Source organism: Hoplias malabaricus, chromosome 15, assembly GCF_029633855.1.
Source record: "Hoplias malabaricus isolate fHopMal1 chromosome 15, fHopMal1.hap1, whole genome shotgun sequence".
Taxonomy (NCBI): domain Eukaryota; kingdom Metazoa; phylum Chordata; class Actinopteri; order Characiformes; family Erythrinidae; genus Hoplias; species Hoplias malabaricus.
In genome coordinates this window covers 14308188-14414876 of record NC_089814.1, presented here as the reverse complement: position 1 = coordinate 14414876, position 106689 = coordinate 14308188, and the positions used below count along the sequence as shown (strand labels likewise).

The 106689-nt window shown below is 37.6% G+C and overlaps 6 protein-coding genes across 12 annotated transcripts; 2 read left to right on the top strand and 4 right to left on the bottom strand.

The window, feature by feature from the left end:
• The first annotated feature begins 4918 nt into the window (after positions 1-4918).
• il7r (interleukin 7 receptor) lies at positions 4919-7991 on the top strand. 2 transcript variants are annotated; one of them, XM_066645781.1, is made up of 8 exons: positions 4919-5076; positions 5416-5536; positions 5655-5797; positions 5901-6040; positions 6133-6283; positions 6400-6496; positions 6580-6652; positions 7638-7991. In XM_066645781.1, the coding sequence occupies exons 1-8, from the start codon at positions 5004-5006 to the stop codon at positions 7974-7976; spliced, it is 1137 nt and encodes a 378-aa protein (XP_066501878.1). In that variant the 5' UTR covers positions 4919-5003; the 3' UTR covers positions 7977-7991. The 2 variants fall into 2 exon arrangements, with proteins under 2 accessions (XP_066501878.1, XP_066501879.1); XM_066645782.1 differs by having other exon boundaries at positions 4937-5076; positions 5726-5797.
• Positions 7992-10234: 2243 nt separating this feature from the next.
• Positions 10235-17215, bottom strand: capslb (calcyphosine-like b). Of its 3 annotated transcripts, XM_066645786.1 has the most exons (6): positions 17136-17185; positions 15716-15898; positions 15139-15316; positions 14834-15043; positions 14454-14581; positions 10235-10353 (listed from the first exon to the last, which is right to left on the bottom strand). In XM_066645786.1, the coding sequence occupies exons 2-5, from the start codon at positions 15850-15852 to the stop codon at positions 14480-14482; spliced, it is 627 nt and encodes a 208-aa protein (XP_066501883.1). In that variant the 5' UTR covers positions 15853-15898; positions 17136-17185; the 3' UTR covers positions 10235-10353; positions 14454-14479. The 3 variants fall into 3 exon arrangements, with proteins under 3 accessions (XP_066501883.1, XP_066501881.1, XP_066501880.1); XM_066645784.1 differs by lacking the exon at positions 14454-14581 and having other exon boundaries at positions 15716-15864; positions 17136-17215; XM_066645783.1 differs by lacking the exon at positions 14454-14581.
• Positions 17216-17760: 545 nt separating this feature from the next.
• On the bottom strand, positions 17761-32805 carry lmbrd2b (LMBR1 domain containing 2b). Its single transcript, XM_066645922.1, has 18 exons — positions 32687-32805; positions 30255-30459; positions 30051-30160; positions 29728-29826; positions 29376-29543; positions 28961-29171; positions 28287-28361; positions 28040-28153; positions 26206-26389; positions 25874-26055; positions 24281-24414; positions 24050-24155; positions 23678-23775; positions 23337-23440; positions 23175-23221; positions 21568-21682; positions 21349-21475; positions 17761-20554 (listed from the first exon to the last, which is right to left on the bottom strand). Exons 2-18 carry the CDS (start codon positions 30432-30434, stop codon positions 20491-20493), a joined length of 2118 nt encoding a protein of 705 aa, XP_066502019.1. The 5' UTR covers positions 30435-30459; positions 32687-32805; the 3' UTR covers positions 17761-20490.
• Positions 32806-34604: 1799 nt separating this feature from the next.
• On the top strand, positions 34605-44564 carry skp2 (S-phase kinase-associated protein 2, E3 ubiquitin protein ligase). 2 transcript variants are annotated; one of them, XM_066646239.1, is made up of 10 exons: positions 34605-34738; positions 36295-36518; positions 37027-37138; positions 39652-39795; positions 40157-40291; positions 40405-40503; positions 40616-40743; positions 41028-41079; positions 41157-41264; positions 43303-44564. In XM_066646239.1, the coding sequence occupies exons 1-10, from the start codon at positions 34725-34727 to the stop codon at positions 43502-43504; spliced, it is 1218 nt and encodes a 405-aa protein (XP_066502336.1). In that variant the 5' UTR covers positions 34605-34724; the 3' UTR covers positions 43505-44564. The 2 variants fall into 2 exon arrangements, with proteins under 2 accessions (XP_066502336.1, XP_066502335.1); XM_066646238.1 differs by having other exon boundaries at positions 37024-37138.
• Positions 44565-44808: 244 nt separating this feature from the next.
• Positions 44809-50351, bottom strand: nadk2 (NAD kinase 2, mitochondrial). Of its 2 annotated transcripts, none has more exons than XM_066646736.1 (12): positions 49368-50351; positions 48810-48898; positions 48607-48695; positions 48381-48462; positions 48200-48283; positions 47875-48008; positions 47001-47088; positions 46693-46836; positions 46552-46607; positions 45869-45922; positions 45656-45779; positions 44809-45523 (listed from the first exon to the last, which is right to left on the bottom strand). In XM_066646736.1, exons 1-12 carry the CDS (start codon positions 49605-49607, stop codon positions 45385-45387), a joined length of 1323 nt encoding a protein of 440 aa, XP_066502833.1. In that variant the 5' UTR covers positions 49608-50351; the 3' UTR covers positions 44809-45384. The 2 variants fall into 2 exon arrangements, with proteins under 2 accessions (XP_066502833.1, XP_066502834.1); XM_066646737.1 differs by having other exon boundaries at positions 46693-46788.
• Positions 50352-53268: 2917 nt separating this feature from the next.
• On the bottom strand, positions 53269-90251 carry myo7ab (myosin VIIAb). 2 transcript variants are annotated; one of them, XM_066645184.1, is made up of 47 exons: positions 90234-90251; positions 89803-89916; positions 89084-89236; positions 85699-85883; positions 85308-85429; positions 83397-83539; positions 82918-83031; positions 81848-82001; positions 81668-81744; positions 78978-79097; positions 78648-78790; positions 78307-78517; positions 77729-77864; positions 76736-76842; positions 74888-75025; positions 74494-74652; positions 73544-73636; positions 73230-73324; positions 73065-73149; positions 72742-72960; positions 71625-71942; positions 70783-70986; positions 70076-70252; positions 69704-69793; positions 69498-69625; positions 69131-69257; positions 68916-69035; positions 68648-68821; positions 67874-68101; positions 67119-67289; positions 65600-65717; positions 64789-64915; positions 62661-62830; positions 62274-62464; positions 61251-61378; positions 60970-61127; positions 60384-60537; positions 60033-60188; positions 59017-59122; positions 57738-57851; positions 56995-57082; positions 56797-56903; positions 56446-56631; positions 56234-56350; positions 55341-55424; positions 55135-55254; positions 53269-55026 (listed from the first exon to the last, which is right to left on the bottom strand). In XM_066645184.1, the coding sequence occupies exons 1-47, from the start codon at positions 90249-90251 to the stop codon at positions 54934-54936; spliced, it is 6540 nt and encodes a 2179-aa protein (XP_066501281.1). In that variant the 3' UTR covers positions 53269-54933. The 2 variants fall into 2 exon arrangements, with proteins under 2 accessions (XP_066501281.1, XP_066501283.1); XM_066645186.1 differs by having other exon boundaries at positions 56240-56350.
• Positions 90252-106689: the final 16438 nt, after the last annotated feature.

Below are 106689 nucleotides of genomic sequence, written 5' to 3'. Positions count from 1 at the left end.
TGCAGATAAAGCTCTGATGCTGTTGTCGAGAGATGGTGTATGAGATAGGGGCCTCCAGCGATGGGAGTGTGGTTTCAGGGGGGTTTGTTTAGTGCACTCTCATCCTGTATGCAGAAGCCTCATGTTGTCTGGCACAGTGCACCACTACTAGGCCTGTGCTGCACAAAGTGTACCTTCTAACAGTTCGGCCCCTCTTGCAGTCACACCATCATTTGTAACCGCGAGACAGCGGAGGGAAAAGATGTGTCACTGCATTTAAAAAAAAAAAAAAGATGACAAAGCATGGCAGAACAAAGACGGAGGAGTGTGCTCCTCCCTCCTTTTCCTACAACGTTCTCACATTTGCCTTGCATTCTGAGCAGGTTTAACCACAGCAGCCGCCCACGGACACACTCAAGAGCTCCAAACAACCACCCCCCACTAAAACTCCACCCTCCACCCGGCACAAACCCATTCCTCTTTACCTTCACTTTCCCCAACCCCCACATATACCAAGCCTTTCCAGCTTCTCTTACAGATCTGACAGAAGTACATTTGTATTGTTTTTAGTCACTGTTTAGCATGGCTGTAAAAGCAAAACACATAATCACTAGAGAGGTGAAACTTGCAGAGAGTAAAGTCTTTTAAGTGTCAGTCTGTAACTTGATGACTCATTTTCAATAGAGGGCTAATATGGGGGTCTATGTACCAAAACTAGTCATGATCTAGAGGTTGTCTAAAAAGTAAGGAAACCCCCATTATAAAAGGTCTAGTGTCATCCAGTGTTAGACACAAGCCGTTTCATGCAACACTTTTCCAAACGTACTTTATCCTTTAGAACTAAACTGTTATTTTGGTTATTTAGTTAGATATGCTGCTCTTTAGTGTCTCGATAAACACAGTCCAGACGGAACATTCCTTATATCTTTTAGGCATATTTTCATTCAAATTTTATGAGGTCCATTAGGAACTTTTTTCCCTGCAAAGGTCTACACATAAAGAATGATCACTAGTTTCTTGGCATTGTTGCTTTTGATTTGTGCCATTTTTTTCAGGACATATAAGGCACACTTGTTTAGAACTTGCTGGATGAAAGTACATGAACTCCTCCATCTCTTCATGTTTAAAAGTTTGGGTTCTATATAAACCTGTAAAACCAGGTCATTCAGTCCTCACTCTCATTTTCTCTTTCTACTGAAAGAGTACTGTGTACTGTCCTCAAAGGGACAACAGTCAGGTAAATTTGCACAAATGTGAGAAGTTATTTGGTATTGTTTGTATTACATGTGCTTGTTATAAATAACCAAAAAAAAAAAAAAAAAACCCAACCCTTCATGTACATAATTATTTTTCTTATTCATTTATTTCTAACTGGTCATGGACTTTGCTAGAACAATCTCTCAGTCCAGGTCTTGGTATAAGGATAGGGCTGAACAATTAAACCTGGATATTAATAAACCTGTTGTTCTACATGACATCACATAAACAATACATTCAAAGGCTGTGTCTGAAACAGAAGGCTGCAACCTCAATGCCTTGCTGTCTCAGAAGTCAGTGCCTTAGAAGGCAGCACTTTGAAATTAATGTGTTTGTAACTGAGCTGCATTAGACTGCATTAGCAATATTTCTACACATTACCAGGGCGACCGTATGCTAACATTGCTAGCAAAAATAACTTTGAAGATACTGGAGCAGAAAGGAGGAACGATTTTATACAGGCATTCAAAACATACACAACTCCACACCTTCCTCCCTCAGAATACTTGGTTAGATGGTATTCAACATAAATTCTGTGTTCTGAGGAGTAATATATGTATTTTGAATCAAACATACACCCATTAACCATAACGTTATTACCATCTCTTTGTTTCTAAACTGTCCATTCTCTGAGCTCCACTGACCATACAGGAAGCACTTTAGAGTTTTAAGAGTTTATTATATCACACAGTTAATGTTTAGAAAATTGAGGATTATTCAAATTTTTTGATGCTATGGGCATTTACTACTGTATAAGATTACTCATATGAAACATACAGTTAGATACGCTTTGACAGAGGTTAACAGTGAAAGCTGTTCAGTCGGAGTGCATGGTAAGAAAGCCCACATGAGGATGTACTGATAGGCTATCACCAGATGTCTACAAAGTGCATGCTGAATTGTCTCAAAGACCACAGAATGTATCGCTGATGAGTTGATCATGATCATGCCAGTTGTCACACAGCTGCAGACCACAATATCTATTATGGTCAAATATATGATTATGACTTCTTTTTGAGTGCTGGTTGTTTAATTATTTTGTTAAACAGAACTATGCTGGCTTTACGGAATTTACAGAGGGAACCTTCCATCTTGTTTTATTAGAAAAAAAAAAAAAAGTACAGAAATTGGTGAACCATTGTGGAAACTCACTGAAACGAAAAACACATCTGTGGTCATGATGTTGGCTCTACTCTAAAGAACACTATATATTTCATCTGAGCTGAATACTGTTGTACATATTTCATGATGTTACAATATAATGATCTGTAAAGAATATCTCTATTTGTGCTGCACATCTATTATCCATGACAAGGTCATAAAGGTGGACATACAAAAGATAAAAAACTCAATAAATCAATAAAATAAATTATTGTTAGTGCAGGTCCCACTGAATTCTATTACTGTGTCCATATTCATTATTATTCTTCATTTAAACTGGGGGCTGAGTTAATTGTTATTCAAACAATTCAAAAGGATTGTTTTTTCTTTATAAAAATCATCCCGTTATATATAGGTTTGGTCTCAAATAGCTGAAAGAGTTTGTGACAATGAGGTTTACAACATTAACTGAAGCTGTGGAATGAGAACAACAAGAATCCTATGTTGATACAGGAAGTGTGCAGGTACACAATCAGGTAACCACAGTTCCTCCTTTCTACTCTCTGTAAAAATCCTAGTACTACACGATTTCAGCTGCACTGCAGTTCAGTTAGCCACTAATTCATTTCATCACTCTCATGAACTTATTGACTCAATATGAAAGTTTAAATGTTGTGAGAATGCTGAGTGGTTTTAAGATACATACATTAAGGCAAGATTCCAGTACAGGAAATAGCCCATCCGTAAATTTGAGATACATTTTATAATCACTTTAGCAACTGTCAAATTTGTTGCCCCCACGCCCCCACCCCGCTGACTGTGTGATTTAAAGATGATATAAGTGCACAGTAAGGACCGTACACTGCAGTATGCTGGCCTCATTCTGATGTAACCCCAATTACCAGAGGTGACAGGAAGTGGGCTGGACTCGCTTTACCGCTTGTTTTTGTTTTTCAGATTGGAGGTGCGCTGAGGGGAGATTTTTTTAACAACTTACTTTTGCTTTAACTTGTTGCATGTAAACTGTAAATAGCGTACCTCCAAAAATATATTCAACAAAAATACGAAAAAAAAAAAAAATGTTGCTTCAAGGTGATTTTAAAATACACTAGAAATATTTATATCTGATTCTGGAAAATGCTGTATCCACATTACTTTCTCAAAATTCTGTGCATGCATAAGTAGATTTGTATACTTATATATCATTGTATAGTTCCATTTAAAAACAGAAGCTGTCCTACAGTGATGTTTTATGCTTGTTATGAAGAAAAGGGTCATAATAGATTAAAACTGCTAATTAAGCTAATATAACACAATTGTTATCATAGTTTTCAAAGGAGATGATACTGTCATTTGGGGTTCATTTCTGGGCAAAATCATGAAATGGGATTCACCCTAATTCTGAATATTATTAATTGTGAAGTTGAGAAACAAGCGGTTACAGATAATGGATGGATGGAAGTTGAGAAACAAATATCCGTTTGAAAACGCCTGCTGTAATGATATAGTTGTAGCATCCCTCTTCCTTTCTGCACTGGTCTCTTTCCAGTCATCTGTTTTAAAAACTGGCACAAACTCACACTCTTTGTTTTGACACCTTATTTGGACATGGGGTCACATATCATCGCTGCCCAAAGAAATACAGATATCTCAATTTTTGTAGATTTTTAGTAAATATTTTAAGTATCACTTAAATATTTAATGATGAATGGACCAATAGAAATGATCTTTTTATACTGAATTTCAATTTTAGTAATGTTTTACATTGGAAAGTGAAATATAAATAGACACACAGTTGTGTTTGAAGTTCTCTAGTCCTTCATCAGTGGACACAGGATTCTTATAAGGTTTGTTATATATAACAGGTCATGTTATATTTAAGTCAGGTTTGGCCAGATAGATAGATAGATAGATAGATAGACAGATAGATAGACGTATACCTAATGGGAGTGATCTTCAAATTTTCTCGAAGTGTTTTTCAATTTTTTTACTCAGTTTATGGAGAATTGGGCAAAATTTAATTTGCTAAAACTTTTAGCACTCTCACACCACCAGTTATTTGTGCCATTTATTTATCTCTTATGTAATGAGGTGGCAAAACAAAGCATGGGTGTCAATCTGTAATTGTAGAATTACAAAGTGTTCCTGTAGAGTGGAGCTGAGAGAATGGACTGCTTCTTCACAGTTTGATGCAGATGGATGATATCTCTGAGCAGAGCTTGAAAGGATATTTTTCAGTCCTTGGTGTTTGAAACTTGTACCTCCCTCTGTCTCTCTCTTATAATCAGCACCTATGAAAGATTGTCTGTCTGTCTGTCTGTCTGTCTGTCTCTCTCATGTCTTCCTCTGCGCTGTGGTATAAATACTAAAAGTTTAGCTGTTCGTACTTACTCTCTGTCTCTCTCTTTCTCTTTCTTGCTCTCTCTCTCTCTCTCTCTCTTTCTCGCTCTCTCTCTTTCTCACTCTCGCTCTCTCTCTCTCTCTCTCTCTCTCTCTCTCTCACACCCCCTCGTCTTCCTCCCTTCTGTGGTATAAATACTGAAACTTTAGCCGTTCGTATTTACTCTCTCTCTCCGACTGGTCCTCTGTGCTGTGAACACGCAACACACTGCAATGTTATAGTGGATCCTTTCTAATTTGGGTCAGTGAATATTACAGGGTGACCAATGGCATTATATACGTTATGGATATTCTTTACACTGTGCCCCTTTCTTGTTTATTCTCAAAGTGGAGACGATGGTAAGAGATCTTATTTTATATTCCATTGGATTGTTTCAAATGTGTAAGATTACTAAGGCAACAGCGTGGATGTCACCCACATTTGTTAATGATAGAAAAAAATGTTTACATGAATTTAAGATAAAAAAATGTTTGAAATGTTACAAATGACCCGTTCTGATTTTTTTATATATTATTATTTTTTATTACATCATCCAACATTGCCAAAACCCTAGAAGTGCTACTATAATTTTGACAATATTTCATGATGTAGTATAATGTAAGTCTGTGAATTAAAAATTGAACAATAGGTTGTGAGGACTTCACAATGAGCCTGCATTGTACAATATTTCCTTGTAGCTGGATCAGACACAGAGGCCAGCACTGTTTACTGCTCGTCCATGCTTTCCATAAAACAAACCAACCTCAGCTGTGTTCCTGAATTTGAAGACATTGATCTTATTAAACATGCAGAACTTTGGTACTTCTGTCTTTTTTTACTTTTCCTGTTGTCATAGATTTGGCTTCTTGTGAAACAGATTGATCTAAAATTACCTTGCTGTCAAAAGCCATAATAAAGCTAAGCTTTATTTCCTCAGTGAATGGAGGGACTGCATAAATGCCACCATGTTACCTAAATGTTTTACATTTGAGCATCTGCTCATTCCAGGACAATACAAACTATCTGTCTACTTTAAAGATGGGAGCAAATTTCATCAAGATATAAACTTGGTGAAAGTAGGTACGTGGTTGTGATTCCTTGTTTGATATCTACATGTTATTTATAGGTATTTTCTTATTGTAATATTTTGTTTTATATTTCCTACACATATAATCATTTGCAGTTAAAATCACAGACCCTGAGGTATACAATGCTACATACAGCTCTGAGGAGGTGCTAATATTCATTAAATACCAGCATGAATACGTCACTGATCCTTTGTTCCAACTGGAAATCTGGAGCGATGGTGTCGGAAAAAAAACGGTATTACTTAGAATATATTCTTTTAAACTGAATCATAAATAGAAATGGTATTAATATTTCAGTAACACAGTGCTGTTGCCTGTTTTTAACAGGTGTGGAATTACACCCGCAAACGAATGACCATACCTAAAAACTGGCTGACTGGGGGAAAAACCAATCATGTACATGTGAGAGCCAAACCTGTGGAGTATTTTGATGGCAGTTGGACCCATTGGAGTCCTAAGAAAAGTTTCTTGGTGGAAGGTTTGTTTCTGACTTGTCTCTCAGCTCCTTCATATCATCATGCGTAGGCTAAAGGAAACACATTGCAATTAGTTGCTTGAGTTGCTGGCAGAATTATTTAAAACTGTTCATTACAGGGTCCAAAGAAGAATCACTTGTGACATATATCATTTTCTGCACATGCTTGGCTCTGGTTGTCTGTTTCCTGACATTGGTCCTTCGATGGAAGAAAGAGTGAGTCTGTATACTATTTTGAGTTTGTAAATTAAGTTCAATTAAGAATGGTCATCCTAATGTACATGTTTTGTTTCTGCCAGGATAAAAGCTTACATTTCTCCAAGCATCCCAAATCCAAAAGAGGCTCTTGCTCAAATACACCGGGAAAAAGAGGTACTTTGTTTTTCTTTTTTACCAACAACTATGTCTACTTTCCAGACACAATTCTGGCACTTAAAGCTCAGTTACAGCAATGGCAAATATTGTAAGGACCAGATGTGGACCAGCCATCATGAGCCAGGCTTGACTGTGTTGTGGCACGTGTTGTGTGGGCCAGACATAGGCCAAATATCAAACTGGTTCAAATTTGGTTCACAACACATCTGATATCTGCCCCACATTTGAACTAAACATTCATTGCTATATGGGTTCTTTGTAACAGTGGGGAATCCTCAGGACTAATGATTTCTGTTAACTGTTATTTATAGTTATTTTCAGTGTAATAAACTGTACAGTACCCGTACTTGTACTGCAGTACAAGGTTTTATTGGAAACAAATATTTGAATCCTTGAAACAAATGACAGAAATGTATCTAATCTTTTTCTGTTTCTTTCTCTATTATATCTATATCTAAGCACCCAAACTAACTGTCCTCTAACAAATGTCTTCAGGAGCTGAACTGAAGGTCTATCATATCAGATTTAGTACCAACATCATAGAATCAAACATTCATGTCATCAAAATTGGACCTATTTCAGGAAAAAAGGACAATTTGGCTCTTCAAGAAGTCAGATAGCATAGCAGAGATGGAAAAAAGTTGCATCTCTGTACCAGGGCTCTCTGAAACTCACTGAGGAAGTGCTACAGTGTAAAATGTATGGGAACACCTACTCTAAGCTACAGATAAAATATGGAATATGTTTTCTGTGTTTAAACTATAGCATCCAAATAATGTTAATGTGAACTGCAGTTAGTTTAGTGTTACCACATTAACATAGGCAACCACATGGGCAGGATCTTTTCTTGTGTTTCACCAAGTTGTACATAAACTGAGTCCTAGTATGACAAGGATTGCTTTTTTGTAGCTAAACAATCTCGAAGTAGGCGAAACTTTCAAAAACACACTCAAAAAGAAATATATATATATATCTATTACAGCACCCGCCTGTCAGTTTCAGCCCAGAAATGTTCAACGATGTCAGCATCAACCGGGTAGATTTTGCTGAACAGAAGCTCATTCCTGAGCTTGATGAAGGTCAAGAAGACAGCACAGGAAGTTGTCAAACTGAATCTGTGGGTTCTCTGCCTGCGTCTGTGTTCGACAAGCAGAATGGAAATGATAGACAGCTTGAGGAGGAGATATCTCACCTGAAGATTAGGTTGCTGGATCAGCCTGAAGATGGAAAAAATGAGAATGCTTCCCATAGACTTGCAACTCTCCAGAGCCATAAGGATGAGACTTATGTCACCATGTCCAGCCTCTATAAAACACAGTAATGCTGTGCCACAAAAGTTGCACAACAGTTAATTCCCATTATAATGGCTGCTCATTTTACTGTTTCATTATGGAAGGTTACCCTCATCTTCAGGGATTTACATTATCAGATTTGGTGGATTGACCGTCCTAAAACAAGTTTATCTATGTATTTAAAAACTTTGGACATGTTGTTTGTGCAATAGGTTGATAAAATTCTACATTGTCCTAAATCCTCCAGAAAAAAACTGTAATGGTTAAACAATCCTGTATCATTTGCTGCTATGAGTTATCTCTGAATGTTTCATCAACTTGAGATTTAAATGATTGTTTAAGAGTGAGGCAGCACGGTGGCGTAGCAGGTAGGCTCCTGGGACCTGGAGGTTGTCGGTTCAAGTCCTGTTCCGAGTGACTGTCTGTGAGGAGTTTGTTGTGTTCTCCCTGTGTATGCGTGGGTTTCCTCTGAGTGCTCCAATTTCCTCCCACAGTCCAAAAACACACGTTGGTAGGTGGATTGGTGACTCAAAAGTGTCTGTAGGTGTGAGTGTGTGTGTGTGTGTGTGTGTGTGTGTGTGTTGCCCTGTGAAGGACTGGCGCCCCCTCCAGGGTTTGTCCCCACCTTGCGCCCAATGATTCCAGGTATTTTACTGGATAAGCGCTTACAGATAATGAATGAATTAATGAATGTTTAAGAGTGCCTTCTGTGCAAAAACAATATCATCTATTTAAACATTCATCCAGATTTTCTACTCACAAACAACATGAAAATGAAAGAAATGTTCTGAGGGCGTTGTGTGAGAGCACTCTCATATTCCTATTCTGACAAGCCTTCGTGCAGCCTGAAGAAAAACATAAAACAAGTTTTCACAGAGAGGGAACTGTTATCATGTATCAAAATGTAGCAATAAATAATCATAGTTGCTAAATAGCTCAATATTATTGCAGTTAGGAATCTCTTTTCGTACAGTCCTTCCGTGAACACATGTGATATATCAAGGCTGCTGAGAATATTTGCACTTCAAGAGGGCACCACTGCCAGAGGCACACAGAATTACAAAACTTGCTGCTAAATATCTTTGAGGCACAACAACCTGACGGAATTAGTTGTACGTAGTTCAGTAAACCAGAAAACAAAGTATTCTCACACAGTTGCCCTGTGGTAGTACTTTTTATGGCATTAATATACTTTATCATATTCAAATAATGGTTCTGAAAGACCTTCTTTAATTTCTATACATTTTTGTAAGGCTTAAACATTTAAATCCTTACAATAAAAATGTATTATTAAAATTATTTAAATTGTGGCTCCTTAGTTTTGCTGATCAGTGTTTTGTCTGACTTAAGTGGACCTACAGTCCAGTAGTTCCTGTGATCTCTCATATAAAGGAGTCGTTTTTTGATTCTCAAGTATTTTGGCACAACACACATAATTTAATATTGTTTAATCACAGTTTAATGATGAGAAATACAGTTTCTGTACATTGGGATCATCAGGCTAAGTTGAAGGGCTCTTAAAATAAAACTTATTTTCATTGGCTGCTTTTATTCATTGCCTTGCATTGTTTCTTGTTCAGAAGAACTCCAGGTACTTTACTGTACTCCAGTACAGTAATTTCAGTATGAATGTGCAAAAATGGAAATGAGTGTATATATATATATTTTTTTGTGAATGACTCATGAATTTTGAAGCAAACAACTGTGTAAGTCAAAACATCAGACTCTTTTATTTAAAAATGAGTGAGGAATCTTTCAAGGATTTTTAAAATTAATTTCTGATTGTTAAAAGGAATGTTAAACATGTATCCACATCTGTTTAAGTATGTTTTATCCATGTTAAAATGTTTTATATATGTACTATGCACAATAAAATATTTTTTAAATTTGTGAAAAACTACAGCATATTTATATTTTCAGGTGTCACTGAAATTCTGTGAAGTTGTGTTTGGTTAAACAATGGTTATGAATGCAGTACTACAGCTGTGCCATATTCTGTTCATCCAAAAGAATTAGAGTTATTCTGGCTGGAAGAAAAGAACATATCATTCTCTTGCTCAGCTGATAGGAACAATGCAGCTCTATGGGCCTCTAATGACAGCTTTTTCATCCAAGGGAGTAGCATGTGCTGGACTCATGCTACCATTTTTAAGCTAGGAATAAAACGTTTTAATATTTGAATTGGCTTGTGGGTAATCATCTTTGTATATATGAAATGCATCATGATTCAACAATATAATTTATGCTCTAAAATAAGTATTTTAAAATAAATAGTAAAAACTTATTCTACTATAAATGAGTCACTCATAGTTTCCATGCAGTCTTCATCATGAGTATAAAATACACATCGCTTTCAATGGAAGCACTGACTCCACTGTAGTAGTTAAAAAATTCTTCCTTTGTGACCTGCAGAGAGGAGAGTGGATGAGATTATTACTGAGAAACAAATTCCTCTTGTCCACTTACAATGTGAAGTATTTCCACCAACATGGAAAAATGAAACAAAGGGCCAAAGTCCCCAAGCCCACAGTAAAAGAAAAGTATCAACAAACCCTGTTTCCAAAAAAGTTTGGAAGCTCTGCAAAATGTAAATGAACGTGTGAATCATTTAAACCCAATAGTTAATTAAACATAGCACAAGACAACATTTTATATGCTGAAACCTAGAATGTTTATGGCTTTTTGATTCATATTTGCCCACTCTGAATTTGATACCAGCAACACGTTCCAAAAAAGTCGGGACAGTGGCATGTTTACCAATGTGCATCACGTCTTCTTTTAATAAAACTTGGAAACTGAAGAGCGCTTGCTTGTTACAGGATTTCACCTGCTCAACTGCTCAGAGTCTCCATTATAGTTACTGTCATAATGCATGAATTGTGTTCACAGGTAGAGAGGCCTGGACTCTTACTAAGGAGCCATTCTGTTGTAACCCAGACTGAATGTCCTACTGAAAAAAAAATCATTGTCTGGATGGCGGCATGTTGCTCCAAACCTATTTACATATCATTCAGCATTAACGGTGCTTTCACATATGGGCAAATCACCCATGCCTTGTGCATTAATGCACCCCATACCATCATGGATGCTGGCTTTTGAATTGTGCGCTTACAGCGATCCAGATGGTCCCTCTCCTCTTTAGCCCAGGAGATGTGGTCCATAATTTCTTAAAGAATTTCAAATTTTGATTTGTTGAAACAGGACGATTTCCCGCCTTATGAATGACTGGCGCCACCTCCAGGGTGTGTTCCCGCCTTGCGCCCAGTGATTTCAGGTAGGCTCTGGACCCACTGCGACCCTGAAATGGATAAGCGGTTACAGATAATAAAAATGAAAGAACACTTTCCCATTTTTGCCTCAGACCCAGAGAAGGTGGCCACATTTCTTGATCTTGTTTATATAATTATTTCTTTGTATTTGTGAGTTTTAACTTGCATTTGTGGATGCATTGTAGAAAGTTCTTTACTATTTTATGTTGAGAAACATTATTTAAGGATCGTTTCACTATTTGTGCATCTTTCACAGAATAGTGAACCCACTCCCAATCTTTAAACTGAAACAGTCAGCTTCTCTGACACGCTCATTTTAAACCCAAAAAAGTCACTGACCTGTTGCTAGTTAACCATTATTTTTTATTTTTTAAGCATCACACATATTAACCCTGCTTTGTTGCTCCATCCCAAATTATTTTGAAACATGTTGCTGGCATCAAATTCCATATGAAAATATCAAATATTTTCAAAAAATAATAACATTTCTTAATTTCAACATCTGAAATGTTGTCTTTGTACTATTTTCAATTAAACTAGAAAGTGAATGATTTGCATATTACTGTATTCTGTTTTATGAACATTTTGCAGTGTCCCATCTTTTCTGTAAATGGGGTTTGTTGAGTATTTTCACAAAGGAAATTATGGCTGTAATAAGCAAAATGTGTGTTTCTCATTTCAGGGTCCAAGCAGGTGCAAAAGACACCTTTCATACAGTCAAACAGAGATACAGTCTCACTCAGGCAGGCACCCCACATCACCTGCTACTTGCAGATAACAGAGATGTTTTTAGAGCAGACAGACACCATTAATACTACTGCTAAGAGAAATAATGTGATGTGTTAAAGGCTAAGCACCAGCTCTATGAAAGTGTTAAACAAATAAATACAGTGGAATTTGAGTTCCTAACTTGTGTTTACTGATAGTCAGAAAACATGTTATTTCTTACTAACTGAAGGAATAAGTTTTAAAAGCCCCCCCGCCCAACGGTGTTAGGAAACTCTAATAGGCGTCTTGCCTGTGACGTAGATGGTGGACAACAACTCTAGAAGTCGCACTTAATTTAATGCAAAATGACGAAAAGGTGTGTTGTTTTTGGCTGCAATCATTCAATGTACAGTGGGACATCTGTGCACAAATGGCCCAAACATCCCAAAATATCCAGAAAATGGACTAAATTTGTCACCTTTAAACGGGCACTTTTGAAAGGACCATCCCCTCACTCCGTTATCTGTAGCTCATTTCACTGGCACTTTTCCAACAATATGGGCATGTAAGGACACCAACGAAAGGTGTTCAAGAGCCTCTGTAACATGGAGGTAAACAGGGTAAGGACACTTTCTTCGCCTGTTTTAGTTGGTGTTAGTTATTGTTAGCTTGACTTGCTAAACTCGTTGGCTCAGATTATACTAGGCTACGTATTGCTAGCTGCATTACGGAGGTTTATAGTGTCGGATGAATTCGAGTTCGACTTCGATTACATTTACAAGAATAACGGTACCTCTAAATTTGAGTTTAGCTTATTGCTAGGCTATTGTCATGAATAATGTTGGTTATTTAGCTAGATACTGTCATAACAGTCAGTCATAACGGTGTTTTACCACGGCGTTGTTCAGCTGTTGTCCACCAGTGACGTCACGGTTGCGTACAATAATTTCCGTAGCGAGCTCGGGTTTTTCCGTCAATTTAATACAATTGTCAGTTTTAAAGCAAATTATGCATGCTATTTTCATTTTAATTCATACTTATATGAATTATATACATATTATATATGTATATATGTCAGTAACTAAAATAATGTGAAATATTCATGGAGGTCCATTAAGTGGTACTTAGCCTTTAAGAATTTGCTAATTATTTATTTTTAGATTTTTAAAGGAAAAGTAATAGGATAGTGGATCCAAAGCCAAAAGTTTGTGATTTTGGAGGAAAGGGTAATCCCAACTATTTTTAGAAAATAAAGAACTAGTCTCAGCTTAAATCAATGTTAACCTCCATACAACCAGTTCCAACCATACTCTAAAATGTAATGCTAGTAACTTTCCTCATCACGCACAGGAAACACATAAAATAGATTAAAAGTAACATAATAAATATGAAATGGATGAAATATTTTCCTTATAGAATATTTACAAATTATGCTTTGTTGCCCAAGTGTCAACATAACATTTCTAATATGTCATGTATTAATTTGAAAAACATAAATAATATTTTGACAGTATCGGGTATTTCTCTTATTTTTCAATTGCTATAATTTAACTAAACTCAAATTAAAACAGCTATTCAGAAAGTAATGATGTGAAATGCTCTGTTCAAAATTAAAGTCATAACTTTTAACTATATAAAATACATTTTAAAGTAAGATTTTGATAGAAAACCTACCTTTACACAAATATAACTTGGCCTATGTTTTAAGTTTTACAAATTGTTTGTTTTACTATTATCAAGCTTAAATATACAAACATAAATAACTTTATATAAAAAACATTCTATCTAAAAATGTTTAAAAAATAATCAATGATTTGTTTAGAGCAGTAAATAAAAAGGCTTTATGTGAATTGTCAGCATCATTTCAAACTGTAAATTATAGCTGTGAAGAATTTCAAAGCTTTAAATGTCTATACAGTGAAATTTAATTAACATCAAACCACTGTGAATGAGTCCCTTAAATCCCCTTTAATAAATTTCCCTTTAAATAATTGTGCCAAAATATGTGTTGGTTGGATGGAGGGTTAAATCATGTGTCATAATGTTCAATACTGCCACTGATTCAATCAAAACTATCTCTGGCCTATTATTAAATAATACAAAAACTTTATATAAAACTGCATATTATTCCAATAATAATACATTTATAACTGTTAAGTCATAACAAGAAATTTCCAGAATAGTGTCATTGGGGTCTCTCTAAATTTACCAGCGTAGACACCACAACACATGGCAGAGAGCACCATGTGCATAATTACTGTATATGCTGTAATTTTAAAGTACTGCTGCTGTTACAAGACCAAATAGTATGATGCCAATTGCTGCTGCTACTGTAAGACATGTCACACTGGTGCTGAACAGGTGGTGTAATGTTGTTTCAAGACCATATTTGGCTACGGAGAAACTGTCTGATGGAATCAAGGCAGGTAAATTAGAAATGTGTTGTCCATGTTGTTCTGATTCGTTTTAAGTCCATTTATAGAACCCATTGCTTCATGAGGATGAAGTAGCCCCACCCTAGCTCTTTACCCTGAGATAATGTGTGAAGATGTTATTTAAAGTTTCCAGGCATTTTTCATCATTACTATAAAGTAGACATCTGAGTCAATGGAGGCACTCACACCGGCGTAGTAGTTTAAAAATTCTTCTTTCGTGACCTGATGCATAAAAAAGGGTCCAAATAACAATGATTTTCATGGGAATTCACAGGGGTATTAATTCAATTAAAAATGTAATGCAGTAAAAAAGAGTGGTGCAAGAAACTTAGTAACAACATACGTGTGAAATAACATAAAGATTTCCCTCTACAGTGAATCAAAACGGAAACACATACATTATTTTGACCTCCTAAACCACATTGATGATACAAGTTATGCATGATATAAAAAGATACTGCACTATTTGCATACCTGTCCATCCTTGTCATTAGGAGAGTCAAAGCTGTCCAAAAACTTGCGAAATATCTGCTCCTCTGTCCACTCGCCATTCTGATATTTGGGGTGATTTTTGACATTGTACACTCCTCTCAGATCTTCAATCGTGATGACACCATCACCAGTCTTGTCCAGTTTTCTAAATGCCTGTAATATCACCTCCTTTCTTGCATTGGACATGGGTGGCTGCAAAATTACATACAAAGCACGTAAATACAACCATTCTCCTCTGGTACAACCAAACATCCTAGAGCCTCAAATCTTGTTTCTAAAATGTTTACCCTGAGTGTGAGGAGAAACTCATCAAAGTCAATCTGTCCACTGCCATCCCTGTCAAAGATCTGAAAAAGTTCCATAACCTCATCCTTGCTCATCAGAACACCAAAGTCATTCAGGCCCTTCGTGAACTCTTTTATGTCCAGATTGCGGCTGTTGTCATCATCCATGATCCGAAAGGCTCTAACAAATGGTTTAAATGGCAGCCAGACAGACATAAAACACATGGTATTTGAGAAAAACAAAAGTTAATAATGGATTAAATGATCAAAAATGAGAAAAATGTTTTGTAGAAACTGCCAAAAGAAACCCTCCCATTTATGCTTTTGATCCTGAAGCTTTCTCTTCTACAGTATAACACCCCTGACAGAGCACACGAGGAGCTTGTTCAGTGAATATGTTGATGTATGAATGCTCAGTGAGGTAAAGAATAAGATGTGCTATGAGAATTCCAGCAATGACTTTTTTTTTCTACACAGCAGGCAGAAAACTTTAGATTACTTTAGAAAGCAAAGCAAGTGAAGACAGTGAGCGCTGCTAGCCCGTCTATGGTAGGTGCTAGGAAACCTCTCCATGCTTTACCTGCCCAGCCCTTTAATCCCCGCGGAGCCGCGGGCTAAACACTGCAGCCGGAGACGGTCCACAGGGTCTGAGGTGTTCGCCAGCTCCTTCTTAGCGTTTATCGCCATCTCCCGGTCATGCCGCGATGTTCCTGCCATTTTAACCCGTCCCTGAAAACCAGTTTCACACCCACGAAGAAGAATTCTGAATTTAAGCAAAACAAAGGTGAATAATACATTACACACCAGGGGTTCCTTCCTGCTGGAACTCAAGACCCACGGGAACATAAATGCAATCTTGTGGCTTAAACTTCATTCTGTGTGCTGTTGCTTAAGGTCTTGTCTTAAAATACTTTGCCCTTTTTAATTGTAATATATTAAATTCTTATTATTGAATCAGTTATTTATCATAGCTTTTCATTACAACGTGCCATTTAATAGCCCTCAGTTCTGGCCTGAGGACCAAATAAATAAATAAATAATTAAAATTGATAGGTGAAAAAACATGGCCCGTGATGCCATGATTTATAATAGAACTGCTGCTGAACATTCTAGAAAACTGCAGCATCCATGACCTGGGAATTAAACCCTGACCTGAGCCCAAAGTTTCATGAGGCAATGGTTACACGCCTTTAATTTAAGCTCTTATTTAAGGCCCTTTGGTAAGGGCGAAGTTTATGTTCTTAAAAAAAATGGAAAAACCTGTTTTAAATAGTTTAACTAGTGTAGTTCCATGACTGCTCAGGGTCTATTTGACAGCATAAATGCTGAAGAATCTGTTTAAATAGTTATGTAAAAATATTATAAATGGTTCTATACGCAGGCTCTGTTCTTCTCGTTTTGACTCGGTAAGGGTCTAAAAACCTCAACCGTGAACAGTCAGTCGAGGCCAGTCAGAGTTCAACAGACGCTACCACTAATATAACGTAATAAATCCAACCTATAAAAAGAGACAAATTAGCTAACACCTACATTACAAGGTGTAAATGTTAATAAGAAAATGTCCCATGTCAGAAATACAAGAGATGTAAAAGAAATTCATTGATACAGTGAAAGCACATTCCCTTTAAAATTTAACTGAAGCACATTAAACTGAACAAGAATAACTGAATTCTCATGTGTGCAATTTTAATTACACTCGACAAAATACACTGTTATCCACTTATGTTAATAGTCTGTATTTTATAACTGTCCCGTTTTGTTAAAAACGACATGGTTCAATTAACTACAGGGGTTTTACAAAGAGTTTCTCCAAATAACATAGCTAGCAGTTAGCTATCATAATATTTGCATCTGACTGTACGATTAAAAACGGTGTCACTATCAGGGAAAGGGGTGATGGTCGATGGTATTAATCCCTGAAGGTCTAGCGCGACTATAGTTGTTTAAAATCCAGTGGAGGTTGTATTGTGGATTAAATCATATTCTAATAAATAACTCACTGCCCTCGGTGAAGTAGTAAAAGTGACCGCAGGGTGTGGGCTCCACTGCGCTCGGCTCGCTCTCCTGCTTCAGCGTTCCTCTGTAACCATGGAGACCACATGAGCCGTCTGTTTGGACTGTACCATTTCTCTAACAGAAAAAGGGGGTTCAACACAGGACCTGGAACGGTCAATTGTGTAAAGAAAACAAATATTGCTTCTAACCTTCACTCCACATGTAGAAATTAATTAGATTAAATCACTCTCAGTTTACAATTAAACAATTCCCATCAATTTAACATTTCCCGCCATTTAATTACTGCAATCCAAGAAAAATATGAAAATTTAAATAACAACAAATTTGGTTTTAAGACTTGCAGAAACTAAATAAAAGGTATACATTTCAATGAGGGGAATCTTCAATAAAATAAAACCATTCTAACGCTTGTTCTTTAAATCTGCATACATTTTAGAGATATATCCTTTAAAGTAATTAATTAAAAATAACTATATTATATATAATATATATATAATTTTTGCTATAAACTAAAACTTGTATTTTCAGGCTTTTTCAACTATAAACATGTTTTTCAGGCTGTAATAGCTGCTCAAGAAATTACAAAATAGATTTTAAATGTATGCCATCTTTTATTAATTGCTTTTATGGATTACATAAAATATTAAACAGATTTGTATGGAGTGTAACACCCTTCAAAACACTGACAAAAAACACCAATAAACAAAATTTAAACAATAAATAGTATGTGTGCTAATGCAGTTCATTAATGTAAAACAGTAAGTCAAATGTTGAATTCTTGAGTCCTGTACTTTATTTAAGAAACCAGCAAAATTTTGTCATGAATATACAATTAATCTGAGAGTAATTTAATGAAATGCTAGAAATCCTTTAAAGTTCTGATTAAAGAGAGATTGCAACAGACTTCAGTATTAAATAGTATAATTTTCTTAGGAAACATATGTAGGAGGGATAAAATGATCCAGGACTATCCTGAAATTATCCAGGATCATCCTGAAAGCTTTTCAAGGAGTAGCTGAGAAGGCATAGAAAATGTACATCAAATGTGATTTACATGTGCAAGGAATTATGAAATTACAGTTACTGATATTCATCAGTGTCTTTAAAACCGGTGCAATAGATCATTTGAAATAAAAAAAAATAAATAAATACCATTCTGACGAAAGATGAATACACTGAGTAATCTGCATCACAATTTATAAGTTTGACACTTTGTCCAAACTTTTTTTTTGTGACAGTTTGTCCAAAATGCTCTCAATTACTGTGCATTTTTAACTTGACAAATTCATCTCATCACAATCTTTTCCCATGTTCTATTGAACAACTGTACCCTGGGTTATTCCCCAACATTAGCACTCTGTTATGCAGCCATGTTATAAATATTTCTTCACACTGGCAGCAGTCTGAATATCTTTGCTGTATTTGTGATGGCTGTATAATGGAAATATGGCATGTATGGCACAAGGTCACTTATCCCAAAAAAAAAAAAAAAAAAAAAAAAAAAACCAGATGGAATAAAGAACATTTTAAACCAACTTTTAACAGTTGAACTTTAAAAAGTTAAACATACACTTAAAATTTCATTCAATTCATAATTAATGTGATATTTTCTTGTGGCTGATGATTAAACAGAACAAAACAGCAGAACAGTGTGCAATCTTTTTTTTTTTCTTTTAAACTCTGCACCTGGCAAAGTTAAATTTGAACATACACACTACCCACAAGCTTTTTTCAAGAAACCTGCATAATCCCACAAACAAATACACACAGATAAAAGTTAACTTAGCCTAGATATGAAATAAGAATAAATATTAGATTCCATACATGTGCATACATATATACAGTTTTAATATGGATGGAATATTACAACAAACTTTACCCAATACACCATTTTAGTTTATTATATATCATCACTGTCCAGTTAAAGGCATGTATCTTCATATTTTGTGGATATTTACTTTGCGACAGCATTTGAATGCAGCTGCTGCCCTTCACATTTTGTGAAAATTTCATGATGAACGGATTAATAGAAATACTCTAAAATGCACTCAGAATAAAATCTTTTTACATTCACTTCAACTGAGAGTTACTAAGTCTTTTTCCTTCTCATATAAAGTTACTATTTTGGGAGATTTTTTTTTTTTTTTTTTAAATGGACAGTGATGATATATTTTTTTCTTCAAAAGTTTACCTGAACATCAGCCAGCCTTTTTCCTCATCAAACCCTTGTATAGTACTCTGTAAAAGTCAGAATCTTTTTTTTTTTTCCAGTCAAAATAACCATAAAGGTTAATCATTAATCAGTGTCAGGAAATAACATGAAACAAATGTCACAGATATTTTTAAAAAGCTTTAACAGCAGCAAACAATGGTAATATTAATATTTTCAGTATTTAACTTTTCAATATTTTTAATTACAGCTTCTATTCTTTCTGGGAGACACAACTGCAGTTTTTCAAAGTAATATGCAGAGTATTATTTTAAAATTCCAAAGTTCAGTTTAAGGTCTAAACCCTGGGGTGGATAGTGCATTGTAAAAAAAAAATAGTATCCTCTTTAATTTTGGATATTTTCTTTCAGACACGTGTTTTCTTTACACATTGAAAACATGGACTAAAAAAGGTCATGCATATAATACTTACATTTTTTTTCACTAGTTAAAAAATATAAATATTTTTCTCAATTCATTTGTTAAAATGCCTGTTTGTCACACCTTTCTTATTTCTGCTTTCTGCAAGATCTTATATCTAATTTTCATGAATAACTTCATGGCTGTTTTGACGGAAATTGAAAAAAAATATATGGTGACCTCCGACTGTTACACAGTACTATAGCTTATACAATATTTCAAATAAAAAATAAAACAGGAATTACCATAAAATGAAAATCACATTAATGTGCTTTAGAGGTAAAGACTCCACTAGGCATCAACAGTAAATTCAGTATACCATTAAGATAAATTAATATTATATACCTTAATTCTCTGGCTATTTAGGTTTATACAGTTACTGCCTTGTTTTTGAAACCTGAAGAGGAGCTACTCAGAAGGAAATGGAGAAAATAAGTCTCATTTTCCATGTGTTACAAACTGACTACCTGGCACTTGAGAGTTAGCGGCTGTGTTCCATGCAGTTTAGGAATTAAGAATGCAAGTTCCTTTAAGGGAAACACACTGAAATACCACATACCTGCTTTAACTGGTCTGAAATGTACAGTAATATTCTATATTCATGGGAGAAACAAGAACCATCTCTTGTGAGACTGAGCAAATGAATGCACCACAATCATCCTTTTTTTTGTGTTTTTTTTTTTTTTACTTTTCTTCTCTTGTAATGGCTTTCACACATCATCAAAAATTCTGCTCTGGGAGGAGGACATTGACAGGTATCTCCCTCCTGTTTGTCTGCAACAGAGAAGAAAACATTGAGTGTAAGTACATACCCTATTTCGTGACAATAAATCACTGGTTAACCATTAGTGTGATTCTGGCTTGAGTAATGCTGATATTGTGAAAAACTGCAATATTTAAATAAGGCTTCCAACCAGTTTAAGTTTTTTTTTTTCTCTGTTCCTGGACAGATTTTTCTGTATGGTATGAAGTATCACAGCAGAATTTGATCCAATAAAAATATGTACAAATATAATTGCAACAGTAATAATTTTAATAAGCCATAAACAGACTGTGCCTGGTCTGAATTATATTGAAAACAAGTATGCATCATTATTTATGTAATAAATATACACTCGTTCCAAGTTTGATGCTTGCAAAACGTCCTAGAAAAAGTTAGGACCAGAACACGTATACCATTGTGTTGCAACACTTAACTGTTTGGGAACTCTATTAGGGACACAGATGCATTTATTTTTGAAAGCATAATATTTTCTACGGTTTTGGTGCACAGGTTCTCAGGTGTGAAACTATAATGGGCCTATTGGTTAAAAAGAGGGGAACGTTGCCCATATGTTTTTAAATAAATTTCAGAATGAACATATATTTATTTTAAAAACAAAACAGACTGTGTGTTTCTATATAGGTCAAAGTATATACAAAGGTCAATGAAGTTTTAAAATTCCATTTTCATATGCGGCCCTAGATTTTTTATTTATTTTGGTGAGGTTTATACAAGTAAGAAATACCCTTTAACATGGTGACAATGGCCAATCAGCTGAAGCCTAAAAAACCTTTATCAATGTAACCTGTTAGTGTTCGATTCCAGTGGGTCTTCACTGAGTGTTTCTGCATTGAAATCCAAAGGCTCAGCATCCTGTAGGAGCTCAATGAAATCTCTCCCAGAGCGACTGCCACTACGAGAGTATTTGGCTTCTAAGGAAGAGTTTAATGTAAATCATTGCATGAATATCAAGACAGTGCATATCAAAACACAACTGAAACAAGAAATATGGTATGTAACTCACGTCTGTTTGTGTTGGAGCTGAGTTTTTCAGCATAGTTGGACTCCTTCATCTCTGAGATGGAGGCTCTGTTTCTGGCTGCTGCCTCGTCTCGCTGCCCACAGCGCTCTCTCCATTCCTATAAACATATACAGTCATACTTAATTATGGTTCTACACGGGTTCTTTATTAAAGGAAATGGTTCTATATAGAACTCTGAACACTTGAAAAAACATTTACATGATTAAAGGTTCCTTTAATGTGGTATATTGGTATATATATGTGGTCACCCTCAGAACATTATCCTGTGTTCAGCGTCTAGTGACCGCTGATGCAGGACTAGGGAATTACCAACACAAACTATGCAGCAACAGAGGAGCTAGAACAGTTAAGTACATATACAAGGTGGACCCACAAGGTAGGCATGTCTAACACACTACCTATGACTCATTGGTGAATATAATAGAAAGAAACTGAAATAAAAATACTGCATTACACTGATATATATAATTGAAATGAATATGCATCTATTCTAATTTTACTTAAAGAAATTCAACATGAAAAAAATGAGATGTAAACTTAACACATCTACATCCTGAAATCTCACACACACAAAGAAACCATGACTATTCAGTAAATTTAAAAAAAGTGCAAATTGCAAAGTATAGGTAAACCTTTAATAAGGAATTGTGTATATTCTCGCTGTCCAATTAAAAACATGTATCTCCCAAAATAGTAACTTTACAAGAGGTGGAAAATACTTATTAACTTTTTTTAACTAAACTTAATTTTGGAGCATTTCTATTGGTTTATTTATCATGACATTTTCACACATTGTGAAGGACAGCTGCTGTATTCAGATGATAAAAATGAACAAAAATGGAGATACATGTAACTCCTTCGGGCTAAGCCTGGCCGGACCCCATGTGTGAAAGTCCGGACACTAGGCGCTCGCCACGGAGCCCCTCCCCCAGGCCTGGCTCCAGGGTGAGGCCCCGGTAACCCTTCTCCGGGCAAAGGAGGCTGTGTCCATGTTCTTAACTTATTCATCCTTGTCTTTATGGATCACTCTTTGTCTGGCCCATCACCTGAGCAGAAAAGCAAAGCTCTCGATTTACCGCTCAATCTACGTCCCAGCCCTCACCTATGGTCACGAGCTTTGGGTAGTGACCGAAAGAACGAGATTGCGGGTACAAATGGCTGAAATGAGTTTTGTCCGTAGGGTGTCTGGACTCTCCCTTAGAGACAGGGTTAGGAGCTCGGATATCTGGGAGAGACTGGAGCCGCTGCTCCTCCACATTGAGAGGAGCCAGTTGAACGCCTTCCTGGTGAGGTTTTCCGGGCATGTCCAACGGGGAAGAGGCCCTGGGGCAGACCAAGAACACGCTGGAGAGACTACATGTCTCGACTGGCCTGGGAATGCCTCAGTATACCCACGGAGGAGCTGGAGGCAGTAGCTGGGGAGAGGGAGGTCTGGGTTTCTTTGCTCTGACTGCTTCCCCCGCGACCCGGATAAGCAGTGGATAATTGATGGATGGATGGATGGACTTTTGAAGATCTTAGTGGGGTAAATTCAGTGCTGAGGGAAAATGCAACTTATAACCACCATTGGTAACTATAAAGAAACTCACTCTTCTTCTGTTCTCTCCATCTTCTATTCTCTGTCGTTTTCTTCTCTCTGCCAAGACAGAAACAAGCAGAAATAGGCTTAGCTATTCTTTTGTATAACTTTCTTTTTTGCAGCACAGATACACAAAAACTGTCTTCAATTCACTGAGGCCAGAAAGGCTCACCTCGACGAAGTAACTCCCTGCCCTCATCAATCAAGTCAGAGGTCAATTCATTATCTCCCATAAACTGCTGGAAGCCCAGCAGATTCAAACAGCGGGTTCCAAGGCTGCCAAATATTAGATATATGTAAAGGTTATGAAATAAATAGAAAATATACAATAAAATATAAGAACACTGAAGTGTAATACATATACACATCATTACAGCAGCTCCTAGATAAACTGAAGTAATTATATACATTTTTCTACTTACACCATCTTAAAATGTTATACATATTTTATTTGGTTACAATATTATTTATTACGCTGGCATCAAGTAAACATGATAAAAACTCTTAACAGACCTGAAATATGTAGCAATGCAAAGAATGACAATCAGCATGGGATAGTAGATGTAGAAGCCATTGGCAATAAAAGAGAGTACCCGCATGGAGCCCATTATCTAAAATAGAATTAAAGCGATGGTCAATATTTATGTGTTTAAAAGTCTCATGATTTGAAAATAAAACACTTTTCAATTTTACTTTTTTTCCCTTAAAACAACAGTCCCTGATCCTACTTTCAGAACACAGCATGTTATATTTCTGTACACTAATTACACTTACTTGGGCTTGTTAATTAACAAATAAGCTGAATTAAACCTACAGAGATGTGGAAATCTAGCATTAGGATATGATCTATGCGATATGTCATATTTTGTAGTGGTCATTACTAACTGAAGTGTATGCAGTCTGCTCCTTTGCCCGGTGAGATATAGCAGAATCCATGTGGATTAGTCCCAGAAAGTTCAGACAGAGGGGAGGAGTCAAACGGCAGAAAAGCCTGAAGAACAGGAATGAGTATTTAGACAACAATAAAACTATTTGTGCATCAGAACAGAGAACATTACACTTGCAAAATAAAAGGAATGTTTCTCAAGGAAGGATCCTAATTTTCTAAGAACATACATGCCGCTGAACTGAAGACTGTATGCATCAGTTTGGTGGTGAGATGCCAGGTAATAGTAGTTGAAAACACGGATGCGAAACACCGTGGAATACACACAAGTGCACAGGAAGAAGATTGTTATGAAACAGGCCATCTAGAAGAATTGAAACAAGGAAATGAGAGTCATAGTATGTTCAAGAATTTCCCAATCAATACTTAACTGAGAGGCAAATACATTATGAAAAGTCACAGTTCTATTTTAGGCTTATACTAGGGCTCAACATACTTATCAGAACCTTAAGGCAACTGCACATGGCCAGTTTGGGCAGATTTATTGTTTTCCAGACAATACATTTACTTTACAGAAGATTTTCTGCATTTCCATCTGCTATAGATTTCCTCCTTGTTTAAAGGAACAACAGGTAATATGTTGTATTTTTGCACCTGGTATCCTCCTACAGCTGCAGAGTGTAATTTACTTTTACAGCACTGTCCTGAAATCAAGGGGGGGTACCCTCCTCCAAATGTTACATAGTGCCATTTCTACATTGCTGGGCCTAAGTAGTTACTGCAGAGGCTCTATTTTCCCTAGTATAAGTCAGTAGAGCATCACAATGATTTTGAAGCTGTAATTTTTAGATAAAAATACTACCTAGTGTGCGTCCGTTCCTTCCTACAAAAACCTAAACTTCACTAAACTAACACTTCAGTTTGAGGCTAACCACTTGTGAAATTAGCAACAAAATCCAAAAGACCCATTTTTGTGAGAAAGTTAGTGTTTGGAAAATAAAGCAACTCTGTTCTGAATTTTTTTACTAATAGAAAGTGTTTGGAGTATTATTCTACACCTACAGGTGCTGGTAATAAAATTAGAATATCATGAAAATGTTGATTTATTTCAGTAATTCCATTCAAAATGTGAAACATTTGTGTATTATACTCATTCATTACACACAGAATGATATATTCTGATCAAATGTTTATTTCTTTTAATTTGATGATTATAACTGACAACTAAAGAACATTCGAATATTTCTCAAGACCAATGAAAAAAGTATTTTTAGAAATGCTGGCCAGCTGAAAAATATGAACATGAAAGGTATGAGCATGTACAACACTCAATACTTAGATGGGGCTCCTGTTGCCTGAATTACTGCAGCAATGAGGCTGCAGACATGGGTTTCAGCTGTCGCATTCCTTGTGTCAAGCCACTCTTGAACAAGAGACAGCGTCAGAAGCTAATTGTTAGAAGTCTCTGCTAATGTGGGATTAAAATTTATTTTTGGGAGCAGTTTAGCATCTAATATATTCATCAGTTAGTACTTTTCTAAATGGTTTAATACTTCTTGTGTTACAATGAATCCAGGTCATTCTGAACTTTCGAGTCTGATTTGGGCAAAAAAGAGGATTTTTCTCAGATGGTATTCCCACTAAAAAGCTTGGCTCCATGCATGTCTGTAAAACTGTTAAACTATTGCTAGACTATTAAGCAATAAGGGTGTGTATTGTTGTGTTTTTACATATTTACTTAACCTCTAGTTACTGGACTGGTAAATAAATTTTCAATTAACAAACTCGTATGTAAATATTTAAACATTGAGCTCAGGTAATACCTCAATGTACAGGTAGTTGTAATCTCTTTCTGCAAGCTGGATAAACACAGCAAAGAGCGAGAGAACAGGATGAGTGCTGAAGAAGGTGCATTCAGACCAGACCACAGCCACAGAGAAGAGTGCCAGAACCACAGCCAACACACGATAAAACCACTGCTTCAGCATGCACTCCCAATACCACTCTAATAACAGAAGAGCAAAGGGTACATCAACAGAGATCATTATATTAGAAAGATGGTGAATGGCTGGTGTTATGTATGTAACAAACATCTGGTATTAATATGGTCCTTATGTCATTTATATAATTTACAAAGATCTTTTTACGCACTGACCTACAGTGGGTGTGTAGAGGTAGCGGGTGAACCAAGATGCAGACTCTCTGGGTGCAAAGCTATGGACAAACTGGCGGGAAGAGCTGGTCTCATTCTTAGCAACATCCTCCAGATGAAAGGCTTGGTCAAGAAGAATCTGCCACTGCACACGTGTACGATTATGCCTTTGGACAGCATATATCACCTATAAGACAAAATCAGAAATACTAGCACATATTAAGAGCATAAAAAATTAATACAGCTCTAAATTAAGGTGATTACACTATTTAATTATATATTATTATAAATGACTAATTAATTATATATTATAAACAACTAAATATATATATACAAACCGGATTCGACATCTAATATTTTATTCAGAATACAACACAAATCACAGATCAAAAGTTTAAACTGAGAGAATGTATCATTTTAAGGGAAAAATATGTTGTTTCAAAATTTCATGGCATCAACAAATCCCCAAAAAGTTGGGACAAGGCCATTTTTTACCACTGTGTGGCATCCCACCTTCTTCTTACAACACTCAACAGACGTCTGGGGACAGAGGAGACCAGTTTCAGTTTAGAAATAGGAATGCTCTCCCATTCATGTCTAATACAGGCCTCTAACTGTTCAATCGTCTTGGGCCCTCTTTGTCGCACCTTCCTCTTTATGATGCGCCAAATGTTCTCTCTAGGTGAAAGATCTGGACTGCAGGCTGGCCATTTCAGTACCCAGATCCTTCTCCTACGTAGCCATGATGTCGTGATTGCTGCAGAATGTGGTCTGGCATTATCTTGTTGAAAAATGCAGGGTCTTCCCTGAAAGAGATGACATCTAGATGGGAGCATATGTTGTTCTAGAACCGGAACATAGTTTTCTGCATTAATGGTGCCTTTCCAGACATGCAAGCTGCCCATGCCACAAGCACTCATGCAACCCCATACCATCAGTGATGCATGCTTCTGAACGGAGCGTTGATAACAACTTGTGTTATCCTTGTCCTCTCTGGTCCGGATGACATGGCGTCCCAGTGTTCCATAAAGAACTTCAAATCGTGACTCATCTGACCACAGAACAGTCTTCCATTTTGCCACACTCCATTTTAAAAAGACCCCTGGCCCAGTGCAAATGTCTGAGCTTGTGGAGCTTGCTTAGAAATGGCTTCCTCTTTGCACTGTAGAGTTTTAGCTGGCAACGGTGGATAGCACAGTGGATTTTGTTCACTGACAATGCTTTCTGGAAGTATTCCTGAGCCCATTCTGTTATTTCCTTGACAGTGGCATTCCTGTTTGAGGTGCAGTGACGCTTAAGGGCCCGGAGATCACGAGCATCCAGTAGAGTTTTACGGCCTTGACCCTTACACACAGCAATTGTTCCAGATTCTCTGAATCTTTTGATGATGTTATACATGGTTGATGATGATAATTTAAAAGTCTTTGCTATTTTACGCTGGGTAACACCATTCTGGTATTGCTGCACTATCTTTTTGCGCAACAATGGTGGAATTGGTGATCCTCATACCATCTTGGCTTCAGAGAGACACTGACACTCTGAGAAGTTCTTTTTATACCCAATCATGTTGTCAATTGACCTAATTAGTGTTAATTGGTCTTCCAGCTGTTCGTTATATGCTCAATTTCCTTTTTCCAGCCACTTATTGCTACTTGTCCCAACTTTTTTGGGATTTGTTGACACTGTGAAATTTTGAATCAACATATTTTTCCTTTAAAATGTTACATTTACTCTGATTAATATATATGATATATATATTAATATATAATATATTTTATATATATATATATATATATATATATATATATATATAAAGTGAGAGCCATTTTTTCCAAACCTGCTTGTGTAGTTTCACTAGACTCCTTTCACTGGGATAAGTGTTTTGTTTATCATCAAAATCTTCATAGTCATCCATATTTCTCCCCATTTTCTCCTGATATTCCACAGGACACTACAAGTACAGCATTTAGATTTAGATTTGATTCGATTTGTTTTTTTTTAAACAAGTAAGTAGTTTCTGATAGCTGGTTGCTACTTCTTCATACAAATATAGTTTATGTAATTCCCTGAAGTGCTCCCCTTACCTTTCGAAGGATGGTGTCAATGTATTTCCTGAAAGGATGGTTATACTTGATGGATTCATTGACCTTTCTCACCTCCTGTAATGATGTAAGAATTTAGGAATAACATCAATTGAAGAATAAAAAAGAATAAAAAAATAAAAATCAAGACCTTGAGTCATTAAAAAGGATTATTAGTATGCTATATTAGTATGGGATAGTAGTATGTTATAGGCTACATAACAATCCTTGCATTCATAGTTGTTGATAGCATAGTAATGACATTATTGACCCATTTTTGTCTGTTCTAAATGCTGAACCTCTGAAAAGCTCAAGGTACAGATTGCATATTTATAAATATACACAGTCAAGTCATAACATTCTGATTGTACTCTAGCCCTTTAACATATGCTGTTGGTTGGATGTTTTTGGCTGGTGGACTTTTCTGAGATGGCTTTGAATACTCCAGCAGCAACTATTGTGGCTGCCACTCATACCAGCAAAACACATACCACCATCACATCAGTGTCACTGCAGTGCTGACAATGATCAACCACCCGCATCATACTTGCTCTGTGGGGCTCCTGAGCACAGATTAACAGGATAAAAGGTACCTATAGACGTAACAGATGGACTATAGACTGTAGAAACAAGGAGGTGGTCAGAATATTATGAATGGACTGTGCGTATGAATGTACCTCCATGACATCTTCCAAATTCTCCTCTGCATCTGCCTTCTCAGTCATTAGCTTTGCTGCTTTGAAGTAGGTCTTGATGAGCAAGTGTCCTTGGCGAGAAGATTCCCAATAAGATCGTGGAATTTCCACCAAGCCATAACCCAAAAGGAGCACAAGCAGAAACAGACCCCATGTGTTTGCTGCTGTGATGCCTATGGTCTGTAGTTCATACCTGGTTAAAAACCACAAAGACATAATCACAACCAGGCCAAGTATGAACAAAGTATGTCTGCATGTATAACGAAGCTGGCTTCAGTTACTGATTATCTTACACAGGGGCTGGGATTTGTACATAGTATATTATGGTCATAAACACAGATATCCATAGCTGCATTGTAACAATTTTAGCAGTTTCATATAGTTATAGTACACTTACCAGGAGAGGCGCCACTGAGGATGCACAGCTACATATATGAGGAGAGAGCCAAAAATAAACAAGTATGTGCCATAGTAGATTGCATTCTCTATGAGAGCAGTCTTTATTTTGCCTGTAATTGAGAAGCCTCCTGAGCGGGCGTAGGATTGCATGAAGGGTAAGAGAAGCCTGAAATCATATAGACACACTAATGGTTAATGTCAGGTTTACATCTGGGCAACATAATGCAGAAGTACAGCAAAACTGATATTATATAGAATCCCTCAAAATATATATGCAAAAATCATGCTCTCAAGTTCATTTATTAAGATTTGAATCATTTAAGATGTATAAGGACATGCCATTCCCTCACCATGTTAGACACTGTGAGGTCCAGTACACAACCCTCCAGAACACAGGCATGATTCCATTGGGAATGTAGCTCCATGGCTTGTGGCACACCTTTGGGATGCTATAAAATCATAAAAATAGTGCAACTATAGTATGAAGCACTGACACATAACATTGCTTGCTAGACTATGCACAATATTTTAGTTTAACACTTATGTTTGTTACTCAATAAATGATTCACTATATGTATTAAATGCTCACAATATAATCAAAATTATATTCCTGTTCTATTCTTTACAGGCCATTTTTACAGCAGGCTGGGAAGAAAACAGAATGTGCACTAACTTAGCTGTGGGGGAGACAGATGCATTTCCTGCCGTCTGGTTGCTTCCTGTGCCCACAGATGGTGACAGAGCATGTTCTTCATGATCAATTATGCACTGTTTGTATATTGTCTGAAATACAAAATCAAATTCATAAGTCAGGATGCAACCCATTTTTAAAAACTTTGGATGCATATAAATGTTTCAAACAGCAGACTAAACGAACCGTGCTGACATCCAGTGGGAGAATGAAGACGATGAGAAAGCACAAATACCAAGCCAACAGTGTGCCAAAAAGCACCATGCGCTGTTGCTTTTTGAAGTCCCCATAACGATGCAGCAGGAACAAAGCCAGAAAAAAGACCACAACAATTTCTATCCCCAGCGCCGCTCCACTCATTCTCATCTGCTGCAGGCCTCTGGAATATTTACTGTAAAATCAGGCAGAAGGAGGAAGAAAACCTGTGAGACATAATGGCTAGATGCTATAACCCTGCTAAATGGTAATATGGAAAAACACACTGAGGTCCTTCGGTGAAGTAATTACAACTGATTAGAAAACATTGGTCTCAGACAAAAGCCAGAGTCCTGTTTGCTGTTCTGAAAGACCCCCTTGTTTTTCTTCACTAGAGCAAAATAGAAAGAAAGGAATCATCTTGCCCTACATCTTAGGCTTGTGTTTCATGTATAGACCACCTTCTCACAGGGTTCCCACTGCTTTTAAAGATTTGTTTCCAGATATTTTCAAGTCTTTTTCAGACATTTATATATTGTTATATAAATGACAACTTCTCAAATATCATATTTAAATTATTGTTTCCACATCCTTAACATTAGAATCATACAACACTTACACGACCCTTACTGAGTGACAGCGACTAAGTGGGATATTCCATAAAGCAATTTTCCTTAGAAGTTAAAGTTACTTAGTAGCTCCCAACTGACAATAAACACAGCTTGAGTTCTAATAAACAAACATCAGTCACAAGTGATGCGTGTTATATTTTTGCAGTCATGTGATTCTGTAATAACCCCAAAAGACAAAATGTGACTTACATTTAACTAGTTCAATTTTCAAGGATGGTGAAAAAAAATGTAAACAAAGTAAGTTTCATTTTTAAATATCTGTTCAAATTGTCATCTTTGACCTTTTCCTTTGCAATTTTCACCCACAATACAGGGTGGGCCATTTATATAGATACACCTTAATAAAATGGGAATGGTTGGTGATATTAACTTAGTCACACTGAAACTACGGATACTAGAAGCCTGTGCTAGCATTTCTCCTGCAGTGTTGCTATCAGTGTGTGAAGAGTGGGAGAAGAGGGTTGAATTGACAATCCAACACAATGGGCAGCACTTTGAACACATTTTATAAGTGGTCAGAAACTTGTAAATAACTCATGAAAAATAAAGTTACGTTAAATTCCCAATAAGTTTGATGTGTCACATGACCCTCTTCCCATTGAAAAAACAAAAGTTGGATCCAGAATGGCCGTTTTCAAAATGGCAACCATGGTCACCACCCATCTTGAAAAGTCTTCCCATCCATCCATCCATCATCTGTAACCGCTTATCCAATTTAGGGTCGCGGGGCCAGAGCCTACCTGGAATCATCGGGCGTAAGGCGGGAATACACCCTGGAGGGGACGCCAGTCCTTCACAGGGCAACACAGACACACACTCACACCTATGGACACTTTCGAGTCGCCAATCCACCTGCAACGTGTGTTTTTGGACTGTGGGAGGAAACCGGAGCACCCGGAGGAAACCCACGCGGACACGGGGAGAACACACCAACTCCTCACAGACAGTCACCCGGAGCGGGAATCGAACCCACAACCTCCAGGTTCCTGGAGCTGTGTGACTGCGACACTACCTGCTGCACCACCATGCCGCTGAAAAGTCTTCCCCCTCCCACATACTAATGTGCCACAAACAGAAGTTAATATCACCAACCATTCCCATTTTATTAAGGTGTATCCATATAAATGGCCCACCCTGTATATATTCTCATAAAAAATACATTTGATGCTTTATATTTTCTACTGTTATTTAAAATATTCAGTACATTAACCATATTTTTAGATTTATTTCTAGATAATTTCCTGATTGGAAATTTAGGGTCTACATTTTCAGGGCATCCATGAATGGTGTGGAAACCCTATCCATGACTCCACAGCAAACACTACAATAACACATTAGAAAAACGCAATGTCAAAATGAGTACAATGCAGTTAGAAATGCTTTTGTTAGTATAGTGTATATTGTATAGAAATAAATGGGTTTAAATGGAGACAGTGCCCTAGGCCTTACCAGAATTCTGCTGTATCTGCCTAGTGCTTTGTTAATTTACGAATCTTATTAACTGTGAGACTGATTTATGGTCTAATTTAACTTGGGGTTACCTACAGTTGCTGTGTAAACATTAGAACCAGCCAAATACCAACCAATACCAAACAGAGAAAACAAATATCACTTACACAAAGTATCATATAATTAACATAACACAACAGTCTTCGGTGTAATTACGGTCTATTACGACTATGTAACGTTACAAAAAAGCGAGCTGCCCATTCATTTAAGCTCTTCCTTTAACGTTACCCTGTTTTTCTACTTTAGCTCCGAACTACAGAGACGTACTCAGATATTCCGTACCTCGGTTGTGTTGAGTGATATAATCGTTGATTAAAATGTTACTATCCACTAAATAAAGGACTCAGAAAAACAAATCTTTCCTCTAGATAACGTTATCTGGACTGGTGCCATCACGCTGCTTCCCCTAATATCAGGAACGTCACACAGCGAGCAGAAGACTTCTCAAGCGTCTCTCATTCGCGCATGCGCCGTTTAAATTCTGCAGTCACCGATGATTTGAAGATCAGTGAATCTGCGCAGAACTGGGCGAAATCGTTTAAAGGGCACCAGCTCATGTATTTCCTGGTGTCTACTTATGGCGTTTGAATACATTTTTGAATGTAAATAGGCATAATTAACATCACTATTCTATTTCCTCTTATTTGTGTGCCTTTATGTACATTGTCTTTGTTTTGATTGGCTGCCCTACGTTATGACTAATGCAACAACAACCTGGGCCAAACTTTTTCTAATAATCTCTGTATGAACTTGCAGATACAAATCAGTGTAGGCTAAATTTTTCAGTGAAAAATAGTATACACTCTGAGAACTTTTCTTGTCTTTGTGCATCAGGAATATTTGTGTTAGAGACTGAGAGCAAATTAGAGTGGACAATATGGTGTCTGCCACAGTCCTCGTGTCTGTGAGGAGTTATAGATGCCCTCCAATTAAATTATCACCTTCTTAATATGTCTGTTAGTGTTTTTATAAGCTAGAAGATGTTTTATGAGTGAAATAAGCAGGCAAAGATGACATCCTTTCTGCATTATAATTGCAGTGTCCCAAACAGTCTCTAACAGGAGGATTCAGACAGCCAGGGTCTCTTATATCAGGGGAAAACTGAGGAACCAATCCTGGGAACTTTGGGACAGGGCTTTTGAGCAGCTGGTTAGTGGCTGAGGGGTGATGGGTGGGTTAATTGTATATTCATTGATCTGTTCATACTGAATAAGGTGAAGGTGTGGAGTCAAAACTATGTCACTTTTTAAGGCATTATGGGATTTCCTATTTGGAAATACTTTATAAAAATGTATTTGGATGAACAGGGATGAATTTTAGATTTTATGTGATGACCAGAGAGAGACATTAGGGGGCAGGGCCCACTGAAATGTTATTCACCATGCCCTGCAGTCAACCCTGGCAAAACATGTTTTGTTGATAATGTTTGTGTAGTTGTTTTGTGGAGTAGGACGCTTTTGTGCTTTGTGCTTAGTCAACTACCGGAACAAGCCACCTCTGTGTGTTATCACCCCTCTCCCTAACGCATTCTGGTGTGCAGTGCTGGGTTTACTGAACCTCTATAAAGGTTGTTGTGTAGTGGTTCTATAAAGGTATTTATCTAGGGTGACCCGACGTCCACTTTTTCCAGGATATGACCTCTTTTTTAGAGTTTGAAAAATGTCCGGGCGGAATTTCACAAACGTCCGAGATTTAGTTTTTCTAGAGCTTACATAGAACTTCGAGAAGCGTTTCTTTCACAAACTAGTCCCGCCCTCCCCTACTCCGATTGGTTTGCTTGTGTAAGAAGGGGGCGTGGTGAAGTAGCCTAAAATCTTCTGATTGGACGGTCTGACTGTAGCGCTACCGTTATTGGTCGATAACCTTCTCTGTAAACATTTAATTGGTCAGTCTGCACGTCAGTAGTCGTCCACCATCCACCCCACTCCCGGAGACGTGTCCTCTTTTTCACCATCTCAGATCTGGTCACCCTATATTTATCCTAAAAGCATATAGTTATCTTCACCGATTTCACTCAAATATACATATCACTTACTATGTGGTGTTAGAGATCAGTGTGTAGTAATATAATCAGTAAGCTCGTTTTCTTGTGAAAACTAAGTGATTGGAAGTCATTGATCCATTCTGAGTGACGGAGCTGAGTGAGTCCTCCTCTCCTCTAGGGGTCTTTACTCCGTTCCTCTCTGGTGCTCGGTCAGTGGGCGGCGCAGCTGTTTAAACTCTGCCGCCTGCGTCCCAGTGAGAGCAATCCCCTGTGCTCAACAACAAATCAGACACGTTTACTGTAGAAATACACAGTAAACACAGCTTAAATACTGAGATGGCAGTCGATAGGTGAGTACTTCAAATTGTGTGTAATGCGGTAAACATGTAATATTTCATACCTTTACAATTTAGATGTTTAAGTGTTGCTTATAGTTCAATGGGCCCAGCTTGGAAATACAAACCGAATAAGAGAAATGATTGGCGAGAATGGCTTGGATATAAGTAAAGCTGTCTTATATATTTACTATTAAAACCAAAGTGATTTTTTTGACGTATTACCAGATCATTACCCGAAGCTCACAGCTAAGTTAGGAAGTTAACTCGCTAACTCCACTCAGTCTTGTAACTCCAGCCTCGTTGTGAATCAGACGTGTATTTCAATAATCTTCAGTACTCGGTTAAAGCTGCTTTCACAGTTAAAGCACAATTTAATATCTGCAGAATTTAAGATGGAACGCATAGTTAAAATAAGATAAAATTAACCCCAGCCTCGTGTGGCTAACGTTAGCTAAACTGATACAGTTCCCTCCTTTGGAGAACTTCTGGCGCGCCTTGGAGTTTAGACCCCAAAAGAGTAAAATAAGACCACCATCACCAAATACCATTTACCGCCATGAAGAAAAATATTTAAGCTTACTGTGACAAAGATGATTTTCTTTAATTCCTCAGTTTTCTGGCTCTTTCTTCTCAGTTGTTGAGTTGGCGCGATCAGAAGGAGCATCCTCCTTTACGTTAGCTCCTTTATGGCGGGCATCAAAACATCTTTGTCAAGTTTGATATAAAATACTCTACAGTTCCAAAAGGAAGAGGTCTCAAAGCGTTATGTTTCATTAGCTATACATATAGTACATATGTTGTTAAATGCCGCCATTTGCAAAAGTTTGGGCACCTTGACCAACTGACACGTTTACACCACTACCTCTCCACACTGAGCTGCATTTCTCTAAAAGTAACTTTCAAACTGTTATTGTTCATAAACTTTAATGAAACGTGTTTCCTTTAGAGCATGTGCGTTTTCTTCAGTTAGAAATCAACAATACTTGTAGTTTGGCCCGATGGTTTTGCATAGCACTCGAGTTTAGACCAGTTTGAGTTTTGACAGGGTAAGTTTTCTTAATAAATAAATAGTAAAATATTAATTTCCTCCCATTCGGACAGTACTTATGCGATTTCTGTGGTTTTATGCACTGAAGAGAGTCATGGCATAACGGTTTTATAACCTCCCCATGGAGTTAACCAGGCTGATTCTACTGAGTTTTAACTTTTGTGTAAAAGTGCAAGATACTTGATTCTTTGGGAAACATTCCTGTCTAAAATGCACCTTTTATAACTTTTTAAATATTAATGTGCTGAGCTACATTGCTGCAGAGATATGCATATGGATTTTTTTAGTAACTTAACAAAAACAATGAAGTAACGTTGTGTTTGCATTTTATTTTCCATATTTGGCCTGGGGAGGGAGCACTATGTCTGATAAACTTTGGTGTGTAAACGCTACATCAAACTTAAACATAAGGGAAATTTCAAATTCTGTATTATGAGCCCACACCACCCCTTTTTATTCAAGTATAATAAATATTATAATTACAGTTGTCTCCTAAAATTTAATTTGCCGTGATTTACAGGCCACTTCAGGAGCTTCCATGTCTTAATGAAAATTTGGAGGGGTCTCTGCTTTGTATGTCTCAGAAGAAACGGAAGGAACGGCCATGCTACGGTGAAGAGAACACTCCACATGAGCTCATCCAGCACTGGTCACCCCCTCGCAAACAGCCCCGACCCTGTAGCAAGGGCAAGGAAAACACTTTTGTGCTTGCCAGACGTCCTAGAAAGAGCAGGGCTTCAGCAGGTCAGTTATTTGTTCTTACGGTTCTTACTCTTAACCTGCTGCAGTTCTCTTCATTAAAAAAAGCCGGCATGGTGGAATAACAGCTCCAGTGTCCTGGAGTCCTGGGTTTAATCCTCTTCCCAAGTCACTGCCAGTGAGGAATTTGGAATTTGTTCTGTGTCTAACTTGCTTCCTACCCTAGTTAAAAACACATGTTGGTATGTTAACTGGCAGTATGAAATTGTTGATTGACTTATGCTCTCTGATGGATAGTTTCCCTGTCCTATAAATATCTATATGGAAATCACGATTTCAGTGGAAATAACAGGAAAAAAAAAAATACCAAAGAATTTTGGAACATTTCTACTGGTCCATTCATCGTGGAATTGTGTGTGAAGGACCGCCACTGAGTTCAAATGATGTAGTAAACTAAAAATCAACAAAAATGGAGATTAATATTTTTATTTGTAGAGCGTTGATATGTTGCATAAAAATGTCAACTTTATGTTCCTGTCCACTCTTACAGCAGGTTTGTGCTGGGACAGTCTTCCAGATGAGCTCCTGTTGGGTATACTATCTCGCCTCTCTCTGCAAGACCTCCTGAGGACATCCCGTGTGTGTAAACGCTGGCATAGACTAGCGTAAGTTTTGATATGAAGTATACGTTTTTATTGAAATTGTTTGCGTTTCTTTGATTTATTCATATTTTTTAGTTTTACATTCAGAACTGGTAGTCCCTAGGGTTATGTACCAAAGTCTTTTAAGGGTACAGACAGAATTATGTTGATATTACAGACTATCGATTTACATCAATTCAGTCATCAATGATCAGTCATCAAATCAATTGATTGGCAAATTTTGGTTAAAAGTAGTGGTTAGCTGTTGCTGAGACTCTAACAGCACTACAGCTGTCATTTCTGCTTTCTCGTTGAGGCACTCACAGTACTGAAACTCCATGAAAGCTGCAGGGCATCCACATTACTATGCAAAAATCCAGTGTGGTGAAGTGATACTTCAACAGCAACATTTTGCGATCTGCCTCTCAAGGTTGTTGAGCTGAAACGTGCCACTTCTCTCTCAGTCCCATCTTGAACTTTTGAGAGAACTTCTTAGCACTCTTATCCATAATAACTCACAGTCCTGTGTGCAGCTACAGCAATCCCTACACAAATTAGCAGTATCTTGAATTTAGAGTCAGTTCATTCTTAAGTAATGTATCTGAAACTGCAGGTGTAAGTCACTTATCCACATATGGAGCAGTAATAGAGCAACATCCTCATCTCTCTTCATGTTTTTAGCCTGGCTCAGTGGCATATTGTGCTCCAGAGTGAAAATAGCCATACCACAGTGTAAAATTGTTATACAGAGTTAAAATAGCCACTACCACAGTGGCATATTGTGCTCTAGAATGAAAATAACCATACCACAGTGGCTTATTGTGCCCTAAAATGAATATAGCCACTACTAGAGTGTCAATGCTCCCTAGTAATATATTTTGCAGAATATTAGGATATTTACAGTAGTGCACTAATGAGCATTATTTTTTGTTGTTCCATAAATTTCCAAAATGTAAATGTTCTTTCACTAGGCAATGAAAGAAAACGTGAAATATGTCAAGTAAGCAATTGCTTTAGTCTGTGTTTTATTTAACAATATTAAACCAGTATCTATTTTTAGAGCGATTTATAGACTCAATATTCTGGCACTTTTAAAAATGTTCATGTTTCAGGGACTTACACTTTCAAGACAATAGATGACCTCTGTAGACCAATATTACACTGTGGTATTGGCATATTTAACCATGGTAGTGGCACAATATCCACTACCATGGTGGCATATTTTCCACTCTGTAGAGCAATATTACACTGTAGTACTGGCTATTTTCACTCCATTTTCAATGTGCTACTGTGGTAGTGGTTATTTTCATTCTGAGGCACAATATGCCTCATATGACACATTTCACTCTGGAGCCCATTACAACACTTGACAGTACGATATTAAACCTGGAAACAGTTGGATTATTTAAGTAAAAATTTTTATCAGACAATCGCTGTCTTATTTTAGTTAATATGCAAAATATCTTTGCGTTTTTTGCCGTTACACTGCTAGTCCCTTAACGTTAGCATTAGCATTTCAGTCAAACTACTGTTATTTAAAAGCCTGAAATCCCTGGGGAAACGCACCACTGCACCTCAATGAATAGTGCACAACATGCAAAAATCCACTTAAAAATGGAATGATTCTCCTAAACACTGGTATACTGCACTTAGACACAAGAATATGCTACTTGAAACTGGAAAGTTCAGGAATGTAGAATGTAAAACGTCACTTCCTGTTATGTCAGTGGCAGAAAAACGCAAAAAGCCAGTCCAAAAAATGCTGCTACTCACTCTCCGACACAGCTCGTATGCTCCAGAGATGGAGCAGCGAAGTTGGTCAGCACGGCAGGTCACACACATCAGAATGAGCTGCAACTGTGTGAAAAGTACTGTCAAAGACACGTTTGCTTATTTTTATGCTGAATTTATTATTGTTTCTGAACTCCTGAACTGAGATCACATGATTGATTGATACATTTATCTTTATTCAAACAGTAAACATTTTTTATGAAGGTATGACACTGAAGGCTTGATCACGTGTGGCGTCACACTTAACAAGCAGATGCCAACAATTTTGCTGACTGCCCTCAGCTTGTATAGAAAATGCATTACTTTTCCTGATGTTTTAGGTTTTCGCTATGGTATTATTTCAGTATCAGCATTGAGGTATTTAGGCAGGTATCATATCAAAAGTTATAATTTTGATATCATGACAACATTAGGTGTGTGTAGGCATGGTTTTGGGAGGGATGAAAAGGGTGAGTGCAGTTTTATGTGTGAAATGTTCTAGACAATTGTACTACAACAAATTTTACACATGATTTAATTATTTTGTCACCACAAACTTTTAATAGTCATACATTAAATAAATTATGTTTAGTAATTTTGCTCTGTGATGAACCAGCCCAGGGTGTGTTCCTGCTGTATTGTTCTGGATTGGCCCTGGACCCTGATCTGGATAAGCGGTTACAGACAATGACTGAATGAATAATTATTTCCTTGTGACAAATGTGATTGTTGTCTTAGAGAACTAAAAATTTCCCTTACTTTTGCAGTTTTGATGAGACCTTGTGGCATAGTGTGGATTTGGTGGGAAAAGCTCAGTTGGATGGAGAGCTTGGGCAGGTTCTCAGTGCTGGAGTCTTGAGGCTGCGCTGTCCACATGTCTGCATTGGTCGGCCTAGCTTTAAAAATGCAGGGTGAGTAGTGGGTGCCTTGTTTTCAAGGGTGTCACATCATTAACACCCCTGGCAAGTAGAGGGACAAATATTATCTTGTTAACATTGGCAACTGTCAGTGGGTGGGATATATTAGGCAGCAATGAACAGTCAGTTCTTGAGATTGATGGGTTGATAGACATGAACCTAAGGAGCTGACTTATTCGTACTTGCTGCCTGATATAGAACAATGTTTGACAGGTGTGAATTTCAACAATGTAATCAGTGTTATTTACTTGTCATTGGTTTTAATGTTGTGGCTTATAGTTTATAGTCTCACAGTTGCTGAGACTATTACATATTTCCACATTGTTAATTCGTGCTAATCTCTTGTGTGTTGCAGACTTTTGCGCGTCCAGCATGTGGACTTGTCCAGCTGCACCATACAGACTTCTGTTCTGGAGGATATTTTGTCCCGTTGCAGACGGCTACAAAATCTCAGCCTTGAAGGCCTGATACTCTCTGACAGCATCATCCAGTAAGTGAACAAGAATATGTTGTCAACCAAATGTTTTTGTGAGTATTTGATATTGTTTTTGCTTAGAGTGGACCTTCATTTAAGCATGTTCTTTTGAATCTTGTGTTTTGCAGATCTTTGGCTCAAAATAATGAGCTGGTCCGGTTGAATTTGTGTGGCTGTGCTGGTTTCTCTCCTGAGTCTTTGGCTGAGATGCTTCAGTCCTGCACACAGTATGTATATGGGGAGGGGGGTTGTTTATAATAACAAAATGTACAGTCAGGACTCTGACGGCCATGCATATCAGTCAGTGATCAACTAGCCCTCTGTTCTCTTTTAATATAGACTTGAAGAGCTGAATGTGTCATGGTGTGACTTCAGTAGTCAACATGTTCAGGCTATTGGCAACAGCATTCCATCTAATGTCACTCAACTCAATATCAGTGGATATAGGCAAAACATGACCATGGATGGTAAGGAAAACAACTGATTAAGGAAAAATAATTTAGTTTTGCATGTTTAGTCTCAATTAAGCCTCTTACCAAAAAAAGGAACAGTTAAACATAGACTTAAATTAACTGCTATGAATTAGTCAACACTGAAATTATGTGCTTACCAGGTAGAGGAATTTGGTCTTGGAGTTTAAGTGACTAATGCAGTTAATTTATAAAAAGCATATTTTAAGTTCATTTTATGCATGCATCAGTTTTGAATTTAGATGTTGATTCTTCTGTATTTCCTTTCCTTTGTGCTTTAGATGTTAAGAACCTAGTAGAAAGATGTCCAAATCTCACAAATCTGGATTTAAGGTAAGTGAGCCTGAAATTGCAAATAATCTTGAGTACTGTCCAGGTTTTGAGTTCTAATGCCTTTGTCTTTCCCTCAGTGACAGTGTGCTTGTGACCACAGACATTTTCCCATTCCTGCAGCAGCTGTCGTCACTTAAGCATTTGGGTCTGAGCCGCTGTTATCAGATTCACCCTGCTGCCCTAATGTAAGCTACATTAGACATATATTCCTTTTAGTGGGGTGGGGGGGAATATAAAAATATTTCTGATACAAAACTAGGTTTGATAAATCTCTGGGAAACCATCCCTTGTCCATGGGTTGCAGCTGACCTCACAGTACACAGTAGGCACCATACTGGGGACGAACTCGTTACTCAAAAACCGATATTTAAAATGTTTTATTGTTTCTGTCAACGCTTGTGTTCCTTATTCCTATACATTGAAATTAAAGAAATATAAGCGTGGATCCCTGACCCATTTATAAACGTCACGTTTGTAAACAGAGCTCTGTTTTGTTTGTGTTTGTCAGTAAAGGAGCTTGGGCCATGTCCCAAAATACTACATATATTGTCCCGATGATAAAACTTAATACAAACTTTAATTGGATGCTCATTCAACAGGGAACTTCACTGTTCACTAAAATGATTTTCGTCATACAATACACAAAGTGCACAAACCGTTATTTTATGTCTGACTGTGCTCTGTGGAGGTTGTAGGGAGACTTTTGGCATGGAAACATTTCTCACTGATCACTCAAACTTGCAGACAAGGAGAACTACATTATTAAACTCTAAGCCGAACTAGTGGAGACTTTATCCTCCAAGAATCTGTTCCACTATCAGAATACAGGGAGAGTGGGATCAGATCATTTATAGTGATACACTACATATTGAAGGCCAATATAAAAGTTGCCAATATGGATGTTTAGCCAATTACAACTGATAACTTGGTGCTGTTTTTGTGCTTGTGCCTATGCACCAACACCTGTAAATACACAACTCTGTCGTGTGGAATTTTTTTCACATTTTCTGCAGAGAATGGTCTTTGGGATTAAATTTCTCTGTGGTGAAAACTAATTTAAAATATCAAACAGAAAGATACACTCAACCAGCACAGTGCAGGAGTTCTTATGTAAAACACAAATTGTCATTCAGTGTCTGAATTTATTACTGAAACAAAAAACAATTACAAAAACTCACTCCAAAACACCAGGTGCTGCACTAATTAACGCCCCTCTAGAAACCATTTATGCAGAACCGGAAGAAAATGTTCTATAAGGTAAAAGTGAACTACAACTTAAGATAAAATGAAAAAGTACAGAAATGTACAAATACTGAAGAAAAGTTGTGATTTTAAAAATAATTAGTTTTGCTTTAATCTAATGTGAATTTGCTTTATTTACAAAAAGATAAAATTGTTTTTAATATTGGTATCATCTACTGCAAGCTGCTAATTATTAGTTATATCAGCCCCAGAAATTCAAAATCAGTGTATCCCTAATTATTGACCCTGTAAACAGTGGGGCAGACTGAGACAAAACAGTGTGGCTTGTGTCTGTAGTCTGTCACACTAAAACAAAACATGAGAATTAAGACCATTGCTAAAGCTTGTATATGATCTGTGTATAAATAACTCACTCCAATTCAGAAAGAAGAGCAGTAAAGTTAATTTTAAATTGATGTGCTAACAGTTTCCATTAAATCCAATGACAAAAATGCTAATGTGGCTAACCAATTTTTAACAGTCCTTTTCTCCTCATTATACTACCCCTGATGGAGAGGTGAGTTTCTGTGCTCCTGGTTGCTCTAAAACTCTCCAGCACAGGGAAAGGAGCTGTTAGATACATTTCAGTCTTTCTGTCGTTTAGATTAGTGCTGCACTTTCAAACCAGACAATCAGTTCCCAAAATGATTCCCGTGCCAAAAACATTGTCAGTGCAACCCATGAATAATGAGCTTAGGTCTTAAACCCATACAGATACAATACTGATATTTGTTTTGCATAAGTATGGCTAAATCAAACAGAAGAATCATTGTATATTAAACTTTTATATTTGACATTATCTGGCACAGTTGTCCAGGAGGTTTTACTCAGTACAGGAATATACCATTAGATTTGCACAAGCTACACTTGGGAAGGAACATTTATAAGACTAGTGACTAAAGTAACAGCAATTCTATTAAATATGTACAATTTTGTTGGATTTTTAATTGTAATTTAATTGTTTGCTTGTATCTGTTACAGAGATTTTGAGAAGTTTCTGAAGCTGCAGACCTTGGAAGTGTTTGGTTTGATACAGGATAGCTATCTGCCCATCCTCAGCAAGGGCCTGCCACACATACAGATCAACACTCAGCCTTTCTCTAGTGTGGCACGTCCAACTTCAGCTACGAGGAAAGACCGCACTCTATGGGGAATGCACTGTCGGCTGGTATACAAACCCTAACCTAAAAATCCAGGACAGTTATGAAGGATGTGGAATTGGAATTGAGAGGTGAATTTTAGAATATCTGAATGATGATTAGATTAAAATAATAATGTCTTAAAGGGAATCCACTGTAACATTGAAAGTGTTCAGTGGCATTGAAAATGTTACCTATAGCTGTTTTAGAAAAATTGCAATTGTTTAAACAGGCCTTATTCCTTATCTCATAAAACAAACGTTAAAAGCCGTTTCAAAGCTTCAGCCATACAAGACATGTTCTAATGGTTAAAGTGCTTTGATAATGGTTGATTTAAGAAGTTACAGAATCAGTTTTAAAAGATGAGTTTCATAGTTTTAAACTTATTATGCCATGTTCCTGTTTGCCTCAGATCCTCATGTTATAACTGGTGATTATTTTTAGTAACTTGTTTGGTGAATCTCCTTACAAGGCTATAATGGACACTGGTCATGTTTATACAGAAATGAATGAACAATACTAATGCATCAGGAAATATTTGTACCTAACATTAGCATTTGGTTAAAATATTTTCAGTGTTCGTTTGTAGACCATCTCCTGGGCAATGGTGCTATGTTCCGACAATCATAAACAGGTGCTTTATTTTAACAGTGCTTCGTTAACACTGTGCTGTATTTCAGAAATGTAGTGACAGGAACACTTACACATTGTTCATTATCGTAACTGTGAATGGATCATTGAGGACAAATTTATTTCACTACTGGTAATCCATCTTCAAGCTGTAGTGTTTATGGTTAATGCAGACTTATAAAAGATGCTGCATAGCAGTGGAAGAACATTTTTTTTAAATATGTCACTAGTGCATTAGGACAAAAAAGGGTCAAGTCGATACATTTGCTCAGCTGCCAAAATAATGATATTGTTTTAAACTGTTCTAAAATTGAAATGCTTGAAAAACATTCAGCAGCTTTATTTTTGGTCTCAGACAGATTTAATAAATCACGGTTTAAGGCCATTTTATGTTTTGTTTATGACCAAAATTCCTGAAATCTTGAAATCTCTTTTTACTACTATCGGATGTTTGACTTCTCTATTGAGAACTGATACAAGTGTTTTGTGAATATATACTTGTTCACTAATTTTAAATAAATGTTTTTATTTACAATGTTTCTCAATTTTACATTCACATATTTGCACTGTGTGTATGTTGAATTTACAACAGTTTAATGCTGATTATCATACTGCTTTTAGATTCTTGATTATGAAGTAGGTTTGGAGGTTCTCAGTTGACCCAAGGCTCTGCAGATGTTTTTTTCCATTTTTACACAAATAGAAAACAATGTAGAAATCAATATGCAAAATGTAATTTATTACATTTGATTATTGATGAAACCAGAAACAAATTGGATGTGCCAGTGTTTTTGGTCAAAAAAAACAAAAAAAAAAGCAGCATGCCATTTACCAGCTCTGCCAATTAATGCTTTGACCTGCCATTCTTAGGTCTTGCACTAGTGTTTTATAGTGCATTGATAGACATATTATTAGTGTTGAATCAGCAGGAAGTAACTTGGATGAATTCTGTCCCCCCCCCCCCCCCCCCCGCTAATTACAATTTTTGTATTGGCAGTATTTTATAGTCAATCTATGGCACTCAATTTGTTTAAAACTGCAGCAGTGATTGTACGCAATAAGAAACCAATTCAAATCAAGACTCTTTAAATAATGAAAGACAAATGTCATTTGTGCAGCTGTAAAACTGATTAAAAGTACATTTTCAGGTTGGAGAAACCTACTGCAACAGTAACAGGCGTTCGACCTTGCGTCAGTGTTTTGTTTTCTTTTTTTTTCAAGGCTCCAGGCTTTGAAAGGTACGTCATTCAGGTCCAGTTCAGTAGAAGAATGGTCTAATTCAGGAACCATTCATTTAGTCATTAAGAATAACAGTTCTTAACAGATCATCTTTGTGTAAGCTGATAGTTGCAATAGCACCATCGTTGAACTCAAAAGATGTTCCTCCATCTACCACCATGCAAGCGTCCCAGCACCTTGAGCGGACACACACCCTTAAAATGATACAGGAAGATAAAACATACTTTAACAGCAAGTAATTTGATAACTGACTTAAGACGACATGGCACAAAAAAATTCATACAGTTGAAACTGCAATAGTGATCCAGGCCTGAAATGATACTCACTTGCTTGCAAATCCTCTTTGGCGGCTATTGGAAAACACTCTGTTGACAATAGGCTCTCTCACACTGAAGAATACTCTGTTCTCCTCTGGACTGAAGATGAGGGATTCATTGTATGCAGCAGTCACTAAAAACAGATAAATTTGGCAGTAAATACTGATTATATGGCACACAAAATATGAACAATACTCCAAAGAAAAACAATGTCACACTCACCACTTTCAATGATGCTCCGGTTTAAGGGAAAATTCAAACCAATTTTGGCTTTACCTACGCAAAACACACATTTAAGATTCTTTCTAAGCGGCTTACAGTTTTTAAATGTTAATCATTCGGCATTACTACCCTCCCACCCCACCGTACAGGGGCAAGGCTCCTTTGGATCTAATAAAAGTCCATTCTTATTTAATAAAAAAAACAACAACTTTTAATTCTCTGAAATAGCTGTTATGTTTTTGCTATGTGAAATGATGCAATGTAAATATTTATATTTCTTTACATTGAGTGTGATGTCCACAAAGCAACTATAGTCATTTTATTTATGATACACAATTACCAATAACCCATATTTTTTAAGTTGATATATGATGAACCCAAAAAAATCAATCTCTGTCCATAACTTTTAGAGGCATTCAATGGTTTGAATGTCACATTCGTATCACCTGCACTATTAAAAAAAACATTGATTTTTTGTTTCACTAGATATTTCACTAATATGGCGTATTACACTTCTAATTACTTTTAATTACATTTTTTACATATCAAATATTTAACATTATGAAAAGCTAAATGAATTTCCCTTTATGTGTGACAAAGCATATACTGAAATCTATTGCTGAGATTGAGAAAGCAGATTTACTGGAATACTATTTTGGGTCTTGTTTTCATTGTGTTCATACCTATTCTAAGGACATCCTCCACAGCCTGTTCCACCAGTTTATTAATATTATAAGACCTGCATGTAACAAAGAAAAATATGCATATTAGCATTGGAATATTTAACAACCCATTACAACATGCCTTGTAATAAGACAATGTACCAGGCTTTGGATCCGGTTCCAGTGCAGATGCTGAGTCCCGAACTCTTCTGCTTCTCCCATGGGCCATCATCGATGGAGATCTCGTAGTAGGAAGCCCTATGGAGCGAGAGGGTAAGATGGGGTTTGAAGAATTTATACTTCACCCTGTGGCAGATAGAGATCCACGAGTAAGGGCAGATGGGAGAGGATGCATGGTGTGAGGAGGAGAGGGGGTTGATAAGATACAACATGCTTAATGGACAGACAGACTGCAGAAGTAAATTGTGGTTAAGGAGTCAACAATAGGATGATATGGCTGCAAAACATACCTGGAGGAAAGAGATTCTCCAATGAAGATTTCATTGAGCCCTCTGACTGGGAGTAGGTATGGTGGTGTGCAGCTGTTGTGTGTTGTACCTATCACCAAAACAATAGGTTACCTCAGCAACTCTCAGCCCTATATTGCTCCATGCATTGAGAGACGCACCTATTCATTGTTCTTTTGTCTCTGCATTTGGACTCTTTAGACAATGACTATGGAGGGTAAAATGCAGAGTAGTGACTTCAATTTAAAAGAAAACAATAAACAGGCTCTGAAAAGCTTTGGACAGACAAGAACTCAAAACACCAGAGGATCTTAGTAAATTAAGAATGGTCAAAGTTGTGTTTAAATAATGTCAGTACTTCAACATTAATTAAATGTTTAATGTCATTGTCAATAATTAGGAAACTATTCTGGTCACAAAAGAACAGTTAACTTTAAAAAACTGTATAGGCCTAAGGCCAGACACATCAATGTAAGTAGTATTAGGAAGAAATGCTGTCATTAAGCCTACCACATAAATATCAGACCAAAGTTTTTTTTAAGCAGCTTTAAATGTTCGATTCCTTTATAATGTAAACACAGAATCCACAGGTTTATAAATGTAGTGGGACATTAAGTTTTCTTTTGGTACTATTTTTGCTATAAAATTTCATTTACCTCACCACATATTTTAGACCAGTATTTTATCCCAAAACTTTGTAAAACCATGTCTCGCAGCCAATAAAATGCATGAAAGAGGATTTCTATTTAGTTCCTACATCCAAATGACTGTTATATAGACATACAGAAAAACTTATTAAGTTTAATGTTAAATCTTTCCTAAATACATTCCAAAAAAGAAGACAAGAACAGAAAATAAATGGTTGCAACAGCCATACTGCGCTTGGACTCAGAGCTGCGGTGGGCCTTGTTGTGCTGTTCCAAACTCAGCTGCTGCTCATGCAGATCCACTGGAGTGGGATTAATTCCAGTGCCCTCCAAGTGCATCCGGATCCGCTGGCGCCACTGCCACCTAGTGGAGAGAGTTCAAGGAATGGGACATAAACAGGCATTAAGAGATATTAATAATGTTACCGTTTCAGCAAAACGCAATGCAAGCTGCAGGTTTGCCCCTTAGAGGGCAGTGTGAGTGCATGAGCAAGTGTTAGTCATAAACACATATCATATGCACTATGAAAATTTACTGCACAGTTACATACCCACCTAAACTCTCCCTTCCTGAGTTTATGTAATGCTTCAGAGAATGCATGTGTGTAGCACACAGGCAAGCACAAATGGCCTTCAGACCTTCATTTCCAAAAGAAAAATAAGCATATATAATCATACAACAAAAATACAAAACCTGCTGTTTTAATGCAGGTGAAAATTCCAATATGCATTCTACCTCTCTGGATCTGTGTTGACTCCTATAACAGGTTTGTTCTTATCATATACTTTACTAGCAACTAGTAGCATAGTGCCATCACCTACAAAACCAACAGAGAAAACAAGGTAAACAGCACTTGTAAAAAGCAGTCAATTGGTAGAAGAATCCAAGTATGTTGTTGGTTAGAATGGCGTTGCGTTTTTGTACCATTCCTGCAGGGGTAATGTCACACAACAAAACTAACCTCCAGCAGACACAATGGCATCTGCCCATCTGACGGTTTCTTCTTCGTACTCTCCTCTTTTAACAACTCGTACCTCTATCCCTTCCTTCCTATAAAAAAAAAAAAAAAAACATACAGAAACCTCATACAGTGCTCACCCACCATCAACCAATCATCTGCTGAATTTATATAATTATGATCAGTGCCCATAAACTACAACTTACTGTAGATTGTCCACAATTTGTCTAACATTGTGTGTATGTATGTTGTGTCTCTCCAAAAGTCCACTGTAGCTGGATCCTTTCAGGGCAAGCTGCCATTACAAAAAACAAACAGTATGAATTCTGAAAGTTAATACACTGATTACAGGATGGCATATCTCATTAATGTTTTTAGAAGGGGTGGCCTGTAAACATGCTTTGAATGCTTAGTTAAAAGTTTTATTTTGTCTTTTTAGCCATGGTTTTAAACTAAAACGAATATGAAATAGATAAAAAAACAAAACATTCAGTCAGATCATGCCAATACAACAGCAAAAAATCAAAACTGCTTTTATGGGACCTACTATTGTCTTATGTTCAATTACCATACTTCCATAGGACAACAGAATGCACTAACACAAACTATTTATGTTACGTGATATTGCTTACTGTACGCTCCTGTATTAGGGAGACATGTTTTATATAGTAGACCTATATTTTTACATGGAGCATAAACCAAATTGGACATCAGAATCTCCCAACACAACAGCATGTTTAAAAAGGATTCATTCGTTTTCTTACCAGCTGTTTGAGGTCATCTTCTGACAGCCCTGCATAGAGATATCTCTGTTGCTCAAACTCATATCTTGTAGTCTTTGTGACAACTGCAACTTTTGAAGGTCTGAAGCCAGATTCAGCTCGCCAGGGAACTCTACACGCAGCTGAGTAATGGAAATAAAGGCGGCCACTATAGCTCCCACTGAAAATAGTCACAACTGGATTTCCATAGCTGAGAAAATATCTGATAGCTCGGGATGTCATTCTACTGAGAAAAAAGATGCAAGTGGTAAACCTGAACAAAAGGAAGACTACTGGTAAAACTGTTCAGCCCCTCATCCGAGGTTGTGTCCAGATCTTACTAGATTGACCCACACAAGCCTGCCTGGCCTCATGTCACAGTAGAAATACAGAAGCAGAATAATTTTTGTTGTGGCTGTTCAGCTGTAAAAGAAATAATTTTAAAGAAATATCTTAGTGAGCTACAATCAAAGTCTGATTTAAAACCCTCCAATACAAACTATTACATTAACGCAACAGGAAAAAAATCCTTTAGCTTCCCAGCTTAAAGGCTTATTCAGACACTGTCCCTGAAACGCCCCTTCAGGTTCCAAACGTATAACGTAGCAGTTTAGCACGTATTAATGCTAATTAAAAACATAAGCTAAAAAATAAAGCGTGGGTATAAATAAACTCAGTGGTATAAGCAGGTGAGGACAGGAGGCTTTTTAATATAGAGCAGACCGTGGGTGTAGAAGGTCACTCTAGTTGTAACAGAAGCTGCTAACTGTTGTTGTCGTTAACTTAAAGCTACCTGCTGCAGGTTTAAGCTTTAAATTCCGCGTCTACCCTTAAACCAACTGCTTCTTGACATCCTCCGCTAACAGTTTAACTACTGCTTTCATTAAAATAACAAAACTTAATCAAAACGTGTCTATATTTAAGATTTAAAGCCACCAACCCTTTTAATAAACACACTACTTCCCACACTCACTGACGCTGCCATCTTTAAACCGCGTAAAGTAACGTACTTCACAGGGTCCGTCCCGTTTTACTTCACACACACTTCCTCCCTACTCACTGGCACTTGACTATCCTCACCAGACTGTTCAGTTTTTGATGGACATTTAAAATGCTTGTTATAGTGTATTAATATTGTTTATGTATTTATATGTGTTTATATTCCGAGCACTCACTTAAAGCTGTGACTGTGAAGGCAACCTAACAAGGGGAAGTGAACAACCGGTAATGACTTGAAGTAGATTTGTATTAAAATAGATCCTTATGATAACAACAAATTGGACATTCGTTTTCGACCCGTCGTGGTTTCATGTGTTTAATAAAAATAGCTCCTGTATTCATGATTATTTAAATTTGTAGAACTAGCAATTAATTTATTTCTAAAAACAAACCAAGTGCTGTTTTTCTGCAACAGATGGAATGTGTCTTAAGGAGCTTTCTGTAATTAGGATTCGCACTTAAGCGGATTTCTTTCAAAAAGCAACGTGTTTGCTGCTGTGATGATCTGTCTTTAAATAAGCAATCAGTCATTTTAAACAAACGAATATTGGAATTTAAAAAAGAAAAGAAAAGAAGAGCGCAACAGATTATTTCTAAATGTTTATCCTCCATATCATACCCTAATCACACGCAGTATATCAGCCATATTACAAAATGTTATGTCTGTTATATTAAGGGGCTGTCTCCTAACGTCAAGAACAATGAAGAAAGTGTTTGTTCCTTTAATTACATCAACTCTTGTTAGTCTTTGCCTGTTATATAAAATATTTTTAATTACCTTGCCAGTTAACCATTTAAAAATATTATGCAGCTCTGGTTGTTATTCTGTTCAGGTCAGCTTTATAATAAACTGCTGGAATTGCATTTTTTGGGGTATTATAAAATGCTTAACACTTTTACATAGCTTAAAGGAACACTGGGTAAGATTTGGGTTTTTGGCCCTGGGACTTCATCTAGTGTAATTCATTTTTACAACATTGTACTGAAACTAATGGGGAGGTGGATGGTTTACCTCCTCAAAATGTTACATAGTGCTGTGCTGCGCCCAGAGTAGCAGCAACTGAAGCTCTATTCTCCCTATTACAGCTAGGAAGAAAGTGAAACAATGATTTTGAAGCTTTAATTATAAGGTAAACATATAACACAGTGTTCCTTTGATGCAGCAAAACAAGGAGTATTCATTCTGTCACTTATATTCTGGAGCCACATCATCCAGTTCAGGTTGTAGTGGGTCTGGATCCTTTCTGGAATCACTGGGTGAAAGGCAGGAACACATGTCACTCAGAAGGAACACATGACTCAAACATTCGCACCCATGAACACTTTTGCACAGACAATCCACCTACCATCATGTGTTTCTGGATTGTTGGAGGAAACAAGAGCAACCATAGGAAACCCATTCAGACACAGGGCAAACACACCAATCTCCTCACAGACAGACCTGACCCCAGGACCCTGTGACAGCAATAGTACATGTTACACCACCAGGCTGCCCCAAAACAAGGACCAAATCACACCAAATCTTGTAAACTTTTACCTTATCATTAACAGTATCCACTGCCCAAATAACCAAAGAGTCCATACATGCCCATTATTAAAAAAAATGTTTTAATGTATTGAAGTCAACACTTTTCTCACATTTTGTCTATTATAAATGAGTGATCCCATTAACTAAATATACACATTACATTAAGTTGTCCTCCCATCATAACCTATTATATTTAACACCTTACTGTGGTTTAATGTATTAAAACAGCAACTTGTCAGTCCCAAAATTCTCTCGCATATTGATCATCATAACTATTACTCTGGCTTTATAAATGTTGTATATGTTGGAATGTTATGAAAATTCATCATGTTTCCATACTGTGTTTAACATTTCTTTTCTGAATTTAGCTTTTTTTTTTTTTAATATGAATGTTTACAAGGTCCATTCAAATTGACCTCACAGTCTGAAAGAAGGAAGTCAAGTGTCTGACAAAACAATCGTAAAATCCCTGTCTGGGAAACCACCCTCTAAAACCAAAGATTTTGTTCAGCAATAGTGATAATTTATGCTCTGTATACTGAATATTGAGAAGGTAACACTGGATGATCCATTTTATACACTGAATATTTATTTTTAAAACAATGAGCAGAACTTATTATTTTTGCCCTTCATGGGATTAACAAGTTGAGATGAAACATCAGTGAGTTAAAAATGACCATATCACAGTATGAAGCACTATTATCACTTAAAATACACTCTTGTCTAATAATATTTAAAAAAGAGCTGGGAATTTGTTTAGTACTCATAAGTTAAAAAAAACAGTAACCAGAAAGTGTTTATTTCAGAGATTTTAATGCTATTAGTAGGTTCTACCATATTTCAATCAATATATCTCTTTAATTTGTTTAAAGGCCACCTTAAATGAAAATACTTTTTAAAAATATTTTTTATATTTTTAACATGTACATTAGATGTTTTTATTTGCTTCAAGATGTATCAAGAATGAAATATGCAGACAATGCCATAGCTGAGCATACAGGCTTCCAAAACTAAGTCTTAAAAACACAGCCAGCCAACTCAGGGTTTCTTATTTCACTAACCCAAGGACCCAATCATATCAAATTGTGGGGTTGGCTTTCCAGGTACGCTCAAAATTGTAAGTGAAAGGCAGAGAGATGGCTGCCCTAAAAGGCAGTGACCAATTTCAAATTCATTGATCCATGTTAAATGTAAGTGAAGGTGTAGAGTTACATGGAATCCACACGTATCTAGTATTTGTTGCTGATACCTTTAAACACATAAGGATTTTCCATTTTGCACCATTTTGTGTATGTGTCATTTATAAAATCGATTGTACTTAAAAGGCATAGAGTCTCAAAAACTTGTAAGTTTTATTTTTATAAAACAGCAGCCTTCATTAGAAAATTACAATGAATTGCATAGAACATGTTCTCATTCAGAACTACATCAAATAATCAAATGCATTCATACAGTAAACTTTAATAAATAATTTGAACAAAATCTAAATTATTTGGTCCTGCACTAGCTTGATTTGAGTCACTTTAATGCTATAAAACGACAAAATGACTTGCTCTTTCTTAGTTCAATATATACGCTAGAACTTACCCATAATACTTGGTCCACCATTAATGTGAGAAAACATTTATAACCACCCTTGCAAATACCTCTCTCTAGGAAGTAACTAAATTTTTAATATACTCACATTTCTTATAAAGGTAACTTGAGGAAAAATCAAGTAAAACAATAGGTATGCAGCTTATAACAATATAAAACGAACCCCAAAAACATAAAACAAACAAACAAACAAATAAACAAACAAAAACTCCTGTCCTAGAGTCCTGAGCACAACATCAAGCCACAGTCTGCAAGGGGGTCAAATGACAAATCAGCAAAACATTAATTTATGTGCTGGACAATAACATTTAGAGAGTAGCTGATGAAATAATTTTTTTTGTCACATCTGTATTAGAGAAAGTAGGTAAATCTCAAAGGCAGGGGTCAAATCTGTGCCTGAAATTATTAATATATATATAGAAAATATACAGAAACACCAGCTAAAAACATGCACATTAAAGCCTACAGAACAAATACATCCTTACTTAATTTTGTGAAAGATACTTTAAAGAAAGTCCTGTGAAAAATGTCTGAGAAAACTATTAATTTATTTATGGCTGATAAATACAAATTCCTCATATTAGTTTCAGGGAACAGTAAGCTAAACAAATAATATGGAACACTCACCAGCTAAAGACCTATTGTGTCAGGGGGTCCACATTAACCTTTATTACAGCTTCAGTCTACTCAGTTGTGCTTTTTGATTAATTTATAATTAAAGTAATGACTAACACATTAAGTGATGCTGAGGTCTGGGGTGGACAGTTCTTTGTCCTGAAAACAGCAGCTGTTTTCCTGTTTGATTTGCAAAATGTCTTCTTTTGTGTCAATTTCCTTTTCTCAGAAATTACTTCCTGACAGCTACATATCCTATATTTAACTTGCTGCATCTTACATACCCAGGCACTTTAGAGTTGTCCTACCTTCTCCTCAGAGTCTCTCCTGTCATAGTGCCAGACACACTTTTATGGGAAGGAGCAAAGTCAAGTTAATATGGAGCAAAACAAACATAAGCAGTGCAGAGAAATAAGTTTACTGATTAAATATGTCAAAAACAATAAAGGAGAAGGAAGACAAAAAGTGAAAATGATTAAAAACATCTGCAGTTTCTGCTCCAAGCCCTCATCTTGAACTAAAATGTTATTTTTCAGTTAAATTCTCATTTAAAAGCATGTCACAAACATTTCACAAGGCCCCAGGGAACTTGTTGAATAGGGGTATAATATGTCCCCTTTAATACTGGCCCCTGTAATACTAGCTTGGTAAAGACAAAGCATTGTCTAGAGTTAATGGATTCCTAGGTTAGTAAGCTTCAAAATTAAGGCTCGGATATGACAAATAGTGTGAAGAAATTGTTTTCAGTTCGATGGATTGAAGAAAAAAGGCTTGTCGTTTGTTCTTTCAGCAGAAAGCATACATTCGTTTGTGCAAGGCGGACCTGCAGCATTACTTGCTATTTCCATGGGAACTGCGCTGTTTCGTCATTGTAGTTAACATCTGGCTGATGTAGGAGGTCAGGAGGTCATCCATTTTGTAGCCCTGGAATTATATCAGCACAATCCAAAAATGTAATATTGTAGTGATGGAATGTGATGCAAGGTTTTGGCGTGACTTTTGAAGTGTGGGATTCAGCCTTGTAATACTCACCAGTGACGTCTCACACAGCAGCTTGCTACCTCTCACTAAGTTGCCAATTGTGATGTGAAAATAGGTGTTCCCACTGCTCCAGTTAGAGATTTTGGTAAAAGGGTGTGTCATCAAGATATCCTGCAGAGAAGAGATCTCTGTGAATATCAGATATAACAGGGAACATATTTTTGCAACTATTGGAACTATCTCTTTGAAGATAATACCTTTGTTTTTGGGTCAATAAGACTAACGCCATGTTTGTTTATAGCTATCAGCAGGATCTCTGGAAAATTGGGGTCTGTGACTTGCTGTGGCATAGAAAATGGAAAAAGATTTAAAAGATGTAATAAGTACTTCAGTAAAAGTATAGTATTGTGCAGCTCAGAGATCTTATCTTGTGTTATATTCATATAAGAAAAAACTGCCAAGTTATACATTGCTCAGGATCTGAAAAAAATAACATTAAAAACAACTAATTTTTCTGTATTCGCTGTGTGTAACATTCACATTCATTACTTATTATTTCCACAGTTTTTGGGAGACTTGCTTTCAGTTTTTCAACAAAGATATTTTGGGATGCTTCCATATAACATCAATAAGTTCAGACTTAAACATTTGTTGCACTTTCTGCTATGATTCAAATCACCCCAAACACATGTAGTGACATTGAGGTCTGGGCCCTGGGGTGATCCGTCTATTGTTCTGAGAAATGAATAAGCTTCTTTTGCTTTGATTTGTCAGTTATGGGCTTTTGACAATGCTGCATTGTTTGTCACAGTATATGGATGAACAAAAACCCATGTGAATTAAGTGTGGAGGTTGATTTTTAACTATTTATTTACTGTTTAATGGATGGGCAGTCTATCGGGTCTTACAGTTGTAGGACTGTATGCTGTTTTTTCGATTACTTTGTCATCAAATGATCTTACATCGCATGATCTCATATCCCCTAAAAAATAATAGTTGTGAAAAATGATTAAACAAAGTGTTTTCTCTGACTTTTGCACAATACTGCATGTCTACCATTAATTGTATTGACAATCCATGTGCAGTGAATAAAAATAAATAAATGTAAATATAAATGTATAAAAATTGCACTGTATAATTGAAAACTAACTTTGACTTCAAAAAAGGCTGATCCAAATGTGGGCCACTTGTAAACGATTTTCAGGAACATGAGTTTGGCTTCTTCCTGAGCTTTCCCTGCATGTTTGTTGAAGCATGCCACAATGGACTGTGGAGAAAAAGAATGCTTAGTCACACAGCTCACCTGATTTCAATTCAGTTCATATTCAGCATGAATCTAGTTCAGTGTTCTTTGTCACTCACCCGTTTCCAGTCATCAGGTGAGAGCTGCCTGATCTGATCTTGAGGGACCAACTCTTTCAGAATTTTGGGGATATTGATGAACTGGGATTTGTCCTCTTCAAATTTCACCCGGTAAATCAGAGCTGCCAGCTGGAAGACCTCGTCAACAGTGCACTTGTGGTAACCACGCAGATATTTAGGAAGCTCCTGAATATGGTTGAAAAAAAAAATAAAAACAGAAAACGCACCCCAAACACAATCAAAACAATGTTTTACCAACATTTTGTTAAGCATATTGAAATTAAACCAACATAAGGGAGGTTTTGCTGAAGAATACCAATCTAGACACAAAATGATACATTTTTTTTTCACCTGGTGGTAGTGAAAGATGGAGTCAGCCATTGAGTCTTTTCCTGGCACCGTATTAGTCCACAGTTTCTTCATGAAATAAACCTGGTATGTCAGTGAAGGCACGATACCTTTAACATGAAGAACACGTATTACGTGAATAATATTCTTTTTAAAAGATTCTTAATATTAAATATATAATTAATAATCACTTATCATTACCATCCTTTACAGGTCTGGCTTTTTTGATCCAGTCAGTGAGGTGTCTTACAAAGTCAAAAAAGAAGTCTCCATCTGGCACACTGATGACCTGAGAACACACAGGTGAGGTCACTCATTAAAATGTGATAGACAAAGTAAAGAAAAATACGGTTATATAACACCTACAAAATATTATCTCTACATCTGAAATAAACCTAAATACTCGTTTAAAAATACTCATACAAATAGGTGCCGTCTGTCTGCTTTTGTCAAATTTGAAATCGTACATACAGTATATAATACCTACATTATACCTATGTTATATGACACTGATTCTTTTTTGCGTATAATTAATGAAATGACAGAATATCATATCAACTGATTATGAAGCTTAGTTTATATAACAAAGGAAAATTCTGATTATATGTATTTAAATTTGAGTCTGAAAAATGGTTATATGCACCCATTTCACTGTTGTAGCAGCAAGCTCTTTTATATTTTTAGCATTCTAACACTGGCATAATGAGCTGTCATTTCACCCTAATAAATATAACACTTGATGTTTATGCATCTAGACGACAAAATCTGCATTACAATATTTTTAAACTGCTTTTCAGAAATCTTTATTACTTTCCAGTAATGCTGCTCATATTGAACACATTTTTGGCAGTTCAGTTACAGTGTATCTTCAGCTCATGAACTCTATGACATCTCATTCAGCTTTACTGATATCTTTGCCACAGCGATTGGTAGGTTTGCTCTACCTTGTCAGAAATTTTGACAAACAGGCTGAAGCCCTCGGACGATTTGACCATCATTCTGCCAGAAATGTTCAGACAGAAGTCTTTGGCCTTTGTGCTTGACTCTACTTCAAAAGCCTGGAAAATAAGATAAATGTTAGGTAGGTACTTTATCACATGCCTGTCAGGGGAAATAAAATAAAGGGTCACGCTCAGCATGTCTTCTTGTCTTTGAACTGATTTGTATTGTTCCCTTGCGTTTCTGTAGAAACATTTAAACTTTCTCCAAATATGAAAACAGACAGTCAAGGCATACACATACACAAGGCATGAGTAAACAAGATTACTGATTGCTTTGGTATCTCCTTCATTGCAGAGTATTACATTTTTCAGTATGAATTGTTGCTGCCAGGTGATTAACAAAAGGAACAAATAAATAAATTACTTAGTGTAACCTGTTTATCTAAAAGACAGTTCTATTCATTCTCATGAGACTTTTAATCACTACTGTTTTAAATTCTTAGGTAGGCTTCATTCCCTAAAGCTCTGTGTAAACAGCCTCACTCTATAATTCTGCTGCAGAAATGAGTTCAGAATTCTAATGAGGTCAGAGCTTTATAGAGGAATGCTGTTTAATGAGGCCTTGCCAAATACAGCCAAATACAGGAGTGAAAATGCCAAGGAAAAGTCCTCAAACACAAATGTAACACAAATACAAATTGTGCAGCTAATGACCTATTATCTCTGATTTTACACCTCCAAAGTGCAACTGTAAACGGAGCTGTTAAAAATGAACAGTGTGTGTAGAAATAAGGAAGCAATTAGAATATTATGACTAGTTTATACTCGTTGCCATTTGTTTTTAAAAGTGTTTTTGTGAGTCCATGTACACCCTGTCTTTGAAATGTTCCTAGTGTTGCAACTTGTTTAAAAGATTTGAATTGTCTTCTGTCATCAATTTTTTACTTAGCCTTCTTAAGTTTAGTAGGTTTGTTTTACAATATACATCAAAAGACAAAAACTCACGTCTGCATCCTCCTTTATTACCAACTGAAAGATTTTTAGACTTAACTAAAAAAATATATTTTTCTATAGACACTTTAAAGACCCATATGAAACAAGCACAGTATTTGGGAGAAGACTAGAGAGTGTTTGATGTAGGTTTGATTTTCAGGGTTCTAGTTTTAAAAAACCCTTCTTTTTCAGGATTGTTACATAAATTTCACATCATATATACTCACTAATCTTTGGTTCCATTTGGACCCTTCATTTATGGAGCCTAGTATCAGAAACTGTGCCTCACCTCATCTGTGTCATCAGGGAAATAAACTTTATGAAAGATCTGTGTAGATTTGTGTTGGATGGCTTCCACTTCCACCAGGTGAGGAGGATATTTCCTAGAGCCGTTTCTGAAAGACAGCAACAAAACTTTAGTATGTGTTGCCAAATGTGTTATTTTGTGGTTGAGCATGCAACATATTTGTCCCTCACGGATGCCATTCTTATATTATGTGATAAAGTAAGCTGTCACCTCCAACAATCAAAGGCATATGCTAGCGCTCTTAGCGCTTTTAGATTTTAGTGCAGCTTTTAATACGATGAAAACCCATATTTTTCTTCAGTGCTTATTGGAATTAGGAGTGAATGGTGGTATTATTCTGTGGATTAAAGACTTTTTGACAGACCGCCCTCAAAGAGTGAATATGAATGGAAGGGTATCAGAATGGGTGGTTGTGAATAATGGTGCACGTCAAGAATGTGTTTTATCTCCTGTGTTATTTTCTATTTATACAAATGGTTTTAGAATTTGTGAGTCTGGATTTTATTTATATAAATATGCATATGACATGGTGCTCCTTGGTTTATTAAATTAGTGCATTGCTCTCTGCTTGAAAGTATAATGTGTTATAATGCGACAGCCTGTTTTGGACGCCTGAGCTATAGGGGAAAGGCAAAGCTTATGAGAATTGAAAAAATGGGTAGTAAATTGATAGGAAGAAGTCAGAGATCTATGAAGGATCTATAAAGGGATTGTACTCAAAACAATGCCTTTAAGATCATAATGGATTTACAATCTAATGAACTCACAATTTGAACAGCTGCCATCAGGTAGATGGTATCAGATGGCAAGAGCTATTAGGAATATCTATAGGAAATAATTTTTGTTGTTGTTGTCTTTTTTTTTTAATTGGTGTGGATGTTATATGTTATATGTGTTGTTATGCAATGAGTGATCAAAGATGAATGTCCACATTGTGAATAATAAAATTTATTCTATTCTATTCTATTCTATTCTATTCTATTCTATTCTAATATTACCTCAAGGCTTTCTGTAACCTCTGCATGCAGTCCGGCGCCAGGGGATGGTGCTTTCTGGACTGCAGAAACTTCTGCACATGAGGCAGGAGATTGTTACTGGGAGGAAAAAGACCAGTACAAAGCCACAGCAGCTCCCAGCCCTTTTCTTCACTATATCTGCACATAGAATACAGGAGGAAATGGTAGATGTTTGATGATTTTGATGACTGAGGAAGCAAACGCCTGATTGTATTTCAGTTTCAAATATGAAAAATTGTATGCCAAGATACAGATTGTATGTTTAGACGTGAAAAGTACAGCCTCTCATAAAATTATTACCTGAATTATATCAAAAACTGAGAATCTGCTTACTTCACAAGGTTCTCAGTCAGTTGCTTCATGATCTGGCAGAAGATTTCGTCCTTCAGTGGCTCAGCCTTCAGGGCTCCCTCAAAGATCTGATCAGTGAGTTCATTAACAGAGCGGGTTCTTTTAGAAGGGTAGTCACCCATATACTTCATGATGGGTAAAGCAGTGGAGTCAAGGAACAAAATGATAAGGAATAGCTGATATAAAATCACTGGTACCTCTTAAATAAGCCTTTCATGACAACTGACAAAATCCTATTCCAACAAGCCTTAGTTCTTATAAAAGCTGCTTTAGTATGTTTCACTTTAGAAAGTGTTATGAGAACTGGCAGTTGTTGGAATGTGTTTTTATAGATGTTAATGTAGGTTTGTATTAAATGTTATGTAACACTGCACCGGTGAAAGATGAGCGGAAAAGTTAGGAAGATTCTAACGGCTTGCTCATAGGGGCCTTTAAATGTTATCTGAAATTCCATAGCAGAGCTCATATGCAGGTGTCATGAAGCCTTATGAACAAACACATACCATAAAGTAAATTATTAAGCACATAATATAGTGTTAGACCAATATGACTAGCATATGAAGGATATCAATGAAGGCTAGGCAGGCGTCCTGGGAGAGTTCCTCATGGTTCAGGACCTTTTTGAGCAGGGGCTGCTTCAGAGGCTCTCTGGAGCAGCACCACAGCTTATCCTTTCCTCTGCCTTTAGTAATCATTACACGGCTTAGGGTGCTCTTTGGGGGAGGTCTGAAGCCAAAGGAGGTACAAAATAGTGTCTGCAACTTTTAGTGGATAATAAACAGAATAATAATGGTTTTCTGTTCACGCATAACTCTAATATTAACAGTTCTTCCACAATTTAAATTGTACCTGAAGTGATCATAGGAGAACTCCTCCAAAGAATAGGGCTTCACCTTCTCCTCACTCTCTGTTATGTTCAACTGTTGTGATAAACTTATTGATTCCTTCCTCTGATCTGGAGACATAGTTACCAAGGCCTAATATATGATAAACAAGGCAGACAAAGGAACCCCAAATTTACGTAAATGTAGAAACACAGTAAAATATGTATTTTGGTCCTAAATTGACTCTAACATTGATAAGGTTACGTATACAGAAATCTGATATATGGCAATGTAGAGATTTAAAAAATATAATATATACTATAACAAACATAGGAATTTCCATTGTATCTCGTTTTTATTTGTCACATGTGAATTAATATAGTCAATATTTATTTTTGGCAAAGGCAGTACACCTAGCATTACCCAGAGCACACCAAAATTCAAACAACCAACCAACGAGAGGATTTAACATAAGAAATCAAGGCCCTGGAGCTGTCTGGCAGAGATACTAGCTGCAAGGCCACTACTATGGTAAATATTCAAATTCTTACCATTGTATCATTCATATATATGTATCATATATTCATCATATATATGAAACTCACATATTGCCATACAGTGTATATTGTCACTGTCCAAAATACTATAGTGTATATTGTCTCCCAAAATATTAACTTTACAGCAGAAGGAAAAAACCTTCTTAACTTTCAATGGTTTTCAAAAAATATTTTATTCCAAGTAATTTGAATAGAAAATGCATTTATATTTGTTTCTTTATCATGAAATATTCACACAATGTGAAGGACAGCTGCTGTGTTCAAATGATTTAGTAAACTAAAAATAGTCAAAGATGGAGATACATGTTTTTAATTGGATAGAGATGATATGAACATATATATTTTTACATATGTGATCAGCCCTTTATGATATTTGTGCATTATTGCCACATTCTACATTTAAATACAAAGTAGATTTATATGTTGTTGTTTTTTGCCTTTGATCTATTCTTCCATTTTAGAATATTTAGAGAACACAACTGCTGACTCACCACTATGTCATACTGTGGTCTGGTGACAGTTGGCAGGACATAGACACTGTCTGCAGGGAAGTCTCCTCTCTTCTTTGTCCTGTCATTGACTCCATGAGCCCAGCCTGAGGTCAGCACGTGCTCTCCCGTGTGTTCGTCCAACAGAATCAAATCTCCCTTTGAGAAACTCAGGAAAGAGGAGTCATGTGCAGCTGCAGAGACCAAAACACACACACCATTCAATGTCATTCACAAATTGGCTGATGGAGACAGATATTATCAGCAGACAACCTCATTTTATTGGTTTTGATAAATATATTTAAGGTGGACTGGACATATCCATTCTGCAAACACCTGAAGTGTAACAATGCTTTCTCTGTGAAGTGTTGCAAGTTCCATATAGCTCACCAGTGCTATGGCTGTCCATCAGGGCCACCACAAACTTTGATCGCTTTCGAAGGCCATCTAGGAAGGCGACAACCAGCTCTCTGATGTCTTCAGCATTGTTGGAAGTGAAAGTGTATTCATCTCCTTTAACAGTGGCCAGAGTGAAACTCTGACCCTGGAGCTTACCTCCTCTGTGAAGAAAAATAACTATTAATTTACTTCACAATCATATCATCAAAACTCCTTGGCGGTAGGGCCCCGGGGGTGGATGAGGTTCACCCCGGGTTCCTCAAGGCTCTGGATGTTGTGGGGCTGTCCTGGTTGACACGTCTTTGCAGCATCGCGTGGACATCGGGGGCAGTGCCTCTGGACTGGCAGACTGGGGTGGTGGTTCCCCTTTTTAAAAAGGGGGATCGGAGGGTGTGTTCCAACTATAGGGGGATCACACTCCTCAGCCTCCCCGGTAAGGTCTATGCGGGGGTACTGGAGAAGAGAGTCCGACCGATAGTTGAACCTCGGATCCAGGAGGAACAATGCGGATTCCGCCCCGGTCGTGGAACACAGGACCAGCTCTTTACCCTCGCTAGGATCCTGGAGGGTGCATGGGAGTTTGCTCAACCAGTCTACATGTGTTTTGTGGATCTGGAGAAGGCATTCGACCGTGTCCCTTGGGGTATTCTGTGGGGGGTGCTCAGGGAGTATGGGGTACTGGGCTCTTTGTTACGAGCTATCCAGTCCCTGTACAAACAGAGCAGGAGTCTGGTTCGTATGGCTGGCAGTAAGTTGGACCTAGCGGAGTTGGACTCCGTCAGGGCTGCCCGTTGTCACCGGTTCTGTTCACAATTTTTATGGACAGAATTTCTCGGCGTAGCCAAGTGGCGGAGGGTGTCCGGTTTGGTGGTCTCAGGATCCCATGTCTGCTTTTTGCAGATGATGTGGTCTTGTTGGCTTCATCGAGCCGGGACCTCCAGCTCTTGCTGGACCAGTTTGCAGCCGAGTGTGAAGCGGTAGGGATGAGGATCAGTACCTCCAAGGCCGAGTCCATGTTACTCAGTCAGAAAAGGGTGGAGTGCTCTCTCCAGGTTGGAAGTGAGATCCTGCCTCAAGTGGAGGAGTTTAAATACCTCGGGGTCTTGTTCACGAGTGAGGGAAAGATGGAGCGTGAGATTGACAGGCGGATCGGTGCAGCGTCAGCAGTAATGCAGGCTCTGTACCGGTCCGTTGTGGTGAAGAAAGAGCTGAGCAGAAAAGCAAAGCTCTCGATTTACCGGTCAATCTACGTCCCAACCCTCACCTATGGTCACGAGCTTTGGGTAGTGACCGAAAGAACGAGATCGCGGGTACAAGCGGCTGAAATGAGTTTTCTCCGCAGGATGTCTGGACTCTCCCTTAGAGACAGGGTTAGGAGCTCGGACATCTGGGAGAGACTCGGAGTGGAGCCGCTGCTCCTCCACGTCGAGAGGAGCCAGTTGAGGTGGTTCGGGCATCTGGTTCGGATGCCTCCTGGACGCCTTCCTGGAGAGGTGTTCCGGGCATGTCCAACGGGGAGGAGGCCCCGGGGCAGACCAAGAACACTCTGGAGAGACTATATGTCTCGACTGGCCTGGGAACGCCTCGGTATACCCCCGGAGGAGCTGGCGTCGGTGGCTGGGGAGAGGGAGGTCTGGGTTTCTTTGCTCCGACTGCTTCCCCCGCGACCCGGACCCGGATAAGCGGTGGATAATGGATGGATGGATGGATCATATCATCATCAACATCATCATATGCAACATCAAGTGTGGTAGATACAGTATTAAAGACAGTAAAATTGGAGCGTAATAATTTATTTATTTAGATTTATGCCTAATTAACCAATAGTACAAAATAGTACAAATTGGGCGGTAGTGCCTGATGCAGTCCTCCAGGTGATCGTTCCTGATCGAGAGTATGCTGTTTGCGGTTGGCTGCCGCTTCTTGTCTGTGTGTGTGTGTGTGTGTGTGTGTGTGTGTGGATTGATTGTTCAATGGAATAGTGTTCTGAGCAGTGTTGATTGTAAAGTGTCCTTGGGTATGTAGAAAGACGCTATATAAATGTAAAATATAAAAAGCACAATTTTAATTTTTACAGTGGTCCAGAAATGAAAAGGATTATTGGATTAATTTAACAAACCTGCTGCTGGATACTGCAGTGATTTCAGGAAAGGAAAGCTCCAAAAGGACCTGCTCTTGTTCATCCACAAAGTAAACGCCTGTCCAGTTCACTGCTACTATCACATCATTCTTTGGCAGACTGGGCCCTGCACATGAGCAAGAAAAATTTTAGGTTTAGGACCATAACATCTTGGAAAAAAGAACACTTTTATCAAGTAAGTAGTGATGTGCATATTTCATATACAGCAGATGAGGCGGCAGAAGTGACACTGTATTTTAAATTTAAAAAGTGTATGTTATTTTGACCGGCTTAAAATTTGGAATTGTCAAAAAATAGATTAAATTAATATAACAGGTGTCCCGAATGGTGCATTAGTCTATGTGTTAGCCCTTTTAGTGATGTTTCAGCCATCCAAGGGTAGGGATATAAGAGAGCACAAATAGCCTGGTTCTCTAGGCAGACTGTTTCCACCCTCCCAGATGTTATGTAATTCAGGGGTACACTAAAAGCTGGAATAGGCTATGATTAATGATAGGAAAGAAAATTGTGACAAGATAAAAAATGTAGCAGGCCAGTTTTTTTTATAACTCTTAATATGATAAGTTCAGCAAAAACAACAAAATAATAATACAGGATTTTTTAAAAACATTTTTTTAAAATAAATTTTGTTTAAAATAATTCTGCAGAACAAACATCTTATCTATTGAATGTTATCAGATCAATACTCCATTGACTATAACCTGAAATCAGATATCAGAATTGGTACGATGAGAGGATTGGTTGGACTGATGCTACCCTGTAAATAACAGGTGCTCTATACAGATTCTACCTGAGAACTTGAAGGCCTCATAGAAGCGTGAGAAAAGCAAAGGCCACTTGAAGCGAGCGAAATCCACCACCTCCTCTTTCACTCTCTGTGGATCGAATCTCTTCTGTGTGTATATTCCCTGTGGACATTTAACAGTCAATAACATGTCTGTCGCTTTGAACACCATTAGTCTGCCCAGGCCCAGTTCATATGCATAAAATATTTTGAGCATATGCGATAACAGCACACTCCAGCAATCCATAATATAGATCTCCCGCATCATTAAAGATTCATGTCCATCACCTTAACCTAGGGGAGGCAGAAGGGTAATTAAATCAGCCTTCACCCTTGAAGGAGAGAATACATGATTAATGTTCCCTGGTCATCATCAGTCAAAGCTCAACGTCACTCTTTTGATTCAGTCAAAGAGAACTAGCACTGAGTGTGTATGATCAATTGGGTGCGTGTGTGTGTGTGTGTGTCTTTTAGCAGTGGCTTTGGAAGCATTAACAAGAAGCACAGGAATAAATATCACTGCAGATTTTCTTAGAAAACTGGGAGCAGGTCTCCAACAAAGATAATCTGTAATAAAAAAATCAACTTAAAAACAAACCTCTGGAAACGTTCACATTTTCTGTTTTACATTCACCCAAACAGAACAAAATTCCATCCCTCAATCTTTTTCAGAGTAAACGACCACCTGCCTGTCCAGCTGCACACTGATGGGTGACTGTCAAGCTCCTGCTCCATGCTTCAGACCAGATGCCCCAGCCATCGCTACTTGCCTTGGAGCTGACCGCCCTACACTAAAGGTCTCACGGACTCCTAACTATTACTACAAGTAGATTGACCAGAAGATAGGTCCTACTTTGTGAGCCTTGGTTTCTCCCAAGGTTTCTTCCTCAGCTCGGAGGGAGTTTCTCTTTATACTGTCGCCCCTGGCTTTTCTAACCTGAGGGATTTTTACATTCTTTACATTTTTACATTTCATAGAAAAACTTTATCTTTACTGGAATTCTGTGAAGCTGCTTTGTGAAAATATCAGTTGTAAAAAGCGCTATAAAAATAAATTTGATTTGATTTGATTTGATCTGGGTGACACCTTGGGCAGCAAAAAAGAGAATAATGATAGGGAGCCGGAGAGCAGAACATGATGACGGAAGCTTTTTATCCAGTCTAAATTTTGATTATAAACTATTACACCTTCTACAGAGGGAGACAGGGCATGCTGAGAAGGCTGCCCTTGACCCATAGATTAGAGAGTGAGTCATAGCTTTGTGAAATAATAACAGTGGGCAGCAATGCATGTACAGATGCCCTTGAAATTGCAGTGATACACACAAACACTATTGGAGACTCTTAGAGATGTGGGTTAGAAACAGATCCCAACAATAGGATTAGATTACTGACCTGTGTTACTGAAAAAAGAAAACATATATAAAATTTGAATATGTTGAGTAAATGAATACTTTCGTAGCCAAAGATATAAGGTTAAGTGAAAGAGCTCTGGCTGCGATTTACTGCTGTGATCAGCGCATACCTTTTTGTGAGATGCTATGATGACCTGGGCCCACTTATCCATGGTTCTGGATGAACTGATTTCTCGGTCAGGGATGTAGGAAGGTATGAGGCTCAGCAGACGGTCCTGCAGAATTTCTGCTCCATACTCTACATAATACTGCTGAGAGGCCAGCTCAGCCAAGTCCTCCTCCTTGTAAAATCACAAACAAAACTTTTCACGTAAATCACTGTATAATGATTATTTCACATAAATACATATAGAAAATTGTTCTAAGAAGATGCTAGTACTGTTCACATTCTTAGGTTTTAAATGAAGGAAGCTAGAGATGATTTCTTATGCTTTGAGGATATAATTTACATAAAATAATATCAAAATCTCATATTTTAATGTGGTAATTATATATTAAGGAATATAAACAGACTATAAACATTTACAAACGATGGACGATGATATCTGTCTTATATTTTATATGAGCATGTAAGTGTGAGAATAATTCTAAAATATGAAAAACATGATAAAGAAAATTAAATTATAGCAACTATATTGTTACTTTAGCAATATATTCACCACAAATGCATTCTCAGCCTGAGAGGTCACACTGACTGAAGCATTAATACATTGGTGGGGATACATGATGCATGACCTCTGGCAGTTAGTTAGGTAAACTACACTAACAAAGACAGGCATTCCAGTGAAGCACTAGGAAAGAAAAAGTGATAATATGCTATGCATTCAGAATTCAATCATAAAGACACTCTAAGTACAATCAGCACCCTATCACAGCGGTACTCTCCAAACTTCACTCCACGGACGATCTGCTGATAGATGAGGTTAGTGGCTACACTGTCCTCAGCAGGGTTGTGCCAGGGTGTGAAAATTTCTTTCCTGAAGAACAGCCTCCAGGGAGCGTTACGCTCCTGAGCCCCTTGCTCTTTGGCGTACTGCTCACACTGTGACACTGCATCCATTACATGGTCCTTTCCACTTCCCAGAGATGAAACCTACAAAAAGCACAAATAAAAAGCATGATAAGATGTCTAGATCTTGTGCATTTATATAATGATGGGTTTGAACACTGTTTAAAAGTCCATTCTTCATCTATCCGGTTTCCAAGCAAAAGGGCTATCAATACAAGTTGTTTATTTATAGGAAATATTTTTTAAATTAGAAGTTTTACAATCAAACAAAGAACAGACTGAACACCTCAGAGGTCAGGCCTAAGTATCAGTAAATCTGTGTGGAATTTCTTTCAAACAGAAGCAGAAAATGATTGTTAAAGGCTGGAGGGGTAGAATAATCTTCCTGCAGATTAATTTGAAAAATAATTCAATAGGCAATAAAAGCAACATTTGGACACGCTAGATATAATTTATAGTACATTTAGTGGTTTAATCTTGGTAATTTTATTTTCCTGACACCAAAATTGAATGTTAGTGACCGTTTATACGGGACATGGAATGCATGAAGTATGGTCAGTATGTCAGAATTATTGATGTTGACACTGAAGACACCTTAACTAAACTTAAATAAAGCTGGGCTGAACATGCCTTGTCAAACAGAGCGATGTACAAGGAGAAGCCAAAGCGGTCCTTGAGGCCAATCTTGTCGGCCAGAGCATTACAGAGCTCTTTGGCTGTGGTGGCTGAATCAGTCAGCAGGGTCTTAGTGGTGCCGTCCATGAAGGTCACTGGCAGCATGATAGGTTTCTTGGATTTAGTGGCCTGCAGGAGGAGAGAAAGGTCCAGAAAATCCATATTCCAATTCATTTTTTAACACAGCTTGCTAAAGGTCTGTAGAGGGGAACATTTTCAGCACCTGCAGCTCAAGCCAAGAGGGAGGCTGAGTTCTTGTCTTGTTCACAGAAGTGCGTCTCAATCTTTCTTCACAATATGGAGCATAGCCTGGAGGCCCGGCTTTGATGAACTTACGCAGATACTGCAGAAAGAGAAAGAGAGTGGAACTCATTTGAATATGGTTTCACCTTGACATACGAATAAATGATTTAAAACTGGAGGTGAAGGTTTCTTTACTTTGACAAATTTCTCTGAAGGTGCGAAGCAGCCCACACACAAAGAGAGCAGGATCCAGCCACGAGCATGACTGGTTTTGGACGGGTTCTGAGTCAGCTGCTTACAAATCTGACAGTAAATCTCATCTCTGTTAAACACACATACACTGAAATTAGGGCTGTGTAAAAGTCCAGTGTAAAATGGTATTTTCCATTAAATATTCACAGTTTTTGGCTTGAATGTTGCTAGATACTTGTGTTTGTGACATTACAGTGAATTACTTTTTGCTTCAAATTCTTTAAATGTTTTTTGGTTAAATGTAATGTTGTAATACGTCTTCCCAGTAAGACACATAAGCATGTCTACATATGCAAGTCCATTAACTGACCTTAGGGCAGGGCGAAGGATGCCATTGCCAATGATGAAGTGGAGTTTCTCCAAGTTGGAAGTGGGCCGGTCCTCAAGCATGCTGTTCCCCTGCAAGCTGTAGTCACCATCAGTCAGTCGTCTGGTCACCTAAACCAGAAAAACACACTGGCAGTTACGGCATCTTTACCGGTCACATAAGACACAATTAACAAAGAAATATCTCACCTCCTCAGTAATTTTGGACTTTTTCTTCAGTGTGAGAGACACCAGTTTATGCCTGACACTGTTTCTCTTTTGGCTGTCAGTAATGGAACTCTGAAATAGAATAAAGTGAGGCTTTAGTGAAGGAGAACAATATATAAAATTACACCATTTGAAAATACCTGTATTTTACATTTTGTGTTAAATTTCATGAAAAAAAAGAATCTCTACTTAATAGTTTCAAACTAAATATTTGGACAAACACCGTACTTTACTCATTCAAACTTTATTCAATAAAGTTTTTCTGCCCTTTTCCAACCCATGGCAGTGATGTTATAAGTGACTCCCTTAACAAGTGAAGTCTCTCTTTAGAGCACCACTTCCTCTTGTTCTCACCTCCTCCTCCCCCTGCAGGGCCTGTAGCTCTCTTTTGTATGTTCTTTTGCCCAGAGTCTCATAGATCTTGGTCATGACCGGGATTTTCTCACTCCCATCACTGATGCTGATCTGGTACTTGGGTTCAGGCAGATCTCCCATAAACCTCAGTACTGTCACCCACACAGCCAGAGCAGCCTGCATGGAGACACCACCACCACACAATGAGAGTTATCAGTGGCCAAAACTACAGAGCATTTATTCATTAAAGGAGCAAACTTTATTTATGAAAGTGATTTTCTATTTACATTTTGCAGATGCATCTCACGAGGTGAGTCAAATTTCTTTGTGCAATTTGACTACTTCTATAACATGATTAAAAATTATAGTGAGTGTTTAAGAACTCCAGAAGCACTGCTGAGTCCAACAAAGAACAGGGTGAAAGGGGGCAAAGGATGCAGAGGAACAGTTGGACTACATTCTTCAATTGTAGAACTACAATGTGATCCTGTTTGGTTCTCCTATGGCCTTCTGACTAAATGCAAGAAGAATTTTTAATACTTCTAACATGCGATGCAAAACAAGAAGCATCAAACTAATTGTTCTGGGAACTGTACATCTTCGGAAGGATTGTACATTTCAGGACAAACTTCATAATTAAACAGTATGTCTATACAGTTGTGAGCTGAAAATAGATGTTATGAAGAAACTAAAAAGAGATTTCTCACCAGCTGATCTCCTTCATCTTCATGGAAAAGCAGAGGCTGTTTGAGCGGGCGGCGAATATATGTGTATGTTGTATTTCCTTGGAAGTATGTAGCAGCAAATTTTGCAAATGTGTATTCTGATAGATCCTCCTGTTCCTCATCAGGAAGAGGAAGAGCCTCATCAGTGCTGTCCTCTTCATAGTCCCTAGATGCCTGCTCTAGGTCCTATTACACACAAACACATAAGAAAGAGTGCAGTATTAGTTTATTGGTAAACACTGCTGGGACATGGCTTCTAAATATAGTGTGTTAAATATTAGAGGCATCTTGACTTTGGAATTTGAATGTTCCTGCAGTTATGTTTATAAGATTGAATTTGAAGAGCAGAGCCTTCATGTTTTGATTAAACAGTTATTCTTTTGCTCAAAGCACTAATTACAAAACTCCAAATACTTGTATCCCAAATATTTGGGTACTGATGTGTGCTGAAAAAGAGATCTGGAATTTTTCCTGAGAAAATGTCAGTGGTCACCAGTATTTACGTCATGATGAGTACTGTTAGAGTTGAATATGCAAATGGAGAAAGAAAACAGGTCATTCACAGTAAAACATTTTGTACAGCTGGGTGTCCTTAAAGTTTTGATGGGTAACAGAAATCTGCAACACATTTCCAATACAAATTAAAATAGGCTGAAACCAATATATTCCTTGCTCACACTTTTTTTGTAAAAATTTCTGCTCAGTTTTCATGACCTCTTACATACACTGGGCAACAACTTTAATACTAATTCATTTTAAACACGTTTTTATTAAAAGAGGTAACATACACTAGTCTGTTTTAATCAGAGCTCTATTCCTCAAACCTCAAAGCCTGCAGGTGCTTCTCCCTCCAGGTTGGGCAGGCACGTGGAGTTGCCCAGAAAGCCGAACATCTTGTCCACCATGTCTGAGTCGCTGACTGGTTCGTGCCTGGCCTGCTCCATTTGCACCAGCAACTCTTTCTTCCTGCGTGCTGCCTCTCGCTCAGCCCTCTCTCTCTCCTCCTGTTCACGAGCCAGCTCCTCCAGACGCTGCTGATGCTTCCTCTCAGCCTCAGCCCTCGCCCGCCTCGCCGTCATCTGGTTCCTCAAATTCTCCTCCTCAGCCAGACGCTGACGCTCAGCTTCTAGCCGGCGCTCTCTCTGTATTACAACACACAACCATACACACACACACATACAAAAAAATTATTATAAAAAAAAAAAAACAAGAGGACGCAAATGCAAAGTCATAGAAGAACAATTCAAGGAAATTAAGTCATAACAATGTATTTCCAACCAATTTGTGGCTTTATTTGTGGTTATTTCTACTTAATCAGTTCTTTTCTGCTCCACCCCTCTTTATATATTCCACTTTTAGATGTGAAGCATCTCACAGAACTGGCTGTGACTCACTCACCCATACACTCAATCACAGCTAGGAACCACTCCACAAGGGGGTGCTATTTCTCACAAATGAATTCACTTTTAGAAATGACTCGCCAAGGTGGGACAGCTGTGACTCTCATCAAGGCCACTTTGTGTATAGATTATCTTTAAATATTCATAGTATAATTTATGTTATGTGTAAGCTAACTGCTTCAATTCATTGCAGCAATTCAACTGCATCAATCTTCCAATAGACCTTCAAAAATTATTATTAAAAATGATTATAATAATGTGAACGTATTATTATAATACAAAATGTTGCTGTATTTTTCATTGGTTCAAGATGTTCTTATAGTTTGTGCTTTCACAATTGAAATATAATTTTAACCTTTACAAAATCATCAAATTCATAATAAAATACAAGGGCTGAAATTGAAAAGTAATTAGATTAATTTCATATTAACTTAGATATTTATCTCTAATCTTCTTCATTTCATGTCTTTTATTACATACCGTAATTTAATACAACACTGCTGGTAAAGAGAATACTAATGGAGTGGTTACAGGGCTGTACCTCTAGTCTGAGGCGTTTGCATTGTCTACGTGCAATCATTCCACGAGCATGGGCCTGGATGGTGTGGATGGCATGTAAACGTTTGTAGAATGTCCGCCTGATTAGAAAACCACGGCAGCAGCCCTGCAGCAGAATGATGCGTGTCCTGGTATCGCGATACGCCAGGTAATGCTTCCGGGAACGGCACAGGGCCTGGAGCCGGAGGAAACCTGCTCGCATCTGTACAACAGACAGGGACCACATTCAGTAACTGCTCTAATGACTGACTGCAGTCAAGTTCTTTTACATTAGAGTTTATCTATGAAAAGGCAATAAAACCATACCACTCTGTACTTCTTTCTACAGATATAGCCTCTCCACATTTTCTGGATCAATATAATGGCTCTCCTAGCCTTCAGGAAGTTGGCCCTGGATGTCAAAAAAAAAAAGTTACATACAGTTTGTCATGTTTTACAGCTGCCCACCATCAGTCACCCAGGCTCCCTTACCTGTCTTTCATTCCCCGCACTGCTTTCTGAATAAGGATGACCTTATCTGTGATGGCCTTGTCCCTCTCAATCTCCAGCTGCATGTCATGGTGATCCTACAACAACAATGAGCCAAATTAAGCATTTTGCTGCCTCTACTCAGTCAATGTCTTTCTGTCTCCTTAATCAATTTGATGAATGTCTAGATTTTCAGTGTTTAACGCGGCATTACTGTGCCCTTCAAAAGCACTAAAAAGAGCCTGTAAACCACAACTAGAGATATCCATTCTAATCCAGTTGTTCAAGTGCATAACATTTTCTGAGAAAGATCAAACCTTGAAGAATATCTTTGTCCTCCCAATCTGCCAGTCTTCATTTCGTCCCAAGACTGCCACCACGATATTCCGACAGGTCCCCCTCAGATCCTCCTGTAAAATGTTCATATAGTAAAATTGGTCATATTAGCTAGACACTTAATATATTATCACATTTAGGTTTTATAGATTATAAGTAACCAACAGACACCTATTTATTTAAAGGTGCACTAGCCAACATTTAGGATTCAAAGCCTCTATCAGCAAACTGGCTACAATAACAACTTAACAACTGAACCCCCACCCCACCCCAATAACACAAGCACGGCCTCAGAATCTATGGTGGCCAGCAGCTGTCCACTAGAGTTGGCTCTATCACGATGACATCAGTTTCTAGCAAAGCCATACGGCTGTATTATAAACTTCGAATCCAAATATTCTCTATATCATAACTCAAAGTTTCATGTATGATACACATGCTGACAGTCAGCAAAATATACCATTTCTAAAAACAGCACAATGATTATGGGGCAGTAAATTATCCATAAGCAATCCAGTTTTGGTCAAACACAAAATCTATGTGCTTTCACTGGTGTTAAATTTTTTAATTTAGCTCAGAAGGGCTAATGAATAAGAACCATCTTAATCTTTCAAAAATCATTTTTTCATATATTACAAATATAAGTTTGATAAATAATAAAGATAATTTATCAAGGATTCCTTATGTAATGATGGTCATAGAAATATTTCATAGGAATAAATTTAAATAGACTGTGTTTACAGTTTGTCTTGAAGGACAGTACCATTGAAGCTGAATTAGCTTTTGGTGCTAAGCATTAACAACACGGAGTGTCCATAGTCTGGGTTTAATTAGTTCTGTTACTTTAGCACCTGGACTACTTTTGTTTTTTGCTCTTAAACATAATCATCTCAAGCACAGCTCGCACACTTCAGTGATGTCACTGACTCACCTGTTTATAGGCAGGTTTGACTCCAGGCATGAGAACCCTGTAACGGTCCACAAACTCAGCGAAAGTATAACGAATAGGGTATCCAGCCCTACGGATCCGAATGGTCTCCATCATCCCGGAATACCGCAGCTGCCGTACACACAGTGCTCGATCAAACAACTGCTCCGGAAAGAAAGAGAGCAAGAATTAATAACACACTGAGCTCTGAACACAATTCTTTACCTCTAGTTTAGAATACATACACGTACACAAATTTGGTCAAATACATTATATGTAAATATTACACATGCAACTGCATCAGCAAATGTAACACAATAATGTAGAAAATTTTAAAGATGAATAAAGCATATTTTGACTTCCAGAGATACACACATACACACACTTGTTGGCTCACCATTGGCTTTTTGAGCTCGTTGGGCTTGATGCAGCGTACAAAGAATGGCTGACACACACTCAGAGTCTGCATGAGCTGCTCCAGAGAACGTTTAAACTGACTGCTCAGAGTTGGGGAGCGCTTTCTGGTCTCCACACCCTAGACAGACACAAACACACACACACATACACACACACACACACACACAAACACAAGATCATGTGTAAACATGTGAACACCCCACATGAATTTCATCTTGAGTTGATTTTCTCAGTGAACATAAAGTAAAACTGTACTGTAAAGGGAGCACAGTTTGTCTTGGAAAAAGGTTAAATTTTACAAATGTCAGATTCATTAAATAAATGATCATTTTACATTAACATGTAGAAGTGAGTTTATTTACTTAATTTCTCACAGAAATCAGCAAAATGTTATTAAGCCAACAGTGGCCAAACCTTTGCACACAACTGTAAACAGAACTAATTTTAACACAAGTGAGGGGTCCTTTGCAGAGATCGCACTAGAAAAACGCATGCATATAACAACTTCACATGCACATACATCCCATTTTTATATTCAAACACAACACAATACACATTCTAACCACATATACATCACATCCACATTTCAACCAATAAATCCAGCATATCCACATTCTACACAGACCAAAGTGGAGGATATATATTTTCACCTTTTCTGTCCAACAGCCCTTCCATTTCTTTACACCTCCTCTTATGCCTCTCATCCTTTCATACTTTCTCCAAGTCTTATTTGACTTTCTGTCTCTTTCTGAAATTTTCATTGGATCCTTAGAGGTCCCTCTTTAAACTTTTCACCCTCACAGCCTGAGCTTTGTGTTGGAATAATGAAGAAAAGGCGCTGGTGGGCAGAGTGAAAATAAAAGGAAAAAAAAAAAAAACGTTGGATTTGGTGGTTCTTTTCCCTCCCCAGCCTCATACAGTGCCAGGAAAGTCATAGGAAAACTGAGCTTTTTCTCAGCAAAGTGCAGAACACCAATGAGAACAGGCCACATTTAACTTGAAACAGGAACATTTCCCACTGATGTTTATTTATTTCTTTAATGACTAACATTTTCCCAGAACTCAATTCTAATACCCTGTATAAAGCCACTATTAAAGCCATGAAACAACTGTTGAGAGTGTTGAAGCTCACTATGCGATGGTAGATAGTTTCCACTGAGGGTAATAACCACAGGAATGGGTTTTGGAGAGAGATACTGCAGTTCTCTGTTGCTTAAGAGTGTAGAGACACGGTTTGTAAGTGATGAGGATGAAAGCCTTAGAGGGACATATGAACTCTGAGGATTGATTACCTTGTGAGGGGATGTGGTGGGCTGCAAATAGCCACAGAGAAACTGAAGCCAGAAATCAGACCAAGAGAGACAGAGAGAGAGGAGGGGGGAATTGATAAAGAGAGAATTGACTGAGGTTAGCCAAGTCTGCAGAGACAGAACAGAGAAAGAATAGGCTCGGCCAAGGGAGATTAGGCTGATATCATCACAGAGAGAATGAAAAAAGTAGCAATGCAATCCAAACTACATTATGTGACAATAAAGGTGGAGAAAATGAAACATAATATCAAGCTGAACTAGTGTTAGTGAGACAAAAAAGACATTCCCAAAAGCACATATACAGAATATGAATATTATTTGCCGAGGATCTTTCCAAGGACATAGCCAAATCCCAGGAACAGCAGCTCTTTTACATATTTGGTTTTAATATGCAAACCAACACAACATAAGGCAAGTCAACACAAACTCAAGGTTATCTCTGCTGCACTTAAATTGGCATATAGGGGGACCTATTAAAACAGGAGAAATACAGATTTCAAAATGGAAAAGGGTATCACCATTGCAACATCAGCCTGAAAGATCTGTTTGATGAATTTGTTCTTGGAGGAGTGCACCAACTGGATGATGTCACTGTGGAGGCTGTCCCTGTTCTTCTCCAAAAAACCTGTTAAAATGACACATAAATAAATTAGGCTTTTAGCTAAACTCTGAAAACAAGGGCATTTCTAACATTAATACTGGCCAAGAGTGTTCTTGATTGGTCACCCTAATGGATAACTTATACACACAGCTATTAATGGATGATTCTTTAAAACAGTGCTTCCAAACCAGTCCTCAGGAAAAATGAGGAGGATTGTAGAATTGTCTTTTAGATTGGTAAGTATTTTCTGGCACATGTTCATCACTATATTTAACATGATATTTTATAATAAAACCAATGAAGAAAATTAAGAGTTAAACTGTTTTTTAGAGAGACACTTATTCATAATGAACACAACATCCAGAATTAGAAATCACAAATGGGAAAATGGTCAATGTGTCTTTAATAATTCTTAGAAATAGATTGCAGAGTGTTGTGTTAATTGTGCTTTGCAGAGATTTTGTTACTTGTATTACTTATTTTTATATTATTTATTTAATTTATATTTTGGCACAACATGTTAAAAAAAGGGTGGCACGGTGGCGCAGCAGATACTGTTGCAGTCACACAGCTCCAGGGACCTGGAGGTTGTGGGTTCAATTCCCGCTCCAGGTGATTGTCTGTGAGAAGTGCGGTGTGTTCTCCCTGTGTCTGCATGGGTTTCCTCTGGGTGCTCCTGTTTCCTCCCACGGTCCAAAAACACACGTTGGTAGGTGGATTGCCGACTCAAAAGTGTCCATAGGTGTGTGTGTGTGTGTGTCGCCCTGTGAAGGACTGGCACCCCCTCCAGAGTGTGTTCCCAGTGATTCCGGGTAGGCTATGGACTAACTACGACCCTAAACTGGATAAACAGTTATAGACAATGGATGAATGAATGTTAAAAAAAAACATTAGTGACTCTCAGTGGTACCTTTAGTTTCATAGTGGACCAAACCAGCAAAGTGCTGAATGCCAAAATAGGTCTCGTGACTGTGTTTAGGGGGGATATAGTTGATGTTGAGTTTATGCTGGGAGTTCAGTTTGCTCAGCATGGTGGTGTCAGTTCCCTAAAACACACACACACAACAAAACATTCAAATATTAATGCCTATGTGTATTTTTAAGAGGACCAAAGAACCCTTCAACAAATTTCCAAAAGACACAATCCCATCAGCACAAGGTTTTATTCTTCGAAATGCATTCCCTCGTGCATGCAAAAGCAATTTAAGTTAATCACACTGTATCAGTTATCTGACTGGGATCTCATTTTAGACTCTGTAATCCTCTGCTTCTTCAGTTTGACATCAAGACCTTTCCTCTTATTTGTTTACCATCATTTGCAAATTTCAGAACTATTTATAGTTTTATGACAGTTTTATCATTCTAGTTAGTTAACTGTGAATGTGAGGTCTAGCAAAGGTTCCCTTAGAGTCACATAAAATTCATCACAACTTGCTGCATCATTGATACAACAGCTTCATTACACAGCTTAATATCAAAAGTCTTCACCTTGGGGAATTTGCTCTCCTCATCGATGAGGGAAATAATGTTCATGGGTTTGATAGCAATCATGTCCAGGGCATCCTGGTTGTCAGTGAACTCGATGTGCTGCCAGTTAATGCGCTCCAGGTTGTACTCCTCCTGTTCCAACTTGAAAACATGTCGCACAAAGAACTGCTGCAGATTCTCATTGGCAAAGTTAATGCAGAGCTGCTCAAAGCTGGAAAAAGGACAAGTAAATAGAGAAAGCAGTTAAACCTCAGCCATCAATCATCATCATACTTGATGAAATTACAAACCCAGAATATGATAAATGATTTGTTGATATCATCTCAGATAGCTGTACACACCTGTTAATGGTGAAATTCTCAAAGCCAAAGATATCAAGAAGCCCAATGGACCTGCGTATAACAATGTCCTCAGTGGACGGGACCCTGTAGATTGCAGCATTTATTTTGTCCACTATCCAGACAAACAACCTCCCATATATACCCTGAAAAAAAGATACATTTTATTAGCAATTAATTATTAATCTAATATTTGGCATGGATTTAAACACATTTACAATTTATAATTTTAACAAAAATTGTTAGATATGAACATTTTGACTCAAAAATTAAGAACATATTTTGTAAAAAAAAGAAAATGCTGATTTCACTAAAACATTCAAGCTTTCACACCTTGACAAATGCATCTCGTACATCAAGCCCTTGATTCACACTGAGAGGGGTGGACACACTCTCCCCTCGTGTGATAAGTGTGCGAGTGGTCAAGCACGTCATTACATCCAGAGGGTCCACCTGGAGAAAAAAATAAGCACATTTGAATTGCCATTTTACAGCTTCATAATCACAAAATCTATTACAAACTCACAGCAAAAACTATATAAATATAATAACATCATATGTATTTCATTCTTCTTTACATCTACTTACATTTTACTGTATCACCATTCTTCATTTGATTTCCAGTATTAAAGAAACAGTAGGTAAGATTTTATATATTTGTTTCTGGGCTGGCCTCTTTCTGCGTTGTCTTCACATTAATTGGCAGGGGTGATTGATTTTCTAACCTCATCCAGCAGTAACATAGTGCAGTTTCTGCAGTGCTGGGCCTGGAGTAGCAACGGCAGGGGCTCTACTCTCCCTATTATATGTCAGTGGAAACTGTAATGGCAAGGTAAAAAAAACTAGACTAAACTAGACTAAACTAGAGTGCCTATAAAATCAGCTAAGCTGGGGGTGATGAGCTCTCGCCCCTCGCTGCCGTTGTATGCTTAGCTGAACCTTTGTGTGCTTTTAGGTCCTTTACACCTTCATTTGCTACACAAGACATGGGAATTTCTTTTTTAATTCATCTGAGAACTTACATTTACGTTTCGGCATAGCTGCGCGAGCTGAGGGTAGGTACATGAGCTTAGCCTGACGTAAACAAGGACTACTGACGTGCAGACTGACCAATTAAATGTTTACAGAGAAGGTTATCGACCAATAACGGTAGCTCTACAGTCATACCGTCCAATCCGAAGATTTTAGTCTACTTAACCACCTCCCCTTCTCACTCAAGTGAACCAATCGGAGTAGGGGAGGGCGGGACTAGTTTGTGAACGAAATTCTTCTCGAAATTTTATGTAAGCTCTAGAAAAACTAAATCCCGGAGGTTTGTGAAATTCCGCCCGGACATTTTTTTAAGTCTAAAAAAGAGGACATGTCCGGGTAAAAGAAGACGTCTGGTCACCCTAGATTAGATAAAACGATCCACTTGCCTAAAGAAAAAAGCTTCAGTATAAAAGTCTGGCTGCCCCTAAGCCCAGAAAACTAAATATGTTTGAGATTGAATTTGGAAATGCAGAAAATGAATCCAAATTCTAAGACTGAACCTTGCAGTTGTGGAAAAGTAAACTTTAATATTATGTTTAATTAGCAGTTTCTGTGTCGTTTTCTTTTTAATATTACTTTTTCGTGAATCTTGACCAGAAAATAAATAAATGCAAAACACACTTCACTACACGCAGCTCCAGGACACATTGACACTCCATTCTGATAAAAGTCTCCGAATTGCCACCAGGGGGCAGATGCAGCACTGAATTCTGTGAAGCACAGCACTTTGTTCACAGTCAAACTTTCATGCGGCTTGATTAAGCAGAGGAAAGCTGCAGGCAGCGAGTGTGCAGGCCATGCCCACGCTGTGCACACTCACTCTGATAACAACATCTGATCCCTCTCTAATGACTGCATTTATCTCCAGCTCCCCTCCTCTAACAGCACTGATAACTCACTCCCACCAGGATAATGAGAAAGAGAGAGAGAAAGAGAAATAAGAAGAAGACATTAAGAGGGAGAAGAAGGGAATGAATCAGTTCAACACCCTCTAGTTGGAGTCAGATGACTGACAGAAACAAGCAGATATGAAATATTTCAATCATGGGTGCAGATCACAGTTACGGTCTTAGACCCCAACACATGTCCAACACATGCTGTAACAGATGTAGAACTCTAGTGATTATGGGAGGGTTCACAGAGGATCTTCAGCAAATTTAGAGCTTCCCTGGTTTCACTATTTTGGGGTTATTTTGTGAATTACGCCAGTGTTTGGGGACTGTGTGTGAAAGGGGAGGTTGTTTTCTGTGTTCTGTATGTTCATGCATCCTTGGTGTATGGCGACTGATATGGGCAGAGGAGTATCCAAAACCAGAAGGTTTGTGTGAAAGGGTCCTGCTAGTTGTGCCATACGCCAAGCCCTGCAGGGTTCACTTGCTCCTTTTCTGCACTAATGCCCTTATAGGGCACTTAATAAAGGGTGCTTGTTAGTAGTGTGGCTATGTCTTAATGCCCATCTTCCTAGGAAATAACTATATACACTACATGATGATATATTTGCAGACACCTTTTATTACTGATTTTGCCCCGCTTGTAAAAACTCTACAGAAAAGTTTTAAACATTATGGAAACATAACTAGAGGCTTTAAAGCCACCAGGAATTATGCTCTTGAATTGTAGAACTGAACACTTTAAGCAACAACCAATAGAAATGCCATGAGTTGGAGTGGAGTGTGGTATCCGACACTAATCATCCATTATTGAACATGACCTCAGTAATGTTTTCAGGTCTGAACACCATCAAATGTTCAATAAATATTCCAACATAAAGTGTAAAGCTTTCTTAGAGGAGTAGAAACTGTATAAGTGTTGAATGAACAGGTGTCCACAACCCGTTAACCATAAAGTGAATCTCGTGGTTTAAAAAAGCGTTTATATATATAGGATATTCTGTTGGTCAGCATTTTTAGGGCACTTTAATTTGTGCTGTATTTTTTTATACTCTGGCCTGAGAATGCTTGAAAACGAGCACACACACAAACAGTTCTCACCTCCAGCAGAGCTGCTGCTTTAGTAAGGTCAGGAGAACGCACCACTACGCAGGCGTCCAGGTTTTTGAAGATGCGGGCTGTGAATAGAGAAATAATGTAGATCATTACAGAGTGCTGTTCATCGTTGCAACAGCTGTACACAGATGTTCTGTGTGATGGTGTGTGTCCCCTGTGGTTTACCCTCAAAGCGCAGGTTGCCCATGTGCAGGATGGCAGCCAACAGTTTGAAGATCTCCCAGTTTTCTGTGTCTGTGAACATAAGGACCTTCATGGCTGACAGGATGCTGGAGTACTCCTTCATATCATCTCTCCCATCACACACAGTACAGTTCCCCTGGAGAGCAGCCGAGGACAAAGAGACAGTGTGTACATTCAGATCCACCATCCGTTTTTTCTCATTTCTGTTTTTATTTCAACATTTTTTTGTACAATACTACAGAACATAGACTGATATCTTTTTATCACACACCTCTGCTACTGACATTCTTTCATAATATCATTAAGGAGTGTGAAAGATTTGTGGAAACAAAATATTACATTTTTGGGAACCCGATATGGTGGGAAAGGATATTTACTCCTCACTGTCACTGAGAATAGTCCACCAACCAGAAATATCCAGCCAAATGGGTCCAGTGATCAATGACACACTATAAAATGACCAAACACAAACTGTGATACAAGAGATGAGCTACTTTCTCTGTCTTTACATCTACAAGGTGGCCCAAAGAGGTAGGAATCTAACAGATTCGACAGTGAGTGGGCATAGTGTTTAATAACTCCAGCATCACTGCTGTGTCTGATCCACTCAGTGAAATAAACTAACACAGCCCCACCACATCAGTATCACTGTAGCGCTGAGAATGATCCACCACCCTAATGATACCTGCTCTGTGGGGGTCCTGTCCATTAAAGAACAGAATGAAAGGGGGCTAAAAACTAAGGTCATTTTAATGTTAGAACAGATCAGTTTGTCATCATCTGCGTTAAGTCTGTGTTTAATAATCCTGCCCCTGAGAGTCCACTGCTCTCCACATTCCCTCCAACACACCTATAGTTATACAATACTGCTTAAATGTGGATTTACTCCCTTATCTTAGTTAAATATTAAAATTATTTATAAGTAACTTGTCTTTCTATGTACTGTACACCCTTGGTGATATACAAAGGACTAATATCACATCAATAAATATGCCTGAAGAATATGTCAAAGTTTAAGAAGTGGTTTATCATAATAAAAAGCTTTGTCTCACCATGGTCAGATAGTTGTAGTCTGTGGCCAGGCCCAGTCCCAGCTTGGTCTTCTGTTCTGCACTCATGCCCTTCAGCATGCAGTAGAATATGTGGTAGTTTCTCTCATCTGGCGCCTGTAAAACACCACACTCTCTGAATATCTATAGCATTGTACCGACCAGTACACTGCCAAAAATAGCCTAAAATTATAACTGCAAATATCATCTAAAGAAAATAATTTACTTATAAATCATTTTTTACCCCAATTCCAATTTTATAAATAATTCATTCCAATGTGTGAGCAAACAAACATATTATGTGTGAATCTTTGTTGAAAACATTCTATATTTGACTTTTACTCTGTAGAGGAATCGTTAAAACTTTATGTAGAAAATCAACAAACAATTTAATTAAACCAGATTTTCAAACACGTGTGTATGTTTGTACATTAGAATAAGAAAAAATGCTGTGAACCCTGAAGGTCCAGAGTTTCACTCACCTGCCTGCAGACTCTTGACTTCTCAAGCAGATACTGTTCTATCTTCGCCCCCTCAATGGCTCCTCTCTTGTTGAAATGAATATCAACATACTTCCCAAATCGGCTGGAGTTGTCGTTGCGTATGGTCTTAGCATTACCAAATGCTGTTTGAATAAGGGTTATGAGGTACTGAATTAATTCACACAACACTTTTCTGATTCAATCATTCACTGACCTTGTCTGTAACAAAGGACTGATTTAATGATGCTTTTTAATGTGATAAAACATCTTTACTTTGGAACATAAATTATCTGCAGAACAACTTCAAAGTTTAGCTGAAAGAGAAACTGTGTTTGAAGTTGAGTTGCGTTATGTTATGCGCCAGTCTCAGACACTGTTAGCAAGTCAGATGGCAGGCCTGCTGGGTGCAGAGGCCTGCTAATGAATTCCTCTCAGCAACACAGAAGAACCACATCCCATATGGATGAAGTCCATTAGCAGGAGCTGTGAGCAGCAGGTGAGGTGTCATATTTGAGGAATATAGCAAATCTTTGAATAGTTCCCCACCATAAATTTTATCCATAATATCAAATTTTATATTTCAATGTTTTTCAACACAGTGTGTTCGGCATTGATGTGGCCATGATAGTTTCTAAGACAACATCTTTTCCTTAGCCATTTGGCTACAGGATTCCCAATAACTACAACATATGGCCAAATTATTGGGACACCTACATATTACACCCACTGGTGTTTTTATTACATTCATTCATTATCTGTAACTGCTTATCAAGTTCAGGGTCGCGGTGGGTCCAGAGCCTACCTGGAATCATTGGACGGAATGTGGGAATACACCCCGGAGGGGGCACCAGTCCTTCACAGGGCAACACACACACACACTCACACATTCACTCACACCTACGGACCCTTTTGAGTCGCCAATCCACCTACCAATGTATGTTTAATCTATGTTTATATAAAATGTGTGTTTTTGGACTGTGGGGGGAAACTGGAGCACCCGGAGGAAACCCTCGCGGACACAGGGTTAACACATCAACTCCTCACAGACAGTCACCCGGAGCGGGAATTGAACCCACAACCTCCAGGTCCCTGTGTGACTGCGACACTACCTGCTGCGCCACCATGCTGCCCTGTTTTTATTACATCATATTCTAAATCCATAGGCATACGAATTTCTTTCATAAAAGAAGCAAACGTGTCTTTGGTAGCACATTTGCAGCTCATTCTGATCTGTTTGATCTGCCCTGCAGACTGACTGTGCTGCCCTGCTGACTGTGAGCAAAGGAGCTGTGGGGAGAGAGAGCTGCTACTCCATTTCTGGGAGCAAAGGAACTGTGACAAGAGCTGTGTCTCCCGCAGCTCTGTCTCTGGGAGCCGAGATTCCACAGAGAGAGAGCTGTGTCCCTCATTGCTCCATGTAAGGAAGCAGAGGAGTCGCAGAGAGGTCAGTCCTGGTGTTCTAACGAGTTGTGCTATCGATTATCTAATATAAAGTAGATAAGGTTTGGTTCTAGTCATTTTGTTCTTTGTAAAAACTCGCTAGAAGGTCCGAAACCTCACTAAATCTAACGGCATACTGAGCAGCGGTTTGAACCCGGCCGTGATGTTTCACAAGGATGATACGTGACAACTTAACAAGCAAACGGACCTTGCTTTGTGCACTGGCCTGGCAAGGGCCTGGTCCATCAGTTGAAAGTAGCGTTGAAGATGAGCCTAGCGCAAAAAAATCCAAAATCTGAAAATGTGACAAGACCAATATAAAATATGGTTTCGTGGACCCTGGGGCAGTGGCACTTACCCCCACAAAGGGGGTCACATATTAGAAAAGTTTGAGAACAGCTGATCTAAGCATCTAATCCCCTCATTCACTCTCAAACCCAGGAATGGAAAAGGGAAAGAGATCATTCCTACCTTCTAGGATGGGATTGGCCTCCAGAACCTGCTGCTCGATCCACGAGTGCTGTCCACTGATAGCAGCCAGAAATTGTAGGATCAGCTTCGTGCTCTCTGTTTTTCCTGCCCCAGACTCACCACTGAAGAACACAATGCATCAAAGGATTCGCACATAAACACTGTATCTCCAAAATGTTAAATGTTTTAGAAGAATGAAATCTTATTTCTTGTTTTATTATTTTACTTTTAATTTATGTAAATAGTATAGTATTTCCACCAAGTAAATCTGGGATATTAATATAGGTCTGTTGTCCATAAAAATTCACATAACATAAAGTTATACATAAACACAGCAGAGACAAAGACGGCAAATCTCATCAAGGTTTTACAGGCCATTAGCAGCTGGTACCTGATGATGCAGCACTGGTCCTTACAGTTCCGTTGCATGTTGAAGTAGCAGTTGTCAGCAATGCCAAAGATGTGTGGGGGCATTTCACCGATCTTTTTATTGGTGTAGAGGCGGATATGATCTGCTGTGTAGATCGGCAGCAGATGATAGGGGTTCACTGCAACTAGGATTGACCCTGTGTATGTCTGAAACATAAGAAATTTCATTACAGATATAAAGTAATAATTACCACTAATACCTCAGATAAAGCATCACAAGAAAGCCGCTTGCATTTTCAAATGAAGAAAAATGTATAATGAATGAAAGAACAAACAAACAAATGATTTGCCACTTAGACCATGATCTTTTTTAAAATTCCTTTATGTGTTGAAGCTAAGGTGTGCATTGCTGTTTCAAACCAGAAATTTCAGTTGAAATATTTGAATTTATGGCATTGGACATCTTCCTATTTTTGCCATTAATTTATATGTGTTATTAGCTTGTAGTTATACACAGGATAAAATGTAAAATATCCTATGCCAGTCCATTAGAGCTTCACATTGGACCCACCCCTCTCCCTTTCTACCAGCGACCACAACATTCCTGCTATCACCTAGCATTTTTGAACACTTAAGTATCCACTAGGGTTGCTGTGGCCTTTCATGATCCAGCCAACAACCATCTACACCTATCAACTAAGGTTACTCATTGGTCCCAGCCCATGAGGACCCAAAACTCCCACCACATTGCAAGCTCTTCACAGGAGTCATCAGGTAGGTACCTTCCCTCATCAGTGTTTTGAATTAAATGAATTAAGCCCACTACACCTCTGGAAACTCAACTGTGAAGTCTGGTGTAATCAAGAATCTGTGAGTTTTTTTTAGTACTCTTGAACATTTATTTAACTGATAAATGTACCAAGAACAGTTCCAAAGTTTTTGATTGTGTTTTGTAAATATAAACACATATTACATTGGTACTTACTGGCTACAGTAAAACTGAAAATTATATAAGTGCAATTCTCTCTGACTATTGTACAGTGTGAGTCCCAGCTATTGTCAAGACATTTGATGTCTACTCAGTTCCTTCTTTCCAACTCCCTCTAGTGATATTAAATTTTTATCCTTGTCAACATGTCCATGTGGTGTTTTTTTATGCATGAATATATATCATGAGCAAAATAAGCAGTTAGTGCCACAGCTGAGCATTTCCTCTTTGAAACTGCAGTGTCCCAAAGGCAATCTCAAAAGGTCAAATCAAAGCCAGGGTTTTCACATTATAAACTTAACGAACAAGTAATGTCGACTTTTGTGGAGGGGCTTTCAGCATGCAGGCGAGGATGTGTTAAGTGGGACTAATTGCATGTTTGTACATCTGCACATACTTAATGAAGCAAATAAGGAGAGCTACATCTAAGGCTTTAAGGCTTTTTTTTTTACTTGGAAACTTCTAAATACGTAATTTTTCTGAACAGAGATAAGTGTTTAATTACTTAATAGATGGCGGGAGGTGGGTTTTAAATGAATGATATTAATAGTTTTTGTTAATTATCTAAATAATGTCATACACAATATACATTAACATTATATAAAAACACAAACCACAATAATCTAAAGAGGTTTAATTCAGAGTTTCCAGTCCTTAGGGAATAAAATATTAAATCAAAATGCATTATTATTTATTTCATAGTGATATCTCATAGAGGTTTCATTACAGCTTTGCAAGTATGAAACATTATATGTCCTAACATTGTCCTCCGTGCACCTCAGCTCCCTCTAACATTATGGAATCAAACAGAACTCTATTCATCATCCTGGACACATCTGAAATGTATTTATTTTATTCTTCATATGTTTTGAAGATATAAAGCTGCAGAGTTAAGATTTGATTGAAAACAATGATTGTAACCTTTCAATTGGATGTGTAAACCGAAAAAGCATATGAATAGTGTTCCATTCCCAGAAAACACAGCATACACTAACAGCTCTAGCCAGAGATAAGCATTTTCAATCACTGTCAGCTGATTCAATCACAGCACAGTCCAAACATCTCTGTGACTTTGTCCGAGTTTCTGTGCCCTCCATCACGCATTCTAGTGGTGAAAATGGCTAAAGGGGGTTTGTTGATGAGCCAAGACAAAAGGTCATATTTTAGCAAAGCAATCTGATCTGAGCACACTCCAAAACAAAGACAACAATAAAAAAATAGCCATTCCATTTAAGAGCCTAGAACAAATCCTCAGAAATAACTTCTTCAGGATGAAAAGGAAAAACACATTCTCTGCTAAAATGCAATGCACCTTTGGAAGAATGATGTTGATATGTGAGTCACATAATGACTAGTATACCATAAGTTGCAATGTGAGAATCCTGTAAATAGTATGAAATTCATGACTAGGGCAAAGTAATACAAATAACAGACTGCATACACAGATAAGTTAAAACATTAATATGACCTCAGTGTGTTTACAATCACTGTCCATTTTACTAGCTCCAGTGACCATATAGGTGCAGTACACTTTATAGTTTTACAATTACAGACCGTATTAATGGTTTATTTTCTGATGGGGTGGTGGTGCGTTATGAGTAGCTCGGACACAACAGTGAGGCTAGAGTTGATGCCTCAGAGAAGATCTATATAAACATTTATATAGACGGATTCTAGTATGTAGTTTACTTGCATTTGCCATTCCTGACATCACATTGGTATAACATCTACGGTTGCTGTAACGTGTTACCATGGCATTTTTCAGGACAAAATAATTTCATATATTGTCACAGAGACGTAATGCTGATGCAATGAACGCCTGTCATATTAGGCTGCTCAAATGTCATGCACTCTGGTAATAACACACAGTATAGTGTTATGTTATTATTGATGTGTGGGCCACATGTCTGTGCACTAATATATCTTGGCTTCCAAACATAATGAAAAGCTCTTAGCGGGCAGAGGGGGTATCCATTAGGGGGGCATTGATTAAAGTGAATCATTAAACAGACTTGAAATTAAATTTGAAGTAATTAAATGTTACTTATTAAATAAGCATGCATGGATTTAGAGATAATGAAGTCTTGTACTCTCAAAAGAATCTCAAATGATGAATTGCCAATGAAACAAAACATCTCAATATCTTTGCAGTTTTTTATATATATATAAATAATATTGAAATTCTATGCTGATACAATCAATGGAAGTGTTCCAAATTAGCTTGGAAAAGACATCTTCCTTGTATGGGTACTATTTTGGAGATATAAGTTTTGTTCTGACAGAAATGAAATGTGAACCTGTTGAAAAGCAAGGACTCATATTGTCTTTAATCTGATGCACTGAATAACCCTCCTCCTCACTTCCATGAGAAGCTTCAGAACTAAAAACACTTGTCTGATAAAGTGACCAGGACACTCACGTAAATGACCCTCTCTTTGTAGCGGATGAAGAGGTTTCGGAGGATGCCCGCCTCATTCAGATCCCCCAGCTGAATCATGTCCTCCACTCCATGGATGGAGGTGGGGTGCATGGGCTTTATGTTATTGGCATTCTGAGGGGAGATCCAGTGCTCCTGTAGAGAAGAACAGTTAACTGATATTGCTGAGTAGTCTCTTTACGTGGTTTTACTATATCACCTCTCTATAATGACACACTCTGCTAATACAGTTGAAGGAGCACTAATTAATCATGTTCATTGAAAATTGTTCATGTATAATTAGGCCACTGTAAAGACAAATATCCCCAAAGGGAGTTTTCTAACAATATATTTGTACTGTTGTATATTTTACTGTTTACTGATGTATATTAGTTCTACAATATTAAAATACAACAATAATTTAATTAAAATCAACAATAATTGTGTGGCTAAGTGCTGACATTTTGTTCCTGTGGAACCAGTGTACATTTTTAAACCAAGTCAAATCAAAGTATCATTTTCTCAGAGTATTTTCCTATCCCACCACATTAGTTTTGATTATATATTTCAGCTCTGTGACTAAACATCTATGTATAAGTTCGTATGAGAGTGTGTTTATAATTGTTATATGTTGGTGGATTTGGCAGTTTCTGAGGTAAACAGCAAATGGTACAATATCAGCATAATGCAGCAAACATGACATGGCCATTTTAAACACTCACCTGACCCTCATCATCCAAGACCTGGATTTGGCCTGAATCACAGAGCTTGACCACAGCTCCAAGAGGTACATCAAATTCATGGCCTGTCTTAGGATCCAACCAGATATAGTCTCCCTGTAAGAAAGCCAGTAAACAAATGAGGACTCAGCCAAAGCCAAAAAAAAAATCTTAGTCAACCTTACTGGGTCATTAATGTAACAATAATAATTAGGTAATGCACCAGATAAGACCCAGTACAGGGAGGCAAATCCTAGAGAAGTATGTGTCGGCCCAGACTCGCTGGGAGTCATTATTGTTTGGACCATTTTACAGAGCACTGCCACTAGGGCCCACAGAACTGAGACAGCAGCTCCTTTCTCTCTGTGGCTCTAATAAGGAGCCTGGTGCCATTTCACCCTTAAGCTACAGAGAGCTGTAGAACAAAGGCTTACCTGCTGCAGAATGACCATGTTTCGGATTTACTTCTTGACATTAGAAGTCACCATGTGAGGATCCTGTATAAAGTGCAAGGATTGTTATTATGAGAAAGCAATACTAATAATAGACAGGACAAAACTGAAATACCACATTAATATAATCAATAGTACATTGCTCTTCAAAATGTGTGAGCTACTGTACACCTTACCCAGTCTTCCTTCTTAAGTTAAGGGCATTAATAGGTCATCTGTCCACATTTGCTGCAGCTTCTAATTTTCTGAAAAGGATTTATATTAATTTTTTGTAATATTTCTGTCCGTTTGTCCATGAGAATATTACTAATGTTAGGTACAGATTGAGGATTATGTACATATTTCAAGGACGTTTTCCTTGCTATTGCCACCTTTGGCTTGCTCACATGGGATATTCATTTTCATTTTTCTTTTAATTCTCAGTTTCTTTAAAGCTGATTTGTGACACCATCAGGTTTTATCACGCGCTACACAAATATATTTGACTTGACTAGTTCTGGACCACAAAAGTCACTCCATCTCATCCTAAAGCTACTGGAAGGAGCTCCATAATTCCAGAATTCATAGTTACACTGCTCCAAAGTACAAAGTTGGGTGGTTTTATACCCCTCTAGCCAAATCTTGACATAAAACATACTAAAAATATATTAATCTGTGGGTGAAATATGTAAGGCTCCAGTAATGTTGTAGGTCAGGTTTAATAAATCTACCTGATGCCTATAAATTGCCTTTCATGACTGACATAAACCTCACAAAAACCCTCATTTACTTGACCTTAGAAGAATTGTTAAATGGTCTTGTGGTCACAGAATATTTATAACATACATTTTCTTATTTGACTTAAATGTCTGAGGATCCCTGTCCTACCTTTTGCACAGTATATGGGAAAGGAATGATCATCAGTGAAAAATGCCATGCTATATTTGACAAATCAGCCTAGATTTGTGTATCTGAAGCAACAAGCACAGGTATTTGTATAAGAGATTATGTCTACTGCCAGCATGGCCCCTTACAAAAGGGCTTATTCTACCAGATGTAGGTCAAACAAATCAGACATTGACCCTACATGGATTCACTCCAGCAGGGAATCAAAGAAACAAGGGTATATTTAGACAAAACAAAGCTGAGTAATGCTTCATTACATATGGAATTGCTATTGCTCCCATTGTGAAGACACTCAGGGAAGAATACAATAAGTAAAACCAGAGTTTCTTTCCAGTTTGCCAACTGCTCATTTGCAAAGCCAGCAACTGAAGTGAATCAGGATGTAAATGTGTATATAAAAATGCAGTTTAAAAAAAATTAACTATCATTATATTAAGTAGACAGATGGTTCAATAATAAGATGGATTGTCCCTTTCAGTGAAACAAATCTGAATATGTCTGAGCTCACAATAAATCCCACTTAAATTAGAAGGAATTAAAGAATATAAATTGCTAAAGATTTGAGTTCCTGGAGAGAAGCAGCACACACATATGCTTGTTGTCAAAGCCCATTACTGAAACAGATTACTGTTGCTCATCCTCGGACATGGGTAATAATTCTCTTGATGCGCAAACACTGTAGATGTTTTCTAATGTAAAATACGTATCAGTGATTCTGCTGTAATGCAGAGTGTTGCAGAGTACCCCATTGTCATTAATTATATGAGCAGTTATAAGGCTAAGAACAGAATGGAAAAGTCTTTTTCAGGAGATATGGATATAGCTATAGTCAGTATGACACCTGCTGTATAGCTACAAATGTGTCCCTAACAAACAACAATCTATTTACATCCAGTGGAACAGTGCTGAATGCAGAAGGCAGCAGATCTGGGAATGTGTTTGTGTCTGTATTCAGTCATAAACAAAATGCTGGTACATGTGCAGGCTTTCGCATTTAATACAGAGACATATTCCTTAACTATTCCAAACTATATACCAGTATAGACCATAATATTGGCATCCAAACACATAATGTTGCTGTGGGACCAAACTCATATTCCAACATATGTAAAAATACAGCAACTATAATGTGGGTTTAACAATGATCAGCATATCAGTAATGTAATGCAAGTTAATGTGGCAAGACTATCTTCCCAGTAGTCCCACAAGTTAAACTGGTGTGAGATCAAGACCTTGCTAATTTGTTAACTTCTCGTTCTCATCTTATACTGAATTCTCTCACTACAGGTTGTCCAATGACCAAGGTAAGTGGTACACTGATGTTAACATTCATTCATCCATTTATTCATTCATTCATTCATTGTCTGTAACTGCTCTTTCAGTTCAAGATCGCAGTGGGTCAGGAGCCTACTTGGCCTCAGTGGGCACTAGGCAGGAACACACCCTGTCCTTCACAGGGTGAGATATAACACATTCATGAACAAACTCACACCTATTGACATCTTTGAGTAGCACTGTGCCGCCCCGATGCTAATGTGGTTGTGTTAATTAGCCTCTAGCTCTATGGCTAGGCTAGAAGTCAGGACTGGTTAAATATGGCTGGAATTAACAGTGGTTGTAAGATATATTTGCCAAGTGGATGCTGGGTTGTATACTGACAAAATATTTATGAACAAAATATGAAAATGATACAAAACTGTGAATTCTTGTTGACAGTGGAACCTTATATCTCCAAACTTTAACTTTAAAATAAGAAAAAAACTTGCTTAACTTAGACAGTTTCAGGATTTTTTTTCCTTTATAAATTTGGTTTTCTATCAGTCTTTCAATCTAGAAATCTAAACAAAAAATAACAAAATAAAATAAAATAAGAGCATTTTAAAGTTTTTACCAAAAACAAGACATGACAAAATGATATTATGGTTTTGACAGTGACAGAAACTGCATTTATTGCTTAATGGAATTAGTGTGATGATAATGTAACTTAAATATGAAGCAATGCAGAAAACTTGATGTTTCATGAACACAATTAATTTAAAATACAAGCCAGTTTTAATCAACTACAACTGCGTGGATATTTAAACATTTATAAAACCCTTGTTACAATGACAGACCCCTGTTCTATTTAAACCCTCCCAGCAAGACACTGGTAATCCATACAAACTTGGCAATAGAATTGGACAGGATGATTACTGGTTGAACAGCCCTCATTAAAACACAAGATTGCAGCTTAAAATAGCATCAGACTGGACTGCATGGAATTACAACCGGTAGCCACAGCCATTCAAATAGGCATTGTTTGTTATAATCCCACAGTTTGGAAATGTCTTTAGACATCCTAAATGCATTTTTATAATAGACCATGAATACATTAATGCATCACATTAACTGTAAAAGCATTTATTTAACTCTGTAATATACTGTAAATTATAATATTTTATGTCGTCTCAGATCATGCGCATATGTACAGTACCATGGAAAAGTCAGAACAAGCGTTAGGCCTTTAAAGTGAAAAGAATATATTATTCAATGTCAGCTCCATATATTTAACAGAGAATTACACAACAACCTCAACAACTAAATATACACTCAGCCTTTTCAGAATTTAGTGCTATTTCAAGTACTGTTTATATCAGATTCCATTTTTTTCCTGGGAGGATTTTTATATTTTGTTTTTTTTGTTTTCTGGTCTTAATAATGATGTAATGACAATATGACAGTAACACCTACTTCAAATCTATATCACCGAGTCTTCTCACAGTGGAAAAGTCTGAAGCTAGAATGGTTCTAAAACTTGACAGCTTTAAGTACTGATGGAAACCATTTAACATTTTTAAAAATAGTTTTTGAGTCCAGTTTCTCTACATAATTTCCTGTTTTAATGTTTGATACAAATTTTAAATGATTATCTATTTTTATTTACGATAAAAACATATATATATATATATATGATTGTACAGTACAATTTTAATGACATTTCATGGAAGCGCACATCCTACACATTGCTACATTTGTAGTGTCTACATTGCAAATTCGGCACTGAGGGACAATGACTGGTCTGTTCTTTCTCACCTCCACACAGCTGTAACCAGATACAGCAATAACACTGGACTCAACCAACCAGAAACTCCAGTCCTCAGAGGAGTGCTGCCATTCTACCCAACATTTACAGTGTACCCATATCCACAGGGCTGAGAATTGGCAAGGACAAACGCCTTCTCTCAATGAAGATGAGTGTCTAACAATAAAAGCTTGTAGTTTAGATTTAGGCATCATATTGTGCCAGAAGTAGAAGTAGCTAATGGAAACCAAAAGCCTGAGATAAATACACTAAAGTGTTTTTTTATTATTATTATTGCATTCATGTTAGATTTATTATGCAGTGCCACGTCTTCAGCTGTAGTTTTTTTTCTGTGGAAGCAAGTGTGTTCTAAGTTGGAAATCTTAAGGTAATGAGTAGTTTGTGTCAGACAGTTCAACTGACCTCACACCCTGTGGTAATTGGCTTGAAGACTGGCTGGGTCAGAAGGAGAGTTTAGGTCTATGGCCAATTAACTTAAGTGCATCACTGGACTTACTATCAATAACACCTTCCCTATAAGACATTTATTTATTTGTATATAATAATTGATTAGCATATGTCATTTAATAAAAAAAATTGTTAACACGTGCTCATCCAAAATTTCTTCTGAAATCCAGAGACATATCATCAGCAACATTTGTTGCTTTTGCTGCAGTTGAACAACTACTCATTTCAGAATATTTAGACTAGATGCTGGAAGATTTCAGTGAGGATCTGTTTACATTCAGCCATGGATGAAACTTCAACTATACTTATGTTGAATGATTAGTTAAGGATCACAAATGCCACATGCCAATTCAACTCATCCCAAAGGATGCTCCATCACTGCAGAGAACACTCTTCCACTGCTCCACTGTCCATTGGTGGCAGGGTTTGTACCTATCTTGCCTATGGATGGCAGTGAATGTTTCATGTCCAACTCGCATTGCAGATTATACAACCTGTGTATAAACAATTAATTAAAGTAGATGAAGTATAAAGAGCATTTGCAATATCTTACATTTATTTTAGATATAAATATCTAAATGCAAGTCATCCACAGTGAATTAAACAATGCAATACATAATTTATTTCACTTTTCTACACTGAAAATTTCACTGTAAAACTCTGCATGAGACAAAACAACAGGCGTAGTTACGTCTTGTCCTAGACAGTCCTGACTCATACATGAAAGAAAAGTAACTGCTGCCCTGTTTTTAGGCCTGACAGGTATTAGTGGGACACACAGCAGTAGGACAGTGACGACTGACGTCTCTGACACTGTCTGAAGACTGTAGAGGTAATCTCTTGCTACTCTTTGTTTAGCAGCTACTGGTAGACATTAATTGAAACACACAGCACAGAGCCACTGACTGAACACTCCACTGCTCCACTTTCAAACGCACAACCACAGAAGCTATGCAATCCCCTCTAATCAATATTTAGCATACAGACCACAGGCTCAGTGCTTCAGCAGCAACCACACTAAACAATTTAACAACACTGACTTAGAACATATGAGTGTATATATTGTATGACTCTATAAATATATTTTATCACAGTTACATACTAAATTACAATGAACACAAAAAAAATCAACAAATTGAAAGGACAATAATGTTTTGTTTTGTTTCTGATTTCTTTGTTCAACTCATCAATGCAATATATTTGTTGAATTCCATCAGCAGCAAATCCTATATAATTCATTTTGTGTGAGTAACTGTAAATACAAGGCTTTAGTAACATTTGATGTGCATTAGCATTTACAGTGATTTAGTATTTTTATGAAAAGCCCTTACTGTGGTGAAAAGGTTTTATGAGTTATTATTTTCGGTGGCCAAAGACAGCGCTAAAGTCTCCTGGTCATTACTTAAACACCTAAAAATCAGTCACTGTTCCTCAAAATAAAATATTTAGAATATTTTTTCAAGAAAAAAAAAAACATCCCCTAATGGCTTTAATGTGGCACTGATATAAATCTACATCTTGGCCTTCATTCAGGCTGATCTATGGATATGCCATTAATCTCATTTCAATATGCGCAATATGAAAAATAAGAAAATAGTGTCTGACGAATGTTGAAAAGCCTAATGCTGCACATTTAACATTTATATAGTCTTTATGTAGTGTTTGTGTAGGGTCTTTGAAGTCCCGATTGAATCACTGTAATATCTTTATTCTTGTTGTACTGTCTGTGAAGTATGTTCAGTTTCTGTGTAGTGATTAGTCTGTGTTGTGTCTTTGCTGTGTGTGTGTGTTTGTATATTGTCTGTGTAGTCTCTGTGTATTGTCATGTGTCTATATCCTGTTTAGTATCTGAGTAGCATTTGTGTGTTATTTGTACAATGTTTAATCACACTTTGTGTAGTATCTGTAATATGACTATAACCTGTGTGGTGTCTGATGTGTCTATTTAGTCTCTGTAAAGTCTCTGTGTGGTCTCTCTACAATGCATAATGCATCATAGTCTTGAGTGTATTTATTATTTATGTGTATGCTCTGTGTAATTTCTGAGGGGTTAATAGCAGCATCTCCTCGCCCCAATGCAGGTCAGCTTTTCAGGTGAGGGGAGGGGGACGGAGACTGGGGCAGCTTTTAGGAGATTACACAGATTCCTGTGGTTAAGCCTTTGCTTAGGCAAACTGTAATTTCCATATTCCAGTTGACTCAGTTCCCTATTTTAGCCCCTTGGTGTCTTTCCTCACACTGCGACTGCTTTCACCAGGTTGATTCCCTTACTCATAGGAAAATGATGTAAACACTGGTGTAAGCAATCTGATCTGATCTGAATGCTGCTATGTGAGCTCAAAGCATAATGAGTACACAGCAGAAAACACTGAATCTCGGAGCAGTTTGGGACATAGGCTGAGACATATGGCATATCATGTGCTGTCCCTGGAGTATGCCCAGTAAGAAGATTAGCTTGGCTTTAGTGATACTTAAACACAATGTTTTCTATTAGTCTGATGTAAAAAAGGGGGATAATGGAGAAGTAACTAAAGATGTTGCTATATACATCCTGATTAATACACAATATGGCTATTAAGTGCTATTAGCAAATTAGTTCCCCTACTGACATCAAAATAAATGTCAGTAACCATAAAACAGCATTTGATTTTTTCCCGTTTGTTTCTTTTTTTTTTCAGAACTATAGAATAACTAAACAATTTATTGTTCACATAAATACTTCATAACAAGATTCAGCGTGTAGCAAATCTGGGTATTAATAGTATTAAAGATGTTTCAATTACAATGAAAATACTTCAAATAGTGTTATGCCCCGATGGAAAATTTCTCAATTTCGGAAAATTTCAAAGTATTTTAAAATATCGCCAGTCAGTAACGAAGTCTTCTATTTACAGATCTAAAGGGACCAGCATTTACAATAGTCATAAACTACAGTGGGCGAGGGCATCTCTTAATAGACCATTCAGGTGATTTATATCATGCCCTTCAGGTCCATTTGTGTACTTTGAAAGCACACGGCGAAAATTTTCATCATTAAACATTTTATAAAACCCTATACACTATACACTTAAACACAGTAGTTATGTTCCCTATGTAAGCTACTTCAGACATAACTTTGTTGAGACCATGCCAGTGACAGCATTTATGAAAGGCACAGATATTTCTGTGTTTATGTAGATCTACTCAGAGACTGAGAATGTACTCAGTTGGTAACAATGTACGAAAAAAAAAAAAAAAAAAGCACAGGCACCCTACTATAGATATATGTGTTGTTTTAACCCTTACAATTTTAGTACCTTGAATTTTGTAATGGAATATAATTGTATCATATTCCATTTCTGTTGCACATTTTAAGTTGCATTGGTTGGTAGGTGAATTAGCTATTTAAAACCTGCCAAAGGTGTGAGTGTGTGGTGATCTGTGAGGAACTGAAGCCCTGTCCAGTGTGTGTCCCTGACCTCCAGCCAGTGACCCTGGGTGAGATCCAGATCCACCATGACCCAGAGCTGGATAAAGGAGTTCCAGGAAATTAAATCTAGCATATTCTCTACTACGTTGTATGATCATTGTTGTAATTTTTATGGTTTACTTGCATGTGTATATATTGAGAACAAACATGTACCTGTACTTCTTTCCTTTGCAATCGATGTAACCTCTTTAAAAAGCTTCAGAAAAGTTATCTGTATGCTGCACTTGTGCTATTGATTTTTGCTGATGTGGCATTTATAAAGAATATAACAAAGGCTCATTGTTGTCAAACTAAAATGATTATGGTCTTATTGGATCTTTTTTTTATATAACCTTTTGAGTGATGTTTGATTTTGACAACAAAACCAACTATAAAAATTGTGCAATAAACCGCACAAGCTTCTGTTCACTAAAATCCCATCTCTCTTAAATTACATTTCAAATGGACTTTGAAGAGAGTAATTCTAACACAGTCTTTCAATTCACTAAATCAATTTGCTGCACATTTTGCTTCAGGTTAGATTTAAGCAGAAATAATTGAGTACACCCATGTTGATATTCTGGTGCTGTCCTGGGTAGCAAAAACTCCTAAGCTTTGTCCTAAAACAACTGCTGTTAAAGTATTAGCATTTCTCTGCTCTGGGCCATCTCACAAAGGCTGGTAATCTGATTTATACTAATGAAATATTTCTCCCAGAAAATTAATGCCATTACACATGTTTTGTTATACACATGTTTATTTGTGTGTATTGGAACAAAACAAAAAATAGAGGAAAAAATGCAAAATGTATATAATTTCACGCAAAAAAACCCTCCAAAAAATGATGCAGACAAAATTATTGGCACCTTTTCAGAATTGTGGGTAAATAACATTGTTTCAAGCATATGATGCTCGTTCAAACTCTGTGGCAAGTAACAGGTGTGGGCAATATAAAAAAAATCACACCTGAAACCAGATAAAAAGGTAAGAAGCATGGAGAACCAGGAAGAACCCACTGCCGATATAGAGACATAAAAAAACTAAACTGCAGTTTGCCGAAATATATGTGAGTAAGCCAAACTTTTTGTGGACAGATGAGACTAAGATAGAGTTTTTTTGTAAAGCACATCATTCTAATGTTTACCAAAAACAGAATGGGGCCTACAAAGAAAAGATCACAGTCCATACAGTCAAACATGGTGGTGCTTCAAAGATGTTTTGAGGTTGTTTTGCTGTCTCTGGCACTGGGTGCCTTAACTGTGTGCAAGGCATCATGAAATCTGAAAATTACTAAAGGATATAGGGCGAGATTTTGAAATTGCTGTTGGGAGAAGTCTCCCTTCAAATTTGAGATACCTGGAGCAGTTTGCAAAAGAAGAGTGGTCCAGAAGTCCAGTTGAGAGGTGTAAGAAGCTTGTTGATGGTTATAGGAAGCGAATGATTTTAGTAATTTTTTTCCAATGGGTGTGCAACCAAATATTAAATTGAGGGTGCCAATAATTTTGTGTGGTCCATTTTTGGAGTTGTACGTGACATTATATACATTTTGTCTTTTTTAACCCTCTGTTATTTGTGTTGTTCCAGTAAGCACAAATGACGTAAACGTGTGTATAACAAAACATGTTTAATTGCAATTCAAATGGGAGAAATACTTTCTGGGAGAAATTTCAAGAGTTCCAATGACTGTATGTCCTAAAATGTATAGTTATTTAAGGTGACAGTTGAATCCTAACCCTAACCCTAAACCTAATACAGACATTAAATCTATTGTGTGCACACAGCTGTGAAATGAACTTGGACGGCCTGCAGCAGCTGCTTAAAGACGCATTTCCAAATGTTAAGCACAGGCTGAAAACCATTGAATCCACATAAAAATGTTCCAAAATTTAGTCCAAGTCTTTCCAGAAGAGTATATACTATTACTGAACCAAAGGGGGAAAACTACCTGAAAATATTCTTTGTCCATCCATCCATTATCTGTAACCGCTTATTCAATTTAGTGTCGCGGGGGGTCCAGAGCCTACCTGGAATCATCGGGCGCAAGGCGGGAATACACCCTGGAGGGGACGCCAGTCCTTCACAGGGCAACACAGACACACACACATTCACTCACACACACAGACACGCCAATCCACCTGCAACGTGTGTTTTTGGACTGTGGGAGGAAACCGGAGCACCCGGAGGAAACCCACGCGGACACGGGGAGAACACACCAACTCCTCACAGACAGTCACCCGGAGCGGGAATCAAACCCACAACCTCCAGGCCCCTGGAGCTGTGTGACACTACCTGCTGCGCCACCGTGCCGCCCAATATTCTTTGTTTTCAGAAAAAAAAACATGATGAGCCAGTGTCCACATCTGTGAAAGGATGAATCTGTTTGCTCTTTTGTGTTGTGTTTTTAAACCAATGACTAAAACATATAACCGGATCAACCAATGCAAAATATCAGGATCATTGAGCTCTTGTATAAACATTTGTGCTGAAGCCACTAATATTCCTCACACGTTTCCAGAACAATGTGTTTTATAACCTGTCATCTGCTACTGGCCAAATCTTGTTAAAGGCGCACAAATCCCACACTGTTCCAGAGTGCTGCAGCCAGTGTCTCAGCCAGCACCAAGAGATTAATAACTGGAGAGGCCGTGCTAACATTCTGAACCATCTCACAGCTGTTTCTTGACCTGGTAGTGCAAAATGTCAACCAAATGTTTCCTAAATCAAGACTTTCTCTTCTGTAATGTAGCATGGAGTGTGAGGAACAGACAGGACAGCAGGGGTCCATTGTACAAAGTGACTTCTTACAAATTAATTTATATAATTTTTAGCTTATACTTTGGGTGTGGGGGTTGCCACAAAGCAAGTTTTCTCAGTTAGACAGTTCATTTAAACCCAATGTTGAGAACTGTCCCTCAGGCATGGTTCTTTTGGACAGACTTGAATTTAGGCTTATTTGGCCTAGCTAAACTGAGAAACCCTGCTTTGTGGAATACTCCCGATTACAGCTTTCCAGACAACAACAGACAGCAACAACAGGCTGGTTTTCATTTATATAACCTTCAGATCAGAAAAGGCCTTCAGGTCCAGGTCTTGGGTGAATTATTAGACACCCCCTAGAGGTACAAGTCTAAATTGGGGTCAGCAAGGATAAAGTCAGCACTGCAAAATGCTAAAGTGCATTTTTGACTTTTATTTAACTGTCATAGAAAAGTGTTACAGACAAATATAGAAATAAACAACAGACACACATTAGACCTTTTTACATCTGTGAAACAGTCTCTCATTGAGGCCTGTGGTGTGAAGTATGCTAGAGAAACAGTAAGAGGCTTTAAGTAAAGCTCTGAGAGAGCATGCTTTGCCCTTGCCCTGTTAAGCTCTCCGTCTGAACGTTTACTTACCTCTCAGTGATTGAGAAATTCACCTTTTCTTTTTTCACAAACTTTTTATAGTTGCTCTCCACCTTTCAGGTAAGTCCACAGGCTTGGTTCAATTTGTAGACACCCAGGAGAAATAGGAAACCGTGTCAGCACCCTGGAAAACAACACACGAGTCTAGAACGTCTGCATGTTCCTGTATTCCAATAAATCTTTCTATGTGTGGATGTTGGGCGGCTGGAACTACCTGTAGCTGAGATGCCGGGTCAGGCAGCAGCCAGTCACTGACACACTCCCTCATTCACACTCATGATCCTGCTTAGAGAGGAGGCCGGGCTTATGGAGCACATGCAGTAATAGGGAGGTAGGGAAGGAGGTAGGGAAGGAGGTAGGGAAGGAGGTAGGGAAGGAGGGAGGGAGGGTGGGTGGAGGTAGAAACAAAGATCCGCTGGTCAGTTCAGCTGATACGGCTCAGTGCGTGGCCCACAGTCAGAGCCACATGTCTCTGGCCCTCTGCGTCCTTTTTCTCTTTTCCTTTGTATTGTACACGGAAAAGGTCAAGGCTTTGTGTCTAAAAATGGAAGGCGGGTGTGGTGGATACAATTTGCTTAGGCAAATGGGTGACGTGCAGAACATTTTCATAAACATAACAATAACAATAATAAAAGCACACAAAAAATATACAGGTAGTTAAATGACTCTCTGAAATCAACTCCTAACAATGAAGGTTTGTGAAAGGGCCTTTACTTGGGAGATGTTTATAACAATATCCTTTACCCTGCTTTGATTCAACCTTCTTTCCCAAAGACAAAAATACAACTCATGAATGGCTTTTAAAATAATTTATTTAACTGTTTTTTAAGGCTGTGGTTCTCAGACACTCAGAGGTCCGTGAGGTAGCCCTACTATATGGAGTCCATCTGTTGCTCTGCACACTTTGCAAGTCCCCTTTTACATTGGTCTTCAATGGTCAAGACACGATTACCGTTAAACGGCAGCCAGGGGTGCTTTTAATACTAGACGCAGCTGAGCAAGTACACAGAGACCTGGGAAAAGTTAAACTGCTAATCAGAAAAATAAAACAGGAACATGCACTAGTCCAGAACACAGTGGCCAGTATCCAGTGACCACTGACGATGACCAACAAAAACTGTGCATTAACAAATGAGCTACTATTTAAGCACTGCCTGCATTAAGGGTTTATAGCAAGTGGACAAATAGATTAAAGTTAATCATCATGAAATCAAAAGTACATTTTGAAAATACAATGACATATATAGTAAATTACTGTATAACACATCCATGTTTCTCTCAGAAAGGCGTCCCTTGCTGCCAATTACATACGGAACCAAAATACTTCTTCTATGGCAGCCCTTTAAAGGGGAAGCCTTGGCTTAAATGCTGGAGCGGTTGGCTTAGGAGAGGAAGGTTACTTGTTTGATCCCCAGGACCGACAGGAGACACAAATGAAGGGGGAGTGAAGGAACAGTGCTTTCTCCTCCCACAAAATCCATAGAGGGAAAGCCTTTGAGCAAGGCACCTACTCCCAACAGCTGCCCAGGTGCTATGCCTGGCAGACTGGCTCTGAGTATGTGTGTGTGTTAAGGGGTTTAATGAAGAGTCCCAATTTCCTTAAAGGGATTAATAAGGTATTGTTTTTTCCTTCTTTCCTTCAAACATTCTTTTTTGAACACATACAATGGTACACTAAAGATTCTGTTAACTACAGGCAAGTTGAAAATACTCAAAGAGGGAAGATGAGAGAAAACATCACAGAACAGAGAAATTTTTAATATTTTATTTCAAAGTCATGCCACAAGTTGACATAAAATACAAAATAGAGAAAATAAATAATTCAAGAGATAATATAAAATAACCACAGTGTAACCCAGAAGACTGGAAATAAGAAGCATAAGTAAAATAAAATAAAGTAATAACCAAAAAACAAACAAACAAAGCACATATAAACATACAATATACAGCTTTCTGAACTCATACAATCAGTAAACATACAGTTTTCTTTTGTTGAACACAAGAGTCAATGGACAGATTATAAAAGATTAAACAAAGGTGTATAAAATGTTGATAAAAGATACCTGTTATAAAGTTCTCAGTATCTGCTACCATATATAGAATGTTGTCATGCAAGAGTATTTTGTGTGTCAATTTCAAGTGCAACATCAGCAGAAAAACACGAGAGTATCACAAGCTCATTCTCTGGATGTATTATCCATATCAAAAAGGGGAAAGAAACAAAAAAGACAGAGCAAAAAGTAGAAGTCACACACTCTACAAGCATTCATGGACTCCTTAAGGCTGTGCTGCATCGTGAGGCCTAGAGAATCAAACACTGCTCAGGATGGATCATGTCAGGGCAGAACACACACTAGTTTTCCAGTTTTAACTGTAGAACATGCAGCAGTGCAGGCCAGCCAGACAGAGAAGGAGAGCAGATAGAGCACTGTAATTCATCACTCAGAATGGCATTCTGGCATCTATAAATCACACTGGTGGAACCAGGAAGGATACTTAAAAAAGACCGTCTTTTGTTCTGCACTTACAAATCACTGAACAGATTCAACACATAATAATATTGGTCGGCATACACAGTAATACATGATAACTTGGATACAAAATGATGCCACACTCCTAACAATAAAAGGTGCTAAAGAGGGTTCTTAGGAGTTATCCTGCAGAGGAACCTCCCTGGGTTACTTTTAAAGCAACCTTTTTAAGCAATGGTCATTAAGAAAAACAAACAAACAAACAAACAAACATTTATAAATAAGAGCAGAGATGGTATTAGCAAGTTACATTTATTGATGTATTTCATTTACTGATGTGTTTGCAATTCAGAATTCACACATTCTTTTTATGTATTTAATTTATTTTTTTTATACGTTGTAATTGGTTGCACCATAGACCTTTGACGTTCAGAAAAGTTTCATTGCATTTTTTAAGTTAATCTTTCTTCTGTAGATTTTAGAGAAGCTGATTTTGTACCTATACTCAAGGTGTTTTGGGAGTTAAAAAACAAACAAACAAACAAACAAACAAACACCATTTCTAGAGAAAGTATTTAGGCCACTCTGCCCAATATATGAGTGTATGAAGATCATATTATAAAATTCAAGGAACTTTCACAAAGAGGTTCTACACCAATTATTTATTTCTCCCCAACACCAAGAACCATTTAGCGACCTTTATTTTTAACAATGATGGAAAATACTGTATCATCAACATCCATTAAACTGGATATCATTGCAGGCCATTCCAAATATATCTGTTACTGCCACTTGCATACACCCAAGCTGGCCGAATAGCATTCAAATCACTAGGCTACTGCTTACCATATAAAACACATGCAGCGTAAGCTTTAAACTTGCATATGGAAGCAGCAGCAACATCTATATTTCCAAAGCATGATATGACACACACTGCTCTGGTGCATTTCCAGTTCAGCCCAAGATCTCAGTTTCGTAAACCTTATGTGTGTCACACATGTGTGTCAGAGTGTTTCACACTGAAAAACAGTCTGGTTCATTTTGGTACTTTAAGCTGGTTCTGGATATCATGAACAGTACTGAATCCAACAGTTCCCAGTGTGTCAAATAAAGGTGAATATGCATTCCTAAATGTGTGCAATAACTGGAATGCTTTTGGCAGAAACACTGGGACAATAAAGTCAGATGATTGTTCACTTCACACAATAAATTATTTGGCAAAATAGACACAGAACACAAATAAAGACATATTAAAGGCTCAGTCCAAAATGGCACATTAACAAACTTCATGATGCCTGAATTAAACTCACAAGGACAAACAAAGGGATGGAAAAGCAAAAAAATATATATAATTATAATCCTCTATAACTAAAATATCTTGAGATATGAGCAAAGCTAAATGCCTGCAGGCCCAAACTAATATGAAATTATAGAAACTATACCATTATCATCACTTTGCCTATCAAACCATTAGTGATAAATTTGATACCTTCATAAAAGTCTCAATAAACGCCTTCCAGGTTTATGAAACATGCATGTCCACAATAGGCATAGTAAAATAAACCAGCATGTGGGCTACTGTGGTCCCCATCACTATATAAAAAAATGCACAAGGCTTACTTTATTATTTGCACTGTGATGTTCAAACACATTTAAAGCATCCGAAGGATTGACATTAGAAGCAGTTTTATACAGATGAGTTCCCTTTAGCTAGTTGATACAGTTATCAAATATAATCTACCAGAAATTGATAAATGCCTTTACTAGTAGAGAATAGTGCAAGGCAGAAGGAAGCACTTTTTTGGATTTAACTCCAGTAGATTTATTTAAACAGTGCTTTATTACGTGAAGGATTTTTCATTCCCAAATGACAAATTTCTTAAACTCAAAGAACTGAGAAACTCCCAGCATCTTAAATAATATATTGTTCTGTCTGGTGCAGAGCTTGCTTTCAGCATTCTTTTCATTATAAATCATTTTTTCTTATTTTTCATTTTTATTTAATTTCTCTTCAACAAAACAGCATTGACCACTTCAGCTTGTAGAAAGACATGTAACTGATGACTGTTAGGACTGTCTGTGAAACTGGCGGCTAGCACAAAATCATTTTTACTCTGAAATGTTTCTTGTTTGTAACTCGTTTTGTAGCACTTTGTCCACTTTGTGTCAATATTACCCACCTTTTCATGATTTTCAATGTTTGGAGGTCATTTTAGTTCTATGAGCAGAGAGAGAAAAAGCCTAGCATGTCTGACCGAGCCACTTGTTTTTTAAATATGTTTACTGACACTGGGGCTTTGTAAACACATTAGACTGCTTTTCAGAGTGTAATCCGACTGGAGAGCTAGCAAATGGCAAGGAAACTTCTTCTGATTTTTATAGAATGTTTTTGATTACAGTCGTGAACACTCCGTAGTAACTCAGTAGTAAATGTCTGGTTTCTCCCGAGTTTTGTCTACATAGCTGATTATATGTAACTGAGAGGGAAAAATATTAAAACATTTCTGGGTGGTCTTTCAATCTAGGATGTATAAAGTAATACAAATTGGAAGTGAGTCAATAAATAAGGTGCACAAAAGGAAAACCCTTTCCTGATTGAAGCCACATTGTCTCTGGCTCTCTGGCTCCGCTATACACCATTATGTCCAGGGCTAATCTGCTTGGCATGAATGTCTCTCTGGCTCTTGACATCCAACTC

What these genes read in the sequence shown, in the direction of transcription:
- il7r (XM_066645781.1), top strand. Translation starts at nt 5,004, where the DNA reads ATGGCATTATATACGTTATGGATATTCTTTACACTGTGCCCCTTTCTT. An exon ending in TTCTCAAAGTGGAGACGATG is followed by an intron (nt 5,077 to 5,415) that starts GTAAGAGATCTT and finishes ATTTCCTTGTAG; the next exon opens with CTGGATCAGACACAGAGGCC. An exon ending in ATGGTGTCGGAAAAAAAACG is followed by an intron (nt 6,041 to 6,132) that starts GTATTACTTAGA and finishes TGTTTTTAACAG; the next exon opens with GTGTGGAATTACACCCGCAA.
- myo7ab (XM_066645184.1), bottom strand. An exon ending in AAGCAGCAGCTCTGCTGGAG is followed by an intron (nt 79,098 to 81,667) that starts GTGAGAACTGTT and finishes TTTTTTCTCCAG; the next exon opens with GTGGACCCTCTGGATGTAAT. An exon ending in GCAAACGCCTCAGACTAGAG is followed by an intron (nt 71,943 to 72,741) that starts GTACAGCCCTGT and finishes GTTGTAATACAG; the next exon opens with AGAGAGCGCCGGCTAGAAGC.
- lmbrd2b (XM_066645922.1), bottom strand. Translation starts at nt 30,434, where the DNA reads ATGAGAATGAGTGGAGCGGCGCTGGGGATAGAAATTGTTGTGGTCTTT. An exon ending in ATTTGGAAGATGTCATGGAG is followed by an intron (nt 28,362 to 28,960) that starts GTACATTCATAC and finishes ACATCATTACAG; the next exon opens with GAGGTGAGAAAGGTCAATGA. An exon ending in CCTCTACACACCCACTGTAG is followed by an intron (nt 26,056 to 26,205) that starts GTCAGTGCGTAA and finishes TTCTGTTATTAG; the next exon opens with AGTGGTATTGGGAGTGCATG.
- skp2 (XM_066646238.1), top strand. An exon ending in AAAGAGCAGGGCTTCAGCAG is followed by an intron (nt 36,519 to 37,023) that starts GTCAGTTATTTG and finishes CCACTCTTACAG; the next exon opens with CAGGTTTGTGCTGGGACAGT. An exon ending in ATGCTTCAGTCCTGCACACA is followed by an intron (nt 40,504 to 40,615) that starts GTATGTATATGG and finishes CTTTTAATATAG; the next exon opens with ACTTGAAGAGCTGAATGTGT.
- nadk2 (XM_066646736.1), bottom strand. Translation starts at nt 49,607, where the DNA reads ATGACATCCCGAGCTATCAGATATTTTCTCAGCTATGGAAATCCAGTT. An exon ending in CAGCTCTGAGTCCAAGCGCA is followed by an intron (nt 47,089 to 47,874) that starts GTATGGCTGTTG and finishes TTTTGGTGATAG; the next exon opens with GTACAACACACAACAGCTGC. An exon ending in GGAGAATCTCTTTCCTCCAG is followed by an intron (nt 46,837 to 47,000) that starts GTATGTTTTGCA and finishes TATCTGCCACAG; the next exon opens with GGTGAAGTATAAATTCTTCA.
- capslb (XM_066645784.1), bottom strand. Translation starts at nt 15,852, where the DNA reads ATGGCAGGAACATCGCGGCATGACCGGGAGATGGCGATAAACGCTAAG. An exon ending in AGTTTCTCCTCACACTCAGG is followed by an intron (nt 15,044 to 15,138) that starts GTAAACATTTTA and finishes GTAATTTTGCAG; the next exon opens with CCACCCATGTCCAATGCAAG. An exon ending in CTAATGACAAGGATGGACAG is followed by an intron (nt 10,354 to 14,833) that starts GTATGCAAATAG and finishes TCCTCTCTGCAG; the next exon opens with GTCACAAAGGAAGAATTTTT.